General features: G+C 45.8%; 2 protein-coding genes across 6 annotated transcripts; one reads left to right on the forward strand and one right to left on the reverse strand.

The window, feature by feature from the left end:
* The first annotated feature begins 942 nt into the window (after positions 1–942).
* On the forward strand, positions 943–49,074 carry SPOP (speckle type BTB/POZ protein). 5 transcript variants are annotated; one of them, XM_080979464.1, is made up of 11 exons: positions 978–1,072; positions 26,650–26,691; positions 33,933–34,077; positions 34,626–34,747; positions 38,389–38,540; positions 38,681–38,808; positions 42,444–42,621; positions 44,087–44,142; positions 45,230–45,352; positions 47,481–47,623; positions 48,776–49,074. In XM_080979464.1, exons 3-11 carry the CDS (start codon positions 34,000–34,002, stop codon positions 48,918–48,920), a joined length of 1,125 nt encoding a protein of 374 aa, XP_080835590.1. In that variant the 5' UTR covers positions 978–1,072; positions 26,650–26,691; positions 33,933–33,999; the 3' UTR covers positions 48,921–49,074. The 5 variants fall into 5 exon arrangements, with proteins under 5 accessions (XP_080835589.1, XP_080835590.1, XP_080835593.1 ...); XM_080979465.1 differs by lacking the exon at positions 978–1,072 and adding an exon at positions 1,469–1,837; XM_080979463.1 differs by lacking the exon at positions 26,650–26,691 and having other exon boundaries at positions 943–1,072.
* Positions 49,075–91,312: 42,238 nt separating this feature from the next.
* On the reverse strand, positions 91,313–118,361 carry NXPH3 (neurexophilin 3). Its single transcript, XM_080979506.1, has 2 exons — positions 118,004–118,361; positions 91,313–94,460 (listed from the first exon to the last, which is right to left on the reverse strand). Exons 1-2 carry the CDS (start codon positions 118,058–118,060, stop codon positions 93,717–93,719), a joined length of 801 nt encoding a protein of 266 aa, XP_080835632.1. The 5' UTR covers positions 118,061–118,361; the 3' UTR covers positions 91,313–93,716.
* Positions 118,362–144,179: the final 25,818 nt, after the last annotated feature.

Here is a 144,179-nt window from a genome sequence, read left to right on the forward strand (position 1 = left end):
CAACGTCCCACTTTTCTTTAGGACGTCCCTATTTTTATCGGAGAAACGTTGGGGGGGATGGAGCTATGCAACCCTCCCAAGCCAAGGAGATAAGTAACTATACAACCTTTAGAAGACATCTGAGGGCAGCTCTGTATAGGGATTTTTTTTTTATGCTTAATGTTTTATTATGTTTTTATATACGTTGGAAGCTGCCTGGAGTGGCTGGGGCAACCCAGTCAGATGGGCAGGGTGTAATAATAATAATAATAATAATAAGATAAAGTCCCTACCAGAGAAGAATGGCAACTTAAGTTAATAGATTATGCTGAAATGGCAAAAATGACCGGAAGAATCAGAAATCATGAAAACCAAAATTTTAACAAGGAATGGGGAAAATTTATAATTTATCTTAAAAAGCATTGTAAACATTTTAAATCGTTAGCAGGCTTGGAATAACACTTTTAGTTTAATGGTGAATTTTGGATATATTGGAGATGTAAAAGATTTGGATTATTATAAATGATGCAGGAGGAAATGACTAACAACAGGACCCACAAAGGGTAGGAAGCCCAGGAGATTCTTTGGCATCTTGTTTTTATGTTGTATGTTGGATATGTGACTGTAAAAATTTAATTTGAAAAACCAAATAAATAAATTTTAATAATATTAATAGAAGAAATAGAATAGGACGAACCTATTTTTATCAGAGAAATGTTGGAGAGTCTGCACTTAAAGAGTTGTGCTTTTGATATATGTAACTCGTACACAATACGTGTAGTCACTCAGAATAGGAATCCAGGGGTTTCAAACGCATCTGAGGAACAAGTGTGCACCGTCTGCCTGCCGCACCTCTCCTTTATGTTTTCCCACTCCGTTAATCTAAAATCTGCATTTCGACGAATTGCTGTTTTTCCCGCCAATTTTTCTTTCCAGGGAAGGTCCCTTGCGGCGCATGCGCAATACCTCCCCTCCTCCTGTTGAGTGAATGTAGCGTCGTGGCGACGTCACGGGAGAGTCCCGGATGTGTCAGGTCAGGGCGCTATGAGGAGACCACAAGGGGACGGTCGCAGCTACCGCATATCGCTGTCAGGTGAGGTGGAAAGGGCGGCGGATGTGGCTCGCCGTGCCGTAGGGACAAAGGGAGACGTATATTAACGACCGCGGGCGACCGGCCGCAAGATAATGAGCTGGAAAGGCCTGACGCAGGGAGAAGGGGCGGGGCAGAGAGAAAGAAGCCTCGGGCTAGAAGTGCGCATGCGCGCGCCGTGTGATTTCTGTGCCGCTGGAACTGCAGGCGCATGCGCCTTAGGTTCAAACGGTTGCCGGGGAGCTGCGCAGGCGCCTTACTGTGCGCTCGGCTTCGTGCGGGAGAAGGAGGCGCAGGTGAGGTCCAGGGCACGCATGCGGCGCGAAAAGTTTTGTAGCACTCCGCCCCACTGCGCCTGCGCAAAGGGGAGTGGAAGGGCAACAGCCACATCCTGCAGCTTCCTGGCTTCCCTTCTCTCATCTCCTCTCCCCCCCCCCCCGTACCTCCTATCCCTTTCCTGTTGCGCTTGCGCATAATGTTGCTGCAGGGGCCTTGCGGAATAATGATCCTCCGCAGCTGCGCAAGGGGGAAAGAATTGCAAGAGGAGACATGCTGCCAAATAGTGAGCCGCGAGTGCTGTTGCTAAGCTTTCACAAGGGGAAAGGAAGAAGGGGGCCAGGAATGATGGTGGAGTAGAGAGGGAGGGGGTTGTCTTTTTTTGCCTACGTTAATACCCCACTCACCTCACCTGCCTGGGTCACTGGCCTACTACCCCTGATTATTCTGATAGCGAACAAAGTGGCAGAAGTTACTTACTGAGGCCAACAGGTAAGAGCTCCATCCTTCTGATGCACCCCCCACCCCCTCTAACTGAATGATGGAAAAAGTGGTTGGGAGAAATAGATCTGTACTCCTTACGTTAATAAAGGAATTGTCTGGAGAGGCGGCGTTTGATCCTTGAAACCTTGACTGGGATCTTGTATGGTCCAATGAGTTTTGGTTTTGGATTTGGGAGACATGGTGTGAAATCACTGGTAAAAGACTGGAGGGTGGGGGATAAAAAAGCCAGGTAGTCTGTGGGTAAGGGCTTCTACTTCCCACACCTGTTAAAATGGTAATGATAGCATCAAGTTTTTGTTTTGTTTTTTGTAGGGATCGGAAAGTTTAGGATCAGAGATCATGCCAATGAATGGGTGGGTGTGCCCTGTGACAGGTTTAAATGAGTTGGCTTTTGAGTTCCCTCTCTTGTTCTAAAATCTCCTCCACCACACAAGTCAGTTGGAGTTGTGGAATGTGTAAGTTTACTTTTGAAAACTTAGAGCCTTTGAGGTGGGGAGAGTTAGAAAACAATAGAGGCCCTTTTCGTATACTTTGCTGCCCCATTCATTGATCCAGCAAAGAGTGATAATTTTCATGATGAATGCAGTGCAGTGAGTTCGATTCTGAAAGGAAGAAAAAGAAGAGAGGCTTAATAGTTATTTCACAGTTTAACTTACCATTACTCCCAGAGGTCTTGAGAGAGCAGATAAATGGACTAACTAGATTAAGAATCAAAAGTGGCTCCTGTGTGGTAGTTGCATATGAGGGAGAATTTTTTGCAGGTTCAGCTGTCACAGTCTTCTAGTAATGGGTAAAGCTGCAGCTGCTGAAAGTTTTTCTGCTCTGCGGCTGCTGAAGACATAGGAATATCTTCTCCTGTATTGAAACTGACCATCGTAACATCTGGACAAACCATCAAATACAGAAGTTGTCAGCACCTCCAGTCTTTGTTGTTGCTGTGCCTTTTTTTAACTTACAATAGTGCTGCCTTGCTTATGTTGTTGTAGCACCTATGTAACTCATCCAAACTGTTTTCAAACCATCTGGAGGCACAACCAAAATAAGCAACTGAGTGTACTTAATAAAGGGTTGTGTGCAAAGCAAACTGATAATCAGGAGATTTTAGACTTTTAAGCCACCCAGTCCCCAAAAGTTCTGAATGTATAACAGCATTTAATATTAAAAAGGCTCCATTTGGACATACCCTCCACGAAAAACCCCCAAACCCACACCTGTTAACATTTGTTACTCATTCATATGACCACTTGGCTAAACGAAGATCGTCCATCACTTGCCACTTGCTAAATATTTTGAGACTTAGGCTCTGATGGTACTTCTGGGAAGAGGACCATAACTAAGACGTGAGTGTGAAATCTCTTCGTGTGCCTTACCATGGTATTTTGGCATACTTCTTTGGAGAAAGCTTAGCTCAGTCAGTTATGTTTGGAAGTGGGTGAGAGTAGAGAGAAACCTAAGAGTAAAGTGTTACTGGAACAAGGAGTTGATGGAAGAGATGATGATATGCTAGCATCACGCCAAATCACTCTTGTCAGCATTTCTCACCAAGCTGTGAGGGGATTTATGGGTAAGTTACCAACTGCATGGCATGCAGAGAGGGTGGGAGTGATAAGTTAAAAGCAGGGTTTTTAAAAAATAGCCACTCAACTAGGCACCCATGATGGGTATGAATTGCTTCCAAGTGATCAGGCAGGGAAGTTTTTGTAAAGTGGTTCTTATTTTCTTTTCAGCCAAACATCATTAACATTGACATGTGTGGGCAGCAAAGCTAGTGGGGGAAAATAGTGTGAACTAGTAATTCGGTAAAGTTATTTGGAGGACTGTCTTAAAAGGTCTGGAATAATGGCTGCTGTACAGGAGTAGGTTGCCTGTTCTGTGGACCGCTCATGAGCCAGGGATGTTCCAAGCTAAAAGCTGTGTTGTAAAATGGTGGGCTTACAACTACCAAAGCATCATTCAAAAATCTATTCAAAGTGGGAAGTCAGTTGGCCTAGAGAATGTAGAATTCCCTTTGGCATATTAGGAAACAGATCAGTGTCGGTTGCCTGAACATTCCGAGGTACATAACAGACCAAACTGAAGGTGCCTAACTTTCTGGGTGGCAGCTCTCACCCTTCTCCAAACATACTATAAGAAAAGGATGGGGCAGGGGGTTAAGAGGATGTTGGAATTTGTGTTAGAAACTCCCCAGGCACGTTTTCTGACTGGAGCTGCTCCAGTTGTGACCACATGGAGATCTCTGGTTGCCAGGTTGGCGACTGACATCTCCAGCTGGCTGCCCTCTCCAGCTTTCTTAAGCAGAAGACCTTATTTATTGCGTTAATATCCTACCTTTTTCTCCAGGGGGTACATGGTTCACTCCTCTCCTCAGTCAATCCCTACAATGACCCTTTGAGGTAGGTTAGGAGGTTATGACTGGCCCAGGGTCACCCAGTGATTTTCATGACTGAGTAGGGATTAACCCAGGTCCTAGTCCAGCCACTACATCACACTGGCTTCCTAGGGTACTTCTGCTATGGGGCAGCTGGATATATATATATATATATATATATATATATGGAAAGCAAAATGCCCCTTAGAGAAGGATCTGAAATATTTTACCTTGAATCTTGAATTTGTTTTTTTTCTGGATTGTTTTATTTGATGTATTAATGTGCTGTGTGTAAACTGCTTTGAGATTTTTTTCTTTAAAATATCAAATGGTATAGAAATGAAAAGAAGAATAAATTTCATGGGGGGGGCAATGGGGCTTAGACATTCTGTTGTGGCAACTGTAACCTAGGTTTAAGGTGCCATTTGGCGATTAGCTTATTTATCTGAGTTTCTAACACTGCTTGGAACAGAAACTCGCCTGAAATGCTTTCCTTTTAACACCTGATGCAAAGAGCTATTGTAGAAGTTTCACATGCTTTATCTGCTTCTGTGCTGTACCATTTGAGACTGTATGTGGAATCAAATGTTTGAATACTCTCCCGCTTAAAAGAATAGGCCCTTCACATTCAGTGCAAGCATGTCGGGGAGAAGACTAGTTTATAATCTCTTCCCTGATATAATAGTTCTGAATGTGTTGTAGAGTATTTTCTGCGGGGAAGCATTCAGGCATTTAATCCTCATCTGCAGTCTAAAATGATACAGCCCAGCAACATAGACAGGTTAGACACCTGTCCACATGTGTAATCTCTAACAATTGCCCTGGGCTGTTGAATAAGCTGCCTTAATGGAGAATTGGTCAGTGAATGCCAGTGATGTAAGTCAGGAGGCGTTGGGGAAGAACGTGACCTCCTCTGAGGAAGGTTTGCCTTATACTTTGAGAACCACCACCGTTTTAGGTGGTTGTTGAGTCCAGATTGAGGGACAGTATAATCCAGATTGTCCCTTCCACTGATCTATTAGACCCTAGCATGCCAAAATTGACGGGATGATCCTTGCCCGCCCATCCCAAACTTCAGAACAAAATATTTTTGAATGTTTTATGTACCATAATAACTCAGCCAGTTACTAAAGGAAGGTGATTGGGCAAGGAAGCGTTTGTGAAATCTAAAACAGTAGTTGATCTAGCCATTGATGTGATAGATATAACTAACCTACATACAGTGGCACCTCGGGTTAAGTACTTAATTCGTTCTGGAGGTCCATTCTTAACCTGAAACTGTTCTTAACCTGAAGCACCACTTTAGCTAATGGGGCCTCCAGCTGCCGCCATGCCACTGGAGCACGATTTCTGTTCTCATCCTGAAGCAAAGTTCTTAACCCGAGGTACTATTTCTGGGTTAGCGGAGTCTGTAACCTGAAGCGTATGTAACCTGAAGTGTATGTAACCCGAGGTACCACTGTATATGGAAAGGCAGACTACTAATTTTTTTTTTAGGAGCTGCCATCTAATTTGCAAGAACTTATGCTAAGCCATGCGAATACAGTTTTGCTAAGATGGTTCTTGTAACTGAAATTCAAGCAAATTTGCGGTGAGAGCTACAGTTTTGAAAAATAAGGCCTGCCCTGCTGCTAGTACTTCCTATTTATCAATCTGAGAATGCTTCTAATAATTCAAACTGCTCCATAGCCTTTGCACTTCCAAGAGACCTGGGAGGGGAGATTTTTGCTGCTTGCCTTTTCTAGATAGGAAATGGAGGTTGAGAGATAAGTGACTTTACTCAAGACCACAAAGTTGCTGTGTTCAGACGCAGTGCTAGGCCGCATAGGATGGTTTGTTTAAAATACTATGCACAAGCTGCAGCCTGCAGCTTGAGCTCCCCCACTTTGCTGCTCTCATACCACAGAGCAGCTGGCTTATAGCATTGCATCCAAATCAGCACTTGGAAGTTTCTCTCCAGATCAGCTATGATTGGGAAACCATAGTTTTCCCCTTGGCTTCCCAGTTGTGGTTTATTTGGGAGAAACACCTGCTGGTTCAGGTGCAGTGCTGAACTATCTGTTCTGTGGTTTGCTTGACTGAAGGAGGTGTGAAACTGGACCACTCTGACCTACTTGCCTCACCACACAGTTTGCACCCGGTGTGCTTAAGCATATGCTATTTTGTGGCTTAGCATTGCACCCAAATGTAGCTGAGGTGAGCTTTAATCTATATCTGACTGCTTTGTTCACTTGATTATACATCCACCCCCCTGCCCTAAATACAATAAATGGATTGGATCAAATCCTATAGTTCTGTTAACTTAACAGATGTGTATAGTTTGGTTCTTTCTGTGTCTGTGTAATTAGGGCTCCCCGTGGATATACAAGCAGCAAACCTTGGTAAGTAGATATGGCATAAATCAAAGATGGGGAAGTGGATTCTGTTGGTGGGCTGGATCCTTATGACCCCTACACTCTACTGGCCAAGTTTGACAAGAGGGCAGGGCTGCCCACATGCCAGTCATCTGATGTCACAATGGCATTAGATGACCCATTTTTGCCAATGCAGTTAGAGGTCAAACCGCGTGTTGGCAAAGGCACTGCATTTTGCATACACTGATGAACAGCTGATTTTCAGGTCTTGGAAAGTGCTGTGCGTGGGGCTTTGCACAAAACTTTGATAGTGGTGGTGCTACTACCGATCAGTGGTTGCAGACCCCCCTTTCGGCCCATCCGTGTCTACACCTGCCTCACACCTGCCAGGTGTTAAATATGCTTGGCCCCGTTGTGGGCCCAGTGGAGAAGCCTGCAGGCCAGAGGTCCCTCGCCCCTGGGTATTTGCTTAGTAAATGGATTTGCTTAGTAACTAGCAGCAGTTCACGTTTTAGAGCATGGCTTTGGTGGTGTGACTTGTCTGATGGATCTAATAGAGTAGTAAGATCCCATGCCATCCCTTTCCAAAGTTCTGCATTTTGTGCCACTGTTCTTGAGGAGTCTGTGCTACAGAAAAATCAAGTGTTTTGTTGCTTGCCTCTTATTGTGAGATCAAGGACTAATTAAATTGCTTTAGGCAGTAGAGCGCTAGATACATTGTGGCCTGCAAATGAGATAACACCAGAGGCTTTTAAAAGTTTGCTAAAAATAATAATAAAAAAGCTTTACACGCTAAACTTCCTTTTCTCCTGCTCATTACTACTGGCCTAACATAACGGTGACTTCTAAGTGCTGCCCTCTCCCTGATTACTGTGAGTTGTGATGGCAACCCTCACTACTAAGTTGCATGATATTATAGCGCTTACACTGGGTAGGATAAATGAAAAATGCATGGGCAGGAATTGTTGGTCAGAGGAAAAATAATGGTGGCTACTAAGGCCTGTTGTAGTGTCCCTGCAGTGAGCTCCGCCTACATGGTGTGATCCCACCCCAACATATTGGCCTGCTGTTGGGGGCTACCGTTCTCTTACCCATAGCTACTTATCCACTGCCCGGGAACAGTTGAAAGATAAGATTGAGGGTTAAGTAGCATGACAGATTAACCATTCAAGCCATTCTGTGTCATACAAGTGGCTGTATTGGCAAGGTGTGTATGTGTGTGCATGTGTGTGTGTGTGTGTGTGTGCTCTTCTATACCTGTCCAGGATCTCTTTTTTAGAGAAAGGCAGGGTGATTTTGCATTCCATTAAAATAAGTAAATAGGCAAAAAAAAAAAAAACAAAAAAAAACCCCAACCAAAATAAAAAACCAACCCTGACTGGGAATGATTTCTGTTGTGACTCATACATATTTCAGAAAGGCTAGAAAGCTATTTGCCAAGGATGCATTCTTCTTGAGTTTCTACTTGCCTTCTGCACTGCATTTAGATGTGGAAATGCTCCTAGTCCTAGAGAATTGGAGATGTGCGAATTCTCAAGGAGCATTGCACGTATTCTCACTAGTTTAGATTTGTAGCCTGGCTCATCAAAAGGCTTTGGGAAGGGACATCTTTTCATACTATTAAACAAGAATCATGTTCTGGGAGCCCACATTCTAAACGAGTGAAAGCCAAGATGTCCAACTTCTTGGCTGTGGCTCTACTATAAATAACTCACAACTTGTCAGCTCGCCCCAGTTCCAGCCTCCTCCTGCTACAATATAGAAAGAGATAAATGCCCATTTAGTTATCCCTTAATTGTGATAACTCTTCTCCCACTCGCTTCAAATACTTCTGTATTGGGAAGGCAAAGTTGATATAGACCCTCCGCTGGGACCAGTTAGTTCAGCCAGCCAGAACAAACATTATTTAGTTTAGATTAACTTGCCCAGTCAAGAGGGCTCTGTACAGGTATCAGCGCTTGAAATAAAACCAATACATAAAATAAAATTGCCTCCTTGCTTGCCTCCCCTCCTGCTGTCTCTCCTTTTCTCCAGTCAGTTGGAAATGCCTTTGCTAAATCCATCTTTCTCCAATTGCTGTGATCACAATATCCTTTTCCGTCAGCTCTCTGTACTTTGGCTACTCCTCACAGATCTGCTGCTTCAATCCTTCCACGTATCTCCCTGAACCTGGAAGTTCTTGCTGCCAAATGAATTGTGGTGGGTAACCACCACTGAGAGGTTGTGAAATAACCTTACCTGGGAGACTTGCCTGGTGTCATGGTCTTTTCTGGGCCAGGTGAAGACCTCTTTGTTCATCCAGACCTTTAAATACCTTAGCCTCAGGCTCTTTTTCAAACACTGTTTTAATTTGGAATGTGTCTGCTGTCCTTTCGGTGTGGTATTTATGTAGGTCATCCGACTTAATTGTTTTATTTTCCTTTATATTTATTTACTTGGAATGCCAGTTGATTTTTTACTTATTTATTGTAAAGTGCCCAGACTACTTTTTATGTTATAGGGTGTCATATAGGGGTGTGTGTATAATTTCTCCACCTCTTTCACTTTCTCTACATCAGCGGTTCTCAACCTGTGGGTCCCCAGATGTTGTTGGACTACAACTCCCTTCATCCCTGAGCTCTGGCCTTGCTAGCTAGGGGTGATGAGTTGTAGTTCAACAACATCTGGGGACCCACGGGTTGAGAAAGGCTGCTCTATGTAGTCTACTAGTTACTCCAGGGGTCAGCAAGGTTTACCTCGCCTGGGCTGGTTCACTCCAGCAGAGATCCCTCTGTAGGCCAGATCGCGCACATGCCCATGATTTCTGGCACTGTGGAAGCAAATCCCTGCGCCGCGTTGCACCGGTTTAGCACAGCGCGCAGGCACTCACTGAGCGGGCGGCTTGGTTCGGGGGCGGCTCGTGGGCCATTTAAACAACCCCCGTGGGCCACTTGTGGGCAGTGATCCTTAGGTTGCCGACCCCTGAGTTACTCTTTGCTTTTTCCTCTCTGTTCCTTCTTCCATTCTGTTCCCTATGCTTCCTGCACCTCCTTCAAGCAACTCCTTCATCTCCCTTCATTGACTGCTCTAGCAAACCTCTTTCTCAATCACAGTTTCTCCATCCGTAACCTCTCCCTTCCACCTCTGTCTTGTCGAACACATAATGGAGTGTAAGGTCTTTTGTCAAGGTAACCACAGAAGCACCAACTCTGAATCAATGTGCAGTGGTAGTAATAGGTCATAGCTCTTCTGCAGATGGAAAAGAAGTAGAAATACTCATACGTACTTGCAAAAAGTGAGTTGGCTAAACGCTGCAAAATAAGTTAGCATGGCTAAAGGGAAAGAACTTGTGTCAAAGTCTGAACACAAGTAGGCACTAGAGAGTTGCTGTGTTTAGTTCAGAAGAAGAGCAGCAGGTTGTCCTGAATTGAGACATTTTGGGAAACAGCTGAAATACTGGAGCCTTGCAGGCGAACACTTGGAGTTCTCATCTGAGGGTATAAATTAAATATCCATTAGGCTGCATTCTTTTTTTTAAGCCATGTTTAATGATGGTTGATGAAAACCCTGCAAAACTGCAGGGCTTGTGAAGGACGTTTGCTTTCTTAAGCTGGAGCAACATGTGGCTGTTATAATATTTTGCTAATTAGTTATAAAAATATACAAAAGAAGAAGAATGGGGGTGGGGGAACTACACATTGTCACCAGGTCGTGTTTTCAAGCCCCAGCTGCCTCTCTTTCTCTTTTTCAGAGTAGTATTGAGAGAGTGTGTGTGATTTGTACAGAAGTAGTTGTAGATAGGAGTGGGAGTGCTTAACCCTTTCCCTTGCCCACCACTTTTGCAATCTCCCTGTCTCCAGTGATGAGTGTGGGAAGGCTTGAGCCCATCTTTCCCCTTTTATTCCCTGCAAGCTGATCACGACCTGCCAGCATTTTTCAGGGGAGAAGTGGCGCTGACAGTTTGGGAAGATGCCATATTTGCATCTAGGTATTTGAGGCAGGTATCCAATTTCTCCATGCTCACACGTTTTAAAGGGGGAAAGCTGTGATTTATATATGCATGTACCTGGACCTGGCACATGGTATCACCTGCACATCTGAATTGTACTTGAGCATCATTAACCAAGTTAAAACAGTTGCTTAAGAGGAATGCCTCAGATGTTCATCTTTGTGAATTCTCTCAAAATGTTCCTGCATTTGGTCCATTGTCTTCTATCTTTACATATGATTAATATTACAGTCTTTGACATGATTCTTTATACTTGCTAACAGTGTTTGAAATTTGCCAGGCGCATTTTGCACCTGACTATTGGCCACTTGCGACCAAGTGAAGATGCCCGGGCTCCAGAATGGTGCCTGACGTCAGAACCATCTGGAAGTGCATGCCTGGGGATCCTTGGATCTTGACTGTTTTCACACACTAACAACACATCCTGTAGAACTCTGTCCATTATATTTTATCTGCACAATCAGAACGAATTTCAGAAACCAAAAAGTTGTATTGAAAAATATGATTTTCAAGCTGTCTGACCCCAAAATGGCAACTAGGCATTCTGTTTTGGTGACTGCAACCCTGGCTTAAGGAGCCATTTGGCGCCTAGCTTATATATCTCAGTTTCTAACACTGGTTGCTAAGTTGAGTGGCCAGCTAGCCCAAGATACAGGGAACTTTCTGGACTATATGGCTCATTTAGTTTAGACTTAATCTTTAATCAGGAAGCTCTCCTTTTCTAGCTGATTTGAACTACTAGAAACCCACTTTGGCAAGTGAATGAGGGGAAGCCCCATTACTCCCCCCCCCATTTAAATGCTTAGAAGCCGTTTTAACAATCAGTCAATCAATCAATCAGTCAGTCAATCAATCAGTCAGTCAATCAATCAATCCATCAATCAATCAACAGGCCTCCTACAAGATTTCAGTGTCACAAATGTTGATCATTCACCTGCCTGATATTGGCAACTGAGAGGGCTGTGTACAGTGGTACCTCAGGTAGACTTCAGATTACATACGTTTCAGGTTACAGACTCCGCTAACCCAGAAATAGTGCTTCAGGTTAAGAACTTTGCTTCAGGATGAGAACAGAAATCGTGCTCCGGCGGCGCGGCAGCAGCTGGAGGCCCCATTAGCTAAAGTGGTGCTTCAGGTTAAGAACAGTTTCAGGTTAAGTATGGACCTCCGGAACGAATTAAGTACTTAACCTGAGGTACCACTGTATTAGCTACCAAAAAATCAGTTGCTAGCGTAAAGGTTTAGTTGAGGTTCTTTATCACTGAAAGATTAATATAGTTGCCTCCTCAACATACCCAGTTTTCCCAGTAAGTACTTGCAGAACCTGGTGAAGGCCAGTAATTAAAGGCACACTGTCAAAAATGAGTGTTTCCTAAGAAATTGTTAACTTTGGAACTGATTATCACTGAACTCACAGATTACTTAAATCAGGGTTTCCCACACTGTGGTCCACGCGTTTCATTCAGGTGGTCTGTGGCTTGTAAAAATACAATTCAAGATCATATAGCATGTGTCAAGTGCACCACAATTGCTACAAAAGGCCAAAAAATTATTAAGTGGTCCACCCAGACCCTCAGCAATTTTCAAGCGGTTTATGGGAAGAAGGTTTGGGAACCACTGACTTAAACGGTGCACATGCAGCTGTTATATAGATCTTAATCCCACGTGATTCCCCAACTGTAGCCTGCAACCTCAGCAACTTTAACTACAGATGCTTGATATATTGCAACTGAGGAGCTAATTAACACCCTTTTTGTTGGCCAGGTCCAGAAGAACGTGTGCGCACACGCAGCTTCACATATGTGGATCACTTTATTACCTTCCAAGACAGCTCTGTGACGCTGAAGTTAATGTGGCAATCCCCACATAAGAGCTTTTCTTAACGTTTGCTGGAGCCAGGCCAACTTCTCGCTCTGAGTCTTGTGTGTTTAATTTTGGACCCCGCAATCTCTTTCTTGCCAGATAGGCGTGTTCCTTAGGGCATTTGAGCACTTGCTGCTTATGTTTTACTGTCTTTTCTCTTGAACTGCAGCTTGCCCTAATAGAGCCTTCAGATTTTTATTTCGTAATAAGAAATAAGATGCATACTGCATGTAGTCTTTCTGGTCATCTGTAAAGATCCTTATTGGGTGTGGAATGTTAAAAGGATGCGCTTGTCCTACTGGAGGTTTTTGTGTAACTTCACTTTGCCAAAGGGTACACTTCTGGTAAGAGGTGGTGGAAAGAATAACTTATTTGCTGATGCATTAAAGAGAGGAATCTCTCTTTCCTGCTCTGATTCAAGGCGTCTGCTTCTTTACTCAGTGATCACAGTGTTACCAGGTCATGAATTCTGAAAACAAAAATACAGTGTTGGGGCACCTTAAAGATGAAGCTGATCTTTAAGGGGCCCTAAGACTTAGTCTGTTGCAGATAACACAACAAACAGGACCAGTGTTAGAAATTAGCCAAGTGTGTTTTGCGACTGGCGCAGGTCCAATTGGGACCATGTGGAGATCTCAGGGCTGGCAACAGGGGAAAGCAAAATGTCACTTAGAGAAGGTTCTGAAATATTTTTCTTGAAGCTTGAATTATTGTTTTATTTGATGTTTCAATGTGTTGTGAACGGCTTTGAGATTTGTTCTATAAAATATAAAGTGGGATAGAAATGATGATAAATAATTCCACAGCAAACAAAAAATGGCACTGAGACAATCTATTGTGGCAATCACAACCTAGGTTTAAGGTGCCATTTGGCAATTAGATTATATATCTGAGTTTCTAACACTGAACATGAATATCATTCCAGAAGTCAATTGATTGTATTTCTTCCCATTCAAATGACTTGGCTTACAAACCATAAATAACAACAATATAATGGAACATTACAAATACAGCATAAATCATATAATTAACAAATCATCAAAACAATTGCAATCTGTGAAACACTATTAACAAACCAGCAATTAAAAAATAAGCTAAACATCGCAATTACAGTCTAAGTCATATTATATGACTAGCAGATAAATAAGGTATTTACAAATCTAATAAAACAATATTAACAAAATAGCAACTAGAAATAAGTTCATACATGCACACTCCCCCCCAATGACTCATAATCTTTTACTCTTTTCAGTTTATTCAACTAAATATACACATCCATCATACAGGAGGACCCTGATCTAATAGAAATACCCCCCAGCTGTGTTTCTGCAGGAGATTTCTCTCCATGTAAATAGTAGGTGTGGGGTCCTGATCCATTTCAGGGCTGTAGTGAAGTCAAAGTGCTGAAAGTTCAAACGCACGCACACACCAAATTCCCAATCCACTTTGGGGAGATCACTCTGGAAACTTTGCTTTTGAAAGATGCACCAAGTTCTTTCCATGAAGTCTGAAAATATGTTGGCAAGGCATGCATGTTTAGAGTCAAATGTGCTCCATGCTGTTACCTTCCATCTGTCCTTTTGGTTTGGTTCTTTCCGCTTTGCAACTACATTTGGTTGAGCTGTATTCCCTGCTGCTCCAAGAAGGGTGAAACATGTGGGCATCTTTTAGCCACCAAGAGCAGCCAAAAGCATTGCTGCCACCGAACATCATAGGTTGCTGCTTCCATAGGGATACAGCTAGGTGCCATTTCACCTTTACCTCTTCTCCCCATCCCTCTCTTTTTGGTACGTTTGTCTCTCATTCTCTTTTAGCAACAGCTTTATACCAAATTATATAGCTCTGGCAGCGCTGAAGAACAGCATTAACAGCAATTTTCCTTTCCGGCCTGCTAAGTAATCCTCCTTATAAATGGAGCAGTGTTTTTTCTTTGGCTTCTTTTACAGCTTGACGTTTAAACTCCTTTTCCTATTTCATCAGTGTGCATCCTTCTCCTAATTATACATCAGATCTCTTGCTTTTGCCATACTGGTTCTATTGTGTCTTTCACATTAGTGCCTTTGCACCTTCCCATTATCTATGGAATATGCTACTTCTCATTTTTGTGTGATATTTTTTTTCTTCCTTCCTGAGTCCCTAACACCTATCTCTTTTATTAAAGGTTTCACATTAGGGGTGATTTCACTGTCTTTGGTGTGGGCGGTCCCCAGATCCATTTGTCTCTGCTAATGTTGTTTGGGTCCAGCCAGCCGTGTTCTCTAGATATCAGTGCTTGTTTATTTGTTTCTGCTCCATTTCAAAAGCGTTGTCTGAAAAGCCAGCTCTGAAATGGAAACGGTAGCCAATTAAAATCATGCTCTAATGTTTAGGCGATAATTGCATCTCCTACATCCCCACAATGGTAAACTTATGACACTTAAGTTAGATTTATCATACCTTAGAAAATGTGGGTTTCTTAAACTTGTTCAGAACATGACATACCTGTAGTCATTTTACATGGGTGCACATTGAGGAGAAGAAATGTCCTCTGTATTAAAAATGGTGACTTTTCCCAAATGCTGAAGAGCATCTGCCAGGTAAAGGACCCCTGGACGGTACAGTACAGTCAAAGACGACTATGGGGTTGCGGCGCTCATCTCGCTTTCAGGCCAAGAGAGCTGGCCTTTGTCCACAGACAGCTTTCTGGTCATGTGGCCAGCATGGCTAAACCACTTCTGGTGCAACAGGACACCGTGACGGAAACCAGAGCGCATGGAAATGCCGTTTACCCTTTCCGCCGCAGCAGTACCTATTTATCTACTTGCACTGGCATGCTTTCGAACTGGCATGCTTTCGAACTGCTAGATTAGCAGCAGCTGCGACAGCAGCGGGAGCTCACCCTGGCGTGGGGATTCAAACCGCTGACCTTCTGATCGGCAAGCCCAAGAGGCTCAGTGGTTTAGACCACAGCGCCACCCGCGTCCCTTGCCAGTTAGTGTAAATAGTACTGAGCTACGTGGACCAACTTTGTTTAAGGTGGTTTCCCATATTCATTTGTAGAAAAGATGGCAAATAGTATAGAGCGGGAGAAATGATAATCTCTTCAAAGACTGGTTTTCAGGATCTCTTGGAGAACCTGAAAGGCGATAAGTTTAGGAGAACTGAAATATTACTTCCGTCAATACATAATAAATCTATGGAAGCAAGCTTAGAAGATATTATGATACATATAAGTTTGGAGTTCACATTGGCCGTCTGCTAAAAATCCAAAATGTGCATCTAACGCCAGGTAAAGGTAGAACAGGCTTCTCTCCTGGATATAGATTTCAGTAGCTTGACCCACAAGGTGATGCACAGAATCCTGTCCTTATGGGGCAGCAGCCATTGGGGGCAGAGTCTGCTCTGCTGTAACCCAGTGCTGTGGAATGTGCACCCAGAAAATTCATTCTGAAGATTCAGGCTTTTAACGTCTGAGTTGCAGTTGTACAGAGTTTGTTTTAAGTAGTGCTGTTCAGTCGGTACTCACATGATGGGACAACAAGGGCACAAAGGGGTTGCAGGGCTTTGCCTTTATTTAGCCCCCTGCCAGTTGTTGAGCAGCTTCTTCCAGCTTTTGTAAGTCCACTGTAACTTGCCCCTCTGCAGACATTTACCCTGAACTTTTGGAAGGATTTCTTAAAGGTTTGCTCTGAACTTGTGGAAAGTTGGAAGGCACCACATGACAGCAGATGTGGGGCTAAAAGTGTAGCCCTGCTTGTCTTGCCTGTTTCTGTGAGTAATAACTAAATAGGGCTGCTGGCTCGGCTAGTTTTGGGATCATGGATTACACTGCTGGTGCTTTATTTAAGTTTGTAAATAACTTTGAAGAGGTGTGGGAGCTAAATGTGTCAGAGGAATTAAAACCAGGACTTGGAAAGGTATGCCATTGCTTCTGAGCACCCCCGTGTTGAAGGATGACAGACAGTGTTCGAAATTAGCCAGGCGCCAGGTGCGTTTTGGTACTGGTGCAGTCCAGTTGCGACCATGTGGAGATCTCTGGATGCCAGGTTGGCAACTGGGGAAAACAAAAACTTAGAGAAGGATCTGAAATAGTTTCCTTGAAGCTTGAATTTGTTTTATTCTGGATTGCTTTGATGTTTTGATATGTGGTACACCTCTTTGTAATTTTGTTCTTAAAAATATAAAGCAGTATAGAAATGGAAATAACAACCACCACCACCACCACCCAGAGGAAACAGTGCCTAGACATTCATTCCATTGTGGTGACCCCAGCCTAGCTTTAAGGTGCCATTTGGTAATTAGATTATAGATTTGAGTTTATAACATTGGTGACAAAGTACTGTAGTTAGCCACAAACTACTGATTTTGCCGCAGTTCCAACCCCACTTAGCTGAGGTTAAGCCCCATTGAGTTCATTAGGATTTATTTCTGATTAGACGGGGTTAGGATTGTGCTGATAGTTGTTCATCTTCCTTCTTGCATAAACTGTTTTACTTTAGGGGAGAAGGGGCTGTGCTGCTGAAATTGCTTCACCCCATCTCTGATATGCCTCGGCAGCGTGGCAAACAGTGCTCTTGGCGATTCAAATGTTGCGTTGCCGCAAGTTCTCGAGAAGAAAAAAAGGGATTCTGAGGCATGCAGGAGTAGAGAGAATTGGTTTTATCTGCTCTTCTTCGTTTTATTGGTGATTCACTTTTACAGAGATTGTTATTGACTTTAAAAATTGTTTTTATATTTTTATTACTGCGAGCTGCCTTGAGTGCTATGTGCAGAAAGGCAGGATCTAAATTGAAATAATAAACAACCGCAGGGAGAGGGAGAACTTACCTCTGTCCCTGTCTTCTCTCCCTGCTAGAAGTTGGCCAGAGAAACTTTGACCTCTGGTTAGGATTCATCCGTTGAGGTGTTTTCTTCCCCCTTCTCCTTAGCTATGCTGACATCTACTCTCTGGGAACAAGCTGCAAATTTTGGACAGGGCTTGGAATGCACAGAGGCTTCAAGGCGGGCATTTGATAAACAATTTGGACACCAGGTGTTTGTTAAAAAAGAAGAAGCAGCCAGGGGGACAGGCTGGAAGGTATGTGGTTGCATGCCAAGCCACAGAAGTTAAGAGTAGAAAGTCAAGCTGCCTCACCACTCCCTTGTGTAAGCTGCCTTGTCCCATGTTCTGTCAGTATTCTGGACTCCGAGATGCAAAACAACAGCCCTCGCCTCTGGAGAAATCCAGAGTTGGCTCACAGTTAAAGCAGAGTCACCAGCACTTTGTGCACAACTGTCAAACTTGTTTCCCCACCAAATAAAAGAAAGTGCTCAGTAAAAACCTGGAGAGAGAACTTGGTGGATCCGGTTGCCCTGCTGATTGTATCTTCCTGAAACCTGTGATTATGGGTGTCTGTCTAGCCATGAGAAGCCCAGAATAAGAACTGCCCCATGACTACTGGGGAGCTGGGAAATAAGACAGATACATTGGTACCTCGGTTTTCGAACGTCTCAGAAGTAAAACGTTTCGGTTTTCGAATGCCGAAAACCCAAAAGTAAATGCTTCGGTTTTCAAACTCAGAAGTCGAACATGCTACACGGCTTCCGCTGAGTGCAAGATCCTAGCTGTTGGCTATTGGGGTTTCGGTTTTCGAACATTTTGGAAGTTGAACGGTCTTCCGGAACGAATTACGTTCGAAAACCACTGTATTCTGAGACCCATCTAGAATTTAACACTCTGATTTTCTTTATGTACACCACCTCAACACTGTAGCCATGCTCTTTGATTTCATTCATTACGTTTTGGTTTTAACTGAGATTTTGTTTACCGCATAGATGCACTTACTGTTTTAGTTTTCAGTTTAGAAATGAATAGAATAAAAATGTTCCGTAACCCAGAATTCCGCCCACTCCACCAGTCTTCTGTGGCTACTCAGTACCAATGAAGAGGTACTCTGCACATATTCATACAAACACTCCCTTTCATCAATCCTGTGTTGCAAAGGAAAGAAAAATCCTAGCAAACATATCTGTCTATGATCAGGCTGATCATTCAGAATGTGACCAGTCTCTCTGTGCTTGAGAATGAAAGCGAAGGATCACTTGTTTGTTTTTAACCCCCTTCCCCTCCCCCCCCCCAAATTGCTCGTGCAAATACAGTATTTCACGGATTGCTCTGATAATGTAGATAGGCTTCAGAATACTAGGATCTGAAAGAAATAACGACAGTGGAAACTATTCAGAGAGAAGCATGCTTCCAGCATACAAAACTGCCCATATGAGCTCTAGATAAAATCACTGACACCACCAATTAAAGGATCATGGGTAGGAAGTGGAAGAGGAGAGTTTGACTGAACTTTTGAGGAACAGCTCACAGCAGCAGACCAGTGATACAACTCTGCGGAAGACATCTCTGTTGTTTTCAGAACATTCAGCGCAAAATGAAGCACCAACGTTCCCCCCCCCCCCCCCCGGTGTCAAAGCAGATCACTATAAATAAACCTAGGAATACATGGCTGTTCACAGCTAGCTTAATTGTAAGGATATAAAATATTACGCTGCTGGATCCGACCTAAGGATCCCTGTTTCTAAGTGCGGCAGCTAGGTGCCCTTAGGAAGTTAACAAGCAGGTCATGGTGGACATAACTAGACTTACCCCCATCTCCAGCCTCTGGTTATTGGATGCACGCCTTTGAATATCACAGTTCTATTTAGCTGTTGAGACACCTGTTGTCCGTTAATCTGTTTTAAAGCCACCTTCTCTCGTGGTCATCACTGGATTTTGTGGCACTCAATTCCACAAGTTAATTTGGGATGAAGTAGGACTTCCATTTATTGTGAACCTTCATTGGAAGGATCCAGAGTTCGGGTCTTTTGGAAGAGAGGAATTTCTCTTCTTTAGGGTTTTATATACTTCTTTCATGCGCTCCCACGGTCACGTTTTCTGGATTTAAAAAGCCTCTTTTGTACATTTTCTAGTTTCATGATACTATTTTTATGATTCAGCTGCCAGCATAGTGCACATAATGGACTAATTTGAACAATACAGTAATATCTTAATGAGCCAAGAGATGAACAAGCATTATGGGGGTGCATGCTGCCTTTCTCATCTTCCTTCCATTGCAGGGAAGCAAGCAAACCAGGAAACCTTCTGTGATCTGTAGTTTCCCGTTTCATCTAAACTGGGAAACAGTTGAAATAAATAAAAAAATTGTCCAGTAGGACCTTAGAAACAACTAAATTTGTTCTGGGTATGTGCATGCACACGAAAGCTTATACCCAGAACAAACTTAGTTGGCATCTAAGGTGCTACTGGACAATTTTTTTATTTATTTCGACTACGTCAGACCAACAGGGCTACCTCCCTGAATATGGGAAACAGTTGTTAGGTGTTTCAGAACAAGCCAGGCTATGAAGGCACAGTTTTAAGTTGGCTTCATATTCTGGCCATTAACCATGTTTTCCCAGTTTGGATGAACTGCGAAACTATAGATAATGGAAGACTTTCTGGTTTCCTTACACAAAGAAAGAAGCAAAGGGGCCAATGGCATGGCCAAAAAGCTCATTCATATCTCACCTTTATGAGTCAAATAAATATAGCCTATGGCTCTGTACACACACCTGTTTACTCTGCATGCAGTATGCTTCTGCTGCTGATTTGGGAATTGGTGTGCGCACAACATCATTTGCAATTCATACCTGCAGTTTCTTACAAAATAATGCATTGTGATGCATTCACCCCCCAACCCAGCTTCAGTCTGAGTTGAGAAAAGGGGACTGTGTACCTATCACTGGTTTAAAAGGCAGGTAGGTGATTCTTTTTTTCAATTCGAAACCAAGGTGATTTGTGGGGAAACATCAAAACTCAGTACTTCATAAGAAACAATGAAATAGATATAGGATGGATTGTGGTTAACATCGTGCGGACACCGCTTCCAAACCAACAGTGGGAGCATAATATATGCAAACAGCAGTATGTACGCAGCCTAAATATCCTCATCTTCCTTCATTTCTCCCTTTCTCCCTTTTTCTCATTTAACACTTTTGCTGCCTCTGACTGGTTTCCTGCTTTTCAAGAATTTAAAGGGGTTTTTGTTTTTTAGTGTTTTATAGCTTTGGACATTTGCAGCTTAAATAACTTCCTTATTGTCATTTCTTATCTGGTTTGCCAGAATTTGTGCTTAAAAACAAAAAAAGATTCTTCATGTATACAATAAAGCAACCTTCTATCCATTCATCTACTTAACCGGCAAACTTTTGGCCTTGTTTGTGTCTTTTCTTTTCTATGTCGTTTAAGTCTCGATTAGGTTGTTTGTAAATAACCTCTAAGCCTTCTGCAGAGATTCGATCCTCTTAATTATACCTTTCAGCTTCCTTTTACCTTAACACGTCTTCTCCTTGTCGGTTTCTTGACTTTGTTCCAAGGCACGGTTGTTTGTTTTGCCTGGACAGTTTTGTGTCTCCTTTCATGATCCAAAATTGCATTTACCCAACTAATTTGAGCGTTGTTGAAGTCCTCCAGTATTATTAATAGTCATTAGCTGCATCTCTGTTTTATCATAATCAGAGTTTGTCAGCAGGGCAATACTGTACCCTTACCTTTTTCATCTTTTACTGTACCCTAAGTATTACAGGCTCTCTTTTTTGGTCAGTAGAAGATTTGCCTTGAAGCTAGTTTATAAATTGCAGCGGAACAGGAAATCTGCATACTTTCTTTTTTCTTTTTTTTGTAATATTTTTATTGATTTTCCATCAAAAAATACATATAACACCATATCAAAACTTTCACAAATTTTCTCTTTTGGACTTCCTTCAGCTTCTCTGACAATCATCCAATTTTAGCTTTTTTAATTACACATTTCCTAAATTTACTATTGCCTTTTGACATACCCTTCCAGATCTATTTTTCTTTTTTACAATACTTCTCAAACTTTTACAGAGCTTCTTGAAATGCTACTAGCGTTATTCTCTCATCACTTATACATTCCAGATAATCTACAAACTGCACACTTTCTTGGTTAGCCACCCAAAATTTGTGGTTTCTGTCAATTCCGTCTGCCCTCCTAGCTCAGGGGAGGCATGGAGGTTGCTCCCTGCAGTTCTGCCGGCCTTTGAAAGCATTTGGACCAGCTAGAAGTTTTGCTACTTCCAGTTGTCTCTGAAGACCACTGTGAGGTCCCAGATGAGCTTCTGCTGCTCATCGCTCAGTTTGCTCTCATCACAGACTTTCTCTTCAAGTAAAAGAGATGCTTTCTGCTGACAAGTGCATTTGTGGACCCCTGATTAGAAACTTAAAAATGTATAAGCGTTATTTGGGGTGTGGGTGGAGAAATTCAGCTTTACCTTTGGATTTTTCTTTGTTCAAATTTCTAGGCATTCTAGTGAGCAAGGACTTTTCTTTCCCTCTGCGTTTGGGAATTTAGGAATCACTTTTAATAAATAAAATTCTTTTAAGCAATAATAAAAAAACCTGAAGCAGTAGTCCAAATTCCTGGATGTCAGCAAAACATTCTTAGGAACCTAGCTATCAAACATATCTGTTGTTGTTTTCAGCGATCTTCAGCCTGAAATAGGTGACCATGTAATTGAAGAAGGGAAATGAACCATCGAGAGGAAATTCATTGGAGAGCTTCTGTGAAATGCTTAGGATATAACTCATGGCTGTGATCTGTGTGCAGCACTGAGGGCCATGTCAGAAATATTAGCAGGAGGCCAGCTCGTCTGCCAGAAGTGTCCACCCACATAGTGCAACAACAGTTTGGTCAGGATGGTGAAATTCGCCTGGCCACTAGATGCTGGTTGGTGCCAAGGGCTTGGACATATTTTTTTCCAGTTCTGCTTACTTGGATAGTGGAGTCAGTCTAATACTTCCTTCTGCCTATGGGAGATGCACAGTGTCCTCCTAACAAATTCTTGCACATCTTAATGGAAGCCCGACTTAGACACCTTGAGAATTTCTTTCTCTCTCTCTCTCTTTCTCTCTCTCTCATGTCATGGGCTTCAATTAAAGAAGAAACTCTAAAAGCCAGGCAAGTCTTTAATAACATTGTGATCAAATGCAAAAATCTTACAGTCTTTTAGATGTAACTCTCCCTAAGTGGTCGTTGGTTCCAGTTGGGGCTGGTAGGGCAGAAGACAAGCGTAAGTGCAGCCAGAATGGATGGCAGCAGATCCAACTAATTCGTTTTGTTGCCATCCTCTTCCTTGCCAAGTTCTACAAGGCCAGTACTGAAACCAAAGTGGAAGAAACTTAGACTGATAGTAAGTAAGCAGACTGGCTGAGAGCAGACTTCCATTTGTCCTAATGGGCCATCTTCCACTGCTCCCTCCTCTGTTCAGATTGTTCTTCTTCTCATACAACCTGTTGCTAGTCCCTAAAACAACATCTCCCTTCCAGCTTCCTAGTGCATCTCACCCACCCAAATTTGCCAAAAGTGCTAATGGAACAGATGAGGGGGGCTTATTCCTTCCAGGGTCGTCTTACTGTACAGTCCTAGAGCCATGGCATTCACACTGGCATGGGGGGGGTGTTCTCTACTGACATAATCAGTGCTTTTCCTGAGATCATGCAACACAAGCCACGTCATAGCCCCCTCTATAATCTGGAGGAATTATGGACATTTGCATGACATTTTTTATTATCCTGCTGGCAGCAGGTCTTAATTTGAGCCCCAGAACTAGTTTCAATGTCAGGCTTTGCTTTGTACCTTTTGTGTCTGCAGTTGTTACCTTATGCAGGTATAGGGAGTAGCAAGGACCCTGTGAGCAGTCCCAGCTCCTGTTCTACAGGATCTATCCTTTATGTATTACATTTGTGTCTCTAGCAAGGAGCTCCAGTTGGCATGCTTGGTTCTCCCTGCTCCTGTTTTCTCCTGTTAGGCTGAGAGAGTGTGTGTCTGGCCCAAGGGCTCCAAGTAGGCTTCCTAGCCGAGTAGGAATTTGAATCCTTGTCTCCCAGATTCTAGACTGGCATTCCATCTGCTCCCCAACACCGCTTCTCGATATAATCAAATCCAGGAAGAATCCACCTGCTTTGCATTTTGGCCTCATTCAGGCGAATGTCAGCATCTCAAATTGGCTTTGTGTGTCTACCCGACCTGGCCACAGTGATCCATGCGACGGTCATCTCCAGGCTTGACTATTGTAATTCGCTCTACGCGGGGCTGCCCTTGAAGCTGACCCAGAAACTCCAGAGGGTGCAGAATCCTGCAGCGAGGCTCCTCACGGGGTCTCTGCCATGGGAGCATATTCACCCAGTGCTTTTCAAACTACACTGGCTCCCGGTAGAGTACAGGGTCAGATTTAAGGTGCTGCTTTTGACCTTTAAAGCCCTTCACGGCCTAGGACCCTCGTACCTACGGGACCGCCTCTCCCGGTATGCCCCACGGAGAGCCTCAAGGTCCATAAATAGCAACACCCTAGTGGTCCCGGGCCCTAAGGAAGTTAGATTGGCTTCAACCAGAGCCAGGGCCTTTTCAACTCTGGCTCCGGCCTGGTGGAACGCTCTGCCTCATGAGACCAGGGCCCTGCAGGATCTGATTTCTTTCCGCAGGGCCTGTAAGCCAGAGTTGTTCCGCCTGGCCTTTGGCTTGGAGCCAATTTGAATTCCCTCCCTCTCTTTCTTTTTTCCTTTCCTTCTCTTCCTGCAATGAGGCTACATTTTAATATTTTAATGTTTCAATATTTTAATGTTGTATTTTAATTTTGTTTTTAAGTTGTAATCATTCAACTTGTTTTTATTATTGCTTGTAAGCCGCTCTGAGCCCGGCCTTGGCTGGGGAGGGCGGGGTATAAATAATAATAATAATAATAATAATAATTATTATTATTATTATTATTACAATAAGTACACACATTAGCTCTTGGTTTGTCTTGCCTAGCGGGTTGTTAGGAGTTGGAATTGGAGTCTGAATCCCTATTATTGTTGGGACTTGGTTGGGGAAATTTCAGGAGCCTGTAAGCTTGATTTCAGCTGCCCATTTCCAACCCCTGTTGGGTTCTTGCTGCTCTTGCCGCCCTCCCCACCCACCGCCAGGCACTTAGTGGGAGTGGGAGGAATGCCTGAGCTTGCACAGGTTTCCCTTCCCTCATCTCACAGCAAGCTTTCATGGATCTTGTGGTGTCCTAAGGGTGTGTAAAAACCTAGGAAGCTTCTGCTTATGGAGAGTCCTGCACAGCAGGATTCAAATTAATGGCTCATTCCAAGTAGTAATTTGATGCCCTGGCATGGCAGTGTGTGAAATCTTCTTTTCAGAGAGTGAAGCAGCGTGGCGGGTAATCTCTCTGTGCCAGGCTAATCTCGATATCTGCTGTGTTTCTGAAAGCTTTGTTGCCTTTTGAAAAATCTATTTAATTTTCTCTTGGTGATTCAGAACTGTGTTGATAATACTCTTATCAGCTTGCTTTAAGCCAGATGTGTATGGTATGTGCAGATTTGTCTGTTTTGTGATGGATTTTTTTTTAACACCTTCTGTTGGTTACTTCTTACTTTTCTTTCCACATTGCTGGGATTCACTACCCCCCCCCCTTTTCTGTTTTAACACGGTGTGTGTGTGTGTGTGTGTGTGTGTGTGTGTCTATAGTTTGCAATGGGGGTACGCAGTTGACAGTTCTCGGTTTTCCTTCCCCAGACACTCAGGATAACCCACCTTCCTCTTTGGGACAAGTGTCCTTAGTCTAGGATGTAATTTGGGGCAAGAAGCTGGATTGGTAGATGGAGCAGCAACTTAGGAAAGAAGATGAGAGTTGGTTAGCTCAGGGTGGCTATATGGAATACAGTTGTACTTGGAAGTCGAACGGAATCCGTTCTGGAATCCGATCGGGTTCCAAAACGTTTGGAAATCAAAGGGCATCTTCTGATTGGCTGCAGGAAGCTCCTGCAGCCAAGTGGAAGCCCCGACAGACAATCGGGTTCCAAAGAACGTTTTCAAACTGGAACACCCACTTGCGGGTTTGCGGCATTCGGGAGCCAAAACGTCTGAGTACCAAGGCGTCCGGGATCCAAGGTACAGGACTTGAGAGCCACAGACAGGAGAGTCGGATTCTGATCTGGAAACCTGGCCTCATACCCCATTTCTCCATGGGATCCCAGATGTGGCCTTGGGTAATCTGTTAAAATGGAAATAACAGTGACCTGCTTCACAAGGTAGTTATGTTTCGAAACACTTGGTGAATAGAAAATGCTATATAAATGGAATCTGGGACTTGAAATCACTTCGTATTCAACTATACAGTTTTAGACTTGGCCAATCTAGAGAGAGGCAAGCTGTTTTGGATGGGGTTGCATTGCGTTGTTCTTGGAAGAGTTGGGTGCATAGTATGGGGTACCCTGGTGGCTTATGTGGCCAGGAGTTCCTTTTCCCAACTTCGGCCTGGTGGTGTGAAGGACTTTGCTTCCCTCCCTTCCTGTGACCAACTTCTGACTTAAAAACCATGCCCCAAATATGCCCCTAGACCTTTATAAACACAAAAATCTGTGCCATTCCATATCCAAAGGTGGATCTTGTCGTTCCTCCCTTACACACACAAACAAACACAAATGACTCTGCAAAATGTTGGTTAAACTATGTGCAGAATCAAACAGAAGACATTGCCACTTCAGACTTCCTGACTGGAGCATCTGAATTCCCTGCTCTTAGAATTTCCCATTATTTGCGAAAATGCAGTGATTGCCTCTAAAGCCCAAATTACGTATAATCATGGCTAAGTTGCAAATATTAATTTCAGTGGGTCTGCTTTGAGTAAAACTTAGTTTAACACTACCAACTGTATTGTTTAGTTCTTATTACGCTTTATGTTATAAATATGCATCTATAATCTTAGCTGTATTGTGAGTTGCTTTATGAATGCTTTTCTGCTTCAGAAGTGGATGTAAAAACTACTAGCAGTAACAAAAAATATAGACCACAAGAGGGATTATTTCCTGTGTGTCTTCTGTAAGTATTTACCTATAGAATTATTATTATTATTATTATTATTATTATTACTTTCCCGTCCTTCTGGCAGGGTTTCCCCAGCCACTCTAGAGGATATTTGTATAAAATATATACCATTTTTCAACCTTAGCAATTCTCGGAACAGTTCACACTAATCCAGTCAGATTTATAGGCTAGTGATGTTACCTTCATAGCAACACTAGGCACATACCACATGGCAAATTTAGTAGCCCTCACCACTGAACATGCAGGCAGATAGTTTTATGGAAATGTGGGAGAGGCTTCAGAAAGCCACACATTTGAAATCTGAGCCTTTGGCATTCTTTCTCTTTCAGCTTTGTCTCTGCGGTTCTCTGAGCTGGGATTCCACGTTACATGTAAGCTGGTATTTTTAGGAAACTACAGTGGCCTGGTTTCTATGCCCTTTTAAAATGTGAAGGGTTTTTTTGGAGGGGGGAAGCATTATTGGGTTGTTGTTTTTATTTTGATTACGTATTTTGTGGTTTTATATTTTGATTTTATTCTGTGAACCACCCTGAGACCTCGGGGTATAGGGCGGTATACAAATTCAGTTTAATAATAATGCCATGGGAAGCCAAACTGTGGATTACCACAAGTAAGCAAGCAAAAGGGGGTTTGCTTGGACAGACACAAGCCACAGGTTGTGATTTGCACATAATGCTAAGCCAGCCCTCTGGTTTCCTTCTTTCCGGCGTGACACAGGAAAGAATGGGTGTGTGCAATCTGAGCAGTGTGCACCGGCACCACTTGCCCCTTTCATAAGCCATAGGTGCAGTGTGCATGTTGGGCTAGGCCATTCTTAAACCACGACTTATTTAACAGTTGTTTATTGCACCAACCAGACGTCATTTTCTGCAGGCAAAAGTAACTACAGTGGTAGCTCGGGTTACATACGCTTCAGGTTACAGACTCCGTTAACCCTGAAATAGTACCTCGGGTTAAGAACTTTGCTTCAGGATGAGAACAGAAATCGCGCGGCGGCAGCGGGAGGCCCCATCAGCTAAAGTGGTGCTTCAGGTTAAGAACAGTTTCAGGTTAAGAACAGACCTCCAGAACGAATTATGTTCTTAACCCGAGGTACCACTGTACTGATAACAACACATACGTAACAGGCTGTATGTAACTATATAAATTCTTTTTAAATGCAATTCAACATATCATATCAAAATATATGGTTCTATAGACCAACTTATCTTATAAACAAAACATATTACAGTATGAGAAAGTCCAGCAGACTGATCAGGAAATACAATCTATTCAGTTCTTATACCACGGTGTGGAATTCTTATATCAAGCTTGTCGTGTTCCACACGAAGATGCTTTTAAGAATTCTAGCATTCCTTGTATGCAGGTATCAGACAAAAAACTTGGAAGAATGGCACATGCAGAAAATAAGACAAGGATTCCAGGATAATTCCTTGTTTCGTCCAACCAGGCTTCGTCAGCCGTGCATACTCTGGATTATATAGACAAACATAATGTGATGTGAAATGCAAAAGTAACTACGGCTTGTTTTGTCATACTCTGCCCACCCTCAGCTGCCTCTCTGCTTTACATCCCTTAAGTCTGTTGTTTCTCATAGACCGGCATCGCCTCACAGTGTCACCATTTCCCTTCCTATTAGTTGGCTGTGAGAGCGAGGGTGTGGAAATCTCTGTGATCTTCAGTGCAGCTGCCATTAAGCAGCTGCTCTCCCCTTCCATTCTCCCAATAAACAAATGCCCCTACTCCTTTGCAGCTTTTAGTTTTTCAAACCCCTTTCTTCCCCTGTACAACCATGCTTTTTTGTTTTCCTTTCCCCAACCAACAATCAAGTGTCATAATGAATTTATGCTTTGCGCTTAGTAAGGACTCTGCTGCTGAAAGACGGCTTTTACTAATGCAAACTTTAAGTCGTTTCACCTGTTAGCTGGCTTGAATTTCAGGATCCAAACCTGAAGTTTTAAACCCTACTCCCCCCCCCCCCAACAGACACTCTTCTGTACTTTGCTATCAAAGCGCAAAGTCGCAGGGAACCTTTAGCTACGTGGGGAAAGTGCATTTGTTTGGAAACAGAAATTTGCCGCCCCTCTGTATCTTAACCCTCTGACCCCTACAATTTCTGTTTTTCTGTGTTAAAATGCACAGCTTTTCCAGCTGCTAAAAAGTCTGGTAAAATCCCAACCCTGCTAAGCTGCCCAGCTCTGCAGAGGTGTGAACATCGGCCTGTTTGAAGCGCCCACCCTAGCAGCACAAACGCGACTCTCCAAAGGTCTTTGTGCAGGAAAGTTACTTGGAAATTGGATGAGACACGTGCGGCTTAAAAAACTTTAGCAGCAGGTGTTGCGGGGGGACTGCAGGTGTGGTTGTCAATGGTGTGTGTGTTGCAGAGTTAGCGGCAATGTTGGCTTCAGGGACAGTGCCAATGAAGAGGATCTGAGCATGGAGAGAGGCTTTAATTTCCAGTCACTCTTGCCTGATGTCTCTGTCACTTGGTGTGCTGTTTGGGCAGGGTGATAAAAGAGACCATGTGCTATGGGTTAAGGAGGAGCCTGGGTTAGCATGTGCTAAGCCATAACTAAGTTAAGTAAGCCAGCAACAAATAATGGTTTATTTTCCTGAACAGAACATAGTTAAGGTACTGTGCTGGGTTCAGACATAAGCCTTGGTTAATGTTTATTTAAACCGTGGTTTCATTTCACCTGAGAATCAGGTCATAGGTTGCCTGTCGCGCAAGCCCCAGGCATTACGTTCCAACTAGGGATGCTTGAAAAATTAGAAATTTGCCTGTTCCAGTATGACCTGACCTGTATCTCTTGGACCAATGTGTTGATTGGAACTTAGTTACCCATTGGCATTTGCAATTCTTACATGTTCTGAAACAGTTTTACTTCTTCTTTTTAAGTATTTTAAAAAAGTTTAAAGTGTTTATTTGAGAGAAAATTTAGAAATGTGTAGTTTAAATGTATTATTTCGTGGATTTCAAAACATGCAGCTTTACTTTAAAAAAATGAAGGGATCTGTTTATAGCTAAGCACTCAAACCTGTACCCTATGCTGAGACCAGCAGTCTGTCCCCCTGCTTGGAAAAAGAGTTATTAGGCAGATACTTGGCAGGTAGGTCTATGAATAGCTTTTAGGTGTTGATCACTAAAAAATGGAAACCTCGTGGCCTCTGCTCACCAGATTCTGGAGTAACCATTGCTCCACGTCTTCTAAGACATATGGGGGAACCGTTGGTGCTCCACATGTTACTGAACTACAACTCCCATCAACCCCAGTGAGCATGGCCAGTGTTGAGGGATAATGGGAGTTGTAGTTTATGGGATAATGGGAGTTGCAGCATCTGGAAGGCCACAAGTTTCCCACACCGGCTCCAGAGGCAAAGTGAAACTTCCCTTTGACCCACCACAGTCATTTCTTAGCAGTGGTTTTTAATAAAAAAATTTCATATAAAAAAAAATACCATTCACACGAAAGCTTATACCCAGAACAAACTTAGTTGGTCTCTAAGGTGCTACTGGACAGTTTTTTATTTTTATTTTATTTATTTCGACTGTGTCAGACCAACACGGCTACCTACCTGAATTTTTAATCTTTCATCCCTAGTTCAAGTTGCCTGATTTCTGTGTGTAGAGAGTGCCCAGCTGTGGCATTATTGCACTTCTGCCCCACCCTGTCAGCCGGGATAGCTCTGTTGGTATAGCATGAGAATCTTAAACAGGCATAGGCAAACTCTGCCCTCCAGATGTTTTGGGACTACAACTCCCATCATCCCTAGCTAACATGACCAGTGGTCAGGGATGATGGGAGTTGTAGTCCCAAAACATCTGGAGGGCTGAATTTGCCTATGCCTATGCCCGCTCTTAATCTTAGGGTCGTGGGTTTGAGCCCCACGGTGGGTAAAAGTTTCCTGCATTGCAGGGGGTTGGACTAGATGACCCTCATCGCCCTTTCCAATGTTCTATGATTCTGTGATTCTTTCATCAGGTTGCTCAGAGTTGTACTTCTCTGCCCTCCCCCCCATTTTCATCTCACACCAATGCTTTGAGATGGAAGGGGAAGTGGCGGAGGTTTGGGGGCACCCAGTGAGCCTCATGAATTATACTTGAGAGTGGATTTGAACTCGGCTCACCCGAAACCTTGTTCAGCACTCCGACCACTGTGCAGCACTGCCTAAACACTGCAGCATATGTGACGGCAGCTAAAGCAACTGCTGCTGACATAAGTGAATAAAAGCTGGGCTTCAGTAGTGCTTTGGCTTGTTGGCATGGCTATTGAGAAGTACATGGCGGTGGGAAAAGTGCTTGGATTAAAGACCTGCCAGTGGTAGCTCCCAGCAAAAGGGAAAATGACACTCTGATGTGCAGGTTTGACCCTTTGCGGGATGGTGTGAACAGATTTGTCCAGGTGTTGTGTACATGAGGCCTGATACACCCCAACTAGGGTGCTATATCAAAACACTGTTGTTGCAGTAGGAAAACAGGCTTATTCCTTACTTAGCATGAAGATTTTTGTAGAGGTAGCATTCATCTCATTACCAGCCTTCTGGAGAGTGCAAAGTGTACAGGAAGGCAATCGTCTTGGATCGCTGATGGTTGTACATCTGTTATTTAAGGAGTTTGTGTCAGTTTTTCTACTTAGAATAGATAAAGAATGTGTTTATATCTTGGGCACCCTGGAAGGTAGAAAGCATCTGAAAATTGTATCAGAGCTTGGAACTAATGTGCCAGTTTTAAACATATATATATGAGAGAGGTTTGTTGTTTTTGGAACGTGAACAAAAAACAGCAGTTCTGTTCATTTCTCCCCTTTCCCCCCATTGCAAATTCTATGAGAACATCTGTTTTTTCCTTTAGCTTATCTCTCGCACCTCTGCTGTTTGTGGCAGTTTTGATTGTTTTGGTGTGTTTTTTCTTTTTTTAATTTTAGATTTTGTCGGGCTGGTGGATACACACATTTTGCCAGCTGTTAGCAGCCAAGTGTGTTAGGGAGCCACGAGGGATGGGAAGAGAGAGCCTTGTGCTGCTCCCAGAGGACCCAGATTGCTTTGGATGGGCAGGTAGCTCATAGTTTTGCAAGTCTGAGAAAAGGATGGTGCTGGTTGTAGAGGGAACCAGCAAACCACAGTGCACAAAGGAAAGGACCTGCAATTCTTTATGTGAGCTACTCCACCAAAGCATGTGAGCAAGGCTTTGATGAGCAAATCTAAAGTACAGTAGTACCTCGGTTTTCAAACGTAATCCATTCCGGAAGATCATTCGACTTCCGAAACATTCGAAAACCGAAGCATGTACTTCCGGAAAACTCAATATGGAAGCTGTGTGGCACATTTGACTTCCAAAAAGCGTTTGAAAACCGAAGCAGTTACTTCTGGGTTTTTGGTGTTTGATGATCGAAACGTTTGACTTCCGAGATGTTCGAAAACCGAGGTACCACTGTATAATCTTCCCAACATAAGTGAGCCACATATTTTATTTTTTTAGACAGTTTTTATGCTCAGACACTTTCATATACAATATCTCAAGGTGGTGCACAGCCTAAAAACATAACCTACACCATTTATACACACATACATACCACCCTTCATCTGTAGATCGCAGGCAAGTTCACAACATAAAATTACAATGCAAACAAACACAAAATACATAATAAAAAGAAGAACAAAACCAAGCCAATAATCCCTCCCCTTTCCACGACACATTTAAAAGGGCATCAGATGTCAATCAGCCAAAGGCCTGGTTGAAGAGGAACAATTTTGCCTGATGCCTGAAGGAGTATAATGAAGGCGCCAGCCAAACCTCTCCAGGGAGAGCATTCCACAAACGGAGCCACTGCAGAAAAGGCCCAGCCTCATGTTGTCACCCTCCAGAGGAGGCACATGTAGAAGGGCTTCATATTATGATCGCAGGGCCCAGGTCAGTTAATATGGAAAGAGGCAGTCCTCGGAAGTATTGCAGTCCTGAGCCATTTAAGGCTTATAGGCTGTGACCAGCGCTTTAAATTGGGCACAGAAACTAATTGGCAGCCAGTGCAGTCAAACCAGGATTGATGTAATATGCTCAAACCATCTTGCCCCAGTGGGCCACCTGGCTGCTGGATTCTGCACTAGCTGAAGTTTCTGAACTGTCTTCAGAGGCAGCCCCACATATAACGCATTTCACTAATCTAACCTAGAGGTCAAAAACATCAGTAAAAGCCAACTGGCAAAGAAAGGCCTGTGTGAATAATGGTTTTCCAAAGACCTTGAATAGTGAGCAGCCAGCCTCTCATTTGCAAGAGTTCGCTAATTTTACTTTATTTTTAATTGAACATACCTCTCAACTTGAATCATAGACTCATATGATTGTATAGCACGCAGCAGCTTTTGTTGTTCTTGCCAGTCTCTTCAGTCCCCATAATCTAGTGCCTCACATAGTGGTAAAATTCCAATTGTAAGCTCCTTGGGGCAAGGCCTGCCATCTCTCTAAAGTAATGTACAGTGTACCTTAACAGTGCTCTTTATTTTGAATGTTAATGGTGCAAAGTTTGGAGCTAGCGAAGCACCTGAGTTAGCTAGCTAGAGTGAGTCTGAAGTGGGTTTATATTGTTTCAGTGTACAAGTGCTACGAAAGGTGCATTAGTTGACTTTGGAGGGGAGCCTTGTGATATACCTCACTATTAGGTTTAGGGGTAACTTGTGTGCAAGAATAAGAATGCATCTCAGGTCTCCAGGGCTGTATTGTTTGGATGCAAGCCAACACTTCACAGGACTGCTACTGTAAATCTTTAAATTCTTTGTGATGGTGGTTTGGCCCCAGGTTCCTTTTGTTCAAACACTGCTAAATGTCAGCTTGTGTTTGAAAAAGCACAGGTAGAGCGTGGGATAAAACAATTATAGTTGTCTCTGTACGTAGAGTGGTGCAAGACCTTGTACCTGTCCCATGACTCTTACCTTGTTTCTTGCTCGTCCCCTTTTATTCCTGTGGATCGAAAACAAGGTCCATATTTTTCAATAGGCTCATGATTCTTGTTTTTCTCGGTTCTTCTCTTGAAGTTGCAAACCCATCCGAGGTGCATGATTTGACAGCCACTTTGTTCAACTAGATAAAAGCTATGCTTTGATTCAGATCCCATCTCTGCTTTTGTAATTCCTTATTCCTCAGTTTCTCATACGTAAAAGAGTAGTCCTGATCTACGCACAGGAAAACCCCCGCTATAAATAAGTCATAAAATAAATCGTTATAGCAAAAGAGAGGGTGGGGAAACCCTATGTAAAATTACATAGAAATGTTTCATGCTCAGTAGCACAATCTGGTGTTGCATGTTTATAATGCATTTAAAACACCCTTATTTGACTAGTGTAGCTGAGAGACTAGTGGCCCGCAGTGGGGCATTAAGGTAAGTAGTAAACATTGCGAAGCATTATCTTCCTTCCGCAAATTCAACTTGGTGTAAAGACAGTATAGTAAGGTAACAGAGGTGGGGAAATCTGCAGTGCCTAACCTTTTCCAGTAATAAGACACATTTTTTAAAACAAAGCACTGGAAAACTAGCCAGAACCCATGCTATTCTGAGGTAACTTAACAATTGCTGGGAAGTTTTAACTAACCTTTATATCCCTCTTCCTCTTTAATCAGGGTGAAGTTTGTACACACAGATTTCTTTAACTAACCTGTGGAATCCTGTCTGACCTCCAAACTGGCGATGTCAAGGGTACCGAGTCCTCCTCCTCCGGCAGAGATGTCAAGTGGGCCTGTTGCTGAGAGCTGGTGTTACACTCAAGTAAGTCCGCATTTTAGCATCCTTTCGTTTGCCCCACGGAGGGGCAAAGAATATCTTAGTGAAAAGCAATACTGGCTGGCATCTTTGGTGCCTTGTTCAAATTGTCACGGTCCCGAGCCAGTGTTTTGGGCAGCCTGTGATGCTTTCTAAAACTTGAAGCTTGAGTTCTGCCCACTTTTAACAGTGATGAATCTGATGTGTAAAAGCAGGGAATCCCGTGACCCGTGTGATGTTAGTGTCAAGTTTCCCAGGAATGGCTGCCCTGCTTTCCATGTTCTGGATACCCTGCTAAGGTCTGTTTGAGCCATCTAATGGTCTAATGCAGCCTTTCTCAACCTGTGGGTCCCCAGATGTTGTTGGACTACAACTCCCATCATCACTGAGCTCTGGCCTTGCTACTAGGGCTGATGGGAGTTGTAGTTCAACATCTGGGGACCCACAGGTTGAGAAAGGCTGGTCTAACGTATCATCATTGGAAATAAGGTATGTTGTCTTTCCATCATCTTGCTATTTGTAACTGTCTTTCTGCTAATCTTTTTCCCCTTAAGATCAAAGTGGTCAAATTTTCCTACATGTGGACCATCAACAACTTCAGCTTTTGCCGGGAGGAAATGGGAGAGGTCATCAAAAGTTCAACATTTTCATCAGGAGCTAATGATAAATTGAAGTGGTAAGGATCATTATACAGTGCACAATGGGAACCAGCAACGAACACGGCATTTGGTAGCTTGTGGTGCTTAGAATTGGGTTCAAAACCCCTACTTAGCTGCACACTCACTGGGAGGCCTTGGGGAGGTTGCTAATGCTTAGCCTCAATCCTGCCTTCTGTAAAATGGCACAATAATGACTTGACTCATGGGTCCAGTTACAGATAGGTAGCCGTGTTGGTCTGCCATAGTCAAAATAAAAAAAAAATTCTTCCAGTAGCACCTTTAAGACCAACTAAGTTAGTTCTTGGTATGAGCTTTCGTGTGCAAGCACACTTCTTCAGGTATCTGAAGAAGTGTGCTTGCACACGAAAGCTCATACCAAGAACTAACTTAGTTGGTCTTAAAGGTGCTACTGGAAGATTTTTTTTTTTTATTTTGACTCATGGGGTTGTCTTCAGAATGACTGAGGCAATGAACTGCCCTGACCTTCAGGGGAAAGGAGAAACGATATACAAACATGCTTCATATCAATATCCCTGTGGCTTACTTGTGACTCTCAATACCATCCATCCATACTGAAAATGCAGCTAAGACCAAGGTGTTAGAAAAGATGCAAGTGGGTAATACCTTCTTAACAGGAATTAGCAAACTATATGGAGCAATCCGCGGGACACAGAACCTAGGACTTGCCAATCAGAAGGTCAGCAGTACGAATCCCGTGACTGGGTGAGCTCCCGTTGCTCGGTCCCTGCTCCTGCCAACCTAGCAGTTTGAAAGCACATCAAAGTGCAAGTAGATAAATAGGTACCGCTCCGGCGGGAAGGTAAATGGCGTTCCCGTGCGCTGCTCTGGTTCACCAGAAGCGGCTTAGTCATGCTGGCCACATGACCCGGAAGCTGTACGCCGGCTTCCTCGGCCAATAAAGCGAGATTAGCGCCGCAACCCCAGAGTTGGTCACGAGTGGACCTAATGGTCAGGGGTCCCTTTACCTTTACCTTTATGGAGCAATCCGCGAAAATAATTGTAAATAATAATCTCTCCGATAACTGTAAAATAATGAAAGGCACTAGACAAGGCTGCCCATTATCCCCGCTGTTGTTTATATTGATGCTGGAAGTAATGTTACAGGGTATAAGAAAGAACGGGGAAGTGAAAGGAATTTCGGTGGGACAACAATCCTATAAACTAAAGGCTTTTGCTGACGATGTGGTATTAACAGTAGAACAGCCACTTGAAAGGGTTCCTAAGGCATTAGAGGATATAAGAAAGTTTGGGAAGGTGGCGGGCCTTAAAATAAATGCAGAAAAAACTAAGATATTAGTAAAAACATGGGTGACCATTCAAAAAAAGAACTGGAAATGGTGAGTGGATTAAGAATATGTATAAAGGTGAAGTACTTAGGGATATGGCTGGCTGTGAGGAATCTCAACTTATTTTAAGATTATTACGTAAAGGTGTGGAAGGAGATTAAAAAAGAATTGGAAATATGGGGGAGAATGAAACTTTCCCTAGTGGGTAGAATATCAGCCATTAAAATGAATGCATATATTACCTAAAACGTTTTTATTTCAGTCCATCCCAGTGGTCAACAATTTACACTGCTTCAAAGAACAGCAAAAAGATATCACTAGATTTTTCTGGCAGGGGAAGAAACCAAGAATTAAGCATAAAATTTTGATAGGTAGTAAATAAAGAGGAGGCTTCACTCTGCCAGATTTACAATTATATTATGAGGCAGCGTGTCTTTGTTGGCTAAAGGTATGGATTGTATTGAAAAACACCCACCGATTGCATTTGGAAGGTCATGTTCTCAAATTCGGCTGGCACACATGTCTATGGTATGGGAAAGCTAAAATACATAAATGTTTTTCAAACCATGTGGTTAGAAAGAAGGTATATAGAGTTTGGGGGAAGTATGAGAACTTGCTGGAAAGGAAGACACCTTTGTGGTTATCGCCAATAGGAGCAATTGTTTAGAAGAGAATGAATATGGATAGACAAGACGACATAAAGAGACTTATTGGATTTTTTAGAAAGGGAACCTAGACTCAAGACTATGGAGGAAATAAGTATAGTAGCCAGGTAACAGACTGGTTACAATATTATCAATTAAATGAGTGATTCAAAATGGATAAGAAAAACAGATTTTCAGACCAAAGCTCGCAATTTGAAAGAGATTTATTAGAAAATAATCAAAAGTTATTATCTAGAATGTATAAGATGTTATTGGAATAAGAAAAAGACGAGCTGGTAAGATCATCAATGATTCACTGGGCAACAGACATAGGGCATAGTATAGAATTTGACCATTGGGAGAAATTATGGAAGAAAGATTTAAAATTTACTGCATGTTATGTGTTGAAACAGAACTGTTTGAAAATGGTTCACACATGGTATTTAACCCCCAGTAGACTAGCTAAGATGTACAAATCGGAATCAATGTATGTTGGAAATGTAAAGAAGTAGAAGGAACATTCTTCCATATGTGGTGGACATGCAAAATAGTTAAAGGGTATTGGGAAATGATATACAATGAGATGAGAAAAATGTTAAAAAAAACTTTCCCCCAAAAATCAGAGGCATTCCTTTTGGGAATGGTACAGGCAGAAATACCCAGATGTCAGGAAAACTTATTTATGTATGCCCATACTGCAGCTCGGATTTTGTTGCCACAGAAATGGAGGGTGAGCGAGGTTCCTAACAAGGAGGACTAGCAACTAAGAATGATTGAATATGCAGAGCTAGCAGGTTTAACTAGTAGAATAAAAGAACAAGAGGACCAAGTATATAAAGAGAAATGGAAAAAAATTGTGGAGTATTTAGAAAATAACTGTAAATATGTGAAAAATTTAGCAGGATTAAGGTAAATTCAACAGTATAACATAAAATAAAGGCATAATAAAAGGAAAAGAGAACGAAATTGCTATATAAGAATATGCAGAAATAATGGGGAAATCAAAGGAACCAGGAAAAGGCAAGAAGGGAAGTCATAAATGATGGTCTTATTATAAAGTAAGATATGAATGAGGGAAATGTTGATTTCAATGTAAATGTGGTTCTGGAAACTGTAATAATGAAAAAATATTTTTAACATTTATTTTTTTAAAAATGAAAATGTAGCTAAGAAATCTTATATTATCATCTGCAAGGGGGCCAAAATGTGTTGTCTAACAGATTGCAGCAAGGCATGACCATGCCATCTAAGCCACAGACACACCACAAGATCAATATCTCCAGATGGCTCAAGCAAGTGAGCCAAGCCATACTTGTAATCCATGGGCATTGGCCAGTTTAAACTGGGACCTGTACAAGATAAATCCAACCTAGTGAGGAATCCAAAGGAAGAGCACTTGGGTGCATCTCCGTCCTATTTAATATCTAGTTCTGGTTGTCCTTGCTCCTCCAGAAGAAAGCTAAGGATGTGGGAGCACGAATCCCACGCAAGGGAGAGAAAAAAAGTCCAAACAACTCTTTTCCTCTTTTGGGATCTCTGTGGAGTAACCGCAAGCATCGCCTTATCAGAGGTTGTGCCTCCCTTGTCCCCTACATTGCATTTTCTTTTGTGCACCCAGTGCAAGCAGATCTGTGTGTGGAAACTTGTTTCTGCCAGCAGGTTTAAGACCATATCGAGAAGATGAAGATTATCTTTCTGCTTCTGCAGGTGTTTGCGCGTGAATCCAAAGGGCTTGGACGAAGAGAGTAAAGATTACCTTTCGCTCTACCTGCTACTGGTCAGCTGTCCAAAGAGCGAAGTCCGAGCCAAATTCAAGTTCTCCATCCTGAACGCAAAAGGAGAAGAAACGAAAGCAATGGGTACGCAGAGTTGGTGGCCGGTTCCTTGTGCTTCAGTTGCCGTTTAAACACAGGCAGCGAGAGCGAATGAGAGCCCTGCTTGTGTGTCTCTTGGCTTTCCTTTTTCAAAAAAGAGCCCCCACTTGTTTATATATTTCCAGAGAGTCAGCGAGCCTACCGGTTTGTGCAAGGCAAAGACTGGGGATTCAAGAAGTTTATTAGAAGAGATTTTCTCTTGGATGAGGCCAACGGACTCCTCCCAGATGACAAGCTCACTCTCTTCTGTGAGGTAAGGAGGGGAAAACGACGCGAAACCTTTTCTTTCATTTGGAAGAAAACCGCAGAAGGGCTGCAAAGACGTTTCTCAGCTCCCATCGCATGTCCAATCCCTTTGTCCATCACTCCTTCTGAACTGAGCACAGTAGTTGGAGTCGAATGGTGACCCTGAGTGTTTTGTTTGGGAGAGGGGCCTTTTGTAACTCCCTCCGTAAGGTGTGGCTTGGCTCGCTTGCTTGAGTTGTCTGGAGCTATTTCTCTGCAAGCACCTTTTCTCGCTTGTGGCATGCTGTCATGTGAATTACGTGGATTAACCTGTGGAGGGGGAGGATGAAGAAGCAGATGTGTGACTAGAAATGTATAGTTCCATAAATCCGGGGGGAGGGGGAATACTACCTTTTTTTTTTTGCCTTTATGAAATTTATAAAACAGTTTTGTACATCTTTATTCAGAAGACCCACTCTTGTTTAGTGGAGCTTACTCCCCCGTAAGCATGCATAGGATTGCAGCCTCAAAAACTATCAGTGCGTTAAAGTGAAATCTAAAACATGTTTTCTCATAAGTAAACCCCATTCAGTGAACCTTCTGATGCGGCTGAGCCGAACGTCTGATGCGGCTTCCGATTGAGTGCAGAAAGCTCCTGCAGCCAATCAGAAGCCGCGCCTTGGTTTTCGAACGGACTCCCGGAACAGATTAAGTTTGACAACCAAGGTACCAAGAAAACAAAGGCCCCAAATGGTCCTCTGATGAAGAGGGCAGCACCTCTAGGAGTTGAAATGTATCTTGGGTTTGAGTGTCAAATACGCACACTTTTGCCATGTTCTTTAGGTAGCCTTAACATCAGAACCTTCATGTTTCACATTTTGAGTGAGTAAAAAACCTTGCCTTAAAAAGCATTTGACTCGTGCCAAAAGAGAAAGCAACTTTTGATGGAGTACTGTCAGTGATCTCCAACATTTCCAGTTTTTCTGTAGGATAGATTGGGGGTGGGGGGGGAGGGTCCTGGTAGAGCACAGTAGAGAAAATCATGTTTCTTCCAGGCCTTTGCATCGCTCTGTGTGGGGCTTTTTGTCAATAGACAAGGCCTGTTCCCCGCACAGCATGGGATTCATTCTTGGAAAGTATCAGGCTTTTGTCAGAGAAAAAAGCTTTTGGATCTGGCAAGCCAGAAGTTATGCATAGAAATGAAAACTTGTGCTAGTTTTTGCTGATGCCAGGAGGTTTTCCTGCCATTTAGTGCCATATGCTCAGCGAATTTCCCCCCATTTCTTGCCACAGGTGCTTACAGCTGTGTTTCTATTTGGCAGGAATGCCGTGTGTGTGTGTGTGTGTGTGTGTGTGTGTGTTTTCCCCTCTGCTGAGGCTCTCTAAGGATTTGATAACATTTGGTGAGCTGGGAGACTGTTATCAGGGTTTTTATTTAAAACTTGGAATACTGCTGAGGAAGAGGGTTTGTCTGTCTTAAAAAAATAAAAAATCGCTTTAGTTCTGCCGGGTCTTCCGTCTGTCAACCTGCAGCAACATAGGCTGCAAGTTTGGCCTGATCACATGAGATACTGGTACACCTGCTCTTGCACAGCCCCTGTTTTGCTGGCTAGTACCTGTGGAGCTGCCAGTTAGCTTACATTGAGATCCTTGCAGCATCCATTTCCAGTTTGAAGGGGCTGCTTTCTCAAAGAGGCAGGCACCCGATTCTTTGTTTTCCATGTTTGCACTGCAGAATTCAGAGCAACTTGCAGCATTATCAGGATCTCGGTTTTTGTTCAGTAAAAAAAAACAGGGTTTGTTTTAATTTTAATGACTTCAGAGGTACCAGACACAATCCACCCAACATCTCACAACATTTAAGTCCTGCTAATTGTGATGGGCGAGATTTTAAAGCGCATGCGTAACTTCCATTGAAATCACTGATTCTTGAACAGTTCACTTTGGCATTGTTTATAAGGATAAGTAACATTTCAAACATTCAACATTTCCTTTGGGACGCAGGTGGCGCTGTGGGTTAAACCACAGAGCCTAGGACTTGCCGATCAGAAGGTCGGCGGTTCGAATCCCCGCAACGGGGTGAGCTCCCATTGCTCGGTCCCAGCTCCTGCCAACCTAGCAGTTTGAAAGCACATCAATGTGCAAGTAGATAAATAGGTACTGCTCTGACAGGAAAGTAAACGGCGTTTCTGTGCACTGCTCTGGTTCGCCAGAAGCGGCTTAGTCATGCTAGCCACATGACCTGGAAGCCGTACGCCGGCTCCCTCGGCCAATAAAGTGAGATGAGCACCGCAACCCCAGAGTTGGCCACGACTGGACCTAAATAGTCAGGGGTCCCTTTACCTTTACCTTTAACATTTCAAAAGCAGTAGTTTCAGAGGTGGGGATTCAGAGCAGGCTTGCAAATTGTATTTTTTTATTTTATTTGAAATTTTGCTGCCTGTCTCCCATTGGAAAGCAGCGTGAGAGTGGGGCACACATTTTAAATGTGGGTATTGTCATCCAACAGGGATGATAACAAACCTCCAATTGGTGCTGGAGTTTTGGGCTGTGAAAATTTTCAGCATGCCCTCAAGGCCCTGTAAGGCAGGGATGGGGAAGCTACTACTATTTCTGGCTGTTGGCCACGCCAACTGCAACTGATGAGAGTTGGGAGCCTGTCAACAACATCAGCTTCCCCTTCTTTCCCGTAATGGCCATGTGCTTGGAAGTCTTTTAAAAATGGGCAATATGCTCATTCCTGGAGGATAAGTCACATCAGAGGCAACCAGTCATGATAGTCATATGGTACCTCCATGCTCCAGGGATATTCTTATATCAATTTTAATTTTTAAAATCACCTCCAAAATAGCTTATAACTCCAGGTGAGGAAGTTTGTGAACATCTGAACTAGTTAACTTGAGCCTTCATTTTTGAAAGACCTGGAGCCTGGGTTGTGCTCAAGGTTAGGGACTGATAAAACAGATGTAGGTGCGGTCAGGAAGGAATCTGGCTAGTGACTCTGGCTGAATCGAAATGACTTCATACAGTGGTAATCTGCTGCAGTATGTCTGTAATTGCTTGGGAAGCTGGCCTGTGACACTCTGCCAAGCGGTGACGTTTATTTTACTACACCTCCATATACCTGACATGAAATCAGGAGGAACAAGGAGGTTCAGGAAGAGCGTACAGAAAACTGGGCTCCCTGGCGTTGGTCTGTACCCCATTGTAGGTTGCCATATAGTAAGTGTTCATTGGTATTCATCTGTAGAGAGGTTTTTGTCGCTTGTGGCCTGATAGCTTTGTCTTCTGGAGCCATGTGGAGCTCGGCAGATTTGTTTTCTTTGACATCTCTGCTCCTTGCTTGCGGCACGTAGTGCCTTGGACCAATCTGTAGAAATGGATGGCCCTGCCTTTTATCCCAAAGGAGAGAACTTAGATGAACTTCTGATTCCATCAAAATCTGTGGGAATCCTTAGGCAGCCGTGCCGGTATGTGGGTGAGAGCAGAGTTTATTTTCAGTGCATTGCTGTTTTTGTCTTAAACATCCCTAACCAAGAGCATCTGTGGGGTTTTGTTTCCCTCCACCCTACCCCACTGAACCTCTGTGCTCCTCCCCACTTTTTTTTAAAGTTCACTGTGCTGCTGCTGCTGCTTTTGTTAACCCCCTGTACTTCCTTGCAGGTGAGTGTAGTACAGGACTCTGTCAATATCTCCGGCCAGAACTCCATGAACATGGTGAAGGTACCTGAATGCCGCTTGGCTGATGAGTTGGGAGGCCTCTGGGAAAACTCTCGCTTCACAGACTGCTGCCTGTGTGTGGCAGGCCAGGAGTTCCAGGCTCACAAAGCCATATTAGCAGGTCGGTATCGACATGGGCGCGAGGCTTAGCAGGATGGCGGATGGACTGATCAGGGACAAGCCGACTGCCTTGATGAGTGTTTTGGAGGTTGCTTCCCTTCTTTTCCAGAAAGGGGCTCCAAATAGCGGGTCCTATAAGATGGGAACAATTGATTTGACCGGGGAATGAGGGGCAATGGGAATGTATCATATTGAAACCTCAGATTTAAAAACCCATTTAATGCTATTGGGAGGGCGGGGAAGGTGCAAATTGTAAAAACTGCTTTGCCAGAGGTCTTCTAGGACTTATATCAGGCATGTCCAACTCCCAAGAAGACTGCAATCTACTGCCACTATAAAAAAAACTGGCAGTGATCTACCCATTAGATTGACCAAAGTTGTTGGACATTCCTGCTGTATATAATGCACTTCTGTGGGAGCCCAGGATAAACCATTCAGCTTTCTTTCCTCCCTTTAGAAAGGCAAGTTTCTGTGTCTTACGACTGCAGAGATATACAGTCTTACCTTGGTTCTCAAACAGAATGCATTCCGGGAGTCCGTTCGGCTCCCAGAACTGTTCGAAGACCAAAGCGCGGCATCCTGCCGCCAATCAGAAGCCGTTGAAGCCACGCCGGATGTTCGGCTTCCAAAAATTGTTTGAAAACCGGAACACTCACTTCTGGTTTTCGATTGTTCGGGAGCCAAAACATACAAGTTCCAAGGTGTTCGGCAACTAAGGTATGACTGTACTTGAAAGTGTGAGGCAATTCCTGCTGGAATCCCAGACGGATTGCTCAATGCGATTTCCGAGTAGTTTAGGAGTATGCTCTCCTGTGTTCCCCCTCAGCTAGGCCCCTGCGTAGATTTTTCACTTTCGTGCGGCTAGCAAAACCGGAATGAGTTGTGACAAGCTTGTAAAATTTGTTCAACTTGCATAATTCATGCGTGTTGCAGAACCTAGCTTTTCTCGGAGCAGAAAGATGTCTGCCTGGGAGCAGAACGTTTTTTGTCTCTCTTATTAAGCAGAGGGTGCACACGGCCCCGTATATATTCTGCTCCAAGCCGGTTTAACCACCACGGCTCCCTGGAGGAAAACCCTCTGAACTGTAGTGGGAGGGAATGGAGCCGAGAATGTCTGTGAGTGGTCTGCACCTTCACAAAACTGCAATTTTCAGAGCTGCTCTTGGGTGGGGGGTGGGCTGGGCTGATGGAAAAGCTAGTTTTAAGCTGGTCTCCTTTCTCTAGTGTGCATATGCCCTTAGGAAGACATTTGATAACATTTCTCTCATGATCGTTTTATTTATTTTTTACGCCCTGTTATATTGGTACCTTTATTTGCAGGTACTGATTGCATGTGTCAGTTCCTCTCTGGAGAGGAAGGTTATCTCTTCACATAGTTTTAATTGCATTTTGTGGTGTTCTTTTCCCTCCTCCCCAATCTCTCTCTCTTCTCTCTTGTGTTCCCCACCCCACCCCTCTGGCCGCAGCACGTTCTCCGGTTTTCAGCGCTATGTTTGAACACGAGATGGAAGAGAGTAAAAAGGTAAGTGGGCAGAGCAGCTTTCTGGTCGTGAGGAAGAGCCATTTGCTGATCTGCAGACTGGGAGAGATAATTCAGGAGCTGGAACAACTCTTGGTTCCCCCAGCAAGTAGCTGAAAAATACTGCAGACTTTTGACCTCCACTTGCAAAGGTCTTGCTCAGCACAGAGGCTCAAAGCAGAAATAAAATACATTGCTGTCATGTGTCCAGGTTGGCAAGGCCTCTTGCTATGGGAAGGAATGCTAGAGAGCTGACATTGTGAACTGTATTTTAGATAGATAGGTCTTGACCGGAGGAATGGCTGGGGAACAAGCGCTGCCAATGGAAACAAAAACCAAGTCGGGGAATACCTTTATTAGGCCAACCAAAATATCACACAATATAATGTGCAAGCTTGCGAGTTCTCCAGAAACCTTCATCAATCTTGCGGCATTTTGCTGGACCTAATAAAGGCATTGCCCTAATATGTATTTTGGCATTTACCCTTTCCAATTTCTGCATGAAAAGAATTCACTGTAGGTGGACATTTGCCTTCCAGTTTTTTATATTTCAGGGAGCCAGAGCTAGAGCCCTGGGTGCAAGTCCAAGGCTTGTTCAGTTGAGAAGCTTACTAGCTGATTCCTTTCGTTCCAAGATACACTGTCCCCACCATTCCTCCCTTGCAGCCTTGTTGTGAAACTAAGCTTTGAGAGATGGGCATATTGTAAACCACCAGGAACCTTCAAGACAGGCCAGAAATGAAATTTGGAAAGCACCGTAGGAGGAGTTAATACTCCTGCACTGCCAGTGTTTTACAGTTGTGATGGCATTTATGTAACAGTAAATGCTGGCTTCTTGCCGCTGCCTGAGACAGTGGAAAAGTGAAGTTTTAAGGAAAAGTCTCACCACGTTCTCTTCTGTAGTTGGAAGAGGCAAAGGAGACTGGAACATTTCTGTTCTTTCTGCATCTTCTTCCCCAAATATTTGTGTTCTCTCCAAATAGTTCCACTTTGCCCCCCCCCCCCAAAGAGAGATCTGGGGGAGGAGACCAACAGTTGGGTCTGTTGCCTGAGTGTCAGAAGAGTAACCCTAATTTCCCCCCTGGTGCAGAATCGAGTTGAAATCAACGATGTGGAACCTGAAGTTTTTAAAGAAATGATGTGCTTCATTTACACGGGAAAGGCACCTAACCTCGACAAAATGGCCGACGATTTGCTTGCAGCTGCTGATAAGGTACACAGGATGCTTGGCTGGCCGGCCGGCCGTTGACTTTTTTTTCCCTCTTGTGAAAAGGGAGAGGGGGACCAGCACAGAAGCCGGGGCTTCAACCTCATCGTGTTTATACTTGATACCTAGGCCTTTGGTTTTGTGGGTTTTTTTTAAACCAGAGGAGTTTTCGTCTCCTGGAGACGAAATTGTGGGGAACTTGCTGGCATGAACATGCCATTGGTGTCTTACCAGATTCATTCCTGGGTCTTTGGGCACAGTTCAAAGAGATTTCCTTGGCCCGCCCAGCCTATTTGTAAGCTGTGGGTGGCTGTATACTTGAGGCGGGCCACATCCCACTGCTGTCAAGAGGTCCAGGGCCTGGTCAGCCATGAGGCATTGCTAACCCCTCTCCTCCTAGTCTGTCCCATCCTCAAGGTGTTGACCTGCGAGAGGAGAAGCAGGGCCAATAGAGACGAACTCTTGCTTCCTGATCTTTGCAGGAATGCACTGAAAGATGAACAGTCTGCTGTAGAAGCTTCTAGGATGAGACAGCAATCTTTAGGTACATCCCTCATTGCGCAGAGAGAGGGGTGCCCTGCTCTGTTGAGAGCAGCGTGTGCCATTCTTGTACACTGCCATTTAAGTAAATCACTATCACCCCCTGGACCAGATTAAAAGGGATGTGATGTCTGTCTGTGAAATGTGACTTCACTGCCTCAGTGAAAAAGCCTCAGAGCCAGCCTCTCACAACTCCAGGAATATGGGGGTACCTGCAAGTTAAGGGCGCTATGCTGATGCTTCGAGGTCACATCTTACACCACTGAATTGTGAGGTTTTGTGCTGTTCCTTACCTGTGTGTGGCAGGTTGGGGCAAAAGGGCAGAGGTGAAGAAGCTGGGCTTCTCTGAATTGGAATTTCCAATGCTTGGTTCAAGTCGTTAATAGAATCGCAGTGAAAAGCCCCTGCCGTATGTATGCAGGGAAGAAAAGTAGCATGGGGAATTTAGGGTGGAATATTGCAGATTTAATGGGGGGGGGGTGTAGAAATTTGTGCCTCCTTCACAAAATCAAAATATACTACCATGCAGCAGCAGATGCCAAGTGAGTCTTGCACACTTGCCCAGCAGAAGCCCATATTGGCCTCTGGGGATGGCTTAGTGGCAAGTTAATTTTCAGCCCTGCCTAGCAACCGCAGTTCTCCAGCCCATTGATCAGACAGCAAGGTTTAGGGGGTCTTCAATTGTGACTTTTTATATAGCTCTTCCCCACCCCCTAATCCTTCCAGGGTGTCTGTATAAGAACAGAAAGCAAAACCTTTTATGGCAGCACATGAAGCCTCTTAATATTTGCCCAAGAGGCTTGGGAACAGCTTGTTCTGTCTTCCTCCAGTCTCTTGGGGAAAATACGTAATTATACTATAAACAAAACACAGTGCATATCCTAAACCCTGGAGACCTGCCATTGGGCTCTTGGGTGAAGATGCGATTAGAGAGTTAGGCTTTGTCTTTCAGAAGTGTTTATTGAGGAAGATGGAAAAGGATGTTGTTGTACCTAAAGATCCAGACTCCATTGACCTTTCGTCCAGCTGCTTGGGCTTGTGTGTTCTCTTTGCTGAGCCCTCCCAAGCTCTGCAAGCAGAATTAAGTTATGCAGATTACCTACTACAATTTACATAATTCTGCTTCTCCAGTTTGGCACTCGTTATGTGTGTTTTTGGCAAAAGAACTTAAGATATCTCTTCGTTGTTTTTTCTCCCCAGCCAGAAGGCTTCAGACTTTGGTGAGATATGCTGACAATTGCCCAGAATATGCATCTCTCTTCCTCCCGAATATTGTGCTTCCAAACATTACTACTGATTAATTGAAAAATAAAAATACAGTACAATACACATTGCGTGTATCAGTGCTATGCTATAGTTACAGAAGCACTATGCAAGACTTGGAATGTTTGCTCCAACAAGGAGAAGACTGCTAGCACAGAGACTTTATAGGATTAAGGGAAGTGGAGCACCACGCCTACAAAAGCCATTCAAAATAGCGGTGCTAAAACCCACCTGTAGGGAGTTTTGCCACCACAGCACAGCCTCTTTTTGGGTCTTCCTCTTTCAGGGCAAGCTCATTTCAGTACCTCTCTGTACTCTTTTTTCTTTTAAGTATGCTTTGGAACGCTTGAAGGTGATGTGCGAGGATGCTCTGTGCAGCAACCTGTCCGTAGAAAATGCAGCGGAGATCCTCATCTTGGCTGATCTACACAGCGCTGACCAGTTAAAAACTCAGGCGGTTGACTTCATCAACTAGTAAGCAGGTTTTATCCTTTCTCTCCCCTCCCCTCAGAATGTGGGGAAATTGACAAAGTAAGAACCCTAGAGAGCAAAGCCCCATTGCACCTCTTGTATTTGTGTTCAAGCACTCTCATAACCAGCTAAAATTGGTGCACCAAAAAAACCCAAATTATTCCACATCCTCTGTTTTGGTTTCTCTCGCTGGCTCATCTACAGCTTCTTTTTTATCAAACATAATTTCTTCCCTTTTTGCCCTTGTGCTGGAGAATCAAGTAGTGGCTGTTGCATGCTCCTCCTGCAAGGAGTGTGGAAGGCACTTTACTGAAAGGGCACTCTGCCCCACTGTTTTCTGCCAAGGGGGACAGTGGTAGCTCCATTCATATTCTTTCTCTCTTAAGCATCCCAAGAGAAACAAACAAGGAGCCTCGAAAGCAAATCCTGTAAGAGAAGAGAAGACGGGTGTGTTCTGCAGTGGACATACAGTGCAAAATACCCTCTCTCTTTCTCTTTCTTGGATGAATTGGCTGTTTCTTTTAGAACTGCTTGAGTTCTTAAAGATGTCACACCCATTGCGTCTGAATGGTGAGTTGCTAAATGCAAAACCAGCACCTCTGACTTGGGGTCAAATGGGGGGGGGGAATAGCCCCTGAAGCAGCCTCGATTCTTTCAGGCTAGGGGTCAGCAAACTTTTTCGGAAGGGGGGCAGTCCATTATCCCTCAGACCTTGTGGGGGGCCGGACTATATTTTTTTGGGGGGGGGGAATGAACGAAATCCTATGCCCCACAAATAACCCAGAGATGCATTTTAAATAAAAGGACACATTCTACCCATGTAAAAACACGCTGATTCCTGGACCGTCTGCGGGCCAGATTTAGAAGGCAATTGGGCCAGATCCGGGCCCCAGGCCTGCCTACCCATGTTTCAGGCCAAGGTAGTGTCATCTTGCTTACATTGCACCACAGAGTTTCTACAGCAGATGATAAGGCATTTATACAAGACATAAAAGCAGCTGCTGAAACCCTAAAGTAGAAGTATTGATACGATTGATAGCTTGAGAACTTCCCCTTCCCTTCTCTGTGTTTTGCCTTTCACTGTCAACTTTTGTGTGCGTGTATCCCCCCCCCCCCCAAACTGGTAACCTTGGCTCCTTTGTTGTTTGTTTCCAGCCACGCTTCCGACGTCATGGAGACTTCAGGATGGAAGTCGATGGTCGTGTCTCACCCCCATCTGGTGGCCGAGGCGTATCGCTCGTTGGCCTCTGCGCAGTGCCCTTTTCTGGGACCCCCACGCAAGCGGCTGAAGCAATCCTAAGGCCGGACCCCATCGCACAACCCTGTGTGTGTATGTGTGGCTTTTTAAACAAAGAAAAAACATGGAAGTAGCAACAGAAGCAAGTTGCTTTTCCAAACCTTGACCACCAGGTAGACGATGCAACCTGTGGAGCTTTTAACTCTGTTGTGGGGGTGGGTGGGTGGGGGAAGAGACTGCTTTGAGGCGTGCAGACTTTTAAAACGAAACAAAAAATCAGCAGCAAATAAACTTTGGGGCGAATGGGGAGGGGTGGACTTTGGGTTAAAGGGGACTGTTCAACCTAATATATCCCTGTTGCTGCAATGTCTGTGTGTTTCCCTTTTGACTTGGCCAAGTCAAGAACTTAAGGAGTTGGCCGGGTGCTGGCCTGAGACAACAGATCCCAACAGTGCTAAATGGAATTTAAGGCGAGAGGAAAAGGGACGACGTTATGGCCTCCGCATCCGACAGCACAGAACAAGAAGTCGGGCATGATCAGAGCGCGGAGGACGCTCTCTTTTGTTCCGGAAATGACAACGGGGTATGCGGGGGTGGGGTGGGGAATGATTCTGCCTTGATGAGATGAAGCCCACTCACGGGAGCATCCATGGGATTTGTATCGGGACTTTTGGGAGAGGGAGAGACTCCCGGCCGCCATGAAATCCCTCCATCCGCCTTCCAGCCATGAGGCGACGACGGTCTCTCTCGGTAGCACTTGTGTACATGGACGGCAAAAGCGAGCCCCTCTCACAAACTGGCAACTTTTAAAAAGTGATGAGGGGGCTGGTGTGAGGATACGCTCCCTGGACGACTTGGATAGGATGGAGACAGCCATGACCGGCTTTCAGGAACTGTTGGTGATGCTCTGGACTTGGAATTGGCTGTCCAAGAACGATGGTTACCTGTTTAGATATTGTGGGAATTTTTGTTCTTTTGGTATCTCTCTTCCCCTGTTTTAGTTTACTTCCTCTGAACTCCTGTGATTTCTTCACATCCTTTTCTGTTTCGTTTTGTTTTTTAAAGAAATTTTATCGTTCATGAACACTGTGTCAAAGGTTTCTTGTCCTGCGTTGCAAAAATGATTCTTATCGAGTGTTTGTACCCAATCCGCTGGTTTGTAGAAGATTCTGGTCCTTCTCCGTTCTAAGCCAGTTTCCTTTTACAGGCAAGAGGTTCCAAAATAACTGGTAAAGCTTTTCTTTTTTTCACCCCCTTTCCTTTTCTTTTTGAAAATATAATTACTCTTTTGTACTGTGTGTTGTTCTGTCTTGTCTTTATGGCTTTCTTTCACTTTTTTTTATATAAAAAAAGAGAAAGACCTTTCCCCTCAAATTCATATTTGGTTTATGTGTCTGCTTTATTTACGCTGATGTTATTTGCAGTCCAGGAACTGGGGCAGCTGCCACCAAGATACTTTGGTTTCCTATTTCAGTAAGAGCTAGTTCTGGGAGCCAACCTTTCCCACCAACACTCCTGGACTTAGCAGAGGAGGTCAATGCTCCTGATTGGCTTGTCCCTCTTCAGTTTTGCATAAAGTGATTGGACCAAGCAGAGGTGTACCTAGGCTCCCTTGCATCCTTGGCAAGGAGATGTATTGGTCCTCTGAAGCCATGGGCAAGAATCTCAAAAGTTTACTTTTAGTTGCCTTTTGCGCTGTGCCAATGACTTCCTCCATGGCCACCGGGGTCGGGTCTGCTCTGTTCCACCTCCTCTCCTCCGTCAGTTGGTCCGTCTGTTTCCTTCCTTCCTGCTTTCCTTCCTTTTTCCTCGGAAAAGCAACCTGGGGAGCACATGGATGGCCAGAGTGGAGACGAGATTTTTGCGTCCCCCTCCCTGGGCCTGCACCATTGGCAGGGGCCAACCCAGCCAACCCTTCAGTACGCCCCCTGGGACCAAGAATCAGGGGTCCAGCCTCTTCCAATCCCCTCACTTTGCCTAAAGCAGCAAGCTTTAGGGTGGTAGGTGTGCTCACAAGCATCTTCAGCTCCGAGCTTGAGGAGAAGTTCCCGGAAACAGCAGCACAGTATGACCAATATCTCAATATGAATTATTTGGATAACAGCTGCATTCGTCTCAATTTGCCATTTGAAGAAGTGGAAGAACATAAGTTTGGGCGGGATGGAAAAGATGATGATGAATGAACTTGGTGGGTGGGTCATCCCCAAAGTTTTATGTTGCAGGGAATCCCTGATACCTGCAGAGCATTCTCGTCTTCTCCATTCTTTCACCACCAGCGGCAATTTTTAGTTTTTCTTCTCTCACTGATAGTCAGCGTTCGACAGCTAGCACAAATGTTTGTTCCTCATAGGGCTGTTTCATGTTTTGAAGATGGGTTGTGCTTTCCTGAACCTTGGAGTTTGGATACGTTTTGGCTCTGATTTTAGTAGCAATCACTTGTGGTGGAGATCGCTCTCTATGGAAGATTCCCCTGTAAATAGGTCCCCACGTTCTCAGTTAAGGTGAGTTGAGAGGAGAACGTAAGAGTTATGCAAGTTCTGAAGCTGTTCTCTTAGTGTTCAGGCTGTACAGCGTGCCTGCTGTCAAATCCAATAAGCTCTTTCTGGGGTTATACTATTTTAGGGGCCTCCACTGTGACTCTAGAGCAGAATATCAGGGTCACGTTTAGAGTGTTTCACACCCTAGTTTCTGTATTCGGGCCCCTTGTGAATAAGTTTTATGCTACTCACTTTCTATAGATGGGGAGCAGAGGCTAGGGACTTGCTTTTTGAAATGTATATTTGGTGTCTTGCCGTTTCCCTGAGGAATTTTGCTGTCAGACGGCGGCGAGTAATATTATACATATAATATTATGCCAGGTTTGGTACAAATTCAAAGCAAGTCTATGGCAACAGCTTCACAGTCTTAACAAAACAAGGCACAGTGGAGAGGGGGGAAAGGAATAAGTTGAAACAGGAAATTTAAAAGTGTCATGAACATAAACGAGATTTATTGCTGATTTCCAGACATACTGGTTGCTTCTAGGAGGGAAAAAGGTTTTGAGAAAGTTCTTGGGGAAAGGAGAGTATGCCACCAGGACACGAGATGAGGAGAGAGGAAAATCCCAAACGATAAAAAGCAAGATGGAAAAGGGAGGCAAATGAGCAAGAGAAGTAGAAATTAACAAGTAGAACAGTTATCAGAAGAACAGAGAGACCAAGCTGGAGAATTTAAAAAAGATTAGAGGAGAAAAGGAGAGGAGAAGAAGGAATAGGTAATTAGATGTAAGAAGCCGCAACTTGTTTTGGGTGTGGGCGGAACAGCTGGCAGCCGATGCAAAGAACTGTAAATTGGGAGTAAGGTTATCATAACTGAGTGCGACAGTATAATTGGGAACGATTTGGGCTGCTGCCTCTGTTCTCTGTCTCAGCCTCTTCCCTTCACCATCTCCAGTACACAGATAATACTGACTCACCCTGCAGGGTTGGTGGTAAGGGTTACTGAGCTAATAATGTAATACAGTGGTACCTCGGGTTAAGTACTTAATTCATTCCGGAGGTCTGTTCTTAACCTGAAACTGTTCTTAACCTGAAGCACCACTTTAGCTAATGGGGCCTCCTGCTGCCACCGTGCCGCCGGAGCACGATTTCTGTTCTCATCCTGAAGCAAAGTTCTTAACCTGAGGTACTATTTCTGGATTAGCGGAGTCTGTAACCTGAAGTGTATGTAACCCGAGGTACCACTGTATTATTATTATTATTTGTATACCACACTTCACCCGTAGATCTCAGGGCAGTTCACAGCATAAAGGGCCAAAGGCAGCCCCAGAGGACTCTTTGCCAGGCCATAACTCCCTCCTGAGCCACACCCCTCACTAGTCCTGCTTTGCCTCTCCTTGAATGTTTTCCCCTGGCTGGCCTGCATCCTTGAGCTTTGCTGATGCCTTTTTGTACGTGGAACATTTTGCACAGTTGAAAAGCACAGTAAAAAAACACGCTACCAACATGATGTTGTGCTATGCTGCCTTGAAAGAGAAGTTAAAAGAGAGTTGCATGCGAGGACTTTTAAGATGAAGCAATGACGATAGCCCTGAAGCAGCCCTGACAGTTCACAACCAGGTAGTCTACTTCCAGGGTAACTTTTTAATCCAGGCTGCATTTGTCATTGGAAATACAGCACATTCTAGCTTCTCTCCAAGCACACGTTGTTATTAGAGTTGTAGCCTGACTTTCCTCCAGGGATGTCAGGGTGATGTTCGGGACTTTGAACCTGGGTCTTGCCAGTCCTAGTCTTGGCACTTGAACCCGTACCCTATGCTGACTCCAGCAGCCTGTTCCCCTGCTTGGAAAAAGAGTATTAGGCAGATACATGGCAGGTAGGTCTATGAATAGCTTTTAGGTGTCAGTCACAAAAAAATGGAAACCTCATGCCTTCGCTCACCAGATTCTGGAGTAACTGTTCCTCCACGTCTTCTAAGACATATCGGGGAACCATTGGTGGTCCACATGTTACTGAACTACAACTCCCATCAACCCCAGCGAGCAAGGCCAGTGTTGAAGGATGATGGGAGTTGTAGTTCAGCAGCACCTGGGAGGCCACAAGTTTCCCACACTGGTTCCAGAGGCAAAGTGAAACTTCACTTTGACCCAACACAGTCATTTCTTAGCAGTGGTTTTAAAGTCAGGCAAAAAGAACATGGCGGCGTGTCCTTTTGAAAACTGGTTCTTCTCGCTTCACCCCCCCCCCCGCCTCTTCTTAATTCATCGCTGGTGTGAGTGCGAGACACCTAGATACAGTCTGAAACAGCGTTTTGAGTTTTCGGATAGCAGGAAGGTTTTCTCGTGTCGGATCGCGTAGCATCTCTGTCTCTAGGTATGAGCAAGAAAGCTGGCTGATTTTTTTCCAAGGGAAGGAGCCGTGTTGTTTACTGAAAGGTTCGCTGCTACATGACAAAGTCTTCATCCCCATTGGGTTTGCAGGAGCAGCTATAACTGCTCAGGGAGTCTCTCGCCTCGGCTTCCAGCTGCAGGATGCAAGACACACTTGCAACAAGTTAAACGGGCCTTGACATCACCAGCCTTGCCTTTTCTTCAGGGAGGTGCTTGACTGGAAAGCGAGGCTGGTTTTGGCAATCGGCTTCCCCGGGGAGCCAGAGACACACAGGCAAAAAAGGTAATCTGTTCAGGGACTTGTGTGGCCTTTTTTCCCCCCTCCGAGGGAAGAAGAGAGCCAGAATGCATGTCCTCTGCACCTTTGGGAGATTTCCCCCAAGCAAGTGGATTGATTGCATTTAGATTTATAGCCTGCTTTGTTTCTTTAAAAAGTTGGGAAAGCAAGAACAAAAACCAGCGGCGCAGATGGGGAGCTTACGAATGGGGAATGGGGGCACAGTTTGAAAGCTTCACACCCAGTGTGCAGATGCACACACAGGAAAACCATGCATGCAGGAGCTTTCCCCTTCAGTGGCAGGAAGTGATCCAGCATCTCCATGAGGTCAAGAATGGGTTCTGGATACTGCACCTCTGGGAAGCACCACCTCCTGGTTGGCAGGCAAGGGATCAAGGAAGATGGACACCAATGGGGCGGCCTCTTCGCACAGACACAAACACACACACCTCTCAAACCAGTTGTTTCTGGTCAGCAAGCAGGTTTCTGGCTTTGCACACATCCAGTTCACTGCAGCACCATTTGAGCGTTACTTAAGCAGCTGTTTCTTTCTTTTGTGGGAAAGAGGGCTCAGTCGGTAGAGCATGAGACTCTTAATCTCAGGATCGTGGCTTCGAGCCCCACATTGGGCAAAGGATACCTGCGTTGCACAGGGTTGGGCTAGGACCCACGTACCTACAGGACCGCCTCTCCTGGTATGCCCGCGGAGGACCTTAAGGTCCACAAATAACAACACGTTGGTGGTCCCGAGCCTCAAGGAGGTTAGATTGGTTTCAACTAGGGCCAGGGCCTTTTCAGCACTGGCCCCGACGTGGTGGAACGCTCTGTCACAAGAGACTAGAGCCCTGCGGGACTTGACATCTTTCCGCAGGGCTGCAAGACAGAGCTGTTCCATCAGGCCTTTGGTTTGGACTCAGTCTGACCCTTATGTTTCCCATCCCTTATGGTCTTCATTTATCAGCTATTTCAAAATGAGGCTGCATTTTAACCTGTATTTTAAATTGGCTTTTATTTTCTCCCTCTTTTCCCCCTACAGTGGTAGGTTGGCAGGAGCAGGCACCGAGCAAAGGGAGCTCACCCCATCGCGGGGATTTGAACCACCAACCTTTTGATCGGCAAGCCCATGGCTCAGGGTGGTGCTGTGGTCTAAACCACTGCGCCTCTTGGGCTTGCCGATTGCAAGGTCGTCGGTTCGAATCCCCGTGATGGGGTGAGCTCCCGTTGCTCTGTCCCAGCTCCTGCCAACCTAGCACTTCAAAAGCACGCCAGTGCAAGTAGATAAATAGGTACCGCTATGGCAGAAAGGTAAACAGCGTTTCCGTGCACTCTGGTTTCCGTCAGGGTGTTCCGTTGCGCCAGAAGCAGTTTAGTCCTGCTGGCCACATGACCCGGAAAGCTAGCTGTGGACAAACACCGGCTCCCTCGGCCTGAAAGCAAGACGAGCGCCGCAACCCCATAGTCTCCTTTGACTGGACTTAACCATCCATGGATCCTTTACCTACTTTGAATTATGTCTAAGGTTATAGAAAGCCATTGCATACGTCACCTCTGATCCAGCAAGAGAGGTGCTTGTCTGGGATCAGATCCACATCTTCGTGTACATCTGCATCATGCTCTTCAGAGGTGGGCAGATGTGCACGGTTTGCATCTTTGTCCCGTTGTTACGTGGGGACTAGTAGAAGTCAAGCAGGTTCGCTGCAGTGCCATTTTTCTTTTAATGTTTTGAATTTGTTAAAGACCTCAGAGAGGAGCAACCTGTTGTTGGCATCGCTTCTCTGCAAGCTGATGCTTCATCTATCAATTTTGTGTTATGTGTGGGTTTCTCTTGGCTCCCCCCCCCCCTTTTTAATAAACGGTAATTGATACAGCCGGAGTCATCTGGCGATGGTAGGATCATAGCTGCGGCATGCTGTTCATAAACCTCCCACTAACATCGCTCCCTGCATCTTTCTAGTCTGTGCTGTGCTGCTGCAGAGAGTTTTGAGCCAGATGAGCAGCTGGGAGAGCCAAACTCCACAAGGGAAGGGTATATTTATCTAAACAATATTCCAGATAAACATTATTATTTTTTTGTTTCGGAAAGCCATTTTTGCTGATGTGCTCTGCAATCTAAACATGGCTTTCTCTGTTGTAGGATGTTCCCCTAAGGCGTCTTTCTAGCCACCAGCTTCTCTTGTGTATACGGTGCCATCATTTAATCTCTTATGTTTCACCCAGAAATGTAACTCCCAACAAGACAGTTTTGACGAGGATGAAAAGGTTTTCCACTATAAAATATAAACCGTATTTTTCGCTCTGTAAGACGCATCAGACCATAAGACGCACCTAGTTTTTGGAGGAGGAAAACAAGAAAAAAAAGATTCTGAATCTCAGAAGCCAGAACAACAAGAGGGATCGCTGTGCAGTGAAAGCAGCAATCCCTCTTGCTGTTCTGGCTTCTGGGATAGCTGCGCAGCCTGCATTCGCTCCATAAGACACACACACATTTCCCCTTACTTTTTAGGAGGGAAAAAGTGAGTCTTATAGAGCAAAAAATACGGTATATATATATGGAAGAATTTGAAAACAGCATCCCATCCCACCCTCAATTTGTATTTGCAAGATATGACGAATCAAAAACGTAAAATTTCAGGAACTATGGAGCGGAGAGAAAGTTCAAACCTGAATACCGACAGTTCGGGAACAGATCTGAGTACAGGTGAAGTCTGAGTTCCAGTTTGAGTGGCTGGCTTGTTTGGTTGCAACAGCTCCTTTCTTATTTGCTCTATTTAAAAGGAAATATATGGGAGCCCTGTTGGTTGAACAGCAGGGGAGTTTCATATAAATAAGCTAGAATTCTATTGTGAACTTGTGTTGTGAGTACTGTGGAATTGGGGAAAGGTTCAGGAAAGAGCAGTCCTGTATAACCAAGGGGCTGGAACAACTCTGCTTTAAGGAAGGTTGTGACGTGTGGCTTTTAGTGTAGAGAAAATGTGAGTAAGAGGTGATTTGACACATGTATACAAAACTATGCATGGGTGTTTTTTTTTTTTTAAGAATGGAAACCTTTTTTATTATTTTTTTGGGGGGGAAATACTGCAGTATGAAGAATCCGCGAGCAAGTTTTGAACTACGAGCAGCAGAATAATTAAAGATTCTTGTGTTACGACTGTTAAAAAAAGAGGGAGGACAGGGTCCAGCAAATTGGGGCATAAGAAAAACTTAATGGAAAATGGGATGGGAAGTAGGCAATATAAATTTTTTTGTTAGGAAAAAAATGTATTGGAATTTTTTCTTGATTTTTTGGGGGGGATTTAATAATATTTTAAGAATAAAACTACGCACGGTATGAAGAAAGTTGATAAGAGGAAAGGACTCATGGGCAGCTAATTATTTAATTTCTTTCACAAAATGTATACGCTACTTGATTATCAGAAAAAAGGAAAAAAGCCCCTCAAAGCGGTTTACAATTAAAAAAAAAGATTAAACAAAATTACCAGTAAGGAAGACCGACAGAGAAAATTTAAAAAGTTAAAATATCAATAGACTATACAAATAGATTAAAACTCACATCGGTCTTCTTTAACAACTGATTGTTGGGAGATGCAGGACAGACGGAATGAAGCACCTGTTCACACAACTTGGCTTTAAAAGAGTAGCAGACAAAACTCACGGAGGACGAAGCAAGGAAATGGCTCTGTTCTAGGTCTGCTGCCAGAGGGAGTGTGCTTCTGGACACCAAAGAGGGGAGAGGGCTGTTGGGCTCAGGTCCAGCTTGTGTGCTCCTCCCTCTGTGAGAAAAGGATGGTGGTCTAGATGTGGGAGCGATGCTCATGCCCAACCGTTGCAGCATAAACCTCAATGTCCTATGCAGATTGAAACCCAACATACTGTGTGTTGTGGCATAAGCTTCTGCATACCAGAAGTCACTTCACCTAAGTATAAGCGTTGCCTCGTGAGCTCTGGCCCATAGGCCTCATTCTGCAGTGTGTGTTATGGGCTTTCGGGTACCACAGGGCTCTTGGGTGTCTGGATGATGAGATAGATGATAGATAGAAAGAATTATTTATACCCTGCCCATCTGGCTAAGTTTCCCAACCCACTCTAGGTGGCTCCCAACAGAACATTATTATTATTATTATTATTATTATTATTATTATTATAGCAATAAAACAGCAAACATTAAAAACTTCCCTAAACAGGGCTGCCTTCAGATGACTCCTAAAAGTCAGATAGTTGTTTATTTCCTTGACATCTGATGGAGGGCGTTCCACAGGGCAGGCACCACTACTGAGAGGGCCCTCTGCCTGGTTCCCTGCAACCTCACTTCTCACAGGGAGGGAACCGCCAGAAGGCCCTCGGAGCTGGACCACAGCGTCTGGGCTCAATGATGGGGGTGGAGACGCTCATTCACGTATACTGGGCCCGAGGCAGTTTAGGGATGTTTATGAATGTATGCATTGGACTGCCTTTCCCCTTCCATTGGTTAAGAGCCTTGCAAGTCCTGTGCCCGTGTTGTGCGTTCTCATGTATGTGTGGTTTTACTCCACAAAAAATAGCATTTGATTTCCGGGAGATTATTCTGATTGCCTTTATTGCTGTGGGAGAAAGCTTGAATGTGAGGTGGGGAGATCATCTAGCGCTGGGGTAGTCAACCTTTTTATATCTACCGCCCACTAATGCATCTTTCTTGATGGTAAAATTTCCTTACCGCCCACCAGTGCTCAATGGAAGGAGGATTCAGCTTGTGCCATAGAACCCCCTACTGCCCACCTAGAATCCTGAAACGCCCACTAGTGGGTGGTAGGGACCAGGTTGATAACCCCTGATCTGGAGCATAGCCACAGAAGAACCTAGAAGGGCATTTCCTTTGGTTTACAGGGGTAGGTGTGGAGTGCTTTGTGTAATATTACTCTCTTCCTGTATCTCCTGTCTCACCATTTCCCATTTCACCTCTTCCTTTTCCCTTCTGTTTTCCTAGTCTTTCATTCCAGGCTGCATGGGGAATCTCCCAGGAAGCAATGATTCGAAAGGGATTTTTTCTACTCCGCAAAGGCTCTTTCCTCCTATCTCCTCCTGACTGTATTGCTCCCCTGTCTGTCATGTAGGCCACTTTTCATATCCCCAGACGCTGCTCAGGCTTGTCTACTTGTCAGCCCCTTTTGCCTCCTCCCCTTCTCCTGTCATTCTGCGCCTTTTGCTTAGAATAGCCTTTTATTCACCAAGTATTTCCCTGTTTAGCACTCTGTGCCTTCCCTGAATAGAGGATGCAGAGGGGTGGGTGTAAACCGATGACATTTGCATGGCTGGAGTTAAGAAAGTGGGATGTTTTGAGAAAAGGCACTGGTGCAGGAATATTTTCATGTATATCATACAAATGTAGAGTTGGGAGGGAACTCAAGGATCACCTAGTCCAACCCCCTGTAGTGGAGGAATACGCAGCTGTCCCATACAAGGATCGAACCTGCAACCTTGGCATTATCAGCACCACGCTCTAATCAGCTGAGCTATCCAGCTTTGTGTGGTGGTACTCACTCTTGCCTCGGGCCTCACCTGCCACTGTCTAAGAGGCATTGTTGAAAATGATTGCCCACTTCTGGTTTAGATTTTGTGTGTGTGTGTAAGAGAGAGAGAGAGAACAGGTAAAGGACCCCTGGACGGTTAAGTCCAGTCAAAGGCGACTATGGGGTTGCGGTGCTCATCTTGCTTTCAGGCCGAGGGAGCCAGCGTTTGTCCACAGACAGCTTTCCAGGTCGTGTAGCCAGCATGACTAAACCACTTCTGACACAACGGGACACCGTAATGGAAACCAGAGCGGACGGAAACGCCATTTAGCTTCCTGCTGCAGCGGTATCTATTTATCTACTTGCACTGGCGTGCTTTCGAACTGCTAGGTTAGGTTGGCAGGAACTGGGACACAGCAATGGGAGTTCATCACCATCTCACAGATTTGAACCGCCAACCTTCTGATTGGCAAGCCCAAGAGGTGCTGTGGTTTAGACCACAGCGCCACCTGCATCCTTTCAAGAGAGAGAGAGAATATAAACAAGGGAGCATGTATCCTGCTGGATAAGAAGGAAGGTCAATCCTGTTTCAACCAGTGGCCAACCAGAAAGTGCCCAACTGGAGCATGAAGGCAACGAGCCTTGTTTGTTACGTTTGTATTTTGTCTTCCCCCAAAGTCACTGAAGACAGTGTACATGGCTGGCTTACACTTCTCTCACTACCTTCACAACAACCCTCTGATGCAAGTTAAGCTGAGGTGTGCTAAGTAGCCAAGGGTCTCCCAGTGTCTGAGTGGGGATTTGAACCTGGATGTCTCTGGGCCTGGTCCAGCATTCATTAGGCACAGCTCCACACTGGCTCCATGCCCTGTCCCACACCAGCAACCAGTATGAAGAGACATTTAGCCTCCAAAACTGGAAGGTTCCATATAGCCACCATGAAGAATAGCAGACCTTCCAAGTGTCCTTGTTTTCCAGGGACGGCCCCGGAGTTACAGAAGCCATCCTGGTTTCTGATTTGATCCTGGAATGTCCCGCTTTTCCTTAGGATGTCCCTGTTTTCCTCAGAGAAATGCTGGAGGGTATGGTAGAACGTCCCTATTTTCATCGGAGGGTACGGAGTTATGCAACCACCAAGCCAAGGAGATCCAACCTTTCGAAGACATCTGAAGGCAGCCCTGAATAGGGGAGGCGTTTTTTTTAAAAAAAGTTTAATGTTTCATCGTGGTTTTAGGTGTTTTCGGGTTGCGGACCGCAGGAAACCCGGAAATTACCGGAACTGGTTACTTCCAGGTTTTGCCACTCACGCATGCGCAGAAGACCAAATCGCGCCTGCGCAGATGCGGCGCTTCAGCTTGCGAACGCTGTGGGTTGCGGATGTGCCTCCATCACAGATTACATCCACAACCCAAGGTTCCACTGTATGTTGGAAGCCGCCCAAGAGTGGCTAGGGCAACCCAGTCAGATGGGCATAATATAAATAATAAAAGTTGTATTATTATTTTCATCGGAGAAATGCTGGAGGGTACGGAATAGCTCTTGATAGACTTTTCCTCTGCAACTTGGTCTAATCCCCCTCGAAGGCTGCCTGAACTGGGGCCTATTGCCGCCACTTGCGACTGTGAATTTCATAACTGAATTACGAACTGCGTAAAGTACTTTTATTTCCTCCACCTTGTCCTGAAGAAATCCTTTGCCAGTCCATGTCTTTGGGGGATCCTGAGTTCTAGTGTTACGTGCTAGAGAAAGAGAGAAGAGAGATGACCAGTTTCTTCTTCTAAACCCATGCAGTCATTTTACTTTTTAAAAATCGTACCTTCGCAAGTGAATTCCTCACTCGGAGGGTTTTGGTTTTCTGTGTGCTGGTGAAATGAAAAACTCGCCAGTGAATCCATTGTCTCCTCCAGGCAAACAATAAATGCAGACAGCAAACTTCAAGCCCCAGAAGCTTTGCGGAGCGTTTCCAACGATCAGTCTAACGGCGAACCAACCATTATTGGCTAAAGAGATCTTTCACTGCCGGCTCCCTTGGGCTTTAAATTATTATTGGCGGATTCTGCTGAGGTATTTCTCTTGTTTATTGTGAGAGTTTATTTTACTTTCTCCGACCTTCAGTTCTTTCTCCCCTTATGAAAGACAACAGCTTGTCCATTTACCAGAAAAAACATCTAACCAAGCAGAGGGAACGGCTGTGCTTTTGAAAACTCTCTTTAAAGCTTTTGTTCTGCGGTTTAGACAGCCCTCCTTATATGCCTATATGAATCTGCATATGGGAGAAATCTGTTGACTCCTTTTGTTTCCCTTTTCTTTCAGAAGAGCATTTGTAGTCTTTTTGACAAAGGCTCTCATGCTAAACTAATTACCTTGGCTTTTTTTATATACAAGAAGAAGAAGAAGAAGAAAGGAACGCATTTTGGATACAGCTTTGCATTATTACACAGCTCAGCTCAGTTGGTTAGAGCGTGGTGCTGATAATACCAAGGTTGCAGGTTCGATCCCTGTGTGGGATAGCTGTATATTCCTGCATTGCAGGGGGCTGGACTAGATGATCCTTAGGATCCCTTCCAAATCTGCAGTTCTATGATTCTATGTCTTTCCCCACTAAATAATAATAATAATAATAATTATTATTATTATTATTATTTATATCCCGCCCTCCCCAGCCAAAGCCGGGCTCAGGGCGGCTAACAACAGTAAAATAATACAACATTATAAGAATTAATTAAAAGCAAATTAATGGTGACTAGAGGCAAGGTAAAAGGTAAAGGACCCCTGGATGGTTAAGTCCAGTCAAAGGCGACTATGGGGTTGCGGCCCTCATCTTGCTACAGGCCGAGGGAGCCGGCGTTTGTCTGCAGACAGCTTTCTGGGTCATGTGGCCAGCATGACTAAACCGCTTCTGGCACAACAGAACAATGTGAGGGAAGTCAGAGTGCATGGAAATGCTGTTTCCCTTCCCGCCACAGTGTTACCTGTTTATCTACTTGCACTGGTGTGCTTTCGAACTGCTAGGTTGGCAGGAGCTGGGACAGAGCAATGGGAGCTCACCCCGTTGCAGGGATTCGAAGCGGTGACCTTCCAATCAGCAAACCCAAGAGGCTCAGTGGTTTAGACCACAGCGCCATCCATGTGAATTCTGCACCAGAACTGCTAAATTTAATGACAGTTATTGGACCTTCAAGATTACCCCAACCCCAAAGAAGCTTAGAGGAATTCTTCAAATGTAGAGTCCTTACCAGACCCTAAAACAAGGCCTCACCTGAACCTTAAATTTAAAGAATATACTACTTTAATAGGCATGGCTTCTCCCAAAGAATCCTGGGAGCTGTAGTTTGTTCAGGGTCCTGAGAGTTGCTTGGAGACCCCTTATTCTCACAGAGCTATGATTCCCAGAGTAAAGAGGAACAGGTTCTTTAAACCTCTTTGAAACTTGTAGCTGTGTGAGGGGAATGGCAGTCTCTTAACAACTCTCAGTGCCTTTAACAAATTATAGTTCCTAGGATTCTTTGGGAAAACCGTTACTATTAAAGTGGCATAATACTGCTTTAAATCTACTGTGTGTGTGTGCACTCTCTCCTCAAATCAAGGATGCACAGATTATTCTGGACTCCACACTGTCTCTCAACTTTATGTCCGGTTTGACACAAATCTCAATCCACCCCTTCAGTAACCCTGCTCAGAGATTTACAGGTCCTGGTATCTGAGCTGCTGGCTCTCTCTCACCAGGCACCAAAGTGGTGTGCTGGCTTTGTGCCGTTTTGTGCCACAAACCATGCTTTCTGTGCCACCCCCAAACTGAGTACAGTCGTACCTTGGATCCTGAATGCCTTGCAAGTCCAACGTTTTGGCTCCTGAACGCCGCAAACCTGGAAGTGAGTGTTCCAGTTTGCAAAGGTTCTTTGGAACCCAAACGTCCTCCGCGGGTTCCGATTGGTTGCAGGAGCTCGTGCCTTGGTTTCCGAACGTTTTGGAAGTTGAATGCACTTCTGGGACGGATTCTGTTCGACTTCCGATGTACAACTGTAATTGGCACTCAAGCTGGGAGCCATAGGGACACCCCAAAGCCCAACCTCGTCTGATTAACTCCAAACCAGTGCCAAAGAGGCATCAGGCTCCCAGAGCCTTCTCAAAAAAAGGGCATATGGCAATGAATGGAGAGCAGTGTTCAAAGTGTCAGACTGTGACTGAAGAAACCCAGTTTTTGAGTTCTGACACCCCTCGGGTGAGCACCATTGCTATTATAAGAGGAAATGGGAAGTGTTCATGGTGAAAAACAGCACTGGTGGGCTGGGCAGACCAAATGATCTGACAATGTATAAGACAGCTTTCTATGTTCCTGATGGTTCTGACACAACATTGAAAGAGGAGGGAGGTGCGTCTAAACGCCAGGAAAAATATGGCAGAAACAAAGAGGAAGGAAGAACTCTTATTAAATTTGTATCCTGCCCTTCATCCATAGCTCTCAGCACAGTTCACAACATAAAAATACCATATAAAAACACAAAGTGCATGATAGAATCAAGAACAAAAGAAATAAAAACCCATAAACCGATTGGATAGGAAGTTTGAGGACTTCATGCAGATCCACAGGTTGTGTGCTATGGCATGGCATTAATGTTATTTATTCATTAAATTTTAAATTTGTTGGTCATTCTGCCTTGCTCAGGGCAACCCAAAGCAACCGAAGGCCAAACAAATAGACAAAAATGTGCGAACCAGGCTCACCAACCTTCAGCCTAACATCTCAGAAGTTTATTGTGGCGATTAAAGCCAAAGGGAATCTTGAGCTACGCTGCCTTGAGCTCTATCAGAATGGCAGGATGTAAATGTGTTTTCAAAAACAGAATTCCTCTAATCAGTAATACGAAATTGCGGTGGGGAGGTTGTGAGGAGCAGGACGGTTTGCAAGCAGGTTTGAGGCCTGAGAGCCCTGGTGTGCCATAATCATGTCATTGCTTCGCTCTGGGGTCTATATAAGGATTTCTGGCCAGTATTGCTGAGGGACGCAATCCAGGCTTCAAATTATTTCTTCCAGACCTCCAGCTGACTTCTGGGAAATTAACCCAGTTACTTCAGATTTGTTTCCAGAGCGGATTACGGCGAAGCCTGCCTATCCCCAGTTTATATTTTGTGCCTCCTTTCTCCCCAATCCCCAAAGATTGGTTGGCCCATTAACAGGATCTGACCCGAGCCCCATGCACAGCCCCCGGTAGAATTGCTATGGGCTGCTTCCGCTTTGCCAGGAAACTAATTTGGCTGCAGGTAGAGCAGGCGGCAAATCTCTTATCAGTCCTTTTGATTTTAGCTTGTCTGTTGTGCTGGTTCATTAGAAAGCTGAACTTGAATGTACTTCGCTCCTGTGCAAGTCAGGTGTGAGATGTTAAACACAGGTGTCCTTGTACGAATAGGTTTTCAGTTTCTCGGATTTGCCAGGGTTGGAAATGGCAGCAGCCCCTATTGCGGCTGTTTGGGGGGAGGTGTGGGGCACAGATGAGGCTACTGCCTCCTTCCTATCTTGGCTGCCAAATGTATGCAAACTGATCTGTTTAGCTTCTGGTAAGTCCAGATTCTCTGAATAATCTGACTGTTTACAAAAAGGCAGCAGAGCTGATATCAGCTTGGCAGACAGAATTTGGAAGCATGGATACTGAGAATTTGGAAACAAGGATGTGGAGAATTTGGAAACACTGATATCGAGAATTTGGAAACGCGGATATCAAAGTGTTTCATTAATCTTTGTGTATATATATATCTGTAAGGCATAGAGAGATGTAGTGGAAGAAAGGAAGGAAGGAAGGAAGGAAGGAAGGAAGAGAAAGAAAGAAAGCTCAGCTGTTTCAGAGGGTGTTTTTTCCCTGCCCTTTGTCTCTCCCAGGGCAGCTGATAATAATTAATTTTTGCTATAGCTCAGGCAGGGGTCTAAACTGCCTCAAAGTCTTGTCTTTCTAATTGCAGATCTGAGATGCGTCTGCAGTGAGACAGTCTTGGTTTGTGGTTTTCCACGGACAAGCGAAATGTTCTCTACCTATCCCCAGAGCTACTCTTTCTTCCTAGGTTTCTGAGTAGATTTATTTATATGATTGAATGGTTTGTATGCCGCCCTTCATCATACAGTCTCAGGGTGGTTCACAGTATAAAATACAGGATAAAAACAAGCAAACAATTAAAAACAAAACAGCAAAACAATACCCCCCTTCCCACAGACACATTTAAAAGGCCAAAGAATATTAACCAGCCCACGGCCTGGTTGAAGAGAAACGTTTTCACCTGGCACCTAAAATATATATAATTGATGGCGCCAGGTGAACCTCCCTGGGGAGAGCATTCTGCAAATGGGGAGCCACTGCAGAAAAGGCCCCGTTCTCATGTTGCCACTCTCCAGACCTCCTGCGGTGACCCCTTGCTTGTAGAGCCTGGTGCCTTGCTTACATATCTTTAGGTGCCGGGCAAAAATATTCCTCTTCTCTGAGGTGTTTGGCTAATTGTGGCCTTTTAACTCACTGAGGTCCAGCGCCGAGGGCCTTCTGGCATTTCCCTCACTGCGAGAAGCCACGTTACAGGGAACCAGGCAGAGGGCCTTCTCGGTAGTGGCACCTGCCCTGTGGAACGCACTCCCACCAGATTTCAAAGAGAAAAATAACTACCAAACTTTTAGAAGACATCTGAAGGCAGCCCTGTTTAGGGAAGCTTTTAATGTTTAATAGGTTATTATATTTTAGTGTTTTGTTGGAAGCTGCCCAGAGTGTCTGGGGAAACCCAGCCAGATGGGCGGGGTATAAATAAAATATTATTATTATTATTATTATTATTATTATTATTATTATTATTATGTGATTGTGTGGGAGGTTGTTTTTGTTTATTATGGCATGCATTTTTGTGTTTTTATATTGTAAACCACCCTATGATCTTTGAACGAAGGGCAGTGTAGAAATGATGATGATGATGATGATGATGATGATGTAACTGGGCTCGCTTGCTTAAGTTCACCTGAACCTATTGGTTCCTCCGACACCCTCCTGCAATATATATACAGGTTGTCAGCTTAGCAAATAACAGACCATGCACTGGATTGTTGGATCCCATATGGTGTTTGGAGATGAGGTGGCAGGGTGGCGGTGGATGGCGACTTTTTGCGGCAGATGGGCCGGTGCTTCTCCGCTGGATGCGCTCCTCACGCCAGCCTCGAATCAATCCGTTCCCTGAGCGCTTGGTAGCCAGAGAGCGCAGGAGAGTAGCCAAAGTTCTCTTTGCCGAACGGCTGTGAAAGGCATTGCGTGTGTGTGTTTTTGGAACACCAGCCATTCATTTGTATGCGGCTTGGTGTTTCGTACAGTCGCAATCCCCCAGTGGCGGCACAAAGCCCCGGCCATCTGTTGGGCTGCCGAGTGACTTCTGGAGGAACAACTTGGTGGTCTTTGCTGCCGACAGATATATCTGCACCCCCTCCCTCCCCAAGAGGCTCGCCGCAGCTGCCACCGAATGTCTCCTTTTGTCGACGCTTTTCGGGGGTGCGCCTTCGCACAAGCACAAGTTGAAATGATTCTTAATAAGCTCTAGCCTGTCGGATTCTGTGGTTTTATGTACAGCTAAAAAAAGCCGTGTTTCTCCAGGACGGAGCCGGCGAGAGAAGCTTTAATTATAGCGAGCTCAAAAGCAAAGCGAGTGGCTCAGCCATCCTACCCCTGCCTTCCTCACAGCCGCCTCTCTCGCCGCCCATCCCTGCATGGAGAGAGAGCCCCCTTTCACAGGGGTTCCTAAGGGGCAGGTGCCTGAACTTGCATCCAGTTATCTGATTGCTAGAAAGGGAAATAATTGTGCCTGCTGAGCCGTGCTCCAAACCGCAGCGTGACACACACAACAGAATGGGTTGTGTGCCCCTTCAAACTACAGGGGGGGAGATAACAGTCTCTGAGCCTCACTGCTGTTAACATTGGTATTTCGCCTTTCCTTTCAAAGCTCTCGAGGCAGCAATGTGCTGCAATGCTCGAGCCAAGGGAGACAACCCACCATGGCACCCGAGGAGGCTTCCGGTGTTATCCTTTGGCAGCTGCCCCAGACTATGAACTTTAGTTTAAAAAAAAAATAATAAGTACCGTATTTTTCACTCCATAAGATGCACCTGACCATAAGACGCACCTAGTTTTTAGAGGGAGAAAACAAGAAAAAAATATTCTGAACGAAACACTGGATGTATGGTTTTTGTGGTTCATGCTGTGGCCACAGACATGTGATTTGACGGTGAGTTTGGGGTAGTCCAATGCAAAAATCCGGAGAATCCATGTGGATCCGTGCTTTGTAACCTCGTTTTTGTGCCATTGCGGCCCCACGCAACAGTGGGTGCGTGATTTTTTTGGTGCAGGCTGTAGCCATGGGCATGCTATGTGATCTGATGGTGAATTTGGGGTGACCCAATGCAAAAACATTTCCCCTTACTTTTTAGGAAGAAAAAAGTGTGTCTTATGGAGCGAAAAATACGGCAGGTCTCTAGTCCTCCTAGAAAGTAAGTTGTGGGGCAAGATGTGCAGGTACCTTCTAACCCAAGCATAGGCAAACTCGGCCCGCCAGATGTTTTGGGACTACAACTCCCATGATACCTAGCTAGCAGGACCAGTGGTCAGGAATGTTGGGAATTGTAGTCCCAAAACATCTGGAGGGCCAAGTTTGCCTATGCCTGTTCTAAGCTATCTTTGTGAAATGAGAGGGGTGTGCAGACGTGCAGTCGCATCTTACGTTCTGTTCAGGATGCGAACGGGGTTCCGGAACGGATCCCATTCGTATCCCGAGGTACCACTGTAATCAAATTTATGTGCCACAAGCATAGGACCTCAGGGGGCTGTCTTATATGGACTCAGACCTATTGGTCCATCTAACTCAATATGATCTATTCTCACTGAAGGACACAGTTGGTGCTGTGGTCTAAACCACTGAGCCTCTTGGGCTTGCTGATTGGAAGGTTGGCAGTTCGAATCCCCGCAGCGGGGTGAGCTCCTGTTGCTCTGTCCCAGCTCCTGTTAGCTTAGCAGTTCGAAAGCACATCAGTGCAAGTAGATAAATAGGTACTGCTGTTGCGGGAAGGCAAACGGTGTTTCCGTGCGCTCTGGTTTCCATCACGGTATTCCGTTGTGCCAGAAGCGGTTTAGTCATGCTGGCCACATTACCCGGAAAGCTGTCTGTGGACAAACCCTGGCTCCCTCAGCCTGAAAGCGAGATGAGCGCCGCAACCCATTGTCGCCTTAGTCCAGGGGTCCTTTACCTATACTAACTGACCATGGGTTTTCAGTGGTCTCTGCCAGGCCTACCTGGAGGTGCCAGGGTTTGAACCTGGGAAACACAGGTGCTCTAGCACTGAACAACGGCCAGTGTATCAATGCCGTATGTGTTCAGATTCACTCCTTGTTGCCTTTGCCTCTCCCAGTTGTTGGTGCCTCAGGATGGAATTTAAACGGTAAGCCCCGTGGGGGGCAGAAGCCTTCCTTTTGCGTAGCTGACTGCAATGTGCCGTGAACGGCGGCGCGTTGTTAATAACAACAGGAATGTGTTTCGCAGGTATCCTTCCCACCACACCACACCACACCACACCACGGGCCACTGTTAAAATTAACAACTGCTTTGCAGCTTATTACTGGCGAGGGCTGTGCTCTTGCTGATAGCCGGTTTTCAGGAAGGTGAGGCGGTGGGGAGGGGGGGAGAACTGGACACAGGTGGAGGTCTTATTATCATAGGTAATTAAAGTATACTAATTAAATTAAGACTCCATCTGTCGGAGCTGAGCAAGCCAGCAGAGTCCTTTAATTAAGATACCGTGTTTACCATAATGGAGGCTGGGAGCAGGAGGCTTGACTGCAGAAGGGATAAGCAAAGAACAGGCAGCCAATGAGAATGTGCCAAGAACAGATCCCTGGAAGCTGCTGAAATGACTTAACGAAAGAAAGGAACCGGTGGGAGAAGGAGGAAGACTTTGCTTACGAAGGCTCTGGGGGAAGAGTCATCCGCCCTGCCTTTTGATGTTGACTCCATGGTGGGGTGGGCCTGAGTCCCACCCACCCTTGATATTTTACTCCAGCATGGCACTGACCAGCAGCTTCTGCTAGGAGGAGATGACCAAGAGCTGCAGCATTTTTATTTATTTATAGCAGGGACGCAGGTGGCGCTGTGGGTTAAACCACAGAGCCTAGGACTTGACAATCAGAAGGTTGGCGGTTCGAATCCCCGCGACGGGGTGAGCTCCCGTTGCTTGGTCCCTGCTCCTGCCAACCTAGCAGTTCGAAAGCACGTCAAAGTGCAAGTAGATAAATAGGTACCGCTCCAGCGGGAAGGTAAACGGCGTTTCCGTGCGCTGCTCTGGTTCGCCAGAAGCGGCTTAGTCATGCTGGCCACATGACCCGGAAGCTGTACGTCGGCTCCCTCGGCCAATAAAGCGAGATGAGCACCACAACCCCAGAGTCGGCCACGACTGGACCTAATGGTCAGGGATCCCTTTATCTTTACAGTGGTACCTCAGGTTAAGTACTTAATTCATTCCAGAGGTCTGTTCTTAACCTGAAACTGTTCTTAACCTGAAGCACCACTTTAATGGGGCCTCCTGCTGCCGCTGTGCTGCCGGAGCACGATTTCTGTTCTCATCCTGAAGCAAAGTTCTTAACCCGAGGTAATATTTCTGGGTTAGTGGAGTCTGTAACCTGAAGCGTGTGTAACCTGAAGCCTATGTAACCCGAGGTACCACTGTATTTCCATTTATAAATTGCTTTTCATAGATATCTCAATGCAATTTCGCAAGAAGTCCACCGAGAAAACAGTTGCTCAATTTTGTTTATAAAGATGGCCATAGCCATTAAAACAGAAGAAGGTTAAATACAATTTTATATGTACCCCCCCCCCCCAATTTCTTTTATTTTTGGTAATACAGTCGTACCTCAGAAGTCGGACGCCTTGTGAGACAAACGTTTTGGCTCCCGAGTGCCGCAATCCTGGAAGTGAGTGTTCCGGTTTGCAAACGTTCTTTGGAACCTGAACGTCCAACGCGGCTTCCAATTGGCTGCAGGAGCCATGCCTTGGTTCCTGAACGTTTTGGAAGCCAAATGGACTTCTGGAATGGATTCCGTTCAACTTCCGAGGTACGACTGTAATATTTTATTATTTTCTCCATATAGAAGCTTGCATTTGTTACTCAACAATTATATTCCAATTCAACAAAACTAGGGACTTCCCACTCAAGCCAGCATCAATGTTTATAATTCAAATTTTGTTTCCCCCCCCCCCAGCAGAACTCACCAGAAGACAGTTCTGGTACCTCTTAGGTGGGTGGCAATGTCGTTCTAAGAGGTGTGCATGGTGAGTTCCAGCACCTCTTTTCCTAGAAAAATAGCACTGAATTTCATCCTCTCTAACACGTTTCTTAACATATTCTGCTGTTCCCTTACACTGTGGTCCTTGCTTATGGGAAATAACTTTTTTTTAATGCAGATTAAAAATGGTTTCTAGTTTTCTTTAAAAGATGCTAAATTGGTATCTTTTATCAGTGCTGTCAATTTTGCCATCTCTGCATATTCCAAGATTTTCATTAACCATTCTTCCTTGGAGGGGGTTCTCTCCTCCCATTTCTGAGCATAGAAAACCCTTGCGGCTGCAGTCACATACATAAATACTGTACATATGTATGTAAAAAAAAAAGGGTGGAGTCATGGGAAGAGATATTTCCGTTTCATCTTTCACCAGTCAGAACATCTAGAATACTGTTTCTGCTCCTAGGTGCTGCGATTGAAGAAGGGGTGTTGTCTGGAGGACCTCAGGGCCGGAAGCCAAATGTGACCTCTCTTCTCAATCTTGGGGACTCCTCCCTGTCCCTGTTCCATGCCCCCCTCTGAGTGTTTTTGTGTAGCTGAAAGTGTCTTTGACCTGTGATATTGCCTCATTCACCTAGTTGCAGCGGCGTAGGAAGGGAAGTTGGGGGGAGGGTGGACCGCCCTGGGTGCCTTTACTGAAGGGGGTGACATTCAGTGTTAGAATTCCTGCTCCGTGATTGCAGTCATAGGATTGTTGTCTTTCACATGACATGGTATGTTTTGACTCCACAGAGTGGGAAGTGACGGAGACAGGATGTTTGTGTTACTGTGTTCCGTGAAGTGGGGCTATTGTCCTTTGTTCTTTTTCTCTTTGCTGTCTGATGCTAGAAAGAGAGAGGGAGCAGTGATGCAGTGCTCCGTGTGTGTTTATATGTAAATAAAGGTAGATTAGCCAAAATGCTGAGGTCTGTCATGCAAGATGCGCAAACTCTGCGGATTCTTAAGTGTGCCGGTGTCTGTAGGCATCGGTCGCTGTGATGTTCGGGCTGAAGAAAGCTTCTGAAGCTCCCGAACGATCGACCAGGAGGGAGAGAACATGCCAGTACGTTTCCGAGCACAATTCAAAGTGTTGGTGCTGACCTTTAAAGCCCTAAATGGCCTCGGTCCAGTATATCTGAAGGAGCGTCTCCCCCCCATCGTTCTACCTGGACACTGGGGCCCAGCTCCGAGAGCCTTCTAGTGGTTCCCTCACTGAGAGAAGCCAAGTTACAGGGAACCAGGCAGAGGGCCTTCTCGGTAGTGGCACCCGCCCTGTGGAACGCCCTCCCACCAGATGTCAAAGAGAACAACAACTACCAGACTTTTAGATGACATCTGAAGGCAGCCCTGTTTAGGGAAGCTTTTAATGTTTGATGCATTGCTTTATTTTAATATTGTGTTGGAAGCTGCCCAGAGTGGCTGGGGAAGCCCAGCCAGATGGGCGGGGTATAAATAATAAATTATTATTATTATTATTATTAGTCTCTGCCAGGGTCCTGCTCGAGTGTAGGCTGAACTCCTGACATTCAGTGCACTGCCCGCCCGTGAATCCCAAACCTACCCCAAGCTGTCGGGGTAAGCAGGGGGGAGCTGCGCTGCTTTGCTGGTGACATTCCCCCCCCTTCCCCCTTCGCTTGGGCGTCGCGGGCGGGCGGCGTGCCTAATGTCTGCCATGAGCGGCTTGGGAGCATTACGCTTCCCATTTTTAAGTTCAGAATAGAGTACATTTATACCTCGGGTTAAGAACTTAATTTGTTCTGGCGGTCCCTTCTTAACCTGAAACTGTTCTTAACCTGAGCTACCACTTTAGCTAATGGGGCCTCCCGCTGCCACCGCACGATTTCTGTTCTCATCCTGAGGTAAAGTTCTTAACCTGAGGTACTACTTCCGGGTTAGCAGAGTCTGTAACCTGAAGCGTCTGTAACCTGAAGTGTCTGTAACCCGAGGTACCACTGTAGTTGCTTTGGAAGACGATAATCAGGCACCCACAGCTTCCTATTCTTTCTACGAAGAAGGGTCAGGCTGGATGTCCAACGGGGCCCACGCCGACGTTACGATTCTCTGACTTTCCTAAGAAACTTCAATGAGATGTCTGGGTGAGCTGACCCCAAATCGTACTGGCCATTGAGGTCAAAGCTAGAAGACGAGCAGGAACGAGAGCAGATGCTGGAGCAGTGGTTAAAAAAATGTGTTCCTGGCAGCTTGCCTGTGGCAGGATGTCTATGTGCGGATACAGTTGTATCAGTGGAAACTTTGCCATTGATTTGGAGGATGCAGCGGGGGGGGCGGGGGGCGAGTGTTGCACGGCTTGACTCTTTTTATAAAAGAATTATATAATACTCAGCGATTCGTCCTTCATAAAAACACAGATGTTGCATATTAAAATCCGCAATCGATATTTACAGCTGCCCGAGTCTTTTCCAGTAATTAATACCTGGTTGCCAATTTTCTTTATTATTTCTTTCTTGGTTTGTTTTTAAGGCAATAAAAGGATGTCTTCCTCTCTTTGATTCGAACACAAATTCAGCAAGGACAACCAAGTTTGTAAATATTTGCTTTCTTGATTTCTTCCATCTTGGCAGTTTCCTAATCTCTGATATTGGATAGAGAAAGATAGATGATAGATAGATAGATAGAGTGGTACCTCGGGTTACAGACGCTTCAGGTTACAGACGCTTCAGATTACAGACTCCGCTAACTAAGAAATAGTACCTCGGGTTAAGAACTTTGCTTCAGGATAAGAACAGAAATTGTGCTCCGGCAGCGCAGCGGCAGCAGGAGGCCCCATTAGCTAAAGTGGTACCTCAGGTTAAGAACAGTTTCAGGTTAAGAACAGACCTCCGGAACGAATTAAGTTCTTAACCTGAGGTACCACTGTACGTATATACATACAGTGCTGGGGGGGGGGTGGACACAGGGGTACACATACCCCTAAACATTTTGTGAATCTAACGGGATAAGAAACTAACATGTTTGTTTGTTTTTTAAAATGGTTTCTTCTCTAGCACGGTCAATTGCCAGTTCCATTGCTACTCCTGATGTCCATTCACTGTATTTATTTTTCCTGATCTGAACTATAAAATGGTGATTTTCTTGAGAATACCCCTAAACATTTTTAAAGAAAAAAAAAGCACTGGATAGATAGATAGATAGATAGATAGATAGATAGATAGATAGATAGATATAGACAGACAGATGACAGGAAAATTCGCAGTACAGAGATATATGAAAGCATCTCTTGATAAGGCCGTGACAAATTATTTATACATGTTAAACAGATAAAGCTTGTTCCTTTTTTGCTTCAGGGCATATGGAGGTGGGCAGGGGAAGCTCTATATTCAGGCCTCTTTTTTAAAAAACAACAACCCAAAAACACAACCGTATCCAGGCTTCCTTCCCTCCTCCTTGGTCCCAGGAGAGGCAGAAGCTGGTAGCAGAGCAGATGGGTGATCACAGAGAAATCTATCAAGTAGGGAAAGCTCGTTCTTCTCTGCCCACTGAGGAGGTTTGCAGGTTTATCTTCGGGACACTGTGTTATGAGCACAGCACCCCTGTGGGACTGAAGCCTCCCCTCTCCCTTGGCATCTAATGGGACTTTTGGACCAGGTTTGGGCAGTGCAGCAGCAGGGGCTGAAAACATTTTAATTGCTGATTTATCTCGTTCTCCCTCTCCTGCTTTTAAGCTTGCTTTGCATTCTCCCTAATTCCTTCCCCGCCCCCTTCCACAAATTCCCTCACTGTGGCACTTCCAGACAGTTGTTGCTTTTGGGTGGGATTCAATCACACGCCGGCAATGCTGAAGTGAAGGCAGTGAAGGTCCTGTGCGAGGTGGTTGGAGGATGAATGGCGGCTAACAGATTGAGGTTGAATCCTGACAAGACAGAAGTACTGTTTTGGGGCGACAGGGGGCAGGCTGGTGTGGAGGACTCCCTGGTCCTGAATGGGGTAACTGTGCCCTTGAAGGACCAGGTGCACAGCCTGGGAGTCATTTTGGACTCACAGCTGTCCATGGAGGTGCAATTCTGTGTCCAGGGCAGCTGTCTACCAGCTCCATCTGGTATGCAGGCTAAGACCCTATCTGCCCACGGACTGTCTCACCAGAGTGGTGCATGCACTAGTTATCTCCTGCTTGGATTACTGCAATTCGCTCTATGTGTGGTTACCTTTGAAGGTGACCCGGAAAATGCAACTAGTCCAGAGTGTGGCAGCTAGACTGGTGACGTAGTGGCCACTGAGACCATATAACACCGGTCCTGAAAGACCTACATTGGCTCCCAGTACATTTCTGAGCACAATTCAAAGTGTTGGTGCTGACCTTAAAAGCCCTAAGCCGCCTTGGCCCAGTATACCTGAAGGAGCATCTCCACCCCCATCGTTCAGACCAGACACTGAGGTCCAGCTCTGAGGGCCTTCTGGAGGTTCCCTCACTGTGAGGAGTGAAGCTACAGGGAACCAGGCAGAGGGCCTTCTTGGTTGTGGCGCCCGCCCTATGGAACGCCCTCCCATTAGATGTCAAGGAAATAAACAACTATATAAAAATGCTATTTTTCTAGAAAAAGAGGTGCCGGAACTCAGCATGAATGATTACCTTGTTCTCTTATAATGGCAATGATGCCCACCTGAGAGGTACTGGAACTGAGTACCGACGAGTTGGTAAAAAAGACCTGAATATTTGTCTGCCTTTGCCATTGCCCACTTCCACCTTTGATCTTGCCCACCATTGGAATGTGGCCCTCGGAATGTTAGCTACATCTGAATTTGGCCCTCAGGCCAAAAGAGGTTCCTCAGTAATGAGTTAGATAAAGTAGCAACATCTCTCGGTCGGGAGTCCCTCACTAGAATTCAAAATGGCCGCTCCCCCGTTTTACATGCTGCACGAATTTGTAATCTCATGTTACAAAAGTGTGAGAAAGTAATAAAGAAAGAAAGCAAAAAAACCAAAACCCCACAACCCTCTCTGTTGGAGGCAAATAAGGATTCTTAGCATTTTCTCTGGGGGAAGTGACCTTTCAGGGTCAGTTTGCACAAGCCGGAATAGGTGCAGGCAAACTGGCGCAAGGTAAGAGACGGCGGCTAGCCAATTCCACCCTCTGAGAGGTGAGAGGGGTCTCGTCAATTTTGAGGCACGCAGAGGCGGACCCACCAATGCCCTGCTCTTCCTTGGCCTTTCCGCAGAAACGGAAAAAAAAGTTCCAGATGTGGAGGCGGATAATATTTTTCTCCTTCTCTGCAAATGTGACATATCGCTTTGGCAACAGCTTCTTATTCAGGGAGTAGCTCAAACAAGTTTTTTTTTTTTAATTAGATCCAGACTCCATATATTCCAGAGCTGCCTCAGAACAGCGGACAGCCAGATGGCCCTGGATAACTCACAAGCAGGGCATGATGGGAGAATTATCCTTTGCCTTGCCCCAGTATAATCAAAGATTGGCTTACTCTGAGATGTGCAAGTTCCTTTACATTCCAGCTGTCCCTCTTCCGGGGTGGACAGAAGGTGGGTTGGGATGTCCTGGTAGACCTCCAGACAAATGGCAGTAGATCAGCAAAGACTTTCGACTCCTAATGGTGTAGCAGTAGCACCAACCAAAAATAGAAAACCCACCCTTTCTCTCACCTAAATTAGGCTGCTGAAATGTTGGGGTGAAATGGGAGTGTATTGATCTTGAGTTCTGGTGCTGAAAGCAAGTTCCAGGGTTGAGCATATGCTTTCAGCCATATTTTTCTGCAATCCCATGTTTACCTTCCTATTTTGCTCCTGGCTCTGGTTGAAGTCAATGAAAAACAAGAAAGATCCTGCCAACCCAAAGTTTGCCCATCTGTTGCTTTCTGCACCAAGGGCGGTTCTTGCTTTCTGCTACCTGCATAATTGTTTTCAAGATTGTGAGTGTGCACTCGGGTAAGAGGCGATGCTTTCCATCCTGTCCTCTGTTCATCACAATCAGCGTTGTTTGCATTCCACTACAGTTCTGCTAAAATCGACATTGTTCACCTCACGATCGGCTATGGCTGAAATTAATTGTATGATTAATTTGGCTGCATTTTGATGACAAGGAAGTGTCAGAAACAATGCAGGTAATAATGTAATTATATACAGTGGTACCTCGGGTTACAGATGCTTCAGGTTACAGACACTTCAGGTTACAGACTCCACTAACCCAGAAATAGTACCTCGGGTTAAGAACTTCGCTTCAGGATGAGAACAGAAATCATGTGGCAGCGGCACGGCGGCAGCGAGAGGCCCCATTAGCTAAAGTGGTACCTCAGGTTAAGAACAGTTTCAGGTTAAGAACAGACCTCCAGAACGAATTAAGTTATTAACCCGAGGTACCACTGTACATAACATTTGCAGACTTCTTTTTTTTTAAAAAAAGCAAACCAATGACATAGCAAAGACTGCTCATATTTGCTGGCATGATTTCTATTCCTGACCTCCAACAAACATTTGAATTGCAGCAATTTCTGCTCACATTTCCATTTCCGGTGGGATTCTTCAATATCTCTAGTGTGCACGCAAACCCTCCAAGTACCCCTATTTTCCAGGGACAGTCCTGGATTTACAGAAGCCGTCCCAGTTTCTGATTTGATCCTGGAATGTCCCACTTTTCCTTAGGACGTCCATATTTTCATTGGAGAAATGTTATAAGGTATGGAGTTATGTGACCCCTGAACCAAGGATATAAGTAACTATGCAACCTTTAGAAGGCACCTGAAGGCATTCCTGTATAGGGAAGTTTTTAAAAAAATATTTATTATGTTTTTATATATGTTGGAAGCCTCCCAGAGTAGCTATGGCAACCCAGTCAGATGGATGGGGTGTAATAATAATAATAATAATAATAATGATAGACGTCCCTATTTTCCATCAGAGAAATGTTGGAGGGTATGTGCACCTATGTTCCAGAATTGCTCCGGCAGATGTCAGTCTTAATGCTATGCAAGTGACTTCTTGGATGGGGTGCAGGTAAGTCTGAATTCTGGTGTGTAAATGAAGACACGTGAACACAAAATAACCACACCTGAAAAAGGGATTTACCAGAGACCTGGCTTCCTCAGTGGTGGTACCAGGCAGAGGGCCTTCTTGGTGGTGGCGCCTGCCCTGTGGAACGCCTTCCCATCAGATGTCAAGGAAATAAACAACTATCTGACTTTTAGAAGACATCTGAAGGCAACCCTGTTTAGGGATGTTTTTAATGTTTGAACATGTTTTTAATATTTTGTTGGGAGCTGCTCAGAGTGGCTGGGGAGGCTCGGCCAGATAGATAGATAGATACTTTGTTCTAGGTGCTGTTAAAAACCAATGTTATAATCCATCTTGGCTTCTAAATATCACTTTGCAGCTGTTCAAGAATTTGAGTCTAGGTTGGTGGTGGCTGTTTTTTAATTGTTTTAAAAAATGTTTGCTCTGCCGATGTTTTGATGTTGCAGGCTAAAATCTATATTACAGAGACAATGCCGATACGTTGTGCAAGACTTGCAGGTTAATCAGATGTAGCCTATAGCAGATGGAGAAGGGTCATAGCTCAGTGGAAAACTATCTGCTTCACTTTCAGGAGGTGCTAGATTCAACCCCTGGCATCTCTAGATAGGGCTGGGAGAAAACCTTGCCTTAAATCCTGGACAGCTGCTGTCGGCCACTTGTAGACAACACTGACCTGGGTGGGAGCAATGGTCTGACACGCTGTAAGGTAACTTCTTATGTTCCTAACCTTTTGGTAATGTGTCAGTGGGGAGGGATTATAAATTGGAAGAGGCTTTTTGCAGGCCATCCAGGAATATCCTGAGACCCTACCTGCCCGCAGACTGTCTTGCCAGAGTGGTGCATGCTCTGGTTATCTCCCACTTGGACTACTGCAATGCGCTCTACATGGGGTTACCTTTGAAGGTGACCAGGAAACTGCAACTAGTCCAGAATGCTGCAGCTAGACTGGTGGCTGGGAGCGGTCACCGAAACTATATAACACTGGTCCTGAAAGACCTACATTGGCTTCCAGTATGTTTCTGAGCACAATTCAAAGTGTTGGTGCTGACCTTTAAAGCCCTAAATGGCCTCGGTCCAGTATACCTGAAGGAGCGTCTCCACCCCCATAGTTCTGCACCAACACTGAGGTCCAGCTCCGAGGGCCTTCTGGCGGTTCCCTCATTGCGAGAAGTGAGGTTGCAGGGAATCAGGCAGAGGGCCTTCTCAGTAGTGGGGCCCACCCTGTGGAACGCCCTTCCATCAAAGAAATAAACAACTAATTGACTTTTAGAAGACATCTGAAGGCAGTGATTTGGAGGAGACACCATATGGAGAGCGGAGAATTAATGGAGGTTCAGGAATCTTACAGTCCATGCTCAACAACAATATGGTTGAGCCCTAAGATGATTAGAACTTGTGAGCTTGAATTGGCTACTACTGATTTATCAGCTGACTAAATTAAGCCGTAGTTGATTTATTTATTGGCAGTTAATCACCAGGGATGGTGAATTAAGATCTCATGGGTTATTAGTCCTGTTTAACCCAAAAAAGCTTCTTACCGCCTCCCAATTGCAGGCTGCACAGCCCTTGTCTCCTTTTGGTGTGTTATAATAGGAAAGGGGGGAAATTAAAGGGGGCTGTTTTTCTTCTCTCTAGCAGTGAGTGGAAACAATCCTGCTTGTTAAAACTTTTGAGTTATCTCTCCCGCTTCAGTATCTCATAAATCCACCTATATTAAGTTTTTGGTAACATGCACATCTATTTGCATTTAATTAACTTCAATCAGTTAACGGGCGGATGATTGATCCGGGAGAAATTGTTTGTTCTGCAGCTCAGAGGTGGAGCACCTGTTTTGCGTTCAAAAGGTCCTAGATTCAGTCCCTAGCATTGTCAGCACCGCCCTTGAGCCAGTGTCACCAAGTAGACTCATCCACTTCAGCCCCGACTGGGCTGGGCGAGCTGGGTAGCACTTCCAGAGACCACCTTCTGCACAGGAACAGGTCAAAGTGCTGTGGACTCACAGCTTAGAGTTGTGAGCACCGGATTCACTTCCACAAGAAGACAGTCGTCGCACAGCAGAGTATAGCAGAGTATAGCAGAGCATAAACGACTCGGAGAGCAGCTCTGTAGAATATCTTCTTTATTCTATCTACAACTATAATACACAACTATATACAGAGCTAAATGAGGTCTAAACAAAAAATGCTGTAACAGAATATGGGGAAAGATGGAAAGGATTTGTTGAGTTAATTATTAGGTTAAATTGTTAAGATAAATTTTTTAACAAAAATTGAGAAAGATGGAAAGAATTTGCTGAAACAATTAATTAAACTAGAATACAAAAAGGGAGGTGTGAGGAGGTCAATGAAACAAGCAAATGGAAATTATAGATATGCAATTTGGGATTTGTGTCTTTTTCCCCCCCCTTCTTTTTTATTTTTCTTGTGCTGTATTGTTGTATTGGTTGTTATGTTTTGCGTTTTTCTCCTTTTTTTGTATTGTAGTGTTGTTTTTTCTTTTTTCTTTTTTTGTAATTCTGAAATTATCAATAAATATTATTTAAAAAAAAATAAACGAAAAATGCTGCACTGAGTGTCTGCAGCGGGTCTTAGCAGCAACAATCTCTCTCTAACACTCAATCTCTCTCTCCAACACTTTGATGTGAGGCTGAAGCGGAATAAGTAGAGAGCAGAAAACCGCCCCTCCTCTCTGGAGAATCAGCAGAGAACATCAGCAGATTCTTGGATATGGGAGGGGTGAAATCTCCTCAAGCATCTCACCCTGAACGGATCAGTCAACCGGTGATGGGAAAGACCCTCTGCCCTAAACCCAGGATCAGAGGCACCAACTTGCACCCAAGATTGAAGGGGTCCAGCATGCATTGCGTGTGTGTGACAGCATGCAGGCAACGTGTATCACATATGTGCGACGTCAAGCTCCCAACATGCTCTATGCATGGGACGTCGCATCATCAGGAGGAGGCAGAGCCCAGTGTTACATGGCTTCATTGACCAGCGGCTCCTCTCTCACGCTCAGGAAGAACTGGACATTGGAGCTACATTGTGCTCGGCTCCACGCTTGGCCTCCTCCACCTCCTCAATATTGAGGGGGCCCGGCCCCTTCCTAACAGATACTGAGGGGGCCAAAGGCACCTTGGCCACGTAGGGGTAACAGGTAAAAGGTAAAGAACCCCTGGACGGTTAAGTTGGGGTTACCAGATTTTTTTCAATGAATCCGGGGACACTTTTCAACTTCAATGGATTTTGTATGGGGACTGATTTGTAAATCTGGGGACTGTCCCCGGGAAACGGGGATGTCTGGTAACCTTAGGTTAAGTCCCGTCAAAGGCGACTGTGGGGTTGGGGCGCTCGTCTCGCTTTCAGGCTGAGGGAGTCGGTGTTTGTCCACAGACAGCTTTCCAGGTCATGTGGCCAGCAGGACTAAACCGCTTCTGGAGCAGTGGGACACCGTGACAGAAGCCAGAGCGCACAGAAATGCTGTTTACCTTCCCACCGCAGCAGTACCTATTTATCTACTTGTGCTAGGTTGGCAGGAGCTGCGACAGAGCAATAGGAGCTCACTCCATCGCGGGGATTCGAACCACCAACCTTATTGACAAACCCAAGAGGCTCAGTGGTTTAGACCACAGCGCCACCCGCATCCCATGCAGGCTCCATAGAACTGATGCCCCTGCCCAAGAGAGCTGCTGCCGCTCAGTGTGGACTGTATTGGACTAAATTGGGGCTTCCCAAACTATGGTCTGCATTTAAATATCCATGTTGGTTTTTTTGATTGAGTTTTATTGCTCCCTTTATTTCTTGTAGGGCAGCGAAAAACAATGTGCAGGAGACAGAAGCAGCAATCCAACTGCAAATAAAAATCATGCAGCATTTAGCACAGTGCCTTGCAACTGCTGCAAGAGGCGGGGAAAAAGTCTGAAGGGATTCACCAAGATCATCAGTGATTTTCAAGGGGACCATCGGAGTGTGGGAACCGCTGGACTAGAGACGGACAAATTGCCTGGCCAATTGACAAATAAGGCAGCTTTCTCTGAACTTAATTCTGCATTGCTTTAGTTCTGCACAACTGAACGCAGGACTGAGGTCCACGGACATGTGCTTGCAATTGACCCATTGGCATGAATAGCCATTAACTTCAATGGTTCTTCTCCTAAGTCAGTTGAATGAAGGCGACCCACTGTTCACACCCCAATATGCCAAGGCTTGATGAAACTGCTGAAACTGAAACTGCTGTTGAACCACCCACTGGCTCTGAGATTTGATTGGATGTGATCTACACGTTCTCAGTCTCTTCTCAGTAGCTTTGAGGACTAGCGCCTTCGCTAACCCCTTTCTTTAAAGGAAGGACAACTGGGCCCTGCACCAGATCCCGAAACGTGCCCCCCTGGACCACCCCCTTCCTTTGAGTATAGGATATAAGATCTGGTCTAATAGAAATGATTTTTATTTATTTTTGCATTTGGAGTAATTATATTTATTTTTCTGCCCGCACAAAAATAAGTCATCTGTTGTACACAAGCATCTTTCTCTTTGGTCTCTTGGCTGTTTCTGATTTCTGTTCCTTCTCCTCGTCCTTTATGTGGAGTTCAGCCAGGCAGATGGTTGCAGCGTGGGCAGATGTGCCCATTCCCTTTCGCTGTTAACAGCTAAGCATGGTAGATTTGACTTGGGTGTTTGTTCTAAGTGGCTGGTTTTCTGGATGTGCGGGAGCAAAGGTTATTGGAGGCTCAAGCTTTTGAGGCTCATTAAATTTAAATTAGAGGAGGAAATTCCCCCCCTCTTTTTTCCTAGTGAGACGAGGGAATCTATTTATTAGCAAAACTGGCAAGCATCATATTCTGTAGATGGAAGTAAATTCGCCCCCTGCTTATGGTGTGATCAGAGCAGCAGAGAGGCAATCAAGCCCTGACATTTTCAATTTTGGAGACCAAATTCTCTTGTCTCTTCTTCTCGCCCCTCTTGGGCAGCAGGTCAGTTTTTTCTCTCTCTCTAATGAGCTGTGAGTCCCAAACCCTAATATACCTCTCAGTCTTTGCAATGTGTTTTGCTGCATTTAGGTTTACTGTTCTTTTTCATCCTGGGGAGGCTGCTGCCTTTGTACTTTGTATCTCGCTCTCAGCACCCCTGCAGGCATGACTGTTGTGTCCCGTCCCCCCCTTTTAGAGAAGGCAGAGTTAAGGTGCAGAAAAAGTGGTTTGCCCCTGTGAGATGCAATTAGGATTCCATATGTCTAGGAGTTGGGGGCATTTATAGTAAGAGCCCTATATTCCAGATGTGTTAACAAAGAACTCTACTACCCTGTGTCCAACCCTTGTTTTCTTTTTTGGGTGCTCAATACAAACGGAAGTTGGTGGCACCATTAAAGGTGACAAGCCATTCTCCTCACAGATGCCCGGTCCAGGGCCGGATTTAGGTTTGACAAGGCCCTAAGCTACTGAAGGTAATGGGGCCCTTTATATGTCCAGCTGTCCTTTGCCAAAAACAAATTGCCGCTGTTTTTTGTGTTGAATATATGCTATATGGTAATTTACGGACCTAATAGGTATCTAAAGCCATTGGCACATAACAAAATATGTATTTTATCAAAGTAATTGTTGAACTGAAATACAATTAAGAAGTATATATTAGTGAAATAGAATTAAGAAGAAGTATATTAATAGTGAAATAATTATTAAGCTCTAACTTAAAATGATTGGGGGCCCATTACTTATATCAGGCTTCCTCAACCTCGGCCCTCCAGATGTTTTGAGACTGCAGTTCCCATCATCCCTGACCACTGGTCCTGCTAGCTAGGGATCATGGGAGTTGTAGGCCAAAAACATCTGGAGGGCAGAGGTTGAGGAAGCCCGACTTACATCATAGGAGCCTACACAAACCACTGTTGCTGTATGTAGGTTTTATTTTATTTGTTTTTTTATCTTATATTTTGGAAGTGTACATCCAGGGTTTTTTCCTTTAAATTTTTTTTTGGGGCCCCAAGAGAGTGGGGCCCTAAGCTATAGCTTGTTTAGCTTATATGTACCAATCTGGCACTGGTCCGGTCACATCAGCTTGGGGGATTGAATTCTCTAAACAGAACTGCTCTGCTTTTCACGTTGATTGCCTTTCCTAACAGTGGGAGAAATGGGACTCTGTTTGAACAAATGCTAAAATGGTAGAATTACTCATGAGAGCAGCTGTTCAAAGTCCAACCAATAAATCACTCATGTTCTGCCTACGATGGCAATTTCTGTCCCTTCTTGGTGAACCGCCAGAAGACGCGGCAACATCCCTGGGCAACAAGTTCTGTAGGCCAAGTCCTATGTCGGAGGCTAGATGCCTCTGAACAACAGTTTCTGGGAATTGCAAGTAGAGTAGGGTTGCCATATGTCAAAAAGTGAAAATCTGGACAGAAAGGTACTGAGCTTTTTTCAAAATTCTGTAGCTATTTTTAAAGGGAAATCACCAAAAACGACACCGCCAACATGGGTTGCCATACATCCAGATTTTCCCTGATGTTTCAGTGATTGCCGGCTGCATCTGGGAAATTCCGGATGCATAGCAACCCTAAAGTTGAGAGACTGCTGATGCATTTGGGTCCTGCTTTGAGGCTTCCACTATAGACATCTGGTTAGCATACCTGCCAAGTGTCCCGAAAAAAAGGATATACCTTTCTCCCCCTCCCCATGCGGTGGCCATTTTGGGTGCTGTACTCTCGTTCTTAGGGGTGGCGCTGTAGGTTAAACCACAGAGCCTAGGACTTGACGATCAGAAGGTTGGCGGTTCGAATCCCCGCGACGGGGTGAGCTCCCGTTGCTCGGTCCCTGTTCCTGCCAACCTAGCAGTTCGAAAGCACGTCAAAGTGCAAGTAGATAAACAGGTACCACTCTGGCGGGAAGTTAAATGGCGTTTCCGTGCGCTGCTCTGGTTCGCCAGAAGCTGCTTGGTCATGCTGGCCACATGACCTGGAAGCTGTACGCCGGCTCCCTCGGCCAATAAAGCGAGATGAGCACCGCAACCCCAGAGTCGGTCACGACTGGACCTAATGGTCAAGGGTCCCTTTACCTTTACTCTTGTTCTTATCCCGAAAAAAGTGTTCTTTTTTGGGGTGAGTGTGAGGCATAGGTCATGTCATTCACCCGGGAGCATGTCCCAGTTTGGGTCTGGAAAAAAAATTGGATGGTATGGGTTAGCTGAACTAGTTGGGCCTCTGGCCTGACCCAGCTTGATCTTGGTGGCTGCTTCCAGACTTTAGAACTCCCTCTCTGGAGAACTTAGACTGTTTCCCTCCTTGTTGTGCTTCCGCCGGAAGGTGAAGATTTTCTTGCTCCACAGAGGTTTTTGGGAATTGGCTGCTTTTAATACTGCTGTGCTGTTTTTATTGTAATAATTGATACAGTTTTAATAGATTTTATATGTGTATATCGTTTTAATTGTGGACGTGGGTGGCGCTGTGGGTTAAACCACAGAGCCTAGGACTTGCCGATCAGAAGGTCGGCGGTTCAAATCCCCGCGACGGGGTGAGCTCCCGTTGCTCGGTCCCTACTCCTGCCAACCTAGCAGTTCGAAAGCACGTCAAAGTGCAAGTAAATAAATAGGTACCGCTCTGGCGGGAAGGTAAACGGCGTTTCCGTGCGCTGCTCTGCTTCACCAGAAGCTGCTTAGTCATGCTGGCCACATGACCCGGAAGCTGTACGCCGGCTCCCTTGGCCAATAAAGCGAGATGAGCGCCGCAACCCCAGAGTCGGTCACGACTGGACCTAATGGTCAGGGGTCCCTTTACCTTTTATAGTTTTAATTGGTCTTCCCCCCAATGTTTCTAAAGGTTCTGATTTTTATCTGTAAGCTGCCTTGAGTTCCTGTCAGGGGGAAAAGGCAGAGTATAAATAAATATAAGATTATATCACAATCATCAGGACTTTCTTCCAGCTGGAACTCGCCTTTCAAGAGGGCTCCATTGCCATTCTAAGAGAATGAGGGAGGTGTTCGTGGTGAGTTCGTGGTGAGTTTTTTTTTTTAAGCACTAATAATAATAATAACCCACCCCCCTCTTTGCACTTTTCACATAGCTGTCAACTTTTCCCTTTTCTTGCGAGGAATCCTATTCAGAATAAGGGAATTTCCTTTAAAAAAAAGGGAAACGTTCCTTTAAAAAAAAGGGAAACGTTGACAGCTATGACCTTTCATGCACCCTGATGTCACACAAAGGCCTGCTGTTCCATGCTCCCCACAACTTGCTTGCAGTGTGTGTGTGTGTGTACACAACAGACTGCATTCAGCAATGGCATAATGCACATCAAATCCGAAAGCGAATACATTTCCCGTGTAGTTGCTTTTGCACAATTGAGAGCTAGCCACGGTGTCCGAGCATCTGTCTAGCCTTCTGCCGCTCTCTGGAATTGGATTGCGACAACGATCTTATAAATCATTGCCTCACCTCGCCAGTTGTCTCCTCCTGCCCACCCCACCCCCTCCGGCCATATATATTATGTTTATAAACCAAAATGCCTTGACAGTATGCAAATCCTTGGTCAGCAGCAGACACTCTCCTCTTTAGGGTCTCAAATGCAGGCTTTGCCTCAGGTTTAAGGGTCCCCCCGGACTAACTATACACTTACGGACCACCTTTGTCCAGCCCAGGGAGACTTACCTGGTGGCGGCAGCGTTCTGAACCATACTAGCTGGGCTGCTTTTGGCCACCATTTTAATGTCCCAATGACAAGGTGGATAAAAATCAATGGGTTTTTTTTATTTAAATCAGATTTTTTAAAAATTTAAATCAGATTTTTAAAAGAAAATGCTTTTGGAGGAAAAATCTTTCTAAAGATAGTTTTCTACTTAAGTTACATTATGGTCCAAAGGCTATTCATCGGGAAATAAGGATTTGTTTTAAGTTTTTCATTTAGACTGCTAAAACTCAGTCTAAGTTGTTGTTGTTTAAAAAAATTGTTTAACCACATCAGTTAACAAACATGGATATATATGCTATAATGTTATTGTTTTTGTTACATAAATTGTTTAAATTCTTATTAAGGAAATGATTATTTTTCTCCTTCCAATAAAGTAAAGCAGAAAAGTTGTCCAAATATAAACAGTTAACCTATTAAACCTCACAGTAATTTCATAATTATCTATGTATTTTGAATAGTATAACCACATCCGTAATTTTTGATATAACTGAAAAACTACTCTGAAAATTTATTATTCCAAAAATAAAAGCTTCATCTGGTTGTAAATATGAAGATTATACCAGCAAGAACGAATCTTTCTGTAAAAAAAATGATTTAAATCAAGTCTTAATGCCTAGTGATTTAAATCAAGTCTTACTGACTGGTGATTTAAATCCTCATTTAAATCGATTTGATTTGATTTAAATCAAACCCACCTTGCCCAATGGAAGTGCTGACGGCCACCAACTTAGACGGCTTTAAGAGAGGATTGGACAAATTCGTGGGGGAGAGGGCTAACAATGGTTGCTGTGTTCTGCCTCCTCAACTGTAGGCAATAATGCTTCCGAATACCAGCTGCTGGAAGCCACAGTGTACCGACGGGGAGAGCCACCTGCTTGGCCGCTGTGAGAAAAGGATGCTGGACTAGATGGGCCATTGGTCTGATCCAGTAGCCTCACCTTATCTTCTCGTGTGTCATGGCTAGTAGCTATTGACGGCGACGCCACCCATGAATTGGCCTGATCCTCTTCGGAAGCCATCCAAATTGGCCAAGAGGAATGCCCAGCTAGAATTTGGTAGCCATTGTCAGTGCTTTTTTTCTGGGGGCACACATACCCCTAAACATTTTGTGAATCTAACGGGAGAAGAAACTATTTTCAAAATTTTTTTAGTTCCTTCTCTAGCACGGTGAATCGTCAGTTCCATTGCTACCCCCAATGGCGGCCTCATTTCCTGTCACGGTGTTTCCTGAGTCTCAGATGGAAGCGAGCGTTTAATGTGTGAAGTAGTGTCGAATGTGTGGTGTTTTATGAGGTAATGCATGTTTTTGGTACTTTTGTCCATTTACTGTATTTATTTGTAACCACCAACCATCATTTTGGGGAGCTTTCAAATGCAGGAGGTGGTAACTGGATTTGCGAGCGTATCTGTCACCGATTCGCCATTGGGATTGTTCATTCTCGGAAGCATTGAGTGACTGAGTACATTTCTAAGCACAATTCAAAGTGTTGGCGCTGACCTTTAAAGCCATAAACGGCCTCAGTCCTGTATACCTGAAGAAGCATCTCCACCCCCATCGTTCAGCCTGGATACTGAGGTCCAGCTCTGAGGGCCTTCTGGCAGTTCCCTCATTGTGAGAAGTGAGGTTACAGGGAACCAGGCAGAGGGCCTTCTCCGTAGTGGCGCCCGCCTTGTGGAACGCCCTCCCACCAGATGTCAAGGAAATAATCAACTATCTGATTTTTAGAAGACATCTGACTGCAGCCCTCTTTAGGGAAGTTATTGTGTTTTTAATATTCTGTTGGGAGCTTCCCAGAGTGGCTGGGGAGACCGAGCCAGATGAGTGGGGTATAAATAATAAATTATTATTATTATCATCTACACCCCTCCCTTTTCAAGAGTTATTAGTGGAGAGAAAAGGACATTCTTCTGAAATCTAACAACAAAACCAGAAGCCACTCATTATTCTGCCCCTCCATAATGCAGAGGGAAACTTTATTCTCCATTTCAAGGGCAGTATTAAAAATAAATACATGATGCAGAGAGACGTGGCCATCCTTGAATCAGAAAGAGGAAAGTGTGGAGCATAGTGTAGGCAGAAGAGAGGGAGAAAGATCTGGCACAAGAGAGCGGGAGAAAGCAAAAGGTGGTGAGGCAACGAGACAAGCAGAGAAACTTGGGAAAGGCGGGAGAGAAGGAACCCTTATGAAACATTTATATACTATATATCTATAGCACCGAATGCTTTATAATCCTTCTCTCATCCATCATCACAACAATCCTCTGAGGTAGGTCCTTAATGTTTGCAGGGGAGAGGGTGAATTGCTCGTAGCAACCCAGTGGGTTCGGAGAGGGAAGCTAGGATTTAAACCCTGCTCTTCTGCATCGAAGTCCATTGATCCAATCCTGCAACCGCAAAACCCACCTGGGAATAGGCTTCCATGGGTGGATCTGCTGTGCTGGGTGTGGACTCCCCACTCACCCAGCATGTGTGAATAACAGAGAACCACACCCAACAACCTGGTAATGCACACACAACTTCCCTGTGTGGACTCCCATGCGCTCAGATTCCAGGGCACAACAGTGGAGACATTTTGTCAGCATCAGTGAATGTCAGGAGAGCGTCACAATGCTGGCTATAAAATTTCAACCGAATTTGGCAACTTTTCCCCAATGTGTGTGTTTCAAATTTTAAATTATTTGAGGAGCCCAAACACTTCTCTTTTTGGATTGGCTGGAACCCTGATTCTTCCCACTGAATGTGAGCTGGCGCTATCCAAAGTAGAAATCCACATAAGAATTCACCCAGCCGAACTTCCAGCTTAGAAAGGCGCAGGCATTCACATTTGAAATTTCGTATTCCCCTCCTCTTTTACAAATTTCACATTCTGCGTAAACAGCTGGTTTTGGACTACAATTCCCAATATGCCTGACCACTGGCCCTGCTAGCTAGGGATGATGGGAGTTGTAGTCCAAAAACAACTGGAGGTCCCAGGTTTGGGAAACCCTGCACTAGATTGACCAAAGAGCCACTTCCTGGCAGAGCCATCAGGGCAAGTCCTTCCCCCTCACCTCCCTTTTGCTCCATGTTGGTTGATGCTACTGGCAAGTACATGAGGCTGGCATCCACCAAAGCAGCCCAGCTAGCTTCAAAAGATGCCTAAGTGAGTGGTAGACCAACCGGTGGTTGCTTACGGTGGCCTGGACAGAACAATTCAAAAGAGAAAGCTGCTACTGGAAATAATGGGAGGGGGACCTCGGTACGTCATGCTCCTTTTAGCTTCCTTTGGAATACAAATTTTAGAGACTTCGGTAATCGTCCTGGGCAGGCACTGTGCTGCACCCATTGCCTGCGATCTGGTTTGGTCGTGGAGCGCCTGCTTCCCTTGTGGTCCCTCCTAATCTGTCCATGAGAAAGAGAATGTGCTCCTAGGGGATGCTCTGAGCCAAGTCTAAGAGCAGGCAGAGGGGCCCATTCTTAGGGGTTGTGCTGCCACTTCCTTCTGCCAGAGACTTCGCCAAATCTTTGAGCCCAAGCTACCCAGTCACGCTCAGAGGCAACGGTGTTTGGGTTTTGCTGGCGTTAAATCAAGTTGATCTAACTCTCGGGTGCTGAGATCACAGAGAAGGCCATCTTGCTGCTTCCTCTGCCCTTAGAGACTCGGAGTGGCAGTGGCCCAGGAGAAGGCGTTCTCTACGGCAGGGATGTCCAGCTCCCAAGAGACTGTGATCTACTCCCAATGTAAAAACACTGGCAGTGATCTACCCATTGGATTGACCAAAGTTGTTGGGGGGAGTCAATCCATCACTGTCATGGCCAGGAACGCTCCGTGATCGACCGTTGGACATCCCTGCTCTTCAGCAACCCCTAAGCGGTAGAGCTACCTTGCGCCCCACAGAGGTGCGTCTGTTGCCTTCATTATACAGCTTTCAGAGAATGCTGAAGACGTACCTCTTTCTCCTGGCTTTTAACACTTGAGAGGTGTATGTTTGTAGGACCCACCTTATTTTTATGGTTCTAAGTTGTTTTTGATATTGTTTTTAATGCTGTAATCCATCCTGGGACCTTAGGGTGAAGGATGAGTAGTAGTAGTAGTAATAATAATAATAATAATAATAATAATAATAATAATAATAGGTCTTTCATAGAGCTGTGGCACCCAGTCCATTAATTATTTTAATAGAATCAGGGAGGTTTTAAAATAAAATACATGTAGTTAAAAGATGAGGGCAGCAGACCACATGAGCTCCAGTGGGTTGGCATGGCATCTCCAGTTTGCCTTCCTAACCTGGTAGAGTTGAGTTGTGCAAATCGAGTTCTTGTAGGCAACTGCTCTTTTGAATACTCTGCATCAGCTAGAAACGGTAGCACCGAGAGGGCCGAGGGCCTTCTGCTTGTCTTGGCGGTGGTGGCGGGGGGGGGGGGCTGACAAATGCCCCACCTTGCCACTTTTCCTGGAGGCAACCCTGACACGTTAGAAGAGGAAGACAGAACTGGGGAGAAGCATTTCCTCATTCCTTCTCCAAGAAGGAGGGATGCCTCTTCTAATATGGCTGCCTTGTTCCTTACACCAGGAATGGGGTCCCTGCGGCACCTCCAGCTGTTGACCATGGGCTATTGCTGACTGGGGAAGATGGGAATTGTAGTCCCTCAACATCTGGAGAGCCAAAGGTGACCCCCTGCTTTTAGTTACAGGTAGGTAGCCGTGTTGGTCTGCCGTAGTCAAAACAAAATTAAAAAAATTCCTTCCAGTAGCACCTTAGAGACCAACTAAGTTTGTTATTGGTATGAGCATGCAAGTTTGTTATTGGTATGAACATGCACACGAAAGCTCATACCAATAACAAACTTAGTTGGTCTCTAAGGTGCTACTGGAAGGAATTTTTTTATTTTGTTTCCCCTGCTTCTAGATGGTGTTTAAAGGTAAAGGACCCCTGGATGGTTAAGTCCGACCTAAATTCGAACCGCTGACCTTCTGATCGGCAAGCCCAAGAGGCTCTGTGGTTTAGACCACAGCGCCACCCGTGTCCCTCTTTTCCCCTGACGTGGGTGGCACTGTGGTCTAAACCACTGAGCCTCTTTGAATCCCCGCGATGGGGTGAGCTCCCATTGCTCTGTCCCAGCTCCTGCCAACCTAGCAGTTCAAAAGCACGCCAGTGCAAGTAGATAAATAGGTACCGCTGCGGCAGGAAGGTAAACAGCGTTTCTGTGCGCTCTGGTTTCCGTCACGATGTTATGTTGTGCCAGATGCGGTTTAGTCATGCTGGCCACATGACCCAGAAAGCTGTCTGTGGACAAACGCCGGCTCCCTCGGCCTGAAAGTGAGATGAGCGCTGCAACCCCATAGTCGCCTTTAACTGGACTTAACCGTCCAGGGGTCCTTTACCTTTTACCTTAGATGGTGTTTGCTGTGGTCTGTGCAACATCACCCAGCAGCAATGGAGGAGGGTGGCAAAATCTTGAAAAGGCATACTCTCTGGTAGGCATAAGAAAGGAGGAAGCATATGCCTTCCTTTAAGTAGAAATTGCCAACTTGCCAGCACAGCATGAGGATGCAGAATCAGGAGCTGGCTTCCTCCTTGCTTTCTTCTCATCACCACGGAAATTAGATTTGGGGTTTCCGGGCCCCCGGGGGTGATAGATCTGAGTTAGAGCACTGTGATCCCTGCCCCACCTCTCAATGCCTCCGTCCCACTTGGCTTTATGCAAATGCCGACCATTTGTTTTAAGTTCCGCGTACTAAATGAACTGAGATTTCTTCTAAATGGAGTGACAGCGCTACTAATTTATTTGGGTCGCATTTGTTTCTTGCGCTGCTTCTTGCCCCCAAGCCCTTGGTTGCTTGATGGATATTCTATAGAAGCAGATAAATTATATTCAGAGGCCTCTGCTAGAAAACTTTATCCGTCAAGGTGGCTAGGACTTGGCCATAACAAGGTCAGAGAAAGGGGGGGGGGGCTTAGGGACAATTAAATGGGCGAAAGAAGGGGAAGCCAGGCTCCCCATCTATATACCAGGGAACTGAATGGGCAGTGTATGATTCAGCAAGGGCCCCTTTGGAACCTGAAATGTTCTAGTAATTCAATCCACTTTTCCTGTTTCCAATTCAGTGGGTGGAGGGACATGAAGCCCAAAGTGATCTCTTTTGGGAGCCATTATGATCAGCAGACTAGGAAACTAAGTGATCTGACCCATCCTTTATTCCAGGGGTGATGAACCTCTGACCATGGGCCAGTTGTGGCTCACCGGGAATCCCAATTTGGCCTGTAAGTCCATTCCCCTTGAAATCATGCCCATCCACCCCACATCTGACATCATATGTGATTTCAGGTGTGGGGTGGATGTATCTTTGAAGGAGCTTAAAGTGAGCTCCTAAGTATCTCCTTTGCTGGAGCTGGGCGCCCTCCCACTGCCCAGTATCATGGGCCAGGAGCCAGCTTCACCTGCTGAACGGCAGCCTGAAGGGGGAGAAGGCAGAGTGACTCCATCTGTCGCTGACCAGCCTTCCAGGACACAGGAGAAGGCGCTGATGAGAACCAGCTGGTTTCAGCCTTCTTCAGCAGAGCTTTCAGCAGCAGTCAGATGCTGGAAACAACACTTATAGTTCCTGGCCCTGCCTTGCTGCTCATCTTGACCCTTGATCATCGGGTACCCTGACCCCTGGACCATCTGACCACATGGTTTGCTGTTCCCTCAACCCTAGGACTGGACCTGACTTTGGATGCTGACTCTGCCTCCAGGCAAATTCCCTCTAAGAGACTCTTCTGGTTGGCTGGTCTCCCACTCCCCTAAGCTCTGCACGTTGTTGCTCAGCAACAAGACCACGACACCCATCGACTGAGGAACGGAGAGGCCATGCCTTGCTCTAGGAGCAGGGAGTGGTTTCCTCCTGCGCAAGCCCCATTTGAGGCTCACACAGCAGAATCCCTTGCTGGGAGGAAATGTCCCACTTGTTAAACTGTAGGGACGGGGGGCAGGAGCGCAACATGGGTTTCCCACTTGGAGCATTTGCATGTTTTGGGCTAGTCCGGAATGCATGAAAGCTGGCGGACAGGTGAGCGGGTGGGAAAGGTGTTTCCAGGATGGTATGCTTGCTTGGGGACTCTCAAACTCCCCCCCCAACCCCCCTGCCTTTCAGCAGATGCTGGGGGCTTGCCACTGTGTCTGGTGCTGCAGAGGTCCTCCTCCCTGCTTGCAGCCCCACCCCCTTCCTTCCTCGCCCAACCCCAAATCAAAGTTGTACTTGGGATACAGGACGCTTCTGAGATGGGAAAGGTACGTGGTCACCCGGAAGGGTAATAAGGAACATTGTTGTGGTAGTTGTAGTCGGGACACACTTTCTGCACGAGCCTGTAGTCTATGCTGTAGAAGGTGATATAGATACAGATGACCTTGAAGGGCTTGGAGCAAACCCAGGAGACCTGGCTCTGCGTGTGGTTCAGGAAGCAGGTTTTGGAAGGGTCATAAGTGCACAGGGTGGTCTTCTTGGCTTTGTCCACTTTCTCGTACTCCACCCGGCAGTTGAAGATCTTGGATTCTTTGGCCTCGATGAAGATCTGCTGTTCGAGGTCAAACTCCACAGCTTTGTTGGGGGGCACCAGGCTGACGGAGATGTTCCCCTGCCCGGTGGAGTTGTGCCGGAAGAAGACGTTGACCGTGCCGTTCCCGTGGTCGACCACTTTCCCTGTGATCAAGAGGTTCAGCTTTACCGTCTTAATGTTGGAGTAGAAATCACCCCAGCCAAATATTTTCTTGAGCCGGCCAGGGTTGCCGACGGAGTCCCTCCGGCCGCGGGGCTGCACGCCCTGGCTGTGCTTGGACAAGCTCTCTAAGACGTCCCAAAACTCTTGGGCGTTGTTGGAGGCCAACTCCAGGAGACTGGTGTTCTGGAAGTGAGATTGGGCCGCAGAAGGTTTCAAGGAGAGCTGGCCTTTTTTCTTTTGTACCCGGGATCTTGGTTGCTCTTTGGGCGACTTCCCACTTTCTTCCTCCTCTTCCTCTGTTGCCTCGTCTTGGCCACAAATCACCTGCATGAAACAAGATGAGATCATGATGTCCTAAAGCACTGCCTTTTCTTATGGTTGTTGTTGCTTGACTTACCCCCTCCCCTGCCTTCCTTTATGGCAGTGGTTCTCAACTTTCCTAATGCCGCAACCCTTTAATACAGTTCCTCATGTTGTGGTGACCCCCAGCCATAAAATTATTTTCGTTGCTACTGTATTTTTTGCTCTATAAGATGCACTTTTTCCCTCCTAAAAAGTAAGGGGAAATGTGTGTACGTCTTATGGAGCAAATGCAGGCTGCGCGGTCTAACTAGAAGCTAGAACAGCGAGAGGGATTGCTGCGCAGTGCTCCCTCTTGCTGTTCTAGCTTCTGGCTTAGCTGTGCGAAGCCTCTTCAGGGCACGGGGAGCCTTCATCCCGCTGCCCTGAAGAGGCTTCGCACAGCTATCCCAGAAGCCAGAACAGCGAGAGGGATCATTGTGCAGCGCTTCCTCTCGCTGTTCTAGCTTCTGGGATAGCCCCTCAGTCCCTTCCCCCACCTACCGGAAAAGCCCCCAAGAGCCGCGCTCCCTTTAAAGAAATTTTTTTTTCTTGCATTCCCCCTCTAAAAACTAGGTGCTTCTTATGGTCAGGTGCGTCTTATGGAGTGAAAATTTTGCTACTGCTATGAATCGTAATGTCAATATCTGATATGCAGGATGTATTTTCATTGTTACAAAATGAACATAATTAAAGCATAGTGATTAATCACAAAAACAATATGTAGTATATGTATATATATTTTTCTTGTGGCGCGGGTGCCGTTCCCCCCCACTGACATTTCTGCCCCCTCTCCCTCACCGTGGCGGAACCTCCCTTCCTCCCAGTGTAGCAAATTGCTGGCCAATCGCCTGCTAAGGTTTGAGGCCCTGGCCAATGGGCGAGCGGCAGCTGCGCGTGGCCGAGAGGAGGAAGGGGGCTGGGCTGAGCTGGCAGAGTGGATTTCTAGCAGTTCCTCGTCAGAGCAAGCTGTTTGCCGCCACCGCTTGTGCTGCCGCCGCTCTGCTAAGTGCGGCTCCTGTGCCTGCCCTTGCGAGCGGCAGAGGCTGTCATCGGCGGAGGAGCCCACCCCCCCCCAAAAAGCTTGCTGACCCCTGGTCTTAGGCGACCCCTGTGAAAGGGGTGGCGACCCATAGGTTGAGAAGCGCTGCTTTATGGGCTCGTGGGTACCTTTGGCTATTTGAAAATCTGTTGTGGGCATCACCGCAATCTGCTGCAGTGGACTGGCTAGTTGCTGTGGGATGTAACATCACTGAAGAAGCAGTCAAATACAACATTTCCTGTTTGTCCAGAGTGGACATGCAGGGGGATGTTGCCAGCCAGGAGGATTCCCTATCACACCTGGTCTGGAGCATCCTCCCCCTGCGTGTGGCCAGGGAGATGGGTGTGACCCTGGCAGACTAGGGGCTAGTCAAGCAGCCATCTTCCTCTTGACTCTCTTGACTTTCTTGATGCCTTTTGCTGTCTGCTGGCTCTCAGCCAGCAGCCCATGGGCTCATCCCTCACAGAGGATGAGCCTACACTTTTCTCTATAACTGTTATTACAAGCTAAAGCACTGCCTTCAGGACCATACTGTGAATTGGATGTAAGTAAGATTCATTACTTTTAAAAGAAGACTGTTGTGTCATTATTTTTTTTAAGAGGAAACTAAAGGGGATTTGTGGGACATGGGTGGTGCTGTGGGTTAAATCACAGAGCCTAGGACTTGCCGATCAGAGGGTCGGCGGTTTGAATCCCCGCGACGGGGTGAGCTCCCATTGCTCGGTCCCTGCTCCTGCCAACCTAGCAGTTTGAAAGCATGTCAAAGTGCAAGTAGATAAATAGGTACCACTCTGGTGGGAAGGTAAACGGCGTTTCCGTGCGCTGCTCTGGTTCGCCAGAAGCGGCTTAGTCATGCTGGCCACATGACCCAGAAGCTGTACGCCGGCTCCCTCGGCCAATAAAGCGAGATGAGCGCCGTAACCCCAGAGTCTGTCACGACTGGACCTAATGGTCAGGGGTCCCTTTACCTTTTAAAGGGGATTTACCATGACAAGCCAGGCTTGATTGCTTAACTCAAATGATTCTCATGAATCCATCCACTAGTTTCATGCAATGTACAAGGGAATGTGCTCTGCTACAAGCTCACTAGAGTGAGAGAGGAAGGATAATATTTAATCAATATATCCTCTCCTCCTGTCCACAACATTCCCACAGTTTCAAAACACTAGTAGCTTGCCTGAGTACAAAGAGACCTGTGGTCTCATTTGAAGTGTTAATTTTCTGTCCACCAGAACACCCAGAAGGCAAAAATTAATTTTTCCAAATCAGCTCTAAGTAAATTCTCTCCCCTGGTTTCTCTCTCTCCATTGGCTGGAATGGCCCTCAGAATACTTGTGCACTCTCTTGCACATGCTCATGTTTTCACATGCACCCCCACATCTGTCCAATCACAAGCATGCACCCAAAATATCCAACACACACTCTTTTCTGCTCCTCCTTCCTCCCATTGCCCCAACCAACGTCCTTTCGCTCCCCCAAATCCCCATCCACTCTGTTTTCTGCTCTCCTCCCATGACTCTAGCTTCACCCTTTCCCTCTCTGCCATCTTGCTTTCACATCCACCTTGCACCATCCACCCCGTTCCTGCCCTTCCGTGCTCCAGAATTCCTACCTTCCCTCTTCCAATCCACAAACACGCAGCCCCAACCAGCCTTCTCTCTCTGCCCTCCAGCCAGTCGAAAGGTCTGCTGCTGTCCAGTCCGAATGGAAGTGGACGTGTGCAACAGAGACCTTTGAGCAGCCCAAGGAGACCACTGTGCATGGCATTTTCCTTGGTTATCTGATGTGGAGGGAAGCAGATGGCCAAGTGGGCACTATGGCAACCCTCTGAGCTAAGCTTCTTCTCATGGGCACTTCCTTGGTGAATGCAGATAATGGGTTATCTAGATCAGGCACCCCCAAACTTCAGCCCTCCAGATGTTTGGGACTTCAATTCCCATCATCCCTGACCACTGGTTCTGTTAGCTAGGGATCATGGGAGTTGTAGGCCAAAACATCTGGAGGGCCGCAGGTTGGGGATGCCTGATCTAGAGGATTTGCCTCTTTGAGCTGCAGCGGACTTTTCCTTTCCAGTTGTACAGTGGTACCTCGGGTTACATACGCTTCAGGTTACATATGCTTCAGGTTACACACTCTGTTAACCCAGAAATAGTGCTTCAGGTTAAGAACTTTGCTTCAGGATAAGAACAGAAATTGTGCTCCGGCAGCGCGGTGGCAGCAGCAGGAGGCCCAATCAGCTAAAGTGGTGCTTCAGGTTAAGAACAGTTTCAGGTTAAGTACAGACCTCCGGAACGAATTTAGTACTTAACCCAAGGTACCACTGTATATGGAAACTTTCTTGAATGGCCTTTTTACACATGTAGAAAGATGTTGAGCAACTGACAGTGAAAGTTTGGCTGTACCTTGTGAGCGATTCATGTATATTAATGAATCGGCAAGTTTAAACTCCTAAGTTCAGGAATACTGAAGGACCTGCAGCTATACCGGATACACACACACACACACACACACACACACACACACACACACGAGTGGTACCTCTGGTTACGTACTTAATTCGTTCCAGAGGTCTGTTCTTAACCTGAAACTGTTCTTAACCTGAAGCACCACTTTAGCTAATGGGGCCTCCTGCTGCTGCCGCACCGCCGCCACATGATTTCTGTTCTCATCCTGAAGCAAAGTTCTTAACCCGAGGTACTATGTTTGGGTTAGCAGAGTCTGAAACCTGAAGCGTATGTAACCTGAAGCATATGTAACCCGAGGTACCACTGTGTGTGTGTGTGTGTGTGTGTATTGGCAGACAGGTCCCTGCCTCAAGAAACTTACAAAAGGGAGAGCTAAAGGACATGGAAGAACAATTAGCAAGTGAGTCAAACCTACCTAGACTTCACTTTGGATGGGAGATGGAAGACTGTGCTAAAAGTTGCCTAGAATGCATTTGGAAAGAGACATTAGGATAAACTATGGTTTATTGTGTTGGGAATGAGCCTAGCCTTGCTAAAAGCTTGTAGGCTCTTCCCTTTCCCCTCCCACACCCAACTGCGTCCACTTAACCACAGTTTTAGCCTAGCCTATCTCACAGGGTTGTTGTGGAGATTAATTGTGGCTGAGAGGTGGTGACTGGCCCAAAGTCACATGGTGAGCTTCATGGCTGAGTGGGAGGTTTGAACCCTGGTGTCTATCAGGATGAGACAACTGTGGCCTCTTTTCAAGTAGTAGTAGTAGTAGTAGTAGTAGTAATAATAATAATAATAGTCCCCTACCCATCTGACTGGGTTGCCCCAGCCACTCTGGGTGACACTTTGCTGGTGCTCAGCAAGACAAGATGCTTAGTGAAACAATAAGCAGCAACCTCCCTTTAAAAAAATAAAATAAAATAAAATAAATAAAGCTTACATCCTCTTCTCTATGGATATGTCTTCGTGCTTTTATCTTTTAAAGCTGCTCCTTTGGCTTTGACGTATCACTGCAGCCGGGCACAGCCCACCCTCCACGTTGTAAAGGGAAAGGAAGCATTCCCTCTGACGGCGGATCGCGACTTTTGTTTATTGAATTGTCACAGTTAAGAGAAACGGCCTCTTTCCTCAGACAGGCGCACCACTGAGCTTTTGCCACAGGCGCGCTAACATTTATTCAATTAATCAGTAAAAGGCCAGGCAGTTAATTGATTGAAAGACCTCTAATAGCTTGACGGCTCCAGTGAATGGTTTGAAAGCTGAGAAGCGACAGAAATAATGGGTCGCGCCGCGTGTCATAAACCACTGCTGGTGGCCACAGTCATGCCATACATTCAAAGCAGTGCCACAGTCATGGCTTGCCACAAAGAATTCTGGGAGCTGTGGTTTGTTAAGGGGGGCGAGAGTTGTTCGGAGGACACCCCCCCTTTCCTTCTCAGAAATAACAATTCGCAGAGTGGCTTAGCAATCAACCCTTTTCCCACAGGGAATTCTGTGAACTGTAGCTTTGTGAGGGGGAACAGGGGGTCTCCTAACAGCTCTGAGCACCCTTAACAACGTACAAATCTCTTAAATCTTTGGGAGAAGTCGCGACTCTTTAACGTGCTTATCGTAGCGCTTCAAATGTGGCTATGCTTTGCTGATTCATATTCCTTTTTGCACTTGAAGTAGGTGTCTCATTAGGCTAGAGAGTCCAACCTCAGCGACTGGGGGTTCCTGGTTTAACTCCCAGAGTTTTAGTGGGTTCTGCTGTTTTAGGTCATTTTACCCCCAGTGCCCAGATATCTTTGGGGTTAGCCATGACTGTTTAAAGTGGCATGATACTGCTTTAAATGTATAATGTGAATGTTGAACATGGAATAACAACAACAACAACAACAACAACAACAACAACAACAATATTTCTACCCCGCCCAACTGGCTGAGTTTCCCCAGCCACTCTGGGCAGCTCTCAATTGGGTGTTAAAAACAATACAGCATTAAATATTAAAAACTTCCCTAAAATGGGCTGCCTTCAGATGTCTTTTAAAAATAGGATAGCTGCTGCTGATAATAAATAATAATAATAATAATAATAATAATAATAATAATAATAATAATAATAATTTATTTGTACCCCGCCCATCTGGCTGCCACTCTGGGCGGCTTCCAACAAAGACAAAAAATACACTTATTTCCTTGACATCTGACGGGAGGGCGTTCCACAGGGCCGGCATCACTACCAAGAAGGCCCTTTGTCTGGTTCCCTGTAACCTCACTTCTTGCAATGAGGGAACCGCCAAAAGGCCCTCAGTGCTGGATCTCAGTCTCCGGGGTGAACGATGGGGGTGGAATGGCAATCACCATCATCCTTGGGGTTCAGGAGTGTGTTTTCTTAAAAGCAAACTGGAGGGCAAGAGGACACACACACACCCTAGATAATGGTGCCGTTGAAATCCTTTCAAATTTACTTTGGGAATGGCCATGGGAACTCATTCAAGCCAGAGTGGTTCCTTGCTTGCGTAATGGGTTATATCCAACAACATTCTACCCAGAGCAGAGCTGTTGAAATCTGTGGCCCTAAAGCTCATCAGCAAAATGGCTCTACTTTGACTAGAACTAACACTGGATACAACCCATTGAACTTCATGAAGACGACTAGCTTAGGTCAATTCATCTCAATGGGCCTACACTGAATAGAACCCAATGGATGTGGGGCCACAGCCTCCCCTAGACATCTTGCTGCCCAAGCAGCTGAATTTGCCCTCTTACGTCAATAGAATAATAATAATAATTTACTGGATTTCTTACTTGCCCTTCACCATAAGGTATTGAAGTATAATACTAAAAACAGTTAAAACAATTCGCAATCAGACGAATAGGGTGAGTCTCCTCTCTCTCTCTCTCTCTCTCTCTCTCTCTCTCTCACACACACACACACGGAGAGAGAATATTTCTATGTACCGTATTTTTTGCTCTATAAGACTCACTTTTCCCCTCCTAAAAAGTAAGGAGAAATGTTTAATAATAATAATAATAATAATAAATTTTATTTATATCCCGCCCTCCCCAGCCGAAGCCGGGCTCAGGGCGGCTAACAACAATCAAATAATCAAAAAATCAAATAATCACACAATCTAAAAATATTTCATTATAAAAATTAATTAAATCAAATTGATGGCAACCAATTAAGCAAAGTTCTGTGCAGGTTGCCAGAGGAGGGAGTCAGGCTGCGCCCTGATCAAAGGCCTGGCGGAACAACTCTGTCTTGCAGGCCCTGCGGAAAGATGTCAAGTCCCGCAGGGCCCTAGTCTCTTGTGACAGAGCATTCCACCAGATTGGAGCCGCAGCCGAGAAGGCCCTGGCTCTAGTTGAGGCCAGCCTAACCTCTCTGAGGCCTGGGACCTTGAGGATGTTATTATTTGCAGACCGTAGGTTTCTCTGTGGGGCATACCAGGAGAGGCGGTCCCGTAGGTACGAGGGTCCTAGGCCGTATAGGGCTTTAAAGGTTAAAACCAGCACCTTAAACCTGATCCTGTACTCCACCGGGAGCCAGTGCAGCTGGTATAGTACCGGATGAATGTGATCTCGCAGCGAAGACCCCATAAGGAGTCTCGCCGCGGCATTCTGCACCCGCTGGAGTTTCTGGGTCAGTCTCAAGGGCAGCCCCACGTAGAGCGAGTTACAATAATCCAGTCTGGAGGTGACCGTCGCATGGATCACAGTGGCTAGGTCAGGGCGAGAGAGATAAGGGGCCAACTGCTTAGCTTGGCGGAGATGAAAAAATGCCGCCTTTGTTATAGCTGTAATCTGCGCCTCCATAGAAAGGGAGGTATCGAAGATTACACCCAAACTCTTAACGGACGGTGCTGGCACTAATTGCACCCCCGCAAGAGATGGGAGTTGCCCCCTCAATCCCATATCGTCCCGACCCAGCCAGAGGACCTCTGTCTTCGAAGGATTTAACTTCAACCGGCTCCCACGTAACCATCCAGCCACAGCTTCCAGACATCTGGTCAGTGTGTCTGGGGCCGAGTCAGGATGGCCATCCATCAACAGATAGAGTTGGGTGTCATCAGCATACTGATGGCAACCCAGCCCAAAACTCCGGACAAGCTGGGCGAGGGGGCGCATAAAGATGTTAAAAAGCATCGGAGAGAGAATCGCACCCTGAGGCACTCCACACACCAAGGAGTGGCGCGATGACAATTCCCCCCCAAGCGCCACCCTCTGTCCCCGACCAGAGAGAAACGAGCGCAGCCATTGAAGGACTGTGCCCTGGATCCCCACGTCGGCAAGGCGGTGGTCCAGGAGTTCGTGATCGACCATGTCAAAGGCTGCTGACAGATCTAGAAGAATCAGCAGCCCCGACCCACCTCGATCCAGCTGCCTGCGGAGATCATCTGTTAGGGCGACCAGAGCCGTCTCGGTCCCATGACCAGCGCGGAAGCCGGACTGGAATGGATCCAAAGCAGATGTTTCATCCAGAAACCTACCAAGCTGTTCAGCAACCGCTCTCTCAATCACCTTACCCAGGAATGGAAGATTCGAGACCGGGCGGTAATTGGATAGATCTGAGGGATCTAATGATGTTTTCTTTAAGAGCGGACGCACCACTGCCTCCTTCAGTTCCCCTGGGAATGTCCCGGTGCCAAGGGACAAATTGATAATATCCCCCAGGGGGGCCCGCACCTCGTCTGGACACGCTCTAATCAGCCATGACGGGCACGGGTCAAGAGGACAGGTGGTGGGCTTTCCAGCTTGGAGGAATCTGTCCACATCGGCTGGAGATATCCGGTCAAAGTGGTCCAATACTGGACCCGAGGACAGTCGAGGGGCCTCCAGTTCCTTTATTGTGTCCAAATTGGCAGGGAGGTCATGGCGGAGCAACAGGACCTTTTCCGCAAAAAAGCTCACAAATGCCTCACAGCTGTGTGTCAGATTGTTATTTAAATTTGGCTGTCCTTCAAGGGACGTTAAAGACCGAATTATACTAAATAATTGCGCCGGGCGAGAGCTAGCGGATGCAATGGAGGCCGAGAAGTAAGACTTCTTAGCGGCCTTCACTGCCATCTCATAGGTTTTCATAAAAACCCTATAAGATGTTCTTGAGGCTCCGTCACGGGCACCCCGCCATACTCGCTCTAGCCGTCTGAGGTCCCGCTTCATTTTCCGAAGCTCCTCGGTAAACCAGGGAGCCCGGTTTCTGCGGGGTCGCAGAGGGCGCTTAGGTGCGATCTCATCGATGGCTGCCAGGAGCTGGGTATTCCAGCCCTCAACAAGCTCAGTCAATGAGTCGCCAGGGGGAGCAAGGTCCCGCAAGGCTTGACGGAATCTATCAGGGTCCATCAGCCTCTGCGGGCGAGCCCAAATCGGCTCGCCACCTAAGCAGGGTGGGGGTGGAAAGTCAATCCTGGCTTTCAGAGCGTAGTGATCAGACCATGGCACCTTCATCGAAGGAGACATGATCACATCTATACCGGCGCCAAAGATCAAATCCAGCGTGTGGCCTGCTTGATGTGTGGGGCCCGAAACAAACTGGGAGAGCCCTAGTGTCGCCATGGAAGACACCAGGTCCAGAGCCTGTGAGGAGGGAGTGGCATCAGCGTGGAAGTTGAAGTCTCCCAATACCAATAGGTTAGGGAACTCCAAGGCCCAGCCGGCCACTGCCTCCAGCAGGCCTGACAGGGTGGCTGATGGTGCGCTAGGTGGCCGGTACACCAGCCAGACAGCCAAGCTCTCCTCGGAGCCCCACACTAGGCCAACACATTCAATGCCGGGGATCGATGGCGAAGGTAGAGCCCTGAAAGAACAATCTTCCCGGATTAATACTGCCACCCCTCCCCCCCGGCCCACAGTCCGTGACTGGTGGAGGACGGAGAAACCCGGGGGCGCCATCTCTCGTAAGGTAACAGTTACCCCTTCGCGCACCCAGGTCTCCGTCACACAAGCCAGGTCGACCCCCTGCGAGGTGAAGAAATCTCGCAGGGTAGCGGTTTTGTTGCCTATAGACCTGGCATTGCACAGCACCAGTGAAGGAGGTGAGTACTCCTTGCTCACCCTACCCTCGTCTCTCGGGATGGGGCGCAGATTGGAAGGGGTACGAGCATATCCGTATCTCGATCCCCTTCGCCTATAACATCTGCCCCCACCGCCATACCTCCCTCGCCCCTCCACGGTAGCAATCCCAAGCTTCATACCAACCTCCATTTACCAAATAGAAAGCAAAACAACCTAAAACAATTATGCCCAAACAAAACCAATCCCCACCCCACTCAATGTTCAACCCCAAAAACAAAACAAGACGAAAGAAACAAAAATACATAGATAAAAACCACCATTCATGGTGGTACAACAAAGTAAACAATAAAAGCACCTTTAAAACACCTTAAAATATACATATAATATTATAAGAACAACAACCCCCATTTAAGGTGCTGCAAATTAAAAGCAATTAAAGCATTTAAAACCATTTTGTCCATTGCTGCCGGTAGCTGCTCAGTCCTCTAAACTGTAATGGTAGTGCAGACCCCGCCCCCTAGGCCGGATGGAGTTGGCAGAAAAGGGAGCGGTCTTCCCAGCACTCACAAAGCAGCAACAGCAGTCGTGTCCCGGAGGCCTCTCTCAGGCCTCTTATGCTGTGGCGATGAGTGCAGGCCCCGCCCCCTAGGCCGGATGGAGTTGGCAGAAAAAGGGAGCGGTCTTCCCAGCACTCACAAAGCAGCAACAGCAGTCGTGTCCCGGAGGCCTCTCTCAGGCCTCTTATGCTGTGGCGATGAGTGCAGGCCCCGCCCCCTAGGCCAGATGGAGTTGGCAGAAAAGGGAGCGGTCCTCCCAACACTCACGCGAGCAACAGCAGTCGTGTCCCGGAGGCCTCTCTCAGGCCTCTTATGCTGTGGCGATGAGTGCAGGCCCCGCCCCCTAGGCCGGATGGAGTTGGCAGAAAAAGGGAGCGGTCTTCCCAGCACTCACAAAGCAGCAACAGCAGTCGTGTCCCGGAGGCCTCTCTCAGGCCTCTTATGCTGTGGCGATGAGTGCAGGCCCCGCCCCCTAGGCCGGATGGAGTTGGCAGAAAAAGGGAGCGGTCTTCCCAGCACTCACAAAGCAGCAACAGCAGTCGTGTCCCGGAGGCCTCTCTCAGGCCTCTTATGCTGTGGCGATGAGTGCAGGCCCCGCCCCCTAGGCCGGATGGAGTTGGCCGAAAAGGGAGCGGTCCTCCCAACACTCACGCGAGGAGCAGCAGTCGTGTCCCGGAGGCCTCTCTCAGGCCTCTTATGCTGTGGCGATGAGTGCAGGCCCCGCCCCCTAGGCCGGATGGAGTTGGCCGAAAAGGGAGCGGTCCTCCCAACACTCACGCGAGGAGCAGCAGTCGTGTCCCGGAGGCCTCTCTCAGGCCTCTTATGCTGTGGCGATGAGTGCAGGCCCCGCCCCCTAGGCCGGATGGAGTTGGCAGAAAAAGGGAGCGGTCTTCCCAGCACTCACAAAGCAGCAACAGCAGTCGTGTCCCGGAGGCCTCTCTCAGGCCTCTTATGCTGTGGCGATGAGTGCAGGCCCCGCCCCCTAGGCCGGATGGAGTTGGCCGAAAAGGGAGCGGTCCTCCCAACACTCACGCGAGGAGCAGCAGTCGTGTCCCGGAGGCCTCTCTCAGGCCTCTTATGCTGTGGCGATGAGTGCAGGCCCCGCCCCCTAGGCCGGATGGAGTTGGCCGAAAAGGGAGCGGTCCTCCCAACACTCACGCGAGGAGCAGCAGTCGTGTCCCGGAGGCCTCTCTCAGGCCTCTTATGCTGTGGCGATGAGTGCAGGCCCCGCCCCCTAGGCCGGATGGAGTTGGCCGAAAAGGGAGCGGTCCTCCCAACACTCACGCGAGGAGTTTGTGCGTCTTATGGAGCGAATGCAGGCTGCACAGCTATCCCAGAAGTCAGAACAGCAAGAGGGATTGCTGCTTTCACTGCGCAGCGATCCCTCTTGCTGTTCTGGCTTCTGAGATTCAGAATATTTTTTTTCTTGTTTTCCTCCTCCAAAAACTAGGTGCGTCTTGTGGTCTGGTGCGTCTTATAGAGCGAAAAATACGGTATATATGCACCCAAGGCCAGATGAATTACTTCAATGCCTGAGGTGGAAAAGCCCACAAGCGCCTCTCCTCAGGAGTAAAAATATCGTCATAATGAATTAAGCGACCATCAATTTGCTACCTTTTCGTGATGACTAAAATTATCTGCCAGAGACAGCTGTCTTGCTCTGCCTTAATAGTTTACTTGTTAGGAACTGTCCACAAATAGCCCCTCCCCCCACACAAAAAAGTATGGCCTATTTTGAATGGCCATCTAACTGCATCAAGGTGGGTTGAGTATCCAACCCACAAATAAATCCACAGGCTTAAAAAAAAAAACTTGTCTAACCCCCACCCCATATAAGCACCCAACCACACTGTGTTTAACATGTTCCAATGGCTATTTTTGAAATTCAAAAAGGAACCACTTTGTTTCAATGGCCGTTCTTTCCTGTTCATTTTAGTATGTCCCAAGAAGGGGTGTTATGCATGTGACTGTGAATCCTCTTCTGAACAGGGCTCAATGTGAGCAGCCTCAGGGTGTGTTCAGCGTCAGTCTCTCATCCCTAAAACTTGTAAAGAGATTAGTGTACTTTGGACATATTCAATATCAGTTATCAGCCACAACATGCACACCCCAAAATGATGTGCAAGACCCAGGTATCTTCAAGGTCCTCTACCTCCATTGCTGTACAGTGGTACCTCAGGTTACAGACGCTTCAGGTTACAGACTCCACTAACCCAGAAATAGTACCTCGGGTTAAGAACTTTGCTTCAGGATGAGAACAGAAATCATGCAGCGGCGGTGCAACGACAGCGGGAGGCCCCATTAGCTAAAGTGGTACCTCAGGTTAAGAACGGACCTCTGGAACGAATTAAGTTCTTAACCCAAGGTACCACTGTATAATCCTAGTGGAAAATGGTTCTGTCTGTGATCCTGTTTCCATATGATCTTTTAAATTATTTTATTACTAGAATCAGCCAGTTCAGGATCAATACTAGCGCTAAGGGAAACGTTCAGTTTTGTTTGTGTTTTAATGAGAAACTGCCTAATTCACACGCTCAAACCAATACGTGAACCGAAACAGCAATCCTTTCACAAATTCACACTTCTCCGAATTTTGCAATGCGGTTCTCCAGCCAGGCAATGTGTACATAATGCATACAGTTAAAGAAAAGTGTGCATATATTCACAAAAACAATTTCCAAAAATGTATTATATTAAATTGCTTGCAAAAAATCTCCGGGGGTGGGGTGAGGATGCAGTAGTATGCTTATAAATTATCATTAGGATTTTACCAAACAAATTGTTGCAGAAATATGAACTGCATTTAAGAACAACAAGAAACTGAAAGAAACCAAAACGGATTGATCCATTCCCATACTGAACTAAACAGAATGAAACCATGGGATCTTTAGAAACCCGGAAGTTCAGTTCCATATAAGAGCGCATTTAGCTCCTTCTGGGGTTTTACAAACTGCACCTGAGTGTAGAGAGTATTTAACTTAGTCATTGCACTGTATTTGCTTTATCTGTTGAGCTGGAAAAGGCATTGCAGTCGCTGGTGTTTTGCCCTTGCAGCAGGTTTGGCAGGAAGAACCTCTTAGTCTTAGTGTCTATTCCCCCACCAGGTTTAGTTTCAAGGACATACCGTCTCACCCCCCCAAGAGCTGGTGTAGTGGCTAGGAGATTGAGCTGGGAATCTGGAGAGCCAGTGTGGTGTAGTGGTTAAGAGCGGTAGTCTCGTAATCTGGTGAACTGGGTTTGCGTCTCCGCTCCTCCACATGCAGCTGCTGGGTGACCTTGGGCCAGTCACACTTCTCTGAAGTCTCTCAGCCCCACTCACCTCACAGAGTGTTTGTTGTGGGGGAGGAAGGGAAAGGAGAATGTTAGCCGCTTTGAGACTCCTTAAAGGGAGTGAAAGGCGGGATATCAAATCCAAACTCTTCTTCTTCTTCTTCTTCTTCTTCTTCTTCTTCTTCTTCTTCTGCTGCTGCTGCTGCTGCTGCTGCTGCTGGAAGCTCCTGGTTTGAATCTTGCCTTTTCCACCAACACCCCAGGGTTGCCTTCTGCAATCTCCCCTCTTTCCCTCCCAGTCTCAGTCCTACCGTCTGCAACTGGGGGGAGAGGGAAGGATAATAGAGTCTCACCTTATAGCAGAGACATACCTCACCATTCCTGACTGTGGACCACATTTATTGGGCGAAGGGAAGACCAAATACCATCTGGAGGGCTACAGATTCTCCACCCCACCCACCCTCCTAGCATGGATGCTGTAAGATTACAATTTGAATACAGCTGTACCTTGGAAGTCGAACAGAATCGTTCCGCAAGTCCATTTGACTTCCAAAACATTCGAAAACCGAAGCGCGGCTTCCGATTGGCTGCAGGAAGCTCCTGCAACCAATTGGAAGCCGTGGAAGCCCTGACAGACGTTCGGCTTCCAAAAATAGTTCACAAACCGGAATGGTCACTTCCAGGTTTGCGGCATTCAGGAGCCAAAACGTTCGAGAACTAAGCTGTTTGAAAACCAAGGTAGGACTGTACCAGAAACTGCTATACAGTGCTAAGTAATAATAATAATAATAATAATAATAATAATAATAATAATAATTTATTATTTATACCCCGCCCATCTGGCTGGGTTTCCCCAGCCACTCTGGGCGGCTTCCAACAAAATATTAAAATACAGTAATGCATCAAACATTAAAAGCTTCCCTAAACATTCCCTAAGTATTATTATAGGGAGGTTCTGCACAAGAAAGCAAGGTCAGTAGTCTGTCTGGAGCCCCAAATCTCCCTTTCTCCAGGGCTGCAAATAAACCACACACATAAATCACATTCAAAGCACCCCCTTAAAAAAAAAAGATTCACATGAACTGTAGTTTACCCCCCACAGAACTACAATTCCCAGCACCTTCCACAAATTGCAGTTCCCAGGATACTCCTGGGGAAGATGGGCTATAAATGTGTTATGTGCAAGAAGCCTAAATTAATAAATCAAGCTCTGTATATTGCTTGTTTGTTTAGTCGTGTCCGACTCTTCGTGACCCCGATGGGTGGCTGCAGTGTCTCCACATGTTGCTTCTGTGCGCAGCTGTTTGCACGATAAGGGCTGCACCGTTAGGAAGCTTACTGCTACTTACTGGTAAGTCTCAAGGACAAGCCAGTGCCCTTGGTAAGGGACCAAATTTCATCACCATCATCATCTAAACCAGTAAAAGATGACCAGTTTAGAAAGAGGATGAAAGAAAAGGATCAATACTCATCAAGAGGGTTCTGACACTTCCCAGTTGGCTTTTCAAAGTCTTTTTAACATCGATGTTTAAAACAGAGATGGCATACCCTTCCCATTTGACATTTACTGTACCGTATACATCTGAAGACATTTGCCTGCCTGGAATGGAACTCAAATAGGACACACACACACACACACACACACACACACAAACGCCAACACTTTAAAAAGGCTCATTGCACCGATTCAGATTCCTCTTCTATATCTCCACCCCCTCTGGTGAAAATGTCTTCGATTTTCTGCCTGGTGGGACCACCTGCCTGGTTTTCTTTTAACAGAGTAAATATATATACATAGGGAAAAGAAAACGTAAAACATTGCAAATATTCAAATAGTCTCATCTGAGAGGTTTTGTTCCAGAACTGATATATTGTAAAGTTATGCGAAATGTTCCCCATGGCCAGCTGCCCTCTAACATATCCCAGTTGGTATATATTTTATCTTAATGCCATACAGTGGTACCTCGGGTTAAGAACTTAATTCGTTCTGGATGTCCGTTCTTAACCTGAAACTGTTCTTAACCTGAAGCGTATGTAACCCGAGGTACCACTGTACTAGGATGCTGCCTTGTATCCAGTCACACTAGTCCGTCCAGCCCTATACTGTCTGTCCTGACGGGTTGGCAGCAGCTCTCTAGGGACCCGAAGAATTTCATTTCCCATTACCTTTTCATTTTAACTGGAGACTCGGCAGATTGAACCGGAGACCTTCTTCAGATAAAGAAGGTGCTCTGCTACTGAACTGTGCTCCATCCATCCATCCATCCATCCATTATTAAATTTATACCTCACCTTTGCTGCAAGGATCTCAAGGTGCCATGCATAGTGTTCCTCCTAATAAGACCTGCACAACAGTTGTCACTTCCAGGAGGCTGGGAAAGAGACCTGCCATCATTGCTCTCCCTGACATTAGTCTTCTGGTGCTGTGTCAGCCACCTCTGGGAGGCTGTAATACATGGGTAGGCAAATTAAGGCCCAGGGGCCGGATCCGGCCCAATCGCCTTCTCAATCCAGCTCATGGACGGTCCGGGAATCAGCGTGTTTCTACATGAGTAGAATGTGTCCTTTTATTTAAAATGCATCTCTGGGGTATTTGTGGGGCATAGGAATTCATTCATTTCCCCCCCAAAAAATATAGTCTGGCCCCCCCCACAAGGTCTGAGGGACAGTGGACCGGCCCCCTGCTGAAAAAGTTTGCTGACCCCTGCTGTAATATGTCATCTACATCCCCTCCTCAAACTGCATTTAAGCCAGGCTCCTTGGAATGCAGGAAGACCAGGATCAGAAACTTTACTGTCTGCAAACTTTATTATATTGGTTTTATTTTCCCCCTAATATTGACCTTATTCTGCATTTGCTGAATTGTTGGTTTTTGTTACTTTGAATCGGCTGACCTGTTTTGTATTTTTTTTTGTATATTTGTATTTCCACTGCTCTCTAGATGTTTTGAACGCTTGCAGTAAATCGCTTTGGGTGCAGCTCATTGCGGAAAAGCGGCATGCAGGGATAATCAATCAATCAATCAATCAATCAGAACATGTTGTCACGGCATGTGCTACTCTAGCGCTACTGCACTAGAGTTGTACACTCTGTTCTGCGTATGGACTGCGTAGCGCCAGGCCTCCGACCAATAGAACATAAAAAAGAGCCCAGATGGATTAGGCCAGTGGCCCATCTACTCCAGCATCCTGTTCTCACAGTGTCCACCAGTGGCGCCATCTTGAATAACAGATTGGAGGCGGGGCAAGTATAAGCCCCGCCCTGTAGAATCAATCGTGAAGGGACCTTGACTCTAGGAGTTGGCTCTGATGGTGGCTCCCCCAGACAGCCATGATAAGCCACCAGCCCATTTTAACCCTCACATTTTAACCCTGTGAGGTGTCTTACCCAGCTGAGAGATAAGGAGTGGCTCAAGGTCACCTGGTGAGCTTCACAGCAGAGTTGGAAACTGCTCTCCCAGGCCCTAGTCCGACACTGACCAGTCCCCCACGCTGGTTTTCTCCGTCCAAGCCATGCACATTTATTTCACGTAGTAATTGCTCGCGGCAAAAGGCTCTCTAAGCGACTCACAAACGACAGTTGAGGGCATGGTTGCCACCTGTTCTGTATCACACAGGATTGTCCCATATTTCAGTGTAAAATGCTACGTCCTGTATTGATACGGTTTAGTCCTGTATTTCAGGTCTTTTCTCTTTCTCTCCCTGCCAAGTTGGGGATACTCTCCCAATTCATGTGTTTGAAAGGCTCTGTGAAAGGTCATGTATTTGAGCTTTGGGTAGCCAAGCACAGACAGATTTATGAATTCGTCTGTGTGTCCGTGTGTGTGTTTGACAACTTCTAGAGGGGCCATCCTGTTAGGCCGCAGTAGATTGTAATAAAGGTAAAGGTAAACGGTATTTCCACGCGCTCTGGTTTCCGTCACAATGTCCTGTTGTGCCAGAAGCGGTTTAGTCATGCTGACTACATTAAGGTTACCAGATTTTTTTCAATGAATCCAGGGACACTTTTCAACTTCAATGGATTTTGTATGGGGACTGATTTGTAAATCTGGGGACTGTTCCCAGGAAACTGAGACATCTGGTAACCTTAGGCCACATGACCCGGAAAGCTGTCGGTGGACAAACGCCGGCTCCCTCGGCCTGAAAGGAAGGTGGGCGCCACAACCCCATAGTTGCCTTTGCCTGGGCATAACCGTCCAGGGGTCCTTTACCTTTACCTTTCTAAAGACTGTAATGGATTGCTTTGAAGTCACTTCAGCACCAGAAAGGGTAAAAGAAATCGCCCCCAAACCAACCCACCCTGTCCTGTATTTTGCCAGAACAAAGATTGCAACCCTAATAGCATCACATAGAAACAAAACGACATTGCAATACAACCATCACAATGACCCATAATAAACAGACGCAGCAAAACTTCAGTAGCAGAAAGCAGCTTCTCAATAAGTCACAATCCACCCAGTGCCTGCTTGCACCAACACTGGTACAGTGGTACTTCAGGTTAAGTACTTAATTTGTTCCGGAGGTCCGTACTTAACCTGAAACTGTTCTTAACCTGAAGCACCACTTTAGCTAATGGGGCCTCCTGCTGCTGCTGTGCCGCCGGAGTGGGATTTCTGTTCTCATCCTGAAGCAAAGTTCTTAACCTGAAGCACTATTTCTAGGTTAGCAGTGTGTGTAACCTGAAGCGTATGTAACCTGAGGCACCACTGTATTGGATTGTGGGGCCTTTGGTATGGAACAATTTGCACTGTTTCTGCTCTGCCATAAAGTTTAGTTTCCCCCCGCTCTGCCTGGGGTTGGGGAAGGACAGGGGGGGGGGGGTTGGAGAAATTTTGGCCCAGGATATTTGCAAGGTGATGTGTGCAGAAGCCTGTGGCACTGTCGTCAGGATGACTAAACGGTGGGAATGCTGTATTACTCATTCACCTCCATCTGAGCTTTGTTTTCTAATTCATTTACCGTATTTTTCGCTCTATAAGATGCACCAGACCACAAGACGCACCTAGTTTTTGGAGGAGGAAAACAAGGGGGAAAAAATCTGAATCTCAGAAGCCAGAACAACAAGAGGGATCGCTGCGCAGTGAAAGCAGCAATCCCTCTTGCTGTTCTGGCTTCTGGGATAGCTGCGCAGCCTGCATTCGCTCCAAAAGACGCACACACGTTTCCCCTTACTTTTTAGGAGCGAAAAAGTGAGTCTTATAGAGCAAAAAATATGGTATTTGCTGGTACGGCGCAGGGCTATGCATGTCTAACCCAGGAGGTAGACAAATTGAATTCAATGGAAATCACTCCCAGGTAATTGTGTATAGGAAGAGGGGCATTTTAACAGTTTCATGCCCAAGTGAGGAGATGAAATGCTTCTCACTCTGGCACTTTTAATTGCTGCTGCAATTTAATTGCTGCTGCTTACTTTAAAGAATTAACTGGACTGGGAAGCTGAGGGACTGGGAAGTCTTGAGATATGAAATGTTTAAAGGTAACTGTAAGAGGTATGTATCTTAATTTAATCTAATTGATTTATTTCAGTCACTGACCAGAATGCAAAAGTATGTATCAAATTTTGGAAAATGCATTAAAAAAATTAACTTCATTAGGGGGGAAAAGGAACCCAACCTTTTTTCTTTTTCTTAAAAAAAGCTCTGCTCAGCGTGGCCCTCCAGATGATGTTGGGACTACATCATCCTTTACTATCCGCCATGTTGGCTGGGGCTGATGGAAATCCAATGCCCTCAGTTTCCACAGCTGGGAAATGGGAACTATAGCTGCCAACCAGATGGGGTGTTGGTTTATTTTCATGAAATAGTCCCCCCCAATGAATCAATACTGCTTAACAATTATACAAAATACTCTAGAATGATCAAGACCTCCCTCCCTTCATGCTTCTTTGTGTTCTGTTTGTTTACTTTAGATGAACCAGAATACGGAATTGTAAGTGCCAGATTAAATGATAACAACTAACAGCCTTCTGGAATTAGATCACCTTTCAGGTAAGCAGGTTTCAACTAAACATTGGGCAGACATGCACCATAAATTCGAAGGATGTTTGACGTACATTTAAAGCACATTACTTCCCCAAAGAACTCTGGGAACTGTAGTTTGAGAAGGTTCCTGGGAATTTGAAGCTCTGTAAGGGGAAAAACTACAGTTCCCAGGATTCTTTGCATGGGCGTGGAGTGTCGGGCTTCCTAGTTGTAAGAGTTGTTTGACGGTGGAGCAGGAGGTGTTGAGTTCCTCTTCACTGAGAGTAAGCAGAGGCTAGGTGGTCATCCTATCAGGGATCCTGTGTGGTAGATCCAACATTGATCAGGGTGGGTTGGCCGCGATCACCTCCAAGATCCCTCCCAACTGATTCTAAATTCTAGAAGCAGGCAAAGATGGGAAAATTCCAGGGCAAAGGACTTTCCTCTCCTATAAATATCCTCCATTATGTGGTAATTCACTGCTCCCGTATGAAAGAGGGCACCAAACATAGGGCCTTGCCCTGAGATCTGGGAAGGTAAGAAGGCTCTACAGTGGTAAGAACGTAATTCGTTCCGGAGGTCTGTTCTTAACCTGAAACTGTTCTTAACCCGAAGCACCACTTTAGCTAATGGGGCCTCCTGCTGCCACAGCACCACAGGAGCGTGATTTCTGTTCTCATCCTGAGGTAAAGTTCTTAACCCGAGGTACTATTTCTGGGTTAGCGGAGTCTGTAACCTGAAGCGTATGTAACCCGAGGTACCACTGTATATAAACCAGGAGCTGGAGCTCTTATTACATGGGTATTTCTGAATCAGCGAAAGAGCCATGCAGAAAGCCTTGGGGTCCAGTCCCTGGTATCTCCAGGCAAGGCTGCATGCCCTCCAACTTCCCCAAAAATGTAGGGACCATGACAAAAACCCTGCTTCTCACTTGTTTCACGCAGAGCCCCGAATTCCCAAGGGGCCTTCCCTTCAGTCCAACCTTTCAACATGTTACTGGAAGTTCAGATCTGTACATCCTTCTAACACGTCTCTTGGATCTATGCCACCTGCTCCCCACCCCCATCCTGCCACACTCAATATGGCGTCACTTCCTGTTTTTATGAAAAAACAAGATCCGGGTCACTCCAATGCCCCGAAGAAGGTTTCCCACTGTTTCCCCACTACTCAGTCGGTTGGTCTCCCATCAAGAAAGTGGTGGGTGGGAGAGCAAAGCGGTCAGAGCCTGTCTGCAAGGCCGCCGCCATGACTGTGAGGGGCACCAAGGGATTGCTTCATTCATTCAACTGCTGCAACTGCATCCCTGCCCCAGCCTCAGAGCGGGAAGATGCAAGGGAGTGGGCACATTGATGTAGAACATGTCCCTATTTTCCATTATTTTGCCTATTAATTTTTATTAATTTCCCATTTTTTTAAACAGATCAACATCAAATCAATTCAAATTTAACACATATTTTAAAATGGACTTTCCACACACCCCCTTTCAAGATGCTTCTTTCCCCTCCCTCCTTTGCTGCTCGCAGTAAAGTACATTTCCTTAATTTCTAATACTTTCCCATCCATTCTCTCTTTCCATTGACTGCGCATGTTCAATTCCTGCTTGGACTTTTATTTAACCATTTCCCAATTGATCAAATACAGTGGTACCTCTGGTTATGTACTTAATTCATTCCGGAGATCCGTTCTTAACCTGAAACCGTTCTTAACCTGAGGTACCACTTTAGCTAATGGGGCCTCCCGCTGCCGCCGCACGATTTCTGTTCTCATCCTGAGGTAAAGTTCTTAACCCGAGGTACGACTTCGGGGTTAGCGGAGTCTGTAACCTGAAGTGTTTGTAACACAAGGTGTTTGTAACCTGAGGTACCACTGTAGAGTTAATCTCTCTTTATCAACTAATACAGTTTATTCATCATGCCGTATATGTCCCTATTTTCATCTGAGGAATGCTGGAGGATACTGGGCTGGGAATGTATCCCACCTGAAATTCTGAAGAGCGAATGCTAGTTGGTAGAGACGGTACTTTGCTAATTGGATTAAGGTTCAATATGAGGCAGGTAAGGTGTACAGGACAGGGAGTGGAAGGGACCAGTGGCCCTCCCCGATATGGCTGGACTACAACTCCCATCAGGCCCCAGCACCATGGCCAATGATCGAGAGCAATGGGAGTTGTAGCCTAAGAATTTTGGATCACCACAATTCTTCCCCAGGGAAAAGGAAACACATCACTCCCTGAGCTAGTGAGAACAGATGATACTGGACCGAATGCACCAGAGGACAAGGCAGCATTGTATGTTAATTGTAGGGATGGGACCCCAAAGGGCAGTGGGAAGAGTTCCTAGTATCTTCTCCAGGAGAGGAGGTTTGCTACCTGTGGCCACCCACAATTCCAGTGAGATAACTTCTGTTTTTCAATGGGCTCAGAGATTAAATGGAGGGTGTGTCTGTGTCGGCACCTTTGCCGCTCCCCACTGGAAATCAATTGTTATTCACCCTTCGATGCCAACCCACCCTGCCGGGTTCTTAAATATAAATGCTGCTTGCAAAATATCAGAATCCGTGTTTGTTTTTTCCTCTGGGGGATGATAACAATGATCTAAGAAGTCACCTTCTGGGCATCCAAGCAGAGGTCTTCTCTTAGACCCTTCCTGCCAACCGAAGGGTGAGCAGTGCCTCTTGAATACACAGCTCCAGAGCCCCGGGCAAAGGATTAAACAACAACAACAACCAGAACCTTGCAGACATGCATTGGGATAGCGTGACCGGGGAAAAAGCCTCTTCTCTGCTTGATAGGGAAACAAAGCTTCTTAAGCCTGCTGCAGCATTTTTAAAAACCCTGATTTTAGCCTGATTTGCTAATTAGTTTTTGTAAGTTTTGGCAACCGTTTGAAACAGGGGTCAGTGGGGAACCTGCCCATCTTGCAGGGGGTGGGGAGGAAATGATCATTTGCTACCAGCCCAGAGTCGATTAGGTTCGGCACAGACTCTAGACCTGTATTCAGATCCTTCCATCGTCAGAAAGCTCACTTGGGTGACCTCAACCATCTCTTATTATTTTCTCTTCAGCTGCCTCCCTTGGTGTCCCCATTGGATTTGGGAGGAATCTTCACTCCCCTGAGTTCTGCCTTCCTCGCCCCATAAGGGATTGCCATAAGTAGAGCTAGTTTGTTTGGTGGCCTTCCAGTTTCCTTCGGGGAAACTTGCAGGATGGATTTTGTTTGTACTTAGGATCTGGTAGCTTGCCACGGCAAGCACTTCTCTCCCCAGGACCAGGTTGCCTGCAAATGAATATATGATACAGCCTTCTCCCCCTGTCTTGTGTGGTTTCCTTACTAGCAGCCTGGCTCGCCTATTTGAGCCAGCTAGAATTGCTTATTTATTTGGGTGGTGCAACCTGTTTGCCTCTTCAAGGTGTATCTGTGCTTGTTCCAGGGGTAGCCAAATTGTCCTCTCTTTCTCTATTTCTCTTCGTCTCTCCTCCCTGTAGTGCATTTAACTACAGCCTGACATAAAGCCATAAAGCTATTATTGAGCAGAATCGGATCCCAGAATGAGATAAAAAGTGATCAGATAGCTTTATAAGACTGTTCAAGCATTCTGAATGACTAGGTATGCTCAAATGGAGGAGTTAGGATTTATTTCTCATCTTTAAAAATCTGTGCTGTTTTGTGTTTTATTGCGGTATATTTTTTACTGCATTCCTTGTCATTTTTTTTTATAACTCATTTTGAACTTTTATTGCACATTGCCCGGAGAACTCTCCTCCGGGGTGGTTAACCAATTTAAACGAACAAGCAATGAGAGATTCAAACAGACAAGCAATTAAGGAAGAGATTTGGCAGGTGACGCTTTTCTTAACCAGGCACCTGTTTACAACCCTAGATCAGGACCTTAAGGAAAAGGAAAATGGCAACCTTAATTGATAGGCAGATGGATGGGTAGTCCTGCCTTATGGGGCTGGACTAGATGTCCTTTGGATCCCCCCTCCCAAATCTCCTGTGCCCCGACCCTGCCTGGCAAAGTTGATGCGAGGACAATTGTTAAGCCCAGGCAAAGCCCAGTGCATGCTAAGAAGTGCTACGCGGAAGCAGCAGACCGCAAAACTGCCGGAACATACTAATTTCAAGCCGCGCTTTGCACAAGCCGCCCCTTTGCTCTCAGGCACCGCCAAGGGCATGCCACTATCCTTATTCTCTCCCCCACCCCCGCCCGCAACCTCACCTTTCCCTTGTCCGTTGCTCACTCACCAGCAGATAGATGCTCCCTTGGATGAGGAATATGAAACAGCACCGTGTCAGCTGCATTTTCTTTTCAGCCTCTCCTCCTCCTTTCCCCTCCTCTTATCGATATCTGGCTAAATCTGTTGTGCTTCCTTGCTGCTGCTGCTGCTGCTGCTGCTGCTGTTTATAATCTGGCCTCTGGCTTCCTAGGATCTCCCCTTTCCAGGTTCCATCTGGCCGCCTTCTTCCAGCCAGGCATGGATGGGCAAAACAGAAAAATAAGGGAAGCAGGAACAGCCCCTCTATCTCAACCTCTGCAGTTGGAGAGCTCCATGGGGCTGCCTCCTGTCTGCTCCCTGCTTTGCCGGAGACTCTGGCAAAACTCACTCCAGTCCCTCGCTCTTTTCTTTCTCCCTCTCTCCCTCTCTCCACTAGCTCCCTCCCACTGACAGGTGCCACCACTGGAGCCGACGAGCCCTGCCTTAACCCCTTGCCTGCCTGCCTGGCAAACTTAGAAACTCAGCGCAGAGCTCCAAAGTTGGCAACGGCGTCCGAGAGAAGACTGCGCTCTGCCTCTGCCTTGCTCAGTTTAGGCCAGCATCCTGGGAAGAACGGCTGCAGGTAGGTCAGGAGCGAGGAGGGTGCCGATGTCCCCAGGGTCTTGTGGCCGGAGCTTGCTTTTAGGATGTGAAAGCTGGGGGGGGGGGTTTGGGGGTTGGGGGGGTCGTGTTGTTCCAAGGTGATGTTTGTCAAGGAGGAAACAGAAGTTCCTAATCTGAATCGGGGCGGACTCCAGAAGCTGTTTTCAAGGACAAGGCTGTGTCCTTGGTCTGGTAAGGTTCAAAGCAGCTGACCTGAAAACAGAGACGTTTATGTACCTTTGTCTCCGTGAAAACCTTTCGATTAAAAACAACGATAAAAGAAGGAAAGGGGAGTACCTTTTGAAAATGTGCAAAGCTGCTCTGGGTGTAGGTTAAAGACAAGAGCCCTTGGGGCAGACGGTATGACTCACAAGCAGGCATCAGATCTGCCACATCCAGTCTTTTATTTTTAAAATGATGTATCCCGGTTGCATCCTGCCCATCTTGAATCCCAGGGTGACTTTATGCAGTGCCTGGGATCTGGGAGGGAAAATCTGAGCACTGCTTTCTGCCTCCCACTTCTGAACAGAGGGTCCCACTCCATCTCCCAGGTTAGACTCACCCGAGCAAATTGTGCTCTTGCACAGCTCATTTCAATGGAGCTTGCGCAAGAGAACTTCCCGCTGGGCTGTGGCCATATGTGATGTGCTTCCAGTATTAATTGCTCCCCCAGATTGATTGATCTGGTATTGATTGAGCTCCTGTCTTCCTCCCGCTCAAGGTTCTGCTCTGTTCTCATTTAATGTTTTAAGCTGGCTTTTAACTGCATTGATTTTTAATTGTGTTTTTGTCCCTCGTTCCCCCCCCCCCCACATCACCACGCCTGGTTGAGCATCTTTTGCAAGTGACAAAGTGTCTATGTTTTAATACACATAAATAATAGGGAGTCAGATCAGTTTTGTCTGCCGGGCTTGATGGGGGCATCCACCATAGCGCAGTTGCTAGAGCATGAGACTCTTAATCTCAGGGTTGTGGGTTTGAGCCCGATGTTGGGCAAATGATTCCTATACTGCAGGAGGTTGGACTAGATGACCCTTGTGTACAATTCTGTGATTCTAGCTGCCTCACCTTGCCTCCTTCAGAAGCCCACCTTTGGACTTTCTCAAAGAATTTATACGAAGGTGTGAGGCCAGGCTTGCCTTGTGCTAGCCTGAATGGGAAAAGTAAACCCTTGGGCTGGATCCAGAGCTTCACTTGTCAATCTCCAGTTCTTTGGCAAAGGCTGTGGTGGTGGAGTAGTACATTTTTAAAATTCAGAAGCTTAGCATGAAAGTCCCCGTAGCCACTTGTCCCAAGGGAAAACCCCCAAACGCCAGCAACTGTGTTGATTAATTTGTATATCTACAGAGATATACACACCCCAGTAAGATCAGAATCATAGAATTGTAAAGTTGGAAGGGATCCCAAGTCAATGGTTCGAATCCTGCCCTCCAGAGAAGAGCCCACCTAGTCCAGCTCCCTGTTCGCATAGTGACCAACCACATGCCTATGAAAGGCCTGTAAGCAGGGCCAGAATTCAACAGTGCCTCTACCCACTGGTGATTCCCAGCAGCTGTCATGTGGAGGCAAATTGCCTCTGACAGAGGAAGTAGAACATAGCAGTCAAGACTCGTATCCATCGATAGCCTCCATGAATTTGTCTAATCCTCCTTCAAAGCCACAAAGAGTTGCAGCACATAACATAATGCCCACTCGGTTAGGATCGGCAGGATCAGATGAAGAGACCGTCTTGACTAGGTATAAGGAAGGCTCAGATGTTCTGTAGCTGAGAAGGCTCATGGCCTAGAGGTTCAGCTCAGCTCAGCTCAGATGTTCTGTAGCTGAGAAGGCTCATGGCCTAGAGGTGCGTCACGTGCTCTGCATGCCAGAAGACCCAGGTTCAGTCCCTGGCGTCCTCTGGGAGGGCTGGGAATGGCCTCAGTCTGAAATCTTGAAGAGTTGCTGTGAAACAGTGCACAAATTGGAAATTAGGGAATCTGTGGCCATCCAAATGTTGTAGGACTCCAGTTCTCATCAGCCCCAGACAGGGATGGTGGGGCATATCTTCCAACATTTCTCCGATGAAAATAGATACGTCCTACTCCATAATGATAGACCACTGAGCCTCTTGGGTTTGCCGATCAGAAGGTTGGCAGTTCGAATCCCCACGACAGGGTGAGCTCCAGTTGCTCTGTCCCAGCTCCTGCCAACCTAGCAGTTTGAAAGCATACAAGATCAAGTAGATAAATAGGTACCGCTCCGGCAGGAAAGTGAATGATGTCTCCATGCACTGCTCTGGTTTCACCAGAATCGGCTTAGTCATGCTGGCCACATGATCCAGAAAAACTGTCTGTGGAAAAATGCTGGCTCCCTCAGCCTGTAAAGCGAGGTGAGCACTGCAACCCCAGAGTCGTCTGCAACTGGATTTAACTGTCAGGGGTCCTTTACCTTTACCTTTTATTCCATAATGATAATAATAATTTTATCGTTTATACCCCACCCATCTGAACCGGGTTGCCCCAGTCACTCTGGGCAGCTTCCAACTTATATGTATATAAAATGATAAAACATTAAAAGACTTCACTATACAGGGGTGCCCTTCAGATGTCTTCTAAAGGTTGTAGAGTTATTTATCTCCTTGGCTCGGGGGTCGCATAACTCTACACCCTCCAATATTTCTCTGATGAAAACAGGGATGTCCTAAGGAGAAGCAGGACATTTGGGGATCAAATCAGAAACCGGGATGGCTTCTGTAAATCCGGGACTGTCCCTGGAAAATAGGGACACTTGGAGGGTCTGGTGGGGGTTGCAGTCAGCAATATTCAGAGGACCACCAGTTCTCCATTCCTGGTGCAGAGGAAGCTCAGCTAGATGGGCAAACGACCTCATTCAGCTTCCTGTTTGTATGGCACAGGCTTTAGTTTCTTTCCCAGCTGCATTCCAGGTGAAATTTCAGAAGGTGGACCCTTTCCCCACATGGAGATTTTTTTTGGGGGGGGGGAGAGAAAGATGTCCCTGTTTAATTTCTGCCTGCAGTGCAGCTGTGAAATGCACAAGACTCTCTGGGAGAGGAATACAGAGAGAGAGAGAACATTCCTAGATCAGCCAAACAAACTACCTGCAGCCTAATTGCGTCGCACCTCTAGAGACCGTTGAATATTACAAATGACTTCACAGCTTGATAGTACATTTTTGTTGTTGTTTAATTTAGTCAAGTTTTATTATATGGCCAAGGGCTTCGCGGCGCTACAAAGACAATCAGTCAAAAGCATATACCGGTAATACAAACGCAAATGGTTTGGCCTACGCCAGATCCAAACCAATTCATCACTCTTGCTTTCCAATAAATGCGCTCATTGAGTTTTCGAATCGGCCCCATCGCTAAGCCTCAGAAACCCTTTTCGGTTTGAGACGGGCACATCAATTGCGCAAATAAAAACCAGACTGCACCGCACAGCTGCTTAAGCTCTCGACGTTTTCAACCTCTGCCTTCTGATTTGGGAGTTTTTGCCTGTAAATCTCAGATATTGGAGTGGAGGAAGGGAGCGGTGAGTTGCTCGCTGCTACCTTGGCGAGGACTGGAAAATACTCTGCACATGCTTAGAGGCAGGTCTCTGGTTTGAGATCACAGCTTACAAGGCTGAGTACTGGGAAAAGGAAAAGCTTGGGGTGAACTCTAGTGCAGGAACTGGGGACCTGTGGCCCTCAAAATGGTGTTGGGCTCCAGTTTCCATCAGCCCCGGACAGCATGACCAATGGTCAGGGATGATGAGGATGTATAGGTTCCCCATCGAGATATGGGTGTTGGTCGTGTGCTAAAAGGACCAGCTAAATGTTGGCAAGTCTATTTATAACATCAATTTAGAAATGCGACTGCAGAGAAGGAGGCAGTATTTTGAAGACGAAACTGGCCTTGACCAGAGCCTTTCCGTCTTTGCTGGCAAATATCAGCTGGCGAGGGTTTATTTATTTTTCTGGAAGGTTTAATTTTATGTCAGCACGGTCACAGAAATAACACACAAATACCTGTCTGCCATTTTTAGCTGGCCTATTACACCTGCTGCTCTTTCCCCCTTGGATGCTCCCTAGAGACAGACTTTGGAAAGGGAGCCAGCGACTGCGGCTGGTGCAATATTTCATCACAAACCATTTCACCTGTTGGGTGGCCTTAAGAGAGATTTTCAAAAGCCCTTCAGCTCGGAGAAGCGTTCAGTGCTGACTGGGTTCGACTGGTTTATAGTAAACAGAAAATGGGATGTGTGTGTGTGTGTTAACTCATTCCTCTCAAAACGAATTTCAAAATGAGAGAGGAAATGAGATGTTCCTTAATTCTGAGGCTCTTCTTAATGAGAACATACGGAGTCAACGATGCCTGAAGCGTCTGAAGCCCAACTCTCTCTGTGTGTATGTAGCTTTCAGCTGTATACCAGAGATACTCTGCACATGCTCAGAAACACTTCACACACACACACCACGTTCTCTCATTTTCTGAACAAAAGAGCTCCGTACTGCAGTCCTAACCCCACTCATTTGGGTGCAAGACCCACTGAATTCAACAGGATTTGCTTCTGAGTAGAGGTGGCTAGGATTGTGAAATTGACTGTGTGGTGATGTTGCAGCTGCCCTGAGACCTGTGGGTATACAAAATTTAATAATAATAATAATAATAATAATAATAATAATAATAATAATAACAACAACAATAATAGGCTCCTGGCTCAGATGGAGGCAGAGCAGGGTGGCTGCTCCTATTTTGGGGGACAAGATATCTAAACTACACACGCACCCCCCCCAGCCAGCTCAGACGTGTCGCAACAACACTGAGGGCAGGGATGAGGGAAAGAGGCATCCAGACAGCACACCAAGCCCTTCCCACGCCAATGAATAGCTTGCTCTCTTCTCTCCATGCCCTGAACAGAGACTTGATGTCCAGCAGACTCCTTACTGCAGGGATTGGGCACGATTTTGGCCTGGCGGGTGGGTCAGATATTTATCTCCCCCCCCTCAGCCTCACCGGACAAGTTGGATAGCTGGGTGAATCATCTAGGTGGTCATGCCTGCTTGCCAAAGTTGGGGTTGGGAGGAGAGAGGCTTCCTGCCAGACTGTTCCATGCAGGGAAAGGATTGAACCCTCCACCCAGCAGGATTGAACCCTCCGCTCATCAGGGGTCTGCTTTGCCAGTGCGTTCCCAGCAGGGAAACAGACCCCAGCAGGACTGAACTCTGCCTTCCTGCCCATCAGCTGTCATAACCCAGAGAGACCAGCTGACTGGCAGGTGAGCGTAGTTTGGGGGGGGGGAGAGGAAATTACCTCATGGGCCAGCAAAAATCCCCTGAGGGGCCAAGCTTGGCTCGGTGGGCCAGAGGATTTGCAAAATTCTGCATGTGCCAATAGCTGCAAATGCCGATGCAATTACTCTAAATGAGGGGTCAGCAACCTTTTTCAGCCGTGGGCTGGTCCATCGTCCCTCAAACCTTGTGGGGAGCCAGACTGTATTTTTTTTTTTTATAAAAATGAATGAATTCCTGTGCCCCACAAATAACCCAGAGATGCATTTTAAATAAAAGCACACATTCTACTCATGTAAAAACACGCTGATTCCCGGACCGTCCGTGGGCCGGATTGAGAAGGTGATTGGGCCGCATCCGGCCCCCGGGCCTTAGTTTGCCTACCCCTGCTCTAAATAGAAATGTGAGACATCTTATACCTGCTGGAGAGGACTTGGACCTCTGTGGCTGCTCCATCTGCTACCTGGATGTTGCTGATGAGCAGCTTCAAGGCTCCTGGTCTCTCCTGTTCTTTAGCACCAGGCAGCCTTTCAGGTAAAGGACTGGGCTCCGTAAAAGTAGGGCAGATGGGCACCCTACTACATGGTCAGAAATGAGCCCATGCTGTTGGAAACACATTTCGAGACTGAAGCCCAACTCTTACAAGGCTGCATACACAACATGTGTTTGAAGCCTCTCTCTCCTCCTTTGCCATGGGAACTTTAGTTTGCAGAACTACAGTCCTAAGCACCTTTGAGGGAGGTGTCAAATGTGCTTGAAATGGTGTGTCTGCAGCCTCAGCCTTCCTCTAAGACTGTGCTGGAAATATATGATATTATGAAAGCTCTTTCCCCCCCTCCCTCCCTTCTCAAATTTTTTTCTAATTTGTACTCTCAGCCTGAGTGCTAAGACTTGCTTGAGGCATGCAGAGTAATAAGAGGATTCCTTTTTAAATTTATTAATGAGCGCACGCAGAGTGCTGTTTTGTTAAGGTGAGGAGAGTGTTGTCGGGTTGGCGGTTCTCTCTCTGTTCGGGGATAACATGCTGGCAGGGGTACCCCAGTACATTTCGTTGTCGAAGCAAGGCAGCAAAGGGCAGCCCCCTCCCCAGCCCCACATTGTATAGCACCCAGAATCAGTCAAGTTGCTTTGTCACCCAGCACCAATACATTTTGCGGCCTGAGTTGAAGGAGAAGAAGATGGTGTCCTCTTCCTGCTCCATATTAGGAAGCTAACTGGGTCGGCCATTGAGTCTTAGGCCCCATCTGCACTATGCATTTAAAGCACTATTGTTGTTGTTTAGTCATTTAGTCGTGTCCGACTCTTCATGACCCCATGGACCAGAGCACACCAGGCACTCCTGTCTTCCACTGCCTCCTGCCTTGCCATGGCGAAGGGGCTTGAACAACTCAGAGAAGCTATGAGCTATGCTGTGCAGGGCCACCCAAGATGGACAGGTCATAGTTAGAGTTTTAACTAAATGTGATCCACCTGGAGCAGGAACTGGCAAGCCACTCCCGTATCCCTGCCAAGAAAACTCCATGGACATATAAAACAACAGGCATATAAAAGTTATGAAGATGAGCCCCTCAGGTCGGAAGGCATTCAACATGCTACTGAGGAAGAGTGGAGGACAAGTACAAGTAGATTCAGAGCTGATGAAGCGGCTGGGCCAAAGCCGAAAGGATATGCCTCGAAGCGAAAGGAAAGTCCAATGCTGTAAAGAAAAATATTGCATAGGAACCTGGAATGTAAGAACCATGAACCTTGGTAAGTTGGATGTGGTCAAAAATGCGATGGCAATAATAAATATTGACATCCTGGGCATCAGCGAACTAAAATGGACGGGAATGGGTGAATTCAGTTTGGATGATGATCTTATCTACTACTGTGGGCAAGAATCCCGTAAAGCAGTATTATACCACTTTAAATACAGTGGTACCTCGGGTTAAGAACTTAATTCGTTCCGAAGGTCTGTTCTTAACCTGAAACTGTTCTTAACCTGAGGTACCACTTTAGCAAATGGGGCCTCCTGCTGCCGCCGCACAATTTCTGTTCTCATCCTGAAGCAAAGTTCTTAACCTGAGGTACTATTTCTGGGTTAGCGGAGTCTGTAACCTGAAGCATCTGTAACCTGAAGTGTCTGTAACCCGAGGTACCAGTGTCGTCATGACTCCCCACCACCGCAAGGAATCCTGATAAGTGCAAGTTTTTAAGGGTGCTGGGCGTGGTTAGGAGACCCCCCTACAGAACTACAATTCCCAGAATTCCCTGGGAAGAAGGACTTCCTGCCTTGAGGCCTGTGTGGGTTCCTTTCCAACCTGACCATGTAATGTTTGCAGAAATTCATGCAATTAAAACACACACACACACACACACCCCAAGTTGTTGTTCATTGGTTTTATTGCACTTTGGGCATTGTGGCTTGAGAGAGTGGCTGGCTGTTTTGAGGCAAATAATGTTGAGATTGGATGATGAAGCCAAGAGCCAAAACAAGTTGTGATGTTCAAGGCTTACCTAGCGCAAGGATCACCAACCTTTTTTGATGCCCGGGGATCGCATTTGGATTTTTGAGTGAGTTGCAGTGGGTATCACTCCTTCTAGTCTCTTCACCCTCCCTCCCAGAGGCAGAAAGAGAGAAAGCACATGCTCCCACCCTCTGCTTTCCTGAAGGATCTGGTAAAACCTGGATCTGGTAGAATTAATCCAAACCCTGAAAGGCACATAGAGCTGAAAGGGGAAGTGGGACGGAGTGCCGCTTTTCCAACTTCTTCCTCCTATGCACTTTTCAAAGGAGAAAATTGTACCCACCTGTTATGTACTGAAGTTCTCACCCTGGGCCAGCAGGGGGATACTGTAGATAGTTTTCACTCAGGTCCACATATGCAAATAAGGGATAGAAGTGACATTCAGTGATTGGATAGTTACAGAAAGTGGTTACTGTTGCGTTGTAGTGGAGCTCTATATAAGCAGGCTGGCTGAACCCTTCAGTTCAGTTCAGTTCTGGCCTGTGAATAAACAAGAGCTGTTTGAAGAATCGCTGTGTCATCTGATACGTTCACCCACAACTTAACACTACCCTCATCGCCTCACGAACAAGGGGGGGGCAGCACATATGGGGAGCTCAGGGGCTTCACAGGCACCAGTCAGAGGCCTTGAGGGGGACCCTGTGCCCACGGCCGCCACGTTGTGGCACCTCTCAGCGCAGGTCTTCTGCCCTACCATCCCCTCTGCAAGGAATTGCTCTGTGTTCTCTGCTTGGCTCTTGGAGGGATCTGCTTTGTAATTTAATTTAAACATTTTTTTTATTAAAGATTTCTTGGTTTACAAAAGTATGTGCAATGTCTCTTTTTTCAAGTTACATATCAGTTTCATTTGTTGAGACATTAGTGAGATGAGAGCAAACAGAAAGTGAAGGAAGGCTGAGATTAGTGGTTATGATGACTGAAGGCTCAGCAGCAAATGGCCAAGGATGCTTTTGGAGGTGCCCCAGTTACACAGAATGAGCTTGGCATGCTTGTCTGACCTGTGTCCAAGTCTCTCTTTCTCTCCCTCCCTGTCTCTCTCCATCTCCCTTTCTCCCTCTGAACCTCCCCTTTTCTTCCTCCGCCGCTACTTTCCTTGAGATGGTGCTGCCCTCTCATGGGCAAAGTTGATGGAACATTTTTAAGAAACCCAACGCTTGCATGGTTAAACTTGCAAATTGCATACCCCACCCCCCACATTTCTCCGATGAAAATAGGACCACCCTCTTCCATTATTATTATTATTATTACACACACCCATCTGACTGGGTTACCCCCAACCACTCTGGGCGGCTTCCAAAATACAGTGGTACCTTGGAAGTAGAACACAATCCATTCTGGAAGTCTGTTCAATGTCCAAAACATTTGGAAACCAAAGCATGGCTTCTGTTTGTCTGCAAGAATCTCCTGTAGCCAATCGGAAGACATGGAAGCCGCGCTGGATGTTCAGCTTCTGAAAATGGTTCAAAAACCAAAACACTCACTTCTGGGTTTTGATCGTTCGGGAGCCGATTTGTTCTGGAGCCAAGGCATTTGGGATCCAAAGTATGACTGTATATAAAAACAAGATAAAACATTATTATTATTATTATTATTAAAAAACCTTCCCTATCTAGGGCTGCCATCAGATTTCTTCAAAAAGTGGTATAGTTACTTATCTCCTTGGCTCGGGGGTCTCACAACTCCATACCCTCCAGCATTTCTCCGATGAAAACAGAGATATCCTAAGGAAAAGGGGGACATTCCGGGATCAAATCAGAAACTGGGACGGCTTCTGCAAATCCAGGACTGTCCCTGGAAAACAGGGACACTTGGAGGGTCTGAAATTAGCCCAGAACATCTTTGGTGCTGTGCTTCCCAAGAAGGACCCTGCAGCCATAACGGGCTCACCACTGTTATTGACTTATTATTATTTATTCCTTTAAATATAGATTTTTAAAATATACATTATATATTCTTTTCTCTTTTTTTAACCTCTTCTACTAGGATGCGGGTGGCGCTGCAGGTTAAACCACAGAGCCTAGGGCTTGATGATCAGAAGGTTGGCGGTTCGAATCCCCACAACGGGGTGAGCTCCCATTGCTCGGTCTCTGCTCCTGCCAACCTAGCAGTTCGAAAGCACGTCAAAGTGCAAGTAGATAAATAGGTACCGCTCCGGCGGGAAGCTAAATGGCATTTCCGTGTGCTGCTCTGGTTAGCCAGAAGCGGCTTAGTCATGCTGGCCACATGACCCGGAAGCTGTACGCCGGCTCCCTCGGCCAATAAAGCGGGATGAGCGCCGCAACCCCAGAGTCGGTCATGACTGGACCTGATGGTCAGGGGTCCCTTTACCTTTACTAGGAGAAGGGGTGGGGAGCCTTTGCACCTTCCGATGTTGTCGGACTGCAATCCCCATCAGCTCCCAGTCAGCATGGTTGATGAGCCGAGTTGATGGGAATTATAGTCTTAACAACAACTGGAGAGTCACAGGTTTCCCACCCCTGACTTAGTAGGTCATAACAGTGACTGCAGAGTTATACGGTCTCAGGTTCATTCGCAGGTTCAGTGGTACCTCGGTTTTCAAACGTCTCTGTTGTTGAACGTTTCGGTTTTCAAACGTCGTAAACCTGGATGTACATGCTTCGGTTTTCGAACATGCTTCGGAAGACGAACATGCCACACGGCTTCCACTGAGGGCAAGATCTTGAGGCCTAGGTGTCGGCTATTGGGTTTTCAGGTTTTGAACGTTTCAGAACTCGAACGGATTACTTTTGAAAACTGTACTTTAAGCCCCAACTCCTTTCAATCAGTCCTGGCTTTTCTTTACTTCTAGCAGAGAGGAAGTACTTTGCACCTAATCCGGATTCGATTCAGAGAATGATGCCCTTTTTTAAAAAAAAATAATAATTTAATTAATTTATTTAACATAATTATTACAAAATATAAGCAAAATATTGCAAATACATACATACATATATATTTCAGATAAGCACACATATAAAAAAAAGAACAAAAGGGGGGGGAGAAAAGAAAAAAGAACAAGAAGAAGAAATAGAGAAAAGAAGAAGGAAAGTTGGAAGAATTTCTTCCAAATTTATTCTACAAATATCTCAATATGAAAATATGAATAAAATTTCATTGATTGACCTCCATCGCTTACACTGCACTTCCTTTTTACATTTTAAGCAAGATTGTATCTGTTATTCCGTGTTTTTCCCATACAATCTCACACAAATATTCTAATCAATAAGTTTTCTAAACCGTTCATAAATCTATTCTAAATACAACCAATATTTTACATTTAATCTTTGTCTACATAAATAATCATTTAAACATTTGCATTGTTTCTGGATTATATTTTTTGGTTTTTGTCTTATCAAATCAGTCAACTTTGCTAATTCCAAGTATTCACATAATTTATTCAGCCATTCTTCTTTGGTTGGAACATAATTTTCTTTCAAATTGGATTGGATTGGAGAGAATGATGCTCTTACGGTAATGGTGCTCTGTTTGGAAAGAGACTGGGGAAAAAATTGAAAACGAAAAGTCCCAGAGGAGGAGATCGGGATGCTATCATAAACACAACAGGAAAGGAGATTCTGGCACAACAGGAAACACAACAGGAAAGGAGATTCCTACATCAGGAAGAATTTTCTGATGGCAAGAGCTGTTCGACAGTGAAACCAGACCCTCAGGAGGTTGTGGCTTCTCCTTCCTTGGAGGTTGGATGGCCATCTGTCATGGATGCTTTAGTTGAGATTCCTGCATCGTAGGGGGTTGGACTAGATGGCCCTCGGGGTCCCTTCCGACTCTACGATTTTATGACTTTATGAAATGAAATACAACAGGAAATGAAACGGAACGTACAGAACTGGACATGAACTAGCAGATTATAACGAGAAACAAAAACGGAATACTGGCGCAATGCGTGATCACAATGGAGAGGCTTTGATGTGGATATGGGTGGAAGAATTTAGTATTATCCAATATGCAATAATGGTGGTGGTGGGGATTAATAGAGGTAAAGTTAAAAGATAAAATATGGTTAGCATTTATTATTAATACTAACAATTAGGGAACCTATCTTGGACTTTTCGTAGGAAAAAGATATGAATGATTCCGAGACACCTTGGCTTAAAAGAAATATTGTTGAACAGAAAGTGGAGAAGACGGATGTTCACATGGATGGAAGGTTTTGAATAATTGTCTTTTTATATATATAACCGGCCGATAGAAAATCGGAAGTCCTTCTCTTGCATCTTTTGCTGATGTTTATTTTCCTTTCTTTATCTTATTCATCCTTCTCTCTTTCCTTTCTTTATTTCTGTTGTCCCTTTCACTTCTTTTCCTGTTTCAAATTTTACTGTATTATGGGGGGAAATAATAATAATGAAATCTAAACAAGGGAATGAGGGGGACATAAAGATCTATACAGTGGTACCTTGGTACTCAAACAACTTGAAACCCAAACACTGCAAACCCTTAAGTGTTCTGGTTTGTGAACTTTTTTCGGAAGTCGAACGTGCTCCATTTTGAGTGCCACACTTCGGTTTTGAGTGTTACGCTGAGGTCTGTCTGTTTTTGCTATTTATTTTGCTATTTTGTTTTTGCGGCTCTTTGTTTCCATTTTTGTGACTGTGTGGAACCCAGTTCAGCTACGGATTGATAGATTGTGTGACTGCAGCACATTGTTTATTGCTTTCATTTTACGGACCAATAGTCTCATTAGATAGTAAAATCCATGTGAAATTGCTGTTTTAGGGGTTGTTTTTAGAAGTCTGGAACGGATTAATCCATTTTGCATTGCTTTCTATGGGAAAGTGTGCCTTGGTTTTGGAATGCTTTAGTTTTGGAACGGACTTCCGGAACAGATTAAGTTTGAGAACCAAGGTACCACTGTATTGGGAAGTCGGGTGGGAGGAGACCAGCAGCACCTCCTGTTCACCAAGAGTCCACTATAGAGGCAGCATTGGGGTCTATAGGAGGTGGAAGATCCAGCCTCCAGTGGCAGCAACAGGAGATGCATTCCTTGGAGGCCAACTCTGCTGCCTCTGTGGATCCTGCCGCCCAAGGCAGCTGCCTCACCTTGCCTCATGCGTGGGCCGGCTCTGCCCACTACAGGAGATGAAGATGCCCTCTGTGCTTAGCAGGAGAAAAAGGCACAGATCCCATATGGTGCAGATTAAACCACTCCCTGACCCCACCTTCTTATTTTCCCACTCCTCAATATTCCTTCATCCATTTGCAAATTGCTTATGTATAGAGAAATGGCCTTGTGAAAATCCGTCAACATACCCATCCTGCGAAATATTTCCCCAGGTAAAGGTAAAGAGACCCCTGACCATTAGGTCCAGTCGTGGCCGACTCTGGGGTTGCGGCGCTCATCTCACTTTACTGGCTGAGGGAGCCGGCGTACAGCTTCCGGGTCATGTGGCCAGCATGACTAAGCCGCTTCTGGCGAACCAGAGCAGCGCATGGAAACGCCGTTTACCTTCCCGCCGGAGTGGTACCTATTTATCTACTTGCACTTTGACGTGCTTTCGAACTGCTAGGTTGGCAGGAGCAGGGACCGAGCAACGGGAGCTCATCCCAATGCGGGGATTTGAACTGCCGACCTTCTGATCAGCAAGTCCTAGGCTCTGTGGTTTAACCCACAGCGCCACCCGCGTCCCTATTTCCCCAGATGTCATGCTATTTTTACTAATATGCATCTCTTTTGCACACTTTCCCCTAGCGTACTCAGGTTGGAGAACTGCACCACATAATTTGGAGAAGTACAGAAGTACGGCTGCCTTTTGGTTTGTGCATCGTTTTGGAAAGTACCAATTATTTGGTGCACATTGAAATGCAAACGGAAACAGATTTTGTCCCCAAATCCTAGCTGCAAATGAAAAATGCAGTCTGTCCTTTGTTTTTGGATAAAAAAAACAACAGTAGAGGGCAGCAGAAAGCCACTCTATTTACCCAGGATTTGTATGGAAATAGGGAAGGGGCTAAAGGAAGAAGCTTTGAGAGGCTGCCAGCTTCTGAAGTCCACACAAGGTTGTTTGGAAGGCAGAAGGCTGAATTAGGCAACTACACACACACACACACACACACACACACACACACCCCAACCAGAACTGGATTATGCAAAAGAAATGGAACCTATTTATTTCTTTAAAGTGTTTTTGATGCTTTTGAATTATGCTGCTGGAGGAGACTCTTGAGTGTCCCATGGACTGCAAGAAGATCAAACCTATCCATTCTGAAGGAAATCAGCCCTGAGTGCTCACTGGAAGGACAGATCCTGAAGTTGAGGCTCCAATACTTTGGCCACCTCATGAGAAGAGAAGACTCTCTGGAAAAGACCCTGATATTGGGAAAGATGGAGGGCACAAGGAGAAGGGGACGACAGAGGACAAGATGGTTGGACAGTGTTCTTGAAGCTACCAGCATGAGTTTGACCAAACTGCGGGAGGCAGTGGAAGACAGGAGTGCCTGGCGTGCTCTGGTCCATGGGGTCATGAAGAGTCGGACACGACTAAATGACTAAACAACAACAACAACAACCACACCTTTCAGTCTCCCAAGTGGTTTGCATAAGTCCAGTAACAAATGACATAGATCTGATGGCAGGGACTATCTAGAGCACAGTCACGAAAGGAAAATGGGATGAGGAGGGGAGAGGGAAACAAGCAAACTGAGAGACACTGGTTCTTCCAGTTGCAACGTTCTCATGATGACCAACTTGTTTGCAAACAGTTGAGGAAGAGGAGGAGCCAAGTGGATCTGGTTCCGTCAGCCCAGCCGATGGAGGGGGCCTTGCTCCCACTTACCCCACATTAACCACTGTCTGTTTCAACGCTGAGATCCGGCACTGAAAACAGAGTCTGAGGCCTAAGGAGCCCCAATTTAAATTAAGTTCTGGTAGAGAGAGAACCTGGCCCAAACTCTTGGCTTCACACAAAAGGCTTGTAGAGACCTATCCCATTTCACAACACCCCTTGTGGTGCCACACAGCTGCTAGCTATGCCCTTTGTGTATGAAACATGCCTGGTTATGATCTTCCCTTTTTTTTAGTAGCAATTCTCTGTGGCCTCTGGTATTATTATTAATTTTTGCTTCTTGTGGGGGTTTTTGGGGTGGCGGCGGAAATTTACTTTCAATGATCTTGGGCACAACAGTAGATAGTGAATCTCTGGCTCAGTCTCTTCTGAATTTCACATGCTGTATTGCACACCTCTTCTTCTTTGGGTTTCGGATTATTGGCTGCAAAAACTTAAAATGCATCCATCAACTTACCCAACATAATAGATAAATCAGGTGTGTGCATGTCAAACCCCCTGATACATAAAGTTGATGTGCATTTTAATATGTAATTTTGTTTTATAATGTATGCTTTTTTAACTGCTGGTTTTTTTAATTTAAAAAATTCTTTTAAATTGTTGTTGTTTAGTCGTTTAGTCGTGTCCGACTCTTCGTGCCCCCATGGACCAGAGCACGCCAGGTACTCCTGTCTTCCACTTCCTCCCGCAGTTTCGTCAACTTCATGTTGGCAGCTTTGAAAACACTGTCCAACCATCTCGTCCTCTGCCGTCCCCTTCTCCTTGTGCCCTCCATCTTTCCCAACATCAGGGTCTTTTCCAGGGAGTCTTCTCTTCTCATGAGGTGGCCAAAGTACTGGAGCTTCAGCTTCACGATCTGTCCTTCCAGTGAGCACTCAGGGCTGATTTCCATCAGAATGGATAGGTGTGATTTTCTTGCAGTCCATGGGACTCTCAAGAGTCTCCTCCAGAAACATCATTCAAATTATAAATTAAATTATTTTAAATTATTTAATCCCAATTTGTGTTTTATCGACAATATGAATGTATTAAGCAGTATACAAATTCTGTTTCTTTTTTCTTTTTTAATGGGAAAACCCCATCAGAGAGCAAAAAGCGATTCTCACTCCAAAAATTTAACCCAAAAGTCCCTTGTGAGCTGGGCTAGAGAAGTTGCCTTAAGCAAGCAGCTGATATGTTGCTTCGATTCCAGCGGGTTGAGCTAGATGATCCTTGGGGGTCCCTTCCAACTCTCCAAGTCTGTGATTCTACACCTACAAAGAGAGGAGAGAAACCCTTACCTGGAGCTTTGCTGAATAAGACTCATGGAGCAGGCCCTTCTTGCCTGCAGCACAGTCATTAATTTGGAGAATGCATCTCTTGCCAGAAGGCCTCCCATGAGACTGAAGCTATTTAGGGTAGAGATGGGGAAATCTGTAGCCCTCCAGATACTCTTGGACCAGGCATAGGCAAGCTCTGCCCTCCAGATGTTTTGGCACTACAACTCCCATCGTCCCTAGCTAGCAGGACCAGTGGTCAGGGATGATGGGAGTTGTAGTCCCAAAACATCTGGAGGGCCAAGTTTGCCTATGCCTGTCTTGGACTGTTGTCCCTGTGGATAGCTCAGTCGGTAGAGCATGAGACTCTTAATCTCAGGGTTGTGGGTTCGAGCCCCACCTTGGGCAAAAGAGTCCTGCCTTGCGAGGGGTTGGGCTAGATGACCCGCAGGGTCCCTTCCAATTCTACAGTTCTACAATTCTAGGAGCTCCCATCAACCCCATTCAGCATGGCCAATGCCTGGGGGGGGGGGGGAGAGTTACATTACAGAAATAACTGGAGGTCTACAGGTTTCCCCACCTCTGATTCAGCACATCCTTAAAAACAACCCTCAAATTTAAGTTTAAGGTATGTAAATGTTGAAAGCGCTCATTTTTATTTGGCGAGAGCCTGCTTTACGTTTGCACATCCTCATGGCGGCGAGGAAGCCTGTCAATTAAATGTTTTCAGCAGTGGGCTGGGATTCTTGGCCGCACTGCTTGGATCTCATTCTTCCTAGAGTCCAGGGGTCAGCAAACTTTTTCAGCAGGGGGCCGGTCCACTGTCCCTCAGACCTTGTGGGGGGCCGGACTATATTTTGTAGCGGGGAAAAAAGAATTCCTATGCCCCACAAATAACCCAGAGATGCATTTTAAATAGAAGCACACATTCTACTCATGTAAAAACACCAGGCAGGCCCCACAAATAACCCAGAGATGTGTTTTAAATAAAAGGACACATTCTCCTCATGTGAAAACACACTGATTCCCGGACCGTCCGTGGGCCAGATTGAGAAGGCGATTGGGCTGGATCCGGCCCCCGGGCCTTAGCTTGCCTACCCATGTCTTAGACCATTGTTTAGAGTTGGCAGAGCATCTTTGCACAATTCCACCCCTACTGCCTGTCAGCCACCACTTTGGGGTACGGTTTGAGGCACAAAACTGCCTTGCCTTGTTCTCCCTCGCAAGAGCCAGAGCTGTCAAAATCTGGGTACACTCTTCCCCAAAGCTCCTGACTCCTGTCAGCTGCATGGGCTCTGGCACTCCTAGAGAGGCCCGCCGGACGGATACAGTCCATCTGCCTCCATTTAAGCAACATGGACGTTTTGCTGATCTGTGGGGATCAGCTTTGTGAGTCTCAGTTTTCTGGCGAAGCAGAGATGGCCTGGGGGCCTGTTTTGAGAACAAACACTCTAATGAGTTTTCGTTTCCCTTTCGCCAAGAGGTGGGTCCTAGAAACTGAACTTTCACACCTCCTTGGCTGGCCCTTTAGATAAGGAGATTAGGGTGGATGTTAAAACACCACCCGGCCTTTTCCCTTCTCATTTTCACCTCCTCTTTGCAAACCTGCATATTTTTTGCAGGCTTCGGGATGTCAAGTGCTTGGTATTAGCTTCTTCCCAGACAACTTACTGTATCTATAAAGCTTCAAAAAGCCAGTTATTAATTTGTTTAACAACATCGGCAAATCTAAGCCCTGCAGAGGCTTGATAACAACTGGAAGTCACACTATTTAACCTTAAAAATAATGTTCTGTAATGAGAATAGGGCGCTGTCTTGGTGTGAGGGAAAAGCACTCTTCACATGCTCAGAGGCTCTCTATGCTCAGAGGTGCTGCATGTGTTCTAGGTGTCAATTTGATTCCAGTTAAAGTATTTTCTGACTTGGAAGATGCCTGCTCTCCCCTCTCAGACCTAGTAGGCTGTGGTTATCCAATGGGACAGGAAAACAGCCTGCCTTTGCTGAAAAATTCACTCCATACATCATGTTTGGATCCCTGGCATTGAAAACCATAACCTATTTGAGACTAAGCCGTAGCTCAAAGTTAATGCCTGGTCAAATGATGTAATCCTCTGTTCTTAGTAGGGATGGGTGAATCTGTCAAACTTGATTTCTCTCAAGATTCTCATTTTTCAATCTTAAATTCACTTCTCCACATTTCCAAATTAGTTTGCATTATGGAAAAAAAACACGCTGTGCTTTATTGTGAATTTATCCCAGGACAGACATTTTTCTATGCAGTTTTGCCTAATGTACACATTTTGCAAAGCAATTTCACCTAATACAATGCGTTTCTTTATGCATGTTATTTTCAATGGTATATGCATTTATAAAGGTAAAAAGGTAAAGGACCCCTGGACGGTTAAGTCCAGTCAAAGGCGACTATGGGCTTGCGGCACTCATCTTGCTTTCAGGCCGAGGGAGCCGGCATTTGTCCACAGACAGCTTTCCAGGTCATGTGGCCAGCATGACAAAACCACTTCTGGCGCAATGGGACACCGTGAGGGAAACCAGAGCGCACGGAAATGCCATTTACCTTCCCGCCACAGCGGTACCTATTTATCTACTAGCACTGGCGTGCTTTTGAACTGCTAGGTTGGCAGGAGCCAGGACAGAGCAATGGGATCTCACCCCGTTGCGGGGATTCGAACCACTGACCTTCTGATCAGCAAGCCCAAGAGGCTCAGTGGTTTAGACCACAGCGCCACCTGCATTTATATGCTGTCATTATACTCCAATGTACATGTTTCTGTACACATTACATGTTTGGAGAATGGCATCACAAAATTGAGAGAAGTGCAGATTTTGAAGTTTGGTGCATTGTTCCAGAAAGTGCAATTTAGTTTGCCTTTAAATGTGAACCGAAACGAATTTCTCCCTAACCCCTAGTTCTTAGTGAAGCAGGATATCCCTGTGGGCGTACCCTACATATTGGAATTGCAGGTTCCTCAGATCCCTGGTCAGCCATGAGTGATGCCCACAGGCAGAATCTGGGCGATGAGTCACTTTACCATCTTCACCTGCTTACCAAAGTGTTTTGTTTCCAAGTTGCTATGGGACTGCTTGGTAATAAATATTTTCTTGCTTAACTCCCTTCTTTCAACTATCCCCCCCCCCCCTCTCTGTCTCTGCCTCCTCCAGCCCTTTGGCTTCTTGTTAATCTTCCACGCAGATGCACGCACTCGCTTTTGGTTAGAGTTCACAATCTAACCCCGAGAGGTCAGAAGTTGCAAATCAGCAAATCAGCTCTAATCAATAGAGTCTGGTTTCTAAGCTTCAGTCTGAGCCTGTGATTGCGGTGAAGGTGAGAGGTGCGTACATGTGCGATACAGGATCAGTGCGGGTTGGGTGGGCGCAAGCAACTGAACAAATGCTTTGAGGAGACACACAAATTGGAACCATGGTTTTGACACAAGACCTTTCGCCCCGCTGGTTATCCTTCAAAGCTGCTTGCGCAGCTTGGCTAATCTCTTTGACCCAACTGCAAAACAGGGTCCAGGGATTGACTAAATCTCACAACCCCTGTAATTGCCCTAAAGCACTTTGTCCAGTCATCTTGATGGTTTAAAAGCAATGCCATTTATTAGATTTGAAACAGTCCATATTATGTGTGTTTTGTTTGTGTGGGTATACGGTAAATAGATAGATGGATGGATGGATTGGAAAAGGGTGTCCAAAAGGAATCTCTCTTGGTCTCTCTTTCTCTTCTGTCGCCCTATTGATCTGAGGCACCAGAGATGATGACAACCAGGGAGATATTATGAGTCACTAGCGCAACCAACCAACCTTTTTTTGAAAATATCCCTAACCCGCGGGGTCAGAATTTCACAAAAAAATCTGACGTTATGCAATTCACTCAAAAATGGTGCCAAACTGTTGCAAATGCTTCCCTGAAAGGTTTGGAGGTGAAAACAGAAGGGTTTTTATCCTAGGCTAAGAAATCAGGCCTTGACGCTTTAAGCTGGCACCAGTGGGCACATTTTTAATTTTGAGAAAGTGCCATGGGCACCAGTCACAAAATGGCTGCCACATCTAAAAGAGCAAGAAAAGACACAGAATTGTAAAATGGCACATGGATGCATGTTTTTGCTTCTTCTTCTTTATTTTATTTTATTATTTTGACAAAGTAATAATCATAAATAAATAAATAAGAATTAAAATGTGCACCCCACCACCAAGACCATTCCATTATAACTATCCAACCTCCCAAAATTTCAACACCTCTTGTGATGGTTTGACCCCTTTCTGTTTTAACAGTACAAATTCTACAACACCTTCCATTTCTCCTCAAAATAATTTATCCTGCGTATTCCCCACCTTACCTTAATGGCACATGCTAATTTATCATTAATAGCTATATCCCACACCTCTTTGTACCATTTTATATTCTGCTTGCCCCTTCCACATCCTAGCTATCATAATTTGTGCAGCTGTCAATAAATTTGTGAACAAGTCCTTCCTAGCCCGCAAACCTTCCACCCCATCGTAAATTGATAATAATGTTACCTCTGAACTTTTGGTCAGCTTTAACCCAGTGATTTCTGTTATCTCCTTAAGCACCCTTTGCCAGAAAAAATGTACATATTTACACCCCCCCACCACATGTGAACGTAATTCCCGGTTTCCTGGCATCCCCCCCAATGTAACACTGAATATTCCTTGTTTATTTGATTTAATCTGACTGGTTAATACCATCTCCAAACTAATTTATGTTTAAGGGGGGGTGTTTGATGCAGAAGAGGCTGAACAAGTGCAAACAGGAACTGAGCAGGAAGAGCAAACTGCATTGTAGATTTTTGATGGGATATTCACTTAGACCTTTTGCAGGCGTCCTAGGAGTTACTGGCGGGCACATGGGTGTCAGGAGCCCAGGTTCCCAGCTTGATAACACAGTAAGCATAGGTAATTAAAAAGGAGGATTTGTTGCAAAAACAAACAGATATCTCCGGACAGCTCTAACAAAGCCTCTGGCATCATTACTCAAGATGACCCTTCTGAAGACTCCTTCCTGTGTCTACAGAAGATATTGAACTTCCAACCCTTATGTCTCTTGTTTTGCTTCTTATCTAGCAGCCCTCCCATTCGCCAACTCTTCAGACTTAGTGGATCAGCTCCAACCTCTTCCCATTCTGAGAGGCTGTATCTGAGACTGTTCACGCCTTTTTGTGCTTCCTACGAGCTTTGGCTGTGTTCCAGTCTGCTCTCAACTACTGCCTTATCAGCCAGCCCATCAAGGTCAGAAACAGCCGAAGTCTGCAGCTGCCAGCTCTCCCCTGCCTTGACTAACATCTAAGCCTCTCTGTTCCTGGCTGTTTTCTGCCACTGGTTGCAAGCCTTCTCTTGGAGCTGGCTCATTCCTGACAATGGGCACCTGTGGATGTCACATTGGTGATCCCTGTCCTGGAGAGATCTACCCAAAACACAGGCCATTCCTATGCATACTTCTGTAGAAGTAAGCCTCACTGGGGCTTCCTCTCTGGTAAACCCAATGAACTCAATGGGGTTTCTTTCTGAGTAAACAGCAGTTGGATTGCACAGTGAATTACTTTGAGGAAACCTGGGCAAATTGGGCTTTGCTCTCACCGGGGATTGTTGCCCACCATATGTGGGCTTGGAAAAAATTCCCCCACCTCCCCAGCCTGGTTAAAGGTCTCATCATGAACTTAGATTGATAAAGTTAGCAATGGCAACTAGCCAGGATGGCTATGTTCAACATCCATGGTTGGAGACAGAGTTGGAAGGGACCCCAAGTGTCATCTAGTTCAACCCCCTGCAATGCAGGAATCTCAACGAAAGCATCCATCCAACCTCTGCTTAAAAACCTCCAAGGAAGGAGAGTCTTATGGGAGGTGGTTCCACTGTTGAACAACTCCTACTGCGAGAAAACTCTTCCTGATGTTCAGTTGGAATCTCCTTTCTTGTAACTTGAAATCATTGGTTAGGGTCTTAGCTTCTGGAGCAGGATAAAACAAGCTTACTCCATCCTCCGTGTGATAGCCCTTGAGATATCTGCAGATCTCCTCTCAGTCTCCTCTTTTCCATGCTAAACATACACAACTCCTTTAACCGTTCCTCATAAGGCTTGGTTTCCAGCCCCTTGGTCATATTGGTCACCCTCCTCTACACACGTTCCAGCTTGTCAATATCCTTCTTAAATTGTGGTGTCCAGAACCAGACAAGTGCTTTCCCAGGGAGAGTGCTATTGTACAGTGGTACCTCGAGTTACAAATGCCTCAGGTTACAAACGCTTCAGGTTACAAACTCCGCTAACCTGGAAGAGTTACCTCGAGTTGAGAACTTTGCCCCAGGATGAGAACGGAAATAGTGTGCCGGTGGCACAGTGGCAGCAAAAGGCCCCATTAGTAAAAGCACACCTCAACTACAAGAAAGAAGATTCCACCTAAACATTAGGAAGAACTTCCTGACAGTAAGAGCTGTTCGGCAGTGGAATTTGCTGCCAAGGAGTGTGGTGGAGTCTCCTTCTTTGGAGGTCTTTAAGCAGAGGCTTGACAACCATATGTCAGGAGTGCTCTGATGGTGTTTCCTGCTTGGCAGGGGGTTGGACTCGATGGCCCTTGTGGTCTCTTCCAACTCTATGATTCTATGATTCTAGGTTAAGAACAGTTTCAGGTCAAGAACGGACCTCCGGAATGAATTAAGTTTGTAACTAGAGTTACCACTGTACTCAGGTCCCACCTGCAAGCTTCCCAACAGGCATCTGGTTGGCTACTGTGAGAACAGGACGACGGACTTGATTGGTCATTGGCTGGCTCTATCAGGGCACTTCCTACATTCCTTAAATCCAGTGGCTCCTAAAACTATTCTGACTTACTTGATTTGTGGAAAACCCTCTTTTCTTTCCTTGCGGCTGTCACCTGGTAGACGCTTGAGATGTCCCTAGTCCAACTCCATTAAAAACCTGACTCCCTTAGGTTCAGTCCATCCATCCTGCATGCTGCAGAACATCTCCCTCTCTTCCCCACACTCATGGTGCAAGTGGCTTCCTGGCTCCCTCCGTTGAAAAGCGTCTCTAACGCAGCAAATACGCCTGCCAAGGGCACACCTGTAATTCACTTCTGCTTTCTTTCAGCTGTCTGCCACCTCCCCTAAATAATCACTCCACCATTTTTATATAGTTCCCCTTTCCCTGGTTTCATATGGTTCTCATTGTCTCTCTCCCTCACTTTCCCAGGCTGCGGTGGGGCCCCCTCTGAAAACCTCCTTCTCCCGAAATCAGGGATGGGGAACCTGTGGCTCTCTACAGGTTGTTGTGTTCCAACTCCCATCAGCCCCAGCCAGCATAGCCAACCATCAAGGACGATGGGGACTGTTGTCCAACAACATCTAGTGGACAACAGGTTGCCCCATCCCTGGTCTGAGTAGAAGGTTTGCTGCTGCTTCTTAAAGCGAAACCCTCAATACTTCCACTTGCGAAGATATAAGGAGAAGGATGTTGGTAATATTCTACCCAAAAGCCGAGAGAGAGAGAGAGAGAGAGAGAGAGAGAGAGAGAGAGAGAGAGAACACTTTTCTGCCTTCCAGGAGGGTTTAATTCTGAACATACACTGTTTCCACAATTCTGTTTCCATCTTCAAAACACATATCATATTGGTCTATGGAGTACATCTTCTCAGGTCTTCTTGAAAACAATGGGTTCAGCTTGAAGTTGAAGCATTCAAAGGATGTCCCAAACATGCCCACCACCATCCATTCTGATTTCTCAGCCTTCAAGGTGAGTTTCATTGCGGCGTGTGCTTGACATCTTTCCTGGGCTCCTTGAACATTTCACCTGTGGTCCAGCTGGCGTTTGAACATGGCAAAAACCAGGGATAGAGAACTTCCGGGGACCTTTCCAGAAAAAAAGGTGTGAACCCCAATAAATAGGGGCAGTTGGGAGTGTATGGGAATGCCAAACAGGCTCAATGAATCAAAGGCATCACTTAGAATTATGGGTTTGGAAGTGACCTTAGACCCATCCTCTGCCTAGTGCAGGTATTGTGCAACTCTGGTATCTCTTACAGGTGGCCCTCCAATCTCTGCTTAAGCACCTTTTGCAAAGGAGAGCATCATCACCTATCAGGCAATCTGGTCTACTACCCAACACCTCCCACTGCTAGGAAGTTTATCGTAACCATTCTGCAAAAATGTGTTTCTTTGCAATTTCCACCCGTTGGTTCCGACCTCTGGGGCAGCAGATGGAACAAGTCTGCCCTGTCATTTGCAGGACAACTCTTCAGATTGTTGAAGCTGGCAGTATTACCCAGGCTGAAAAAGCCCTGCTGTTTCAACTGTTTCTTATAAAAGATAAAGGACCCCTGGACGGTTAAGTCCAGTCAAAGGTGACTATGGGGTTGCGGCGCTCATCTCACTTTCAGGCCGAGGGAGCCAGCGTTTCTCCGCAGACAACTTTCCAGGTCCTGTGGCCAGCAGGACTAAACCGCTTCTGGTGCAATGGAACACCATGATGGAAACCAGAGTTTACCTTCCCGCCACAGCAGTATCTATTTATCTACAGTGGTGCCCCGCAAGACGAATGCCTCGCAAGACGGAAAACCCGCTAGACGAAAGGGTTTTCCGTTTTGGAGGTGCTTCGCAAAACGAATTTCCTATGTGCTTGCTTCGCAAGACGAAAATGTCTTGCGAGTTCCTGCGGGGTTTTTTTCCTTCCCCCCCCTTTTTCCCAAGCCGCTAAACCGCTTATCAGCTGATGGCTAAACCGCTTATCAGCTGATGGCTAAGCCGCTTATCAGCTGATCTTTAAGCCGCTTAACAGCTGCTTCTAAGCCGCTTATCAGCTGATCTTTAAGCCACTTAACAGCTGATGCTAAGCCGCTTATCAGCTGATCTTTAAGCCGCTTAACAGCTGATGCTAAGCCGCTTATCAGCTGATCGTTAAGCCGCTTATCAGCTGATCTTTAAGCCGGCTAAGCCGCTAATACTGTAGCGCTAAGCTGCTAAACCTCTAATGGGCTTGCTTCGCAAGACGAAAAAACCCGCAAGACGAAGAGACTCTTGGAACGGATTCTTTTCGTCTTGCGAGGCACCACTGTACTTGCGCTGGTGTGCTTTCGAACTGCTAGGTTGGCAGGAGCTGGGACAGAGCAATGGGAGCTCACTCATCATGGGGATTCGAACCGCCAACCTTCTGATCGGCAAGCCCAAGAGGCTCAGTGGTTTAGACCACAGCGCCACCCACGTTTCTCATAGGCCTTGTTTGCCACACCCCTCTCGTCATCCTGCCTGCACTCCTCTGCCAGGTTTGTCAAGGTCTTTAAAAAATGAGGTACCAGAACTGGGCACAGCATTCCAAGAACTGCCAGGAAACCCCATCATCACAAGCGCCCTGAAAACGGATCTCACATTGCCATGAAATGTTTATCTCACAGCAGCAGCAATGATGCCATCTGATGATGTGCTATTTGCCAGTCCTCCACATATGAAATAAATACGCTTTTCTCCAAGAGGACAGTGAATAAACTAAGCAAAGGAAGAGGCAGGTTACATCGCCATGCAGGGCTACTGGGTTTTGTTGCAGGAAACCGCCCCCCCCAATCATTCAGTTTGTACAAACACGACACACACACACACACACACACACACTCACACACGACATACGCAACGTTTCTGTTATAAATTCATAGTAAATCAACCATACATCGGATTTACACTGGTCCACTTTTATTTTACTC

The sequence above is a fragment of the Podarcis pityusensis genome, assembly GCF_964106645.2.
Source record: "Podarcis pityusensis genome assembly, chromosome: 13".
Lineage (NCBI taxonomy): Eukaryota > Metazoa > Chordata > Lepidosauria > Squamata > Lacertidae > Podarcis > Podarcis pityusensis.

Coding starts and splice junctions, on each gene's coding strand:
- NXPH3 (XM_080979506.1), bottom strand. CDS start 118,060: ATGCAGCTGACACGGTGCTGTTTCATATTCCTCATCCAAGGGAGCATC. Junction 94,461..118,003: donor AAGGGAGCATCTATCTGCTG/GTGAGTGAGCAA, acceptor TGTTTCATGCAG/GTGATTTGTGGCCAAGACGA.
- SPOP (XM_080979463.1), top strand. CDS start 34,000: ATGTCAAGGGTACCGAGTCCTCCTCCTCCGGCAGAGATGTCAAGTGGG. Junction 34,748..38,388: donor GCTAATGATAAATTGAAGTG/GTAAGGATCATT, acceptor CTGCTTCTGCAG/GTGTTTGCGCGTGAATCCAA. Junction 38,541..38,680: donor AGAAGAAACGAAAGCAATGG/GTACGCAGAGTT, acceptor ATATATTTCCAG/AGAGTCAGCGAGCCTACCGG.